The sequence below is a fragment of the Nelumbo lutea genome, chromosome 3 (assembly GCF_056320005.1).
Source record: "Nelumbo lutea isolate HS-2025 chromosome 3, American lotus-T2T, whole genome shotgun sequence".
Taxonomy (NCBI): domain Eukaryota; kingdom Viridiplantae; phylum Streptophyta; class Magnoliopsida; order Proteales; family Nelumbonaceae; genus Nelumbo; species Nelumbo lutea.
This window is the reverse complement of record NC_142686.1, coordinates 69015273-69159451: the sequence shown is the minus strand read 5'-3', so window position 1 is coordinate 69159451 and position 144179 is coordinate 69015273. Positions and strand designations below refer to the sequence as shown.

General features: G+C 38.8%; 2 protein-coding genes and 1 non-coding gene across 3 annotated transcripts in view; 2 read left to right on the top strand and 1 right to left on the bottom strand.

The window, feature by feature from the left end:
• LOC148865442 (cation/H(+) antiporter 15-like) overlaps window positions 1–5454 on the top strand; it is an 8741-nt gene extending 3287 nt beyond the window's left edge. Inside the window, exons 2-3 of the mRNA XM_088975419.1 lie at window positions 2332–3330; window positions 4077–5454. Of these exons, the coding sequence (XP_088831545.1) occupies window positions 2332–3330; window positions 4077–5207 (2130 nt within the window). The 3' untranslated portion in view covers window positions 5208–5454. The remainder of the gene's footprint in view (window positions 1–2331; window positions 3331–4076) is intronic.
• Window positions 5455–24852: 19398 nt separating this feature from the next.
• On the bottom strand, window positions 24853–24957 carry LOC148865441 (small nucleolar RNA R71). Its single transcript, XR_016112093.1, has one exon. It is a non-coding gene; the product is annotated as a small nucleolar RNA R71 (small nucleolar RNA).
• Window positions 24958–40369: 15412 nt separating this feature from the next.
• LOC148865440 (Nucleic acid-binding proteins superfamily) lies at window positions 40370–126876 on the top strand. Its single transcript, XM_088979133.1, has 10 exons — window positions 40370–40833; window positions 69059–69218; window positions 92415–92476; window positions 98116–98275; window positions 98386–98506; window positions 100464–100545; window positions 100657–100760; window positions 126119–126197; window positions 126315–126365; window positions 126527–126876. The coding sequence occupies exons 1-10, from the start codon at window positions 40567–40569 to the stop codon at window positions 126608–126610; spliced, it is 1170 nt and encodes a 389-aa protein (XP_088835259.1). The 5' UTR covers window positions 40370–40566; the 3' UTR covers window positions 126611–126876.
• Window positions 126877–144179: the final 17303 nt, after the last annotated feature.

Below are 144179 nucleotides of genomic sequence, written 5' to 3'. Positions count from 1 at the left end.
TTAGTCAAATTAACTACATGGTTATTTTGGACATTTTTATGCCCCTTGATTTTGAGGATTATAAGAGAAGGGGCCTACTTGCAACTGTGTTACAAAGTTCAGAGAGGTGATTGTAATTACTAAAACTTTAGGGGAGGTTTTAGCAATGGTCAGAAACTTCATGGGAGCTTTTAGAATTTTACCCCTTAAAAAACATGGATTTCATATTGTTAAAAAGTATTTGATAAAGCTCTAATTATTAGAATTTATTAAATAAAAAATACCTTGAATACAAGATTTAATGAGAGAGAATGTGAGTTAATACCTTAAATATAATACGTAATGAGAGGGAATTAAATGATGTGAAAAATTGTAAATGATATTATATTATTAATCCTCAGAATTAAAGAGGGACTAAATTCAAAAATAGGGGTAGCTTAGTAAAAAAGAAAGCTCCACACCCTTATTATTGTTTAATATGTCAAATGTATGATGTTAAAAATGTTTCCAATTTTTCTTTAATTTCTATATTTTTTTATTTTATCTATTTTTGAATTTTTATTGTTTATTTGTGGCAACATGAGTTAGCCCATTTAACCTAAAATGGTTTAATGTCTTACCATTGCCTATATGAAAACACTATTTTTCCATTTGGATTTTAAAAATATAAGTTTTTATGTTATTGGAATTATTAATTTATTATGTATGGATTTAATTAGTAGAATTTAGTGATGAGAAAAAATAAAAATGCTTTAAATATACAATTCAATGAGGGTGAATGGGAGAATATACCTTCAAATGGGGTATTTGCATCAATGAAATTACAGTGTCGCTTGAGCTCGGGTTGGAAAAATCAGGCTTGACCTTAGGCTCGGCCTGGGCTTAAGCCTTAAGCTCATATTTTGGAATTGGGCCGGGATTGATCATAAACCCGGCCCAACCCACCCGACTTGCATCCCTAAATGCATGTAAGGCCCTTATTCATGTTTTTTAACATTGGTAAAACCATGTGTAGAAAAAGTGATCTCTAAAAATGTGTAGGGAGAATATCGAAAAGATATATCTAGCTTTTATTTATTTTTTTGAAAGACATATCTTTTATTGGGTTGGCATTTCCCACTTCAGTTCTAAGGCCATGATTCGTGCGTTTAACTATTGTGCAGTATGTTTTATGTCAAAACATCTCACTTTCTAGATTTCCAATGCCATGAATTAAGTTAAAACGTTAGATCTTAAAACACCATTGAATCATCCTCGAAAGAAAAAAAAAAAAAAAAAAGCACCATGGAACCAAACCTTTCTTTTATTTTAGAGCATGGCTATCTCTTAGCATTTATGAGTTCATTATTTAAATGAGCATATCCACATATACATGACAACTTGGCAAGATAATGATTTTAAAAGAAAAAGAAAAAAAAAAAGTTGGTGTATGTTTTCATAGATTCTTTTTATGTCCAGGCCAGGCTTGAAGAAATTGATCAAGCACAAGGCTACCATGCACATGTTTTCATGGGGCATGGAATTTTCACCCATCTCTAATTGACTAATTCCAGTCTGTGTACAGGATAGGGGGATGTATATGACAGCCAGTAGCCATGGCCAAATTTGTTAAAAACTATGTGCTAGTCAGTGTTATTCTGTTTTATATACAAGGAGAAGGAGGCCTTAAAAATGTTCAACTATTTTTTTAGGGAAAATTCCCGATTAGTGTCCTGTACTTTCAGTCTAATGTCATTTTGGTCCCCGAACTTTAAAATGCGATAATTCAGTACTCGAATTTTTAAACATGACAATCCAGTACCTTCTGTTAACTAGTTGTTAACCAGTCGTTAAGTGGCATTTGAAAAAGATACAAATGCCCTTCGAGTGTCATCTAATTTTCTTTATCAACCATCTAAACATTGACAAAAAATTAACAGTCTCAAATCCTTGCCTCTTTTATTCAAAAAAGTTATTCAGATCACCAGAATGCCCACTCAAACGTGACTCCAAATTTTTTGAATGGAAAAACAAAGATTTGGGACTGTTAATTTTTTGTCAATGTTTAGATTGTTGATAAAGAAAATTATATGGCACTCAAAAGGTATTTGTGTCTTTTTCAAATGCCACTTAACAGCTGATTAACAGATAGTTAACAACAAATACTGGATTGTCACGTTTTAAAAGTTTGAGTACTGAATTGTCGCATTTTAAAGTTTGGGGATCAAAGTGGCACTAGGCCAAAATACAGAATTTTCACTATTCTTATTTCAGTAAAATTGACTGGTTTACTGCTAAACAAAAACTATATATGAAATGCAAGGGCAGTTTGTAATGCTACTGACAACTTTATTTGGTGATCTATCTTACTAGGGTGGCATAGTTTTGGGTCCCTCCGGCATTGGTCAGCTCACCAAGGACGCAGATCTGTTCCCTCCTGGACGTTCACTTCCACTTGCTACCTTTGGATCGTTAGGTTTCATTTTATTTGCATTCATTATCGGGGTTAAAATGGATCCATCAATGTTCAAGGTAACAGGAAAAATGGCCATGATCATAGGCCTTTTATCCCTTATAGTTCCTTCAATTTTGGGCATATGCAGTGTTGTCGTCATGAGATATGTTTTGGAGCTGGACCCTGTCGTAGGACAAATGCTCTACTTTGCAGCAGCAGCAGAGTCATTGACATCATTTCCTGTTATTGCTTGCCTCCTCACTGAGATGAAGATCCTCAATTCAGAGCTTGGTCGTCTCGCCCTTTCTTCTGCATTGGTCAGTGATCTAACCAAAACGTGCATCTCAACATTCGCCATCAACATTAAGATAGGAGAAGGGCACATAGAGAAATCAATACACGCCTTCACATTATGTATTGCCTTTCTTTTACTTATTATATATATTGTCCGTCCAGCACTGTTTTGGGTAGCCAGAAAGACACCAGAAGGGAAATCTGTGAAAGAGGGCTACATCCATCTCATCCTTCTAGGAGTTGTTGTTTCTTCTTTCTTGAGTATGATGCTGGGACTAAATTTTCTTTTTGGACCATTCATTCTCGGCTTGGCTACTCCAGACGGGCCTCCCTTAGGGTCGACCTTGGTCAGAAGGTTCGAGTTTATTTCTTCAATGTTTCTCCTGCCAATCTACTTAACTTATAGTGGCTTGCGGACAAATTTGCTTAGCATCAAAACTCCAAACATCGTGACGGCATTTGTGACCATTGTCTTCATTTCCGCTATGGGGAAGACTTCAGCAATCATGCTTCCTTGTTTGTATAGCAAGATGCCCTTCAGTGACTCTTTATCACTTGCCTTTATCTTGAATGCCAAAGGCGTAATTGAGATGGCACTAAACATTATTCTATTGGACAATCAGGTATGTCATCAAACATACTAATTAAATTCAAGATCAACACACAACCACCACAACTGCACTTTTCTTGTGCTAGCAATAGCAAGTTATAGAATAACAAATTAATTGTAAGCCCATGCCAGGCTCCCTCGACACCCTTATTGAAACTATACTAATCCAAATATCTAGAGGTGGCAACGAGTCGAGTTTTTCATGAGCTATTCGAGCTTGGCTCGGTTTAAACCAAGATTCAAGCTGAGCTCAAGCCCAATTTACAGGCTTGTTTGCTAATCGAGCCTAATAAAGCTTGATTCATGAGGCTAGCGAGTCTGATCGAGCTTCTACATATATGTATACATACATAAATAAATAAATAAATATATATATAATATTTTTATTTTTATATGTAATAATGATTAATTATTTTATTAATTTTTAAAATATCAAATAAAAAATAAATTATTTTATATATAATTTTTTACTTTTATAAAGCATTTCACTCACATTCAATCTCGACGGAACTCGAACTTATGAGCTTTTGACTCAAGCCAAACTCAAACTCAACTCTCTAATTCGAACCGAACTCAAGCCTCATATTGTCTTGACAAGCCCAGCTCTCGAGTAGCTAGCTATTTGACTCGGCTCAGCTGGAATCCACCCCTACAAATATCTGATCAAGCAAGCAAGCGCACATGGCAGAAAGTTTTAACTACTAGATAATAATACTAAACATAGATTCTCTGACCTTGTTTCTAATTGAATTAATGCAGAACATAAATGATGAGATCTTTGCAATGATGGCCATGTCAGTGTTGTTGTCAGCAGCCATAGTGTGCCCAGTTGTGAATGCTCTCTATGACCCCTCAAGGAAATATGCAGGCTACAAGTACAAGACTATTTTAAACTCCAACCTGAGTTGTGGAATTCGTATACTAGTTTGTATCAAGGAAGAAGAAAATGTGCACACCATCATCAAGCTCCTGAAATTTTCACCACCATCTAAAGAAAGCCCCGTCTGCATTTTTGTGCTCCATCTGATCGAGCTTGTTGGTCGAGCTGCGCCTATCCTTATTACACACGAAATGCATCAAAAGTCATCCAACAACTATTCCAAATACATCATAAATGCCTTTAAGCACTATGAGGAAGAAAATAGAGATGCCGTCTTATTACAAGTATTTACCTCTATCTCTCCTGCTGAAAGCATGGACAATGACGTATACACACTTGCACTTGAGAAGGGGGTGTCCCTCATAATCATCCCCTTCCTAAAACAGTCGGTTTCCATTGGACAAACGGAATCAGAAAAGGTTATACCAAGGTCTTTGAACAACATGGTCCTTGAAAAAGCTCCATGCTCTGTAGCAATGGTTGTTGATCGTTGGTTTGATGAAGGCTCCGTTTATAAGACATTGACAAAGAGTACATACAATGTGGCTGTTCTCTTCATGGGAGGTGCTGATGATCGAGAGGCATTGGCATGTTCCATTCGAATGGCTGGAAACCCAAGCATCAACCTCACTGTAGTTCGATTAAATGAGACAGATGGCATGGATTTCAATTTCAATGAGGAAAGAATGTTTGATGAGGTGGTGTTGGACGGATTTTGTATTGGTGACAGAAAAGATATAGAGTATATAGAAGAGGAGGTGAGAGATGGAACCCAAACAACCAAATTGGTTTTATCAATACAGGAGAACTATGACCTTATAATTGTAGGTAGACAGCAAAGGATGGAATCATCAGTTTTGGCTGGGCTTACAGAATGGAGTGAATACAAAGAGCTTGGAATCCTTGGAGACTTGCTTGCCTCATCAGAGAGTCGCAATAGAGCTTCAGTGTTGGTGATTCAACAACACAAGACAAGAAGTTCCTCCAAGAAGGAAGTTATTCTTAGCTAGGTAGATATAGCTTATGCTAGATCACTAAGCCTATCCCAAGGGAAAAAGACATTGACATTTTTTTTCCTGTAAGCAACCAAATTGTGAAACCAGCAATATAATACAAGCATTGTAAAACCTCTTTCTTTGGGAACCAAGCTGAATGGTTATCTGGATCAGGGCTCTCCTACATGAGCCTCCACCTTCAATTCCCCTCTTTTTAGATAATCTCAGTGCCATCAAGATTGCATCCTAACTTGTTTTTTCATGAGTGCACAAAACACATAGAAGTTGAGTGCCATTTTATTTGCGACGTCCTCCTTGCTAGCATTATCTCTCTTCCACGTGTGTCTTGTGGACTCCAACTTGCTGACTTGTTGATGAAAGCTACGACTCAAGCCCGGGAAGCTGAGGCATATTTCTTGTGAACAAACTGATGCTCATTCCTAGGCACCAGTTTGAAGGGGTGTAGAGTTCAACTTGCCCACTTAGTGTTGACCATCTAGCATAAGCTATATCTACCTACCTATAGAAGTTTCTCAACAGGAACGTCTATAGCTAAGTAGATATAGCTTATATGCTAGATGGTTAACACTAAGCCTATCCCTTGTGAGAAAGAGAATGACACTTTTTTTCCTAGAAGCCACGAAATTGTGAAGCCAACAATATAATAAAAGCATTGTAAAACCTCTTTCTTTGGGAACCAAGCTGAATGGTTATACTTATATATAGAAAACATCTGACGGCTTCAAAGTTGGACCGAGCATGATTCTTAGCTACAAATTCAAACTACGAAGTTGTAGATGAAAGAAGGAAAGAGAGAAAGAAGAATACAAACACAAAATATTATCTATAAAAGGCATAAAAGTACTTTCAATGTTCATATATTGACTTAAGTATCATGAACATTCCTTTTGTGTCCTATAGTAAATAGTTACAATACATTCTTGATGTTGGGCTTCACTGACAGCCTTTATCCATTTATAATGGTTCAAGATGTAGGTACATGGTGGTCACTTAGACCATCAGAGCACAAAAGGTGTTAAACCTGCACAGCATAAATGTTTGCGATGAGTTCATAACCCGATACATATTTGCGATGAACTCATAACCCAAAACATGCTACGATGAGCTTTAGACCCATGCGGGGTTGCAATGAGTTTAAAGCCATTGCAGAACTGCGATGAATACAAATTTATTGCAGAACGAAAGCGAATAAAAGGAGCACGTGTGTCATTAATAATATGCACTACGTGACTCTGTGTGGACCTAACAAGGCTGTGTGATCTAAATAGAGACATCACGCAAACCATGTTGGTTTAAAAGGGCCAAGAAAGAAGTAGCATGTGTGTATTATGAGAATCCTCAGATGAAAGGAAAATTCATCCTTCAAATATCTCATAAGACACATGAGGAAACCCTAGCAATGTTCCCTGATAACTGACAACAAATCCAAGATTCACTTTCCTAGTGGGAACCAAACACTTTTGGCCCCTTCCTTTCAGGACCTTGAGATCTCTCCCTATAAATAGGGGTCCATCTCATAACGAAACCATCATTCTATCACTTTATTTTCCCTGGCCTTTAGCCTACCTCCAGCTCTCGGCTTTCCTTTGTCCTTCGAGGAGACCCCTGTGCGTAGCTAACCACCTTACTCACATTAGAATCTCTAGTTATTCATTGATCATAAAGGATGGCCACACGTAGGAGTAACCTTTCCCCCATCCCAGAAGAACACGACAACAACCAAGAGAACATCAACCCAGAGGTTGGAGATCAGTTTGGTATGGAGTCGACCGAGCAGGTTGACATCAAAATGCTATCGAACAAGGTTACGAGTTTGAGTCTCGTTTCGACCGCATGGAGTAGATGCAATAGGAGATGAGAGCCACTCTATAGCTTCTCCTCTAGCAATTGGCCAGGACTAAACAATCCCCTTTTACCCCAGTTGCTCTTCTTGCATCCATCCCCACCAGTCACCAGTCTGCCAATCAGAATCCTACTGAGCCTGAGCAACCCGCCAAGACCAATCCTACACCTACACAAACTAACCAACCCACCGTTAAACAACCTTAGGTCACTCCTTAGACCAACCCGATGACAGAGGCACCACTTAGCTGCAATGAACTGAAGGAATACGCTCAAGGGCTAATGGTGGAGAATCAGAACAAAGCCTAGGCCTCACTCATCTTACAAAAACCCTACTCTGACCAAATCATCTACAAACCTTACCCCATTGGTTACGTCCCTCCCCAACAGTGGCCATAGTACAATAAGCAGAAGGGAAGCCCACAAGAGCATGTAAACAAGTTTGAGGATATTTTGGAATCTTTTGCCCTAGATGGAGATCTAAAAGTCAAGGAGTTCTCCAAATCTTTAACTGGTCCGGCCTACACCTGGATCATCAACCTAACCGCAGGTAGCATTGACTCGTGGGCAGAATTGGTGAAGTGGTTCCTATCAAAGTGGTTTACCCTAGAGCGGAGACTAACGATGGCAGACCTACGCAACATAGAGCAACACGCAGGGGAAGATCTCTTGGCTTAAGTTGTGGGACTTTAGAAGTTCACCCTCTAAGTTTTTGACAAGCATGTCATTGAGAAGAGCTTCGTCAAACAATACGTGCAAGGCATGCAGCCCTCCTATCGAATAGACATAGAAAATGTAGAAGTTGAAACTTTTAGCAAGTTGTGGAAGTGCGCAGAGAGGATGGTGCACACTATCAAAAGCACTTTGTCCTACTCTACATCAGCCTTAGGACAATATGGGAAGAATGAGGCCTATGCTATCAATAGAAAGCCTTGCAATATAGGAGAGCCTAGGTAGGGGCCCTATTATCGCAATAACATCCAAGGCAAAAAAAATAATGCACCGGTCCCTCCTCCTTTTGCCTGCACCAAAGAGGAGGTGATCATGATCATGAACAAGCTCGTGGAAGACCATGTCATTAATTTGCTGCCACCAACGTCAAGGATCAAACCAGAGAAGGATAAGCACGGAGGAAGGTGGTGTAATTTTCACCAGTCATCGCACCACGACTTGATAGATTATTTTTCTCTAAGGTGATTGTTTGTACAAAAGGTAAAGCTTGATGATTTTGTGAAGAGGAAACTGTGCACACCCAGGGAGGAAGCATCAACATAGTCAGATCACTGGGCCAAGACCACCAAACATGTTGATTCAGAGGTTTGAATAGCACCCGAAACTACAATAATTCTTCAGTAAGCAGGGAGCCTGTGCCTAGAAAAGGAGGCTCTCCATTAGGGCACTAGAAGAGACATTTATAAGGTTGTTGGAGCCCCACCGATCTAATAGGACAAACATGGAGTTCACTCAAGATGACATGCTGACCACTGACCCTTACATATCGCAACAAAGATAGGAGGCTTTGAGATGAGGCGATCCATGGTTGATCCAAGGAGCTCCGTGAATCTGGTATCCATCCACACCTTGAAGTTGATGAGCATCCAGAAGGAGACAATCAAGGGGTTACCTATGGAAGTGACGGACTTCAATGGTAACACATCTATCACAGAAGGATCCATTAAGCTACTAGTTGCGATAAGGTCGTTCACTATCACCTAATAATTCCAGGTGATCTCGAGGACTGTATACCATGCCCAGCAAGGACACCCATTGATACATGGGTTGGCCTTAGTCCCTTCAACATGCCATCAATGCATTAAGGAGAAACACAGGGTACGTGTGGTGAGGATCCTAGTGACTCGTGTCCCTTTTGATAAATCAAAGGCTCATCTATAGGATGTGATCTACTACACCGAATTGGCCGATGAGGGTAAAATGAGGGTAGCCAACGTAGAAGGTGTACATCTTCCAAACCCTGCGAATGAACCCCTTGCCTACCAGCGATGAAGAATAGGACGAGGTGTGTACGAGTCACTAACATTGACGGGAAGAGTTACTACACCATCATAGAGGAGTACGAGGACGGTGATGCACCAGCCACTAAGAAAGCCATCCTGAATGTATAACTTTACGATTAATGTTTGTTACATATCATGAAATGATCACTGTAGTCTATACCACCATTGCTAAAATTGAAATAACCAATACCCCTGATATTTTCCGTATATACATCATCAAAAATTTGCTATATTGCAATCATTGAATTCAAGTCAATCATTGTACGTGCATCTTTTTGTTCAAATCAGAATTGCCATATACTCATCGCTTGAACCAAAATATCATTACGCATATAATATTCATATATCTCCATCATTATATGCATGCACCATGAATGGAATGGTAACTACACTCTCCAATATGTATATATCCATGTGCTCATCTCAAGTTATATTTGTATAATTATTTTGCCACACCATCTTTGCAAATAGACATCATGATGATCTCATCACAGAAGGACATTGAACAATCGAAACAAAGTTTACTAGAATCAAAGGTATGACACACTAAAAAAAATACACACAATTAATAACATAGCCAAGGATACTAAAATCTACCTGAAATAATAGGGACAAAAGAAGGACACTATAGAGTACTATGATAATGACCAACACTTCCCAAATATATGCAAGATTCCATCGATGCAGTGGAAGAACTATTAGAATAAATAAAAATGGCCATTGAAGGAGTAGAGAAAAGGCCATTATACATCTCAGCCAAACTAGGATCTGAGGAGAAATAGAAGTTACTCGACCTACTAAAAGGTAAAAGAAACATTTCCACAACACAAACATTAGGATTTCGTTAGAAATAAAACTAACATGTGTTTTCTTTCACAAAATTCCGAGATGTCTTCGCTTGGTCATATGACCAGATGTCGGGCTTGGACTTGGCCCTCATCAAACACTCTTTGTGCATAGATCCAAAATTCAAACCAGTGAAACAATCACAGAGGATCTCCAATCCAGAAATAGCTCTGAAAATCAAGGAAGAGGTCAAATAACTTTTAAAAGTAGGATTTATCAAGCCCATCGCACACCCATAGTGGTTAGCTAACATGGTTCTAGTTAAAAAGAAGAATGGACAACTCAGGTTAGTATTCAAACTCTAAGAACACATTTAGCTTTGGTTATTAGAACAAAATTAACGCACTAACTTCTCCCACCCCTACCTTAGGTGTTGTGTCAATTTCAGAGCTTTAAACAGAGCCTGCCCAAAAGATGAATTCCCTCTACCAAACATGAATATCCTGATGGACTCAATGATAGGAAACCAATTGTTCTCCTTCTTAGATGCCTATAGGGGATACAATCAGATTTTCGTGGATCCTGTAGATGCACCACACACGACATTCCAAATGCCAATAGGGAATTTCTATTACAAGATGATGCCCTTTGGCCTAAAGAATGTCGGAGCCACGTATAAGAGGGCGATGATGGGCATTTTCCATGACATGATGCACAAGGAGATAGAGTGCTATGTAGATGGCATAGTGGTCAAGGAAAAGAAGAGGGAAGATAATTCTGAAGTGCTTAGGAAAGTATTTGATAGATGTGGAACATTCAACCTGAGACTCAATCCTTTGAAATGTACTTTCGGAGTATAGTCTAGAAAGTTTCTTGGTTACAAAGTAGATCAGATTGGGATTCATCCAGATGAGGTTAAGGTGAAGGCAATCCTAGACCTCCCCCTCCCAACAATGGGTCTCAACTAAAGACGTTCTAGGAAAAGTCTCCTACCTTAGAAGGTTCATCCCTGGCCTAGCACATGCAGCGATGCCACTATTGAAACTGACCTATAAATCTATAGAGTATAAGTGGTCAACAGAGCATCAGAATGCCATCAACCAATTGAAAAACTCTGGCCAAAGCACCAACTAGGTCACCACCTAAGAGTGGCCAAGAGTTCAAGGTGTACATCGAACCAAACTCAAAGGTTGTAGGATGCCTGTTAGCCCGAGACAATGATGAGGGCATCGAGTGTCCAATTTACTATGCTAGTAGAACCATGAAACCAGCTGAGAAGAATTATTCACACCTGGAGCAGCAGTGTTTAGCGTTAGTGTTTGTGACACAAAAGTTCAGAGATTACATCCTAGGCCAAAAGGTAAAGTTGATCACAAAGAGTGACCCAATCAAGTTCTTCATAGATAGACCTCCTTTCTCAAGAAGATTAGTAAAGTGGATGATGCAGCCGAATGGTTACAACATCGAGTACACCCAACCAAAAGCTATTAAGTGCCAAGAAGTTGCAAATCTCTTAGCCACCTTTCCCACCAAAGATAGTTTCCCCATCTCTGAAGAGGTATAGGGAAAACTACCCATAATTGTAGTAGTTAAAGACGGGGAGTGAACCCTGACCTTCGACGGGAGCAATACTAGCACCTCAACTAGAGCTAGAGTTACATTGACTTCACCCACCAATGATTCCTCGGCCTATTCCTTCAAACTACAATTTCCCTATTCATAGAAGATAACTGAGTATTAAGCATTAGTACTGGGACTGGTGGTAGCCAGGGACTCTGGAGCCAAGAAAGTCAAAGTAGTAGGAGATTTGAAATTGGTGATTGGGTAGATAGGTGACAGCACCATAGTTAAGGAAATGACGATCTTGCCAAATAGGACCCTGATCCAAAGATTAACCAAGGACTTGGAGGTGACCTACAAACACCAGAACAAATCCAAAAATAGGTAAACTGATGCATTAGCCACTTTGGGATCAAAAATACAACCGAGTGAAAATCCAATTAACATTACCATCTAAATGCACTGTGAACAATCAACTGAGAGATTAAGACACTAGGTAGAGAAGAAAGATGACATAACAACAGAAAATTGGAGATATGGTGTTATACAAAAGTGAAAAAACCCAATAGAGGCGATGCAAGACAGAAAGACACTATTAAGGTTCCAATTGATGAATGGGGTATTATACCATAGATTGGTGGATGGAGTTAGGAAAAGATGCTTAGGGCCCAAAGAGGCAAAAGTAGTCTTGAATGAAACTCACAAAACCTACTGTAGGGACATAAGCAGCACATTGTATAGAAGATTGTGAAGGTTGGGGTACTACTAGCCAAAGATGAAAACAGATGCAGCCAAGGTATAGAATGACTGTGAGAGGTGCATCTTGGAAGCATGCAGGAATGAATATCTTAGAGTTGGTGAAGCAGACTGGAGAAGCATGTGCATAGATTATATTGAGAACAACACCATGCCTGCTAACCCAATTATGAAGAGAAAACTCTTAGCCAAATCCAAAAGATTCTACCTACATGACGAAGTGCTCTATAGAAAATCTTATACTAAAAAACCTTTGCGATGCCTAACCGGTGAGGAAATAGAAGAAGCCCTAGATGCAGCCCACAATTCTAAACCAGCCCCACACCAGGGACAGCTAGCCTTACATAACCATATCTTGCACTTAGGCTTTTGTTGGCCTACCATGCTAGAAGACACCCAAAATCATATGAAAAGGTGCCACAAATGCCAAGTACATTCGGAAAGGATATATAGACCAGCCAATAATCTCCATCTCATCATTACAGCATGGCCTTTTCACACTTAGGGGTAGATCTAATTGAAAAATACACCCACCTTTACAGGGATATTGTTTCATCATAATGGCCACAGACTACTTCACCAAATGGGTAGAGGCCATATCCATAAGAAGAATCTGTGTAGAGAATATCACAAACTTCCTTGGGCAAAACATAGTCCACCGGTTCGGGGTCCCAATGAAGATTTTGACAAATAATGGGTTATCCAAAAAGAATCAGGAAGTCCGAGACCTACTGGGATAGTATAGGGCAAGACTAGGCACATCTACAACCTATTACCCATAAAGGAATAGGCAAGCAGAGGAATTATGTACTTTATTCATAATTGTCCATAATTGTCCATAAGTGTCATTACCCACAAGGGAATGACCTACACGAGTCTCATAAGTGTTAAGGGTATTACACAGAAACACACCACAATGACATGAATCAATTATGTACTATTCATTTACAATAAATGTTAAAAGGTACATCAGTCTTATTGGAGCTAAGGGAATAACTGTCTAAAAACTCCTTCCTAACTATGTCTACTATACATTACATACCCTGGCAACCCCAAGCGTGACCTCTCTCTCTCTCTCTCTCTCTCTCTCTCTCTCTCTCTCTTCTTCCCTAGATAATATTCCTTCTACTGTAATGAATTAGTATTATAGATTAATGCAACACCTTTAGCACACTGACTTCTGCCACCCCTACCCTAGGTGTGAGTGAGGTGGTTAGGCTAAATATGGGGGTCTCCTTGAAGGATAATGAAAAGCCGAGAGCACAAAAAACCATTTTCCCATTACATTGGCTACTCGGTCAAACACTGTCTATATCCCTGCTGGTAGAACAACTTCCTGGCCGTATATCAATGAGTAGGGAGTTGCCTGTGTACTATTCTTAACTATTGTGCAATAATCCCAGAGTGTTTCAGACAAGTTCTCTTACCAGTCTTTTTGGTTTTATGCTACCATCTTACTCAGCATCTTTAACAAGGTTTTATTGATGCCTTTGCTTGCCCATTCTCTTGTGGGTAATAGGTTGTGGATGTGCCTAGTCTTGCCCCATACTATCCCAACATGTCCCAGACTTCCTGATTCTTTATGGACAATGGTCATGAACTAGCAAGAGCCCTTACGATTTCTTCTAATGACATACTTGAACTTTAGGGTTGATTTTGAGCAAAGATAGGTGTTGGGATTGGGGGCTATCTGATGAAGGCTTGGGGCTGATATCTCTATCGTTCTCCTTGATTTTTGTATCTCAGATTGGGATGATTCCTCCACCCAGGATTGTAGTAATTGGAATAGGGATCATACTGGCATTGAGGATGGCCCGGAAATCCTCCTACGGCACTAACTTGCTGCATCGAACCATCCTGCAATGATGGACATATATTCGTAGGATGCCTAGGAATCAAACAGACACCACATACCCTTGCCATTTGCAATTGCCCTGCAGCCAATTGTCTAACCAAGGCAATTAGATCAGAAATTTGATTTTCTAAATTTGAATGGCTTACCTCATTAACACGCTTAATAGTACCATCTGTTCTTGCTCTGAATTGTTGTGAATTTTCGGCCATGTTGGGAATCAATTCCCTAGCCGCTTCGGGTGTTTTGTTGACCAAAGCTCCTCCAGTAGCTGGTGAGGACAAGAGTTGTTTGGGTATTTGGTGGTGAGGACAGCTAGCACAAAGCTGTTTAAATCTTTCCCAATATTCGTGTAGTGTCTCACCACCAAACTGCCAAACTCCACAAATTTCCTTCCTAATATTTGCAGCTCGGGATGTAGGAAAATATTTATCTATAAACATTCTATTCATCTCATCCCATGTATGTATCGAACCAGGAGGAAGAATGTATAACCAATCATTTGCTTTATCTCGTAAAGTAAAAGGAAAAGCTATAAGTTTTACCGGATCCTTAGTCATACCCCATGGTTTTATGCTCGAATAGACGACATGAAACTCTTTAGGAAGCTTATGAGGGTCCTCACCTGGAAAGCCATGAAAAATAGGAAGCAATTGAAACAAACCCGATTTAAGTCAAAAGCTACCTCGAGAGTGGGATAGATTATGCAAAATGGTTGTTGATTCATGATTGGCGCAACTAACTCTCTTAGTGTTATTTCTCGATCAGCCATCCTTTCTTCCTCTTTGAGAATGGGTCGATCACAAGTTGTCAAATCAATATCAGAATTCACCCTTGGGGGTGAATGGCCCTTCCTTTGCTTTGCCTCCTTTCCAACCGACGAGTGGTCTTCTCAATTTCAGGGTCACCTTGGTGAGAAGCACGAGTCATAAAACAAAGGAGGTTAACACAAACAGAAGGTACAAAGCTAAGAAATTAAAGTAGCTCCCCGGAAATGGCACCAAAATTTTGATGGGTTTGTCGAAGCCCCTCAAAATTAGTACTAGTCTCACAATAAGATATTTGCAGTAACAGTGGTGCTAGGTCGAATCCCACAGGGAGCAAATTAGTAATCTCTTAGCCGAATGGATAAAGTAACTAAGTGGGGGAATTAAATGCTGAAATTAAAAGGGCAGAAAGTAAATAGCAAATTAAACAAACAAGAGAAGATCAGTCTTACCGAATTCTGGAGGTTACATTTGAAATTGGGACTCTAGGCTCTTGAATTCGAGTTGGGCTGCCTTTATATCTTGGGCTGCTACAAGGCTCTTCAGCGAATTGGGCTTCAGCTGTGAAATGGGCTTTGCTGCGAACTTTCTCCGACTTGGGGCCCGGTTTCGTCTTCGATGCGGATCGGATCTGTCAAAACCCAAAACATAAAAGTTTTGGGCCTTTCTTTCATCTTTCTTATGCCTCTTTAATTATCCAAACGGAGTCCAAAATTGAGAGTTATGCCCAGATTACTGAATGGTGCCGAAATTCTACAAAATCATCTTATTTGCTTTATTTTCTTCCAATTGCTTTCTTGCTTGCCTTGAATCGAAATACAAGAATAATGAGACCAATTAAGTGATAAATTAATGAAAAATAGTGAATATTTGGGGATAAAAAATGGTACTTTTTAGTCTCATCACCCTCTCACATCGGTCTATGATGTCCCTATCATCTTATGAAACAATCCAACAGATCCAGCGACAAATGGATAGCCCAATTTTATGGTTCATTTCCTCATTACTGAAGGACCCATCTTCATGTTAATGATGAAAAGCCTTTAGAGAGTTCATCATATGAATCTCCCTATCACATGCACTCAAATTTCAATGGAGGGAACGAAATATTACGCCCTAGTTTTATTTAGGTCAAACCAGAGTGGCTCCCATTGACTTTCTCAAAGCCAGATTTAAATCAGCCCTAAACGGCTAGGGTTCCGCACGGTTCCTCTTGGGGAGTAAGCTGATATGGGGCCCCTAAGTGGAGAGATCATCCAATGATCTTACGGACACCATGGAAATGATGTGCACTTAGCCATGGTGTGCAAAAGAGCCACTATCGAAATAATCATGGGCCAAGTACTTATGGTCCATGTACGTAGCACATCACACATCCATACATCACATGCATGAAATAAATTGATCCAATCAATTTGAATATCTATAAAAGCCTTAATTAATTAGATTAAACCAGTATCAGCCCAACAGAGCCCATAATGTTATCATATAAGATTATCTAGGTACATGGGTTGTACTGCAAAAAGCAGTTCAGCACATGTAGCTAATTTAGGGCTGATTCAGTCATTATCATATTAAAATTAGGTTTTACAGAGGTAGGCCGAATTAAAGATTGAAGTGGGCCATCAATTCTCTAGCCTGAATTGAATTAGGGTTAGAAAAACCAACCCCATCAAACCAACAATCAGGTCCAACCAGTTTGGACCAAATCAGGTGTAAATCGGCCCAAGTTTTGGTGTTCGGTTCAAGATTTAATTCAAGAATAAAGATCTAAAAATAGATTAATTCAAGATAACCAAATTATCAAGATATTAGTATCAGAGGGCTTCACTGTGATTTTCTTGGATATCCTACAAACCTACAAAGAATAGTTAATAGTAGATAACATAATCGATATCTGCCAAATCGCAGATCGTAGAACTTGTTTCTGTGAAAATTTCTTCCCCTCTGTTGTGCGCTCCAACGATCTCCATATGAAAATAAAATAGAAAAACCTAATTTTTCTATTATTACATCACATCAAATTCCTATACAATTTGTCTAAAAATAAAAATAAAAAATTATTTATAGCCCATAATTGAATAGAATAGAAATCGCAGGGTGTGCCAATCTTGGCACAATAATGATTCGATCTCCACCACATGTGTAGCCCAAAAATTCAAGAAAAATTCATAGAACAATTCTATAAATTTTAGAGAATAATAAAGATTTATTTTCCAAATCATCTTCCCATAATCTAGGAACCAATTCTCAGAAAAAATGCTAACTACGTAAATCGGGTAGAACGCCTTCTACCCATTTGCATAGATTCAGATCTGTTCTAATTTGGTTCAAGACTTGAACCTAGCTCTGACACCACTGAAGGGATGGGAGATTCATCATATGGATGGTCGAACCCTGTAAGAAGGTTGGGCAAAATTTCAAAAATTTCTTTACTCCCATCCAGGAATCCTATTCCCAATTTAGAAAATTGCATTTTCAAAGTTCGTTCTTGTAACCAAACCAGACCAAATCTGAAACCAAATTATGGAAGGGATATATCTGATACAGAATCCATGCAACAATGCTCCTCCAAACGTAGGTGTTCATTCCCAAAGAGGATACCAAATCCTCCCTCCATTGAAGATGACACAACTTAGGGTGAGGCAGGATCAGCAGGAAGTTCTTCACCAAGAACTAGTGATTCTTCAGCAAGAATCGAGTAGGACATTGAGCACAGCTTCTAAATTGTTTCTTCTGACAAGAAACTATATCAAGACCAAATCTTGATCCAATCCAAGAATTAGAGATCGAATAGGTAACCCGGCAAGAGCAAGAGGAAAAAGTGCAGAAGGCAAGAGCAGTCTAACTTTGTTGTCTTCTCTCTGTATTCAATGAATGTGTGTTTGGAGGTTCGCCCTACTCTCTAGTTTGTAGCCTTAAAGAGAAAATTTTCTAATCCCAATAGGAGTTTCCTAATCCAAATCTTTTATTTAGATCTAGACTCTATAAGTGATAAGGATAATCCATTAACTAATCTCCAAATAATGATCAGGCTTCCAAATCAAATTAGGAGTTCCTTTTATCCAAATCTTTATTTGGATCTAGACTCTTTAAGTGGATAAGGATAATCCCTTATCTTATCTATTGATCCAAATCCCAGATCTTCCACTATTTAATTAATCTAAGTAACCCAGTTCAAAATGGGCTTTCAGGCCCATTAAGCTTTCAGGCTCACTTCCTCTTTAATGCTGTCAAACTTGGATCTCTTTGTATGGCATGGGACTCTATCATTGATCTACACATCAGCCACATGGGTTCAGCCTTGCCTCTATTACAAGACCTGGCTAAATTCACTATTGAATTCAGTGAACCCCTGAGTCTAGCTCTTAATGGGCCCAACATTTACACAAAATGGTCCTTGGCTCCAGCCATCTTATGAAGGCCCAAGGACTATGGAAACATGTAAGATTAGTCCATCAGGTATAATCCTCAATGGTCTTACACTTAACTTCTCAACCCATAATAAGTGTAAATCAAGAGAGGACCTCTCCCTCAGTTGCAAGGTGCAGTGTTGCACTCTCTACTCACATGGATCCCGCGAATTAAAACCTTTTGCAAACATTTTGAAACCATAATATGTATATATATGTATGTCTATGTATATCTCTATATAAATATATTTTACAAAAACAAATTTCAACGGTTGAAATCAACTACCGGCAGTTTAGGTTTCCATTAGAGAAAAGTGCATGCCCGATCATTCACTTTGTCCAACAAAGGGACTGATCCTGTCACTATGATCACTCACTTAGATGAATTCTCGAACTGTCCCAACATACCCAGGTTTTGACCCCCTCTAAGGATCTCACTGATTGACATATCAAAAATAGCCCAATCTGACACCTAGTGCAGTATCATAATCGAGTCTAGGGATTAGGTGTAACATTTCAGTTTTGCCCATCTATCTCCAAGGTTCAGGGCAATACTGGAATTTTGGTCCGATTCAGGGTTTCTAGAAAACCCACACTACGCGTACTTAAGGTCTCACCCTGGTAGCTGAGACAAGCCACCCCAACCAACTTGGTAGTACACCAGTGTCAGCCTTGGTAGAATAAATCTCCCCAGATTTATCCAACGGCTGTGAAGATTCTAAACTAACACAAGTCTCTTATGTGTCCAGTTTAAGGGTATTACACAGAAACACATTAGAATAACATGAATCAAATATATAATTTATTCATTTACAATAAATGTCATAATGTACATCATGCTAATTAGAGCTAAGGGCATACACTGTCTAACAGTGTTGGGGTTACATTTTCCCCATGTCACATGACAACTTAAGATGACATGTGATAACTTAATTAATCATATTAATTATGGACCTTAGGCCCATCAACTATAAGATTCATGACCCAAGGGTGTTGCAGGGCCAACTTAGCCTTGATTTGTATGGCGTGGGACCCCACAATGACCTCACATAAGTCCACATGGGTCCAGCCAACCTCTATTAAAAAAGTTTGTTCAATTCACTGCTAAATGTAGTGAGCCCTTGAGCACATCACTATGGTCTCAAAATGAGCCAAACATTTACACTTAATTGAATCCATCTATCCTATGCAGGCCCAAGGATAATGGACTTAAGTAAAAATAAAGCCCATCAAGTAATCAACCATGTAATGATCTCTTATACTTAACCTCTCGGCCCATAATGACCAAACACTACCAGACTAAGAAGGACCTCTCCCTTAGTTGCATGGTGCAGTGTAACACGCTCTACTCGGATGGATCCCGGGAATTAAAACATTTTGTAAACATTTTTCATAAAACATAATATATATATATATCATGTAAATATATTTTGCAAAACCAAAAATCAAACAAAGTTGAAATTCACTACCGACAGTTTAGGTTGCCATTAGAGAGAGTGTAAGCCCTATCGTTCACTTTGTCCAACAAACGGGCCAATTCTATCACTATGATCACCCACGTAAGTGAATTCTCAGATTGCTCCAATATACCTAGGTTTTGAACCTCATTGGATCTCAATGATTGGCATATCAAAAACATCCCAATCCAATACCTAGTGTAGTACTATAATCAAGTCTAGGGGTTATGTGTAACTTTTCAGTTTCACCCATCAATCTCCAAGGTTTAGGGCATAATTGGAAAATGGTTTGGGTTTAGTGTTTCAACCAAACACACACTGCATGTGCTTTGGGTATAACCTTAGCAGTTGAGACAAGCTACCCCAACTTTTTTGGTAGCACATCAATGTCAACCTTGGCAGGATAAAGTCACCAAGTCTATTCCATGACTAAGAACATTTTAAAATAACACAAGTCTCATAAGTGTCCGGTTTAAGGGGTAATTTCATAAAAACATATCAGTGTCAACATGAAACAATAATGTACTTTTATTCATTTATAATAAATATATATATATACATCTATCAAATTGGAGCTAAGGGCATACACTATCTAACAGCTCCCATTTGCACTTAGGTCCAATCGAGTACAAGCCTCAGTCCCATACTGTCCACGTGTTTCTCAAACACTTTTTGTGTTAGTGTCTTAGTCAATGGGTCTACCACATTCTCCACTCATGCTACCTTCTAAATCTGGATGTCTCCTCTACCAATAATCTCCCATAGATCTAGTGTTGTCACACAATAATGGAATGGGTGATATCATAGGATCCAAATTCTATGATGAATTTTTTCATCCATACTACTTATTAGGCAGCCTCACTTACGGCAATGTGCTTGGCCTCGATCATGAACTATTTTTCTTTCTACATAGGGTCCCAAAGTATCCGGATAAGCCTATATTTGCACATATTCTCATACCTCTTACTTGATGATTTTGAAGGGATGAGAGATCCATCATATGGATGGCCGAACCCTACAGGTAGGTTGGGCAAAATTTTAAAATTTTCTCTCTCTCCCATCTACGAATCACATTCCTTGTTTTAGAAAATCTACATTTTCAAAAATCAATCTTGACCAAGAACTGAACCAGATCTGAAACCAAAAGGTAGGAAAGGAATATACTTGATACGGAAGAACAGTAACTCCCAATTAAGGTGTTCACACCCAAGGCAAACTCCAAACATTGCTTCCACTGAAGATGACACAACGTAGGGTGGAGCAAAATTAGCAGGTTCTTCACAAGAACTGAATCCTTCAGCAAGATTTTGATGGATGGAGTGTGTGCACGACTTCAGATCACCCTTTCTCCAAAGACAGATATCAAAAACACTTCTTGATTGCTCCTACGGTGGAGATTGAACTGGTAATGGCAGCAGCAAGAGGAGGGCGCAAGAGTAGAAGATGGCGCAGTCTTACTGTGGCTACTTCTCTCTTTTTGTGATCTGAAATCTGATCTGGTGTGTTGTAGAATGGTTCGCCCCCTCCTGCTTTTATAGCCTTAAAAAGAGCTCCTAATCTCATTAGGAGTTTCCTAATCCAAATTTGTATTTGGATCAGGAGTTCTCTTTAAGAGATAAGGATAAGCCCTTATCTTATCTGCAGAATAGATCAGCCCTCCTAATCTTATTATGAGTTTCCAAATCCAATTTTGTATTTGGATCTGGACTCTCTGAGTGGATAGGGATATCCCTATCTGTTGATCCCAATCCCATATCTGCCCCTCTCTTTAACTAATCAAATTAAACCAGTTCGAATTGGTCTTTAGGCCCATTAAGTCCATGTGCCCACTTACCTTCCAATCTACTACCCAGTTGGGTTTCCCTGTATGGCATGGGACCCAAACATTGATATACACATCAGCCGCATGGGTTCAGCCTAGCCTCTGTTACAAGGCCTGGTCGAATTCACTGTTATGGGCAGTGAACCCCTGAGCCCATCACCAAGGGCTCTTAATGGGCCCAACAGTTACACTAAGTGGTCCCTAAGCCAAGCCAACTTATAAAAACCCACGGACTGTAGGCAGATGCAAGATTAGCTCATCCGATATTACCCTCAATGGTCTTACACTTAACCTCTCAACCCATAAAGATCAAACACTGCCCGACAAGAGAGGACTTCTCCCTCAGCTGCAAGGAACAGTGCTGCACTCTCTACTCACATGGGCCCCAGGAATTCAAACCTTCTGCAAACATTTTGAAATATATATATATATATATTTTGCAAAAACAAATTTTAACGATTGAAATCGGTTGCCGGCAAATTTGGTTTCCATCAGAGAGAGTGCATCCCTGATCATTACCTTTGTCCGACAAAGGGGTTTATCTTGTCACTATGATCACCCACTCAGATGAATTCTCGGACTGTCCCAACATACCTAGGTTTCGACCCCCTCTAAGGATCTCACTGATTGGCATATCAAAGATAGCCAAATCCGACACCTAGTGCAGTATCATAGTCGAGTCTAGGGAGCAGGTGTAACATTCCAGTTTTGCCCACTAATCACTAAGGTCCAAGGCAATACTAGAATTCTAGTCCGGTTCAAAGTTTCAAGTAAACCTACACTACATGTACCTCGAGTCTTACTTTGGCAACTGAGACAATCTACCCCAACCAACTTGGCGGCACATCAGTGTCAGCCTTATTAGGATAAATCTCCACAGATCTATCCAACGGCTGTAAAGATTTTAAATTAACACGAGTCTCATATATGTCCAGTTTAAGGGTATTACATAGAAATACACCATAATAACATGAATCGAATATGTACTTTATTCATTTACAATAAATGACATAAGGTACATCATTCTGATTGGAGCTAAGGGCATACACTGTCTAAAAGATTTTGGTAATAATGTTTTTGGAATTAGCATGGTATTGCACTAATTATGATGAAATTGTCTTGTAGGGTAATTTGGAGCTTATTTGTGAAATTTTAAGGAGGAGTTTGATTTAATTGACCAAGATAATTATACAGGAGCTTATTTGTGAAATTTTAAGGAGGAGTTTGATTTAAATGATGCTTCATGATATTGCCATGAAGGAGAAAATCCATTGAAATCGAATTTGATATGTATGCACAAAAATCGGGAAATTTCCAGTTTTGATATAGTTCCCATATTTTGGGCATAACTTTCTACCTATAATTTGGATTGAGGTGATTCAAACGGATAGTTAAAGCTAAGAGATGCAACTCTTATGTTTCTTGCTCACCCTAGTTCTACAGCCAACCAAGTGCAATTTGAACTACAAATTTCGGGTCTGACAGTTAGCAGTGCAAAAGAGATATGAATTCAACTGAGATAAAGACTAAGAAACCTAATTTGTGTTGAATTAGGAGTTTACATTGAGAAGAAACTGAGGAGAGGTTGCACTATAAAAAGGACCATAGACTCAAGGCAAATGGATACATCCTTAGAGAGAATTTGGAAGAGAAAAAAAAGATGAAGTAGTCACAGCACGTCAGAAGAAGAGAGGAAGCAATTTCAGCATGCTAGAGAAGGAGAGGAAGAATCCGAATCCAAGAGGGAGGAAGGCTTAGTTACTGCACTTGTCTTCGACCTCCAAAGGCTAAATTTTTCTTGTTATAATATTCATTCTTTGATGTGTTCTTGTTGTGTTTCCCCTTTTTTTTTTTTTGAGTATGTTGAATTTAATGATGTCTAGCTAAATTCTCATAACTGACCAAAGGATTGTTATGAATTAGATCCTTAGGTAATAAAAATCGCATGATAGACTATGATATTGAAAGATGATTACCTCATGTGTAGGAATCAAGGAAGCTTAGTGAGTCAAATCCCCTTCTACGATTAGAGGTTTCCAAAGAACTTAATGCTTATTTTTCCTTTTGACAACCACTTAGAAATTTGATGGTAGAATTGGATTAATAAAGGATTAATATGACTTAAGAAAGCTTACTAATTAACTTAGGGAAATCCACCATCACATGCAAATAACTTTAATATACCTTAGGGTAATTTCAGTCTTGAGTTGGATTAAATAGGTAATTATACAACCTTGATTTAATGAAATCTAAACCCTAACTACATTCATCCATCAATTCAGTTTTTATTAAGTTCTTAGATTTGCATTAATTCTTTTAGTTTTTATTCATTCAATTGATTCACGAGTTCAACTTGGATTAGTTTAAAATTGATTTGGTACTATGATCTAGTCTTTGTGGGATCAACACTTTTCTCATCATTATACGCACATTTGACTAAGGTACACTTGTCTAAATTAACTGTGCACAAATCACACAACAAGTTTTTGGTGCCGTTGCCGGGCACTAGTTTATTGCATATCAAAACTACCTAAATTACCCTTAGATTGAATATCTATTTGTTTTACTTTAGGATTTAAAATTTTCATTTCTATTTTAAATTTCTATTGGCTTTGGCTTTATAAATTTTTTTTGGAAATTTTTTATTTTTTTTCCTTTTCTTTGTAGGTTTCTAGTGCATGACACGCACTAGTGGTGGAGATTTAATACCCCATAATCAAGAAATTGAAAGGACTTTGAAAAAGCAAACAAGGGAGAGAAGGAACAAGATGGCACAAGACCAAAATAATCCAAGGACATTGAGCTCCTATGCTATACCTACTCTGGATGGTACTACATCAAGCATTAGGAGGCCGAATATGCAAGCAAACAATTTTGAGATCAAGCCTGTAATTATTCAAATGATCCAAATGAGTGTACAATTTTCTGGTCCCAATGATGACCCTAACTCTTATAATGCTAATTTTCTTGAAATATGTGATACTTTTAAGCATAATGGAGTTAGTGATGATGCCATTAGACTTAGGTTGTTTCCCTTCTCCTTAAGGGATAAAGCAAAAGATTGGCTTAACTCTCTTCCTACAGGTTCGATTACTACATGGGATGACTTAGCACAAAAGTGTTTATCTAAGTATTTCCCACTGGCTAAAATGACTAAATTAAGGAAAGACATAACTATGGTTTTTAAAAATGAATCGGTGACTGAACCGGTCAGGGGTCCGGTTACTGATTCGAATGGTCTGACCGTTCTAACGGTTCGAATAGTTAACTGGTCAGTTTAGTGGTTTGCTGACCAAAATCAACGATTTTGGAGGAAAACGGAACTGGTCACCTGACTAGTTCCTAGTTTTTTCGGTATGGACCGGTTTTGAAAATAGTGGACATAACAACTTTTTCTCAATTTGATAATGAAACCTTATATGAGTCGTGGGAGAGATTTAAGGAATTGCTTAGGAAGTGTCCTCACCATGTTCTACCTGTTTGGATGCAAGTGCAAACTTTTTATAGTGGCATTAATCAATCTAATCGTTCAATGTTAGATGCAGCTGTAGGTGGTACCCTTATGAGAATAACTCCTGAAGAAGCATATGATCTTTTGGAGGAGATGGAAACCAATAGTTATCAATGGGTCAATGAGAGAACAAATAAAAAGGGAGTTGGAATTTATAATGTTGATTCTATCACTTCTTTATCGGCTCAACTTGCTGCATTAAATAAGAAATTGGAAAATTTGGGGGTTTCACCTAAGTGTTTCTTCTGTTCCCTTTTCTTCATGTGAGCTTTGTGGGCAAGGGGGACACACTAGTGTAGATTGTCAAGTAGGAAATCTATTTTCTTCTTCTTCCGAACAGGATAATTTTGTTTCATCTGGTGGCAACAGGTCCAATTTCAATCCCTACTCCAACACTTATAATTCAAGATGGAGAAGCCATCCTAATTTATCTTGGAGTAATAACCAACAAAGAGCACCTCCCAGCTTTCAACAGTAAGACCAACAAAATCCATAAGAGAAGAAGCCAAATTTGGAGGATATGATGGCAAAATTTATCAACAGTATGGAGGCAAGAATTCAAGGGTTAGAAATTCAAATTGGACAACTTGCTCAAGCAATTTCAGCAAGGCCACAAGGAGGATTACCTAGCAATACCAAGAAGAATCCCATGGAACAAGTAAGGGCATCACTCTGCGAAGTGGAAAAGAACTTGGAAAAGAAGGAAAAGATGATTAGCAGGTAAACGAGGAAGAAAGTCGTGACCTTGAAGCCAAAGAAGACTGTGAGTCATCAAAAGAGAAAAAGGGAAGTTCTTCTACTCTTAATTTAAAATCTTACAAACCCCCTCTTCCTTTTCCTAAAAGATTTCTTAAGGGTAACTTGGATAAACAATTTGCTAAATTTTTAGAGGTGTTTCAAAAGTTGCATAATAACATCCCTCTTCTTTATGCTATTTCTCAGATGCCAAGTTATGCCAAATTTCTGAATGAAATAATTTCAAACAAAAGAAAATTGGAGGAGTTTGAGATGGTAAAACTTAATGAGGAATGCTCAGCAATCCTACAAAATAAATTACCTACAAAATTCAAGGATCCAAGGAGCTTTTCTATTCCGTGCACCATTGTGAAATTAATTTTGATAAGGCTTTATGTGATCTTAGTGCAAGCATTAATTTGATGCCTTTTTCTATCTTCAGGAAGCTTGGGTTAAAGAAGCCAACACCGACCACTATTTCTCTTCAATTGGCTGACAGAAGTATCAAATATCCAAAAGGAGTAGTGGAAGATGTTTTGGTAAAAGTAGATAAATTTATTTTTCTTGTTGACTTCATCGTTTTGGACCTTATTTGCTATTGAAAAGGAACTACTTGCTGTAATATTTGCTATTGGAAAATTTAGACCTTATTTGATCTTGTCTAAAGCGATTGTTTATACTGACCATTCTACATTGAAGTATCTACTTGCTAAAAAAGATGCAAAACTCAGGTCGTTAAGATGGATTTTATTGTTGCAAGAATTTGATCTAGAAATCAAAGACAAGAAAGGCATCGAAAACATGGTAGCCGATCACTTGTCTAGATTGGACGGGGAGTGTGTGGAGAGCATAGATGAACACCCTTTGCATGATGAATTTCCTTATGAGAAATTATGCTTTGTGCATGATAATGATGAACCGTAGTATGTTGATTTTGCTAATTTTCTTGTAGGTAACGAGTTGCTCCCTAACATTTCCTTTCATCAAAAGAAAAAAAAAATTATCTTATGTGAGGCACTATCTTTGGGAGGAACCGTATCTATACAAGATTTGTGCAGATGGCGTGATGAGAAGATGCATACCAAGAGTAGAGGTGTGGAGTATAGTTAGTTTCTGTCATGACAAAGAAGCAGGGGGGCACCATGGACCATCCAAGATGACGGCAAAGGTTTTACAAAGTGGATTTTATTGGCTTACCTTATTCAAGGATGTTTATGCATATGTAAGTTCTTGTGATCAATGCCAATGGACAGGTAATATATCAAGGAAAAATGAGATGCCCCTAACCAATATTCCTATTTGTGATATTTTTTTATGTTTGGGGCATTGATTTCATGGGTCCTTTTCCAAAATCCTTCAATAATGAGTATATATTTGTTTTTGTTGATTATGTGAGTAAATGGGTGGAAGCAATTGCATGTCCCAATAATGATGCTAAGGTTGAAATCAGATTCTTGAAAAAAAAAATATTTTTACTAGATTTTGTACATCGAGGGCTATCATTAGTGATGAAGGTAAACACTTTTGCAATAAACAATTTGATAATTTATTATTTAAATATGGTGTTACCCATAAGATTGCTACCCCTTATCATTTTCAAAGTAGTGGACAAATAGAAATTTCAAATAGGGAATTGAATGGTATTTTGGAAAAGATTGTGAGCTTATATAGGAAGGATTGGTCAATGAAATTAAATGATGTGCTTTGGGCTTATAGGACAGCTTTCAAAACACCTATTGGGATGTCTACTTATAGGTTGGGTGTTTGATAAGACTTGTCACATTCTTCTTGAATTAGAGCATAAAGCATATTGGGCTATGAAACTACTTAACTTTGATTTGCAAGTTGCAGGTGAACAAAGAAAGATGCAATTGAATGAACTTAAAGAATGGCGGCACCAAGCTTATGAGAATTCTAGGATTTATAAAGAAAGAACCAAGGCATGGCATGATGCATACATTAAAAAGAAGGAATTCATAGTTAGAGACAAGGTTCTTTTTTATAAATCTAGATTGAAGCTTTTTCTCAACAAACTAAGGTCAAGATGGAGTGGTCCATACATAGTGACTAGAGTTTTTCCTCATGGTACAATTGAAGAATCTATTGAAACTAAGGGGACTTTTAAAGTCAATGGCCAAAGATTGAAGCCTTACAATGATGGTGGACATAATTCTTTCTTCAAATCCACCATTCACTTGAAGGATCCATGAAAATGGAAACAGAGTCAATCTAACGACTATAACTTAGAAATATATTTTTCATTTATGCACTTTAGGATTTCTAGTTGTTTCATGTTTCTTTATTTCCTTATAAGTTTTTTTGTTTTAATTTTTGCTTTCTCTTGCTACTGCCATTTTTCTTTTCTTTTGATCGACGAAAGGTAGGCTGCGATTCTGGAGTCTATGGACAAGAAATCTCAGCATGTGCAGCCAGAACCAAGACCAACTCAAAAGGATGTCTCTTTCCCTTCTTTGTGCTCGTTAATGGACAATGTTAAATTTAAGGGGATTGAAATTTTTGTGAACTTGAGAGCATGATAGGATTGCACCAATATTTTCCGAAATATACTTTAAATTAAATTTGCGATTACTGAATTTTTCTTGATGACTAAAAGCCTATGATAAATTCTTGATTGAAATCGAATATGATTTAGAAAAGGAAGATAGATGCTAATCTTGAGGATTGATTGATTCTTGTGTTAATTCTATTATATCATGAAAGTTGAAATTCTTGAGCACATTATACCATGATCTTTTGAATTGTGTACAACTTGGTGAATGATTCTGTGAGCTATATGGAACATTATGATCATTATGTGATATTCTAAAACTTGTTTGATTAGCCTTTGAGGCGAAATCCTAGACAGCATATTACTTTAAAGATGAATCAGGCCATCTTTGGATCGTTTGAGCCTTTTAAAACCAACATTGATATATATTTCAATCCTTAGTTACCCTTTAAAAGAATTGGCCAATCTTTTAATGATTTGATTATTCATGCATGACTGACCAAAGGATTGTTATGAATTAGATCCCTAGGCAATAAAAATCGCATGATAAACTATGATATTGAAAAATGATTAGCTCATGTGTGGGAATCAAGGAAGCTTAATGAGTCAAATCCCCTTCTACGATTAGAGGTTTCCAAAGAACTTAATGCTTATTTTTTCTTTTGACAACCACTTAAAAATTTGATGGTAGAATTGGATTAATAAAGGATTAATATGACTTGAAAAAGCTTATTGATTAATTTAGGGAAGTTCAATATCACATGCAAATAACTTTAATATACCTTAGGGTAATTTTGGTTTTGATTTGAATTAAATAAGTAATTATATAACCTTGATTTAATGAAATCTAAACCCTAGCTGCATTCACCCATCAATTCAGTTTGTATTATGTTCTTGGATTTGCACTAATTCTTTTAGTTTTTATTCATTCAATTGATTCATGAGTTCAACTTAGGTTAGTTTAAAATTGATTTCATACTGTAATCTAGTCTCTGTGGGATCAACACTTTTTTCATCATTATACGCACAATTGATTAAGGTACACTTGCCTAAATAAACTATGCATAAATCACACAACATATCTAGACATAGACTTTCTAATATCTAGATCAGGTTGGATGTCTCATTAGTATGCCAGACCATCTGTAGTGAACTACCATCGAAGATAATACAATAGTTTTTAGTTCTCTGTAGATACTTTAGTATGTTTTTTACAACAGTCCAGTGCTCTTGTACTGGATAGGATAGATATCTACTTACCACAGTAACAGCTTGAGCAATGTCTAGCTAAGTATACAACATAACATACATGATACTCTCTACGGCTGAGGCATAAGAAACCTCTTTCATGTGACTCCATGAGAGAGTGACATTCCTTTGGAAAGAGTGACTCCATGTCTGAAAGGAACAAATTCCTTTTTGGAGTTCTACATTTGTATCTGTTGACAATCTTGTCAACATAAGTAGATAGGGATAATCCAATTATCCTCTTCGATCTATCTCTATAAAGTCAAAGTCCCAAAATATAAGAGGCTTCTCCAAAATCCTTTATGAAGAATTGCTAAAAAATCCATACCTTCACCATAGTCAACATTCCTACATCATTCCCAATGTGTAGAATGTCATCTATATATAGAAAAAAAATGTAATCTTATCCCCCACTGTCTTTCTATAAACACAAGGTTCATCCGGTTTATGCTCAAAATCAAAATGTTTGATTGTTGAGTCAAATCGAGTGTTCCAACATCTAGAAGCATGGCCTCAGGCGAGAAGGTCTCAACTTTTCCATCACGGCCCTTCTTTCTCTTGTAGATCCACTAGCAACCAAATATTTTCACTCCAAGGGGTGACTCTACGAGTGTCTAGACTCTGTTGGTTTTAATCGAGTCCATCTCGACTTTCATGTCATGTACGTGCTTCAAGGAGTCTATGTCCAACATAGCTTTCGTATAAGTCACGTGATCTTCCTCATTGCTTGTGGCTTCAATCAAGTAAATTTCTTGATCAAATCCGTAATGAATAGGAGGTCTAAAAACCCAACTAGATCTTCTACGTTGGATATTATTATCTTAAATCTGTAGGTTATCTCCCACTACTCTTAAGCTCTCTTCATCAAGAACAAATTCTTGATGATAATTGTTCAGAATGTAGTCCCCCTCCAAGAAATAGACATTTCAACTAACAAACAATTTTTATTCTCGTGGGTCATAGAAAAGATTTCCTACGAAGTCCTTGGGTAGCCTATAAATAGGCAATGATTGGTTTTGGATTCTAATTTGTCTACACTTGTCTTTTTTATGTGTGTTAGACAACCCTTATTTTCAAGTGTCTTACACTTGGTTTTTTGTTGGTCTATAGTTCATAAGGAGTCTTACGAACCGACTTGGTTTGAACCTTCAACCCATAAATTGTAGTCTCTAATGCATGCACCTAAAAGGATATGGGTAACTCTGAATGAACGAGGATTGATTAGACCATATCTAATAGAGTTCAATTTCTTCTCTCTAACACATTGTTTAATTGAGGTGTAGCAGAAGGAGACTACTGTAATATAATCTCATTGTCCTTTAAGTAGTCCTTGAATTTGTTGAAAAGATACTCACCTCCTCGATTAGATTGAAGGGTTTTGATCTATCTCCCTAACTATTTCTTGACTTCTTGTCTAAACTCCTTGAACTTTTCAAAGGATTTATACTTATGTCTTATTAAATACACGTAACCATACCGAGAATAGTCATCGGTAAAAGTTATGAAATAACAATGTTGATTCAATGTTCTAACATTCATAAAACCATAAACATCTGTATGTATAAGGTCAAGTGTGCTTGTAAATCCTTCAATCTTATTTGCAAATGGCCTTTTTGTCATCTTGTCTTAGAGGATAATTACACAGGACCCTACCGTAAAGATGTATCCAGATGTAGACTTTCTATCATTTATGTCTGATTGAAAATCAAAATCGAAATACCCAAGGACCTCTAGTGAACTACCATCGAATGCTAGACAAAACTCTTTTGTCCTTCGGAGGTATTTTAGTATGTTTTTCACAGCGGTCCAATGCTCTTGTCCTAGGTTAGATTGGTATCCACTTACCACACTCACAGCCAAAGCAATGTCTGCCCGAGTGCACAGCATGGCATACATGATGCTCCCTACGGTAGAAACATAGGGAACTTCTTTCATGCCCTCAATCTGCTCAGGTATCTTGGGAAACATACCCTTTGAGAGAGTGACTCCATGCCTAAAATGAACATTTCCTTTCTTGGAGTTCTCCATAGTGTATCTTTTGACTATCTTGTCAATGTAAGTAGATTGGGATAATCCTATTATCCTCTTTGATCTATATCTGTATAGTCAAAGTCTCAAGATATAAGAGACTTCTCCAGGATTTTTCACTGAGAATTACTACGTAAGTCATACTTTCACCATAGTCAACATTCATACATCATTCCCAATGAATAGAATTTCGTCTACATACAGAACCAAGAACGCAACATTATCCCTACTGGTCATCCTATAAACACAAGGCTCATCCGGATTCTGCTCAAAGTCAAACTGTTTGATAGTAGAGCCAAACCGAATGTTCCAGCTCCTACAAATTTGCTTAAGTCCATATATGGATCGATTGAGTTTACATACCATGTGTTCCTGACCTGCAGCTATGAAACCTTGCGGTTGCTGCTTATAGATGTTTTCAATAAGATCTCCATTCAAGAATGTAGTTTTGACATCCATTTACCAAATCTCATAGTCATTGTATGCTGCTACAACTAACATGATCCTAAAGATTTAAGCATGGCCACAGGTGAAAATATTTCCTCATAACCAATTCTCTCTTTCTGAGTGTGCCCTTTCGCCACAAGACGAGCCTTGTAGGTCTCAACCTTACCATCAGTGCCCTTTTTCCTCTTACAGATCCATTTGCAATCAATTGCTTTTACCCTAGGGGATGAATCTAAGAGTCCAGACTCCATTGGTCTCCATTGAGTCCATCTCAGCTCTCATTGCATCCACCCACATCAAGGAATCTATGTCCAACATAGCTTTTGTATAAGTCACAAGATCCTCCTCACTAGTCATGGCTTCCACCAAGTAACTTTCTTGGTCATAGCCGTAAGGAACTGGAGGTCTGGATTCCCGGGTAGATCTCCTAGGTTGGTTATTAACTGGAGTTTGTGGGACATCTCCCACTACTCCTAAGCTCTCCTCATCAAGACTCTTTAAGTGGATAAAAATAATCCCTTATCTTATCTATTGATTCAAATCTCAGATCCGCCCCTATTTAATTAATCTAATTAACCCAGTTTGAAATGGGCTTTTACGCCCATTAAACTTTCATGCTTACTTCCGATTTAATGCTAGCTATCTTGGCTCTCTTTGTATGGTGTGAGACCCTATCATTAATCTACACATCAGCCACATAGGTTCAACTTAGCCTTTGTTACAAAGCCTGGTCGAATTCACTACTGAATACAGTAAACCCTTGAGTCCATCACGATGGGCTCTTAATGGGCTCAACTTTTACACTAAATGGTCCTTGGGTCCAACCATCTTATGAATGCCCAAAGACTATGGGCAGATGCAAGGTTAGCCCATCAGGTATAATCCTCAATGGTCTTACACTTAGCCTCTCAGCCCATAATGATCAAACACTGCCCGACAAGAGATGACCTCTCCCTCGGCTGCAAGGTGTAGTGGTGCACTGTTTACTCACATGGATCATAGGAATTAAAATCTTTTGCAAATATTTTGAAACCATAATATATATATATATATATATATATATATATATATATATATATATATATATCTACATAAATATATTTTGCAAAAACAAATTTCAACAGTTGAAATCAACTACCGGCAAAGGGGCTGATCCTGTCACTATGATCACCCACTCAGATGAATTCTTGGACTGTCCCAACATACCCCGATTTTGACCCCTCTAAGGATCTCACTGAATGGCATATCAAAGATAACCCAATCCAACACCTAGTGCAGTATCATAATCGAGTCTAGGGGTCAGGTGTAACATTCTAGTTTTGCCCATTTATATCAAAGGTCCATGGCAATACTAGAATTTTGGTCCAGTTCAGGGTTTCAAGAAAACCCACATTGCATGTACCTCAGGTCTTACCCTGGCAGTTGAGACAAGTCGCCCCAGCCAACTTGGTGGTACATCAATGTCAGCCTTGGCAAGATAAATCTCCCCAAATCTATCCAACGGCTGTGAAGATTCTAAACTAACACAAGTCTCATATGTGTCCAGTTTAAGGGTATTACACAGAAACACACCATAATAACATGAATCAAATATGTACTTTATTCATTTGCACTAAATGTCATAATGTACATCATGCTGATTGGAACTAAGGGCATACACTATCTAACAACAACTCCTTCTCTAAAAATCAAATCTACTATTCCTATAGCAGTAGCAACAACAATTGTAATTGTCCCCAAGTAAAGCATAACCTCATCATCATTCAACTTTCTACTTTTCTTAAACCCCTACAATGCGTTACATGCATGAGTAGAAACCCCATAATTAATACACCAAGATGTAGAAGTGACCAACATATTGGTCACTATGACAAGAGATTCGAAATTACCTTCTTTGTTCTTGTAGGATTCCAGATACTGAGGACAATTCCTCTTTTAGTGCCTAGCCTACTTGCAGAAGTAATATTCATTTGATGATTTGTCTTTATTTTGCTTTTTCGCTTTGCCTACCTTTTTCTAAGGCCTCTTCTTACCCTTCCTCCTTTTCTTGCCAAATTTGCCACCTTCAATAATCATGGTGACTGGCTTGTCCTTTTGATCAGTTCTTTAGCTCTTTGCAACATATTGTTGGGCTCCTACAAACTAACTTTTAGTTTATTCATATTGTAGTTCATGACAAACTGATTGAAATATGAGGGTAGAGAGCTTAGGATGACATTAGTCTTAGTGTCATCATCAAGTTGGGAGCCAAGAGCCTCCAATTCATTTATGTAACCTATCATCCGCATGACATGATCATGAACTAGTTAGCTTTTGGTCACCCTCGTGGTCATCAATAGTTTAAGGACCTTCTGTCTTGCAGACTGATTCTACTCCTAATACATGGTATTCAAACTATCAATGATATCTTTGCAGATATCAATTTTGTCAAATTATCTCTAGATAGTGTTGTCCAAGGAGGTTATGACATAACACCAGGCAAGAGAATTTTTTTTCTTCCCATTCCTGAAATTCCCTCCTTCTTGCTTCAAAAGCCCTGTCACTTGGACATTTCAGTGCTAGGTTTTTGGCAACCTTATCAAATTTCACGGACGTAAGCACTAGATTTAGGTTATGATACCAGCCTGCATAGTTGGTGTTAGACAATTTTGTATGCCCTTAGCTTCAATCCGATTTGATGTACTTTTGACATTTAGTGTAAATAAATAAAGTGCATGTTTGATTCATGTTGTTTGGTATAATTCTGTGTAAAACCCTAAAATTGGATGCTTATAGAGACTCGTGTTGGTTTTAAATGTTCACAGCCATTGGATAAGTATGGGGAGATTTATCCTACCAAGGCTAATACTAGTGTGCCACCAAGTGTTGGGATGGCCTGTCTCAGCCACCAGGGTAAGACCCAAGGCACATGTAGTATGGGATTACTCGAATCCTTGAACCGAACCAGATTTCCAGTATTTCCCTGTACCTTGGAGACAGATGGGCAAAACTGGAAAGTTACACCTGACCCCTAGACTCGATTATGACACTTCACTAGGTGTCGGATCGAGCTGTCTTTGATGTGCCAATCAGTTTGATCCTTAGCAGGGATCAAAACCTGGGTATGTTGGGACAGTATGAGAATTCATCTGAGTGGGTGATCATAGTGACAGGATCAGCCCCTTTGTCGGACAAAGGTAATGATCGGGAATGCACTCTCTCTGATGGAAACCAAACTGTCAACAATTGATTTCAAATCGTTGGAATTTTGTTTTGCAAAATTAATATATATATATATATTTGTACGGTTTCAAAATGTTTGCAAATGGTTTTAATTCCCGATATCCATGTGAGTAGAGAGTGCGGCACTATTCCTTGCAACTGAGGAAGAGGTCTTCTCTTGTCGGGCAGTGCTTGATCATTAAGGGCTGAGAGGTTAAGTGTAAGACCATTTAGAATAGTACCTGATGGACTAATCTTGCACCTGCCCACAATCCTTGGGGTTTTATAAGATGGGTTGGCCTAGAGACCACTTAATGTAAGTGTTGGGCCCATGGGGTCCATTGATGGGCTCAGGGGTTTATTGAGCTTTTTAGTGATTCAGCTGGGCCTTGTAATAAAGGCTGGGCCAAACCCATGTAGCTGGTGTGTTGATCAATACTTGGGTCCCACGCCATACAAAGAAGCCCAACTGGGCAGCAAATTGGAAACTAGTTAAGCGCTGAACACTTAATGAGCCAAAAGCCCATTTCGAGTTGGGATGCTATGATCACCCATCTATGGGGCGAATCTGGAATTAAAGTTAGCAAAAGGATTGGACCTTTGACCTTATCCACTCTGGGAGACCAAACTCAAATCAGATTTGAATATGGTAACCTCCTAGTAAAATTAGGAGTATGCTAACTTAATTTGAAGATAGGATTAAGATCATCCCCTATCCAAATACTGATTTGGATTGGGATAACTCCTAATTATGAGGTTTCTTAATCAAGAAGAAAAGATGAGAAACTCTAAGAGAGATTAATATCAGATTTCAAACAAGGGGTTTTTGAAAAAGCAAGAAAGCATCCTACGAATTGAGATTGGATCTCATACAGACTCCAGAGAGAAGAGAAGCTATTCAGCCATCTTTGTCTCAGGAGTTCTCCTCCAGCCGCCGCCATCCTTTCTTACAAGATTCAATCTTTGAAGAAGAAAGAAATCAAGAAATTGTTTCTTGACATCAGCTTTGTAGAAAAGATTGAAAAAGATTTGGTGCTTAGAGTTTCTAGAGGATTCTTGCGAAGGATCCAGTGTGTAGGACGCACTCTGCTGGTTCCGTTCCACATACAGTTGTTTCATCTTCAACAGGAGCGGATCTTGGTGTCCTCTTTGGGCGTGAACACCAACTTTGGGAGATATTGTTTCTCTGGATCAGGTATAATTCCTCCCTTCCCTTTTGGTTCAGATCTGGTTCGATTATGGTTCAAATATGATTATTGAATATTGTATTCTTAAATTAGGGAATATGTTTTCCAATTGAAAGAAGGTAGGAAATTTTTTGAAATTTGTTCACCCATTCCGCAACCTTTTTGGCATTCATTAGATGGATCCTACCATTGTTTCAGTTGGGTCCTTTTAGTTTGTTGTTGTTTAATAATTTAGCGAACTGTTCGTGTGCCATTTATGATAAAAGGCATAATTAATTAGTCCATGACCTTAATATTGTTTCATTTATTGTTCCTCTGAGATTTCCCTCCTATCTTAGTGACGATGACAAAGTTCATATACTTGGAAATGTGGGAAATCACATAGATTCATGGGGCCAACTATTTCAGCTGCATAACCCCACCACTTTCTGTGAAAGATTACATATCTACTCATCCAATGAGCTTTCCCTTTGGCCTCCAGCAGACAAGGTTCATTGCCATTTTAAGTTAAATCTTTTTGTTTGGTAAGTATAGACCCATCATATTGTGAGCCCCAAGGTACTGTGGAAGAGTCTTCCATTTAAGGATAGGCCCCTCCCACTAGTCTATGATGCCCCTATCATCTCATGAAGCAATCCCACTTAATTATCTCAATGAAATGGATAGCCCAATTTTATGGTGCATCTACCACCCATCAATTCAATTTGTTTTCATGCTAATGACAGAAGGCCTTTAGAGAAATCGTCATATGATATTCCCTGTCTTTTTGCACTTGTATTAATCAGGAGGGAATGCGTATACTAGTCCCTAGGTCAGATTTATATCATACCATAGTGGCTCCCATTGACTTTTATAAAGTTGGATTTAAATGGGTTCTTAATGGGCTAGGGTTCCCGCGAGGTTTCTCTTAGGGAGGAAGCAATTTAAAGGGACCATTGAAAAATGAGATGATGCAATGATCTATGGGCATCATGGCAATGATGTGCATTTAGCCATGATGTTCACAGAGATACACATAAGTCAATACATGGGCCACGCACTTATGGTCCATGAACGAATTGCATTCATTCAGCACATCATATACACAAACACAATTGATCCAAATCAATTTAAAACTTGTAAAACCCATATTCATTTAGATTAATACATGATCATTACATCAGTAGACCAAATTATCTAATAATTTTATCTTGGTATATGGGCTAAACTGCAATAAAGTAGCTTGGCCCATATAGCAATTCATGCTGAAATGGGCTAGTCTTGTTTTAATCTAACATAAAATGGGTTTTCAAGTATGGACCGAATTGGTGCATACAATGGGCCATCAAACCCCTAGACTAAAACTGATTTTGGGTCACTTAAACCGTGACCCAAGGGGCTGTGATCAAACCCCAAAGAACCATAGGTTCGACCCAACAAGATCGGATCAAAAGTAGGTCAAATTGGTTAGGGTTTGGTGTCCAAAACATGCATCAATTCACATAGGTAATGATTTAAAATTCTCATTTATGATTCACAATCATATAAGAAAATAAACATCAAATAAACAGAAATGAAGGGCTAGGGCTGATAGTGTGATGGTCCAAATCCAATCCAGACAAAAATCGCATCTCTACGAAACAACAATCTACAGATCAATCTCCATCTACAAGCTCTGTCTTCTCCACAAGATTCAACGGTTTCTTCGATGTAAAAAATAAAAACCCTAATTTCTATTACTTACATAAAAAAACCTAATACATTCTTTCTAGAAAAGAAAAATAATTAATTACAGAACACATAATCAAAATAATGAATTCGATGTACACAAAACTTGCCACCAACAAGATTTCAATCTCTATCACACTTTCAACCCAAGATTCCAAGAATCCATAATAGAACAGTTCTATAATATATCAAAATATATTCACCAAAATTTGAGATCATTTGCCCACTTTGAGAACCAATTTCTTAGAGTTTTCTTCTAATTGCTCAAATCGGCTAGACTAGTTCTTGCCCATTTGAGTTTTGGTTCAAATCTGATTTGGTTCAGTCTAAGGGTTGAACCTAATGCTCTGATACCACTGAAGGAAGGGTTAGGATCCATCATATGGATGGCCAAACCATGGTAGATGGCTGGGCAAAATTTCAAAAATTTCCTAATCCTTCTGAGAGTCGAATTCCCTATGTTTTGAAAAACTGCATTTTTTTAGATCGTTCTTGCACTAAACCAGACCAAATTGGAAACCAATCAAAGAGGGAGATGTTTACCTGATACAGATACCATAAATGCAGATCTCAAGGTGGAACTTCATGCCCAAATCAATTTTAAAATCAACCTCCACTAAACATGGCGTAGTGTATTATTGAAGTCGGTTCAACAATGTAGTTTTCAACAAAACTATAATCCAATTGCTTGGATCAAAATAGGGAGGTGAGCATGAAATTCCTTTGGATTTTTTCTTGCAAAATTTAGAAGAAACTGATCTTTATCAGTCCCAAAATAGCTATAGTCGAACTAGGGTTTCTTAGGAGACAAAAAGAAGAAAAGAACAAAATAAAGAGGTGTTCTATTCTAGTTCACCCTCTTCTTCTTTTATCAGTTTATGGAGCACTTATCCTAATCAAATTAGAAAATTATCCAAATCTAACTTGGATATGGACTCTATTAAGAGATAACCTTATCCTCTTAAGAGAATAGGTGCTCCATATCCATTTCAAACCCAAATTTGCCCCATGTCACATGGCAACTTAAGCTAACACGTGATAGCTTAATTAATCATATTAATTATGGGCCTTAGACCCATCAATTATAAGGCTCACGACCCAAGGGTGCTACATGGCCAATTTAGACTTGTTTTGTATGGCGTTGGACCCCACAATGACTTCACATAAGTTTACATGGGTCCGGCCTAGCCTCTGTAAAAAAAGCTTGGCCGAACTCACTACTAAATGTAGTGAACCCTTGAGAAAGCCTAAGCACATAAGTCCACACGAGCACGGGTTGGGATTATTTGAGAAAGCCCGAGCTCGAGCCCATAGGCCTAAAAATTTGTCCAAGCCTAAAAAATAAGGGGTCATGCTAATTAGGGCTATCGGGCTACGTGGCTCATGAATATGGCTAATTGTATATATAAACAATTGTATACATAAAAAACCATATGAAATAGAAATTTAAACATCTTTTTCATTTTTTTTTTAAATTGACCTCTCATAGCTTGGCCTGGCCCAAGGCTCGGCCCATGGACCAGCCCAGCCCACGACACAGCACAGGCCGTGGACCGTGTTGAATTGACCCCCCAAATTATCCCAAGGGAGGCATGGCCCGAGGCGTCCCATGGGCCAATACGGAATGACCTGCACAAAGTGTAGGCCGAAAGTGGGTCGTCTCACGCCAGCCCTGCACAACCCGATTTACACCTCTACTTGAACCTACTCAATATTAGGAACGAGGCAGGGGAATTCGAGGACTCCCCATCCTTGATGAGAAGTGGGGTACCTTACCCCTAAGCTCGCCCAACATTGAGGAGTGGTTGCCTTGCCATTAACCCGCTTGACACTGGGGATGGGGCGAGAATGAGGTATAGTGTCTTGACTATGGGATAGGGATAGGGATAAGGTGCCTCGCCCTAAACCCACCCTGTTTTCATTCTTATATAATTGTTAATTATTAGTGAAATTAATAAAAATGTTAGCTTTTATAATTATTTTTATTTATTTAAAATTAATTAAAATTTCATTTAAAAATAATAAAAATAATACCAATTATTAAACTTACTATAAATTATTAATAAAACTAAATTTATTAAAAATTTTATTCATATTAAATTAACAATACGTATTTCCTTTAAATCAACATTAAATGAAAAATACAATTATTAAAATTTTAGATATTAACAATAATTTTAAATACTTTAAGTTAATTAACAACAATTTTTGATTATTAATCAATAATAAATAAAATTATTAAATCTTTCCAATTTTCCCGTGCATCGCACGGATCCCCGGTAGTAAATTTTAAATCCATTTTCTCGGAGGGATGGACAAGAGCATCAGATTTGTGTGGGCGTTGAGAGGACACGCCTAGACGGAGGACCAGTGGTGATCGAAGTATCAAACATTCTCTCTTCCTTTTCAAATGCTATCGTCACAGCGCTCTTTTATCTGATCGAAGAGGAACGTCTAAGTCCTCTCTTCCGTTCATTGTTTCTATCCTTTCTTTTGTCTGTATAGTTTCGATGTTTACTGCTGCAGTTGGATCAGCTCCTGGTCTTTCATTTATTCCGCTGCTATTCGTTGGCGATGGTTCTTTCAATCATACTCTGATCACCCCTTTCGTAAATCTACATGTGTCTTCTACTTGTTGCCGAAAATCTCCTCTCAAAAGATCATCATGCATTGTTAAGGTCTCTGTTTCTGGAGGCGCCAAGACCGAAGGAGTTGGGCAAACCGAAGGGGTCCGTGAAGATTCACCGGCTACGGATGATGCCATTCGACAATCCCGGGTGTGTTTTATTTTATTTGTTTATCAACTTTGTCATTCTTTTTTTTTTGAGTTGAGTTCAGTTCTTGGTTTGGAGAAGTTTAGGCATGTTTTGTTTACTGCTACGGGTCTCATTTTTTATTCTTATTCATTCTGCGTAAAAATGGACAACAATGGATAAGATGAGAACATCTGGGTACAAAATTGTTGCCATGAACCTCATTAAAATTTTAAAATGGGTCCATGGCGCAAAAATGCAGCACGAAAAATAATCGTGCCCCAAGCTGCCTTCGACTATCATACGAGATGCTCTCTTCCCTTTCCACTCTTTCTTTCTCTCTTTGGCTATTCACTATCATACGAGATGCAACAGCCAGCTCGCATTTCTATCTTCTACTGGCAAAAGGCATGCCCGGTTGATAAAAATTGGATTGGGTAGCAATAGCTTTTCTGGGCAACCGTTATATCTATCTCCATTACAAATTAGGCACTACTAATGATGCTTTGCAAGTGTTTGATGAAATACCCAATAAGAACTGTATTACTTGGATTGGGTAGCAGTGTTTTGAGCTCTGCGTCATGCCTTTTGCCAACAGAACAGGGCACTCAAATCCACTCTTTGGATTGAGTAGCACTTAGATTATTGCAAAATGCATTGAAAAATTTTCCTAAAATGAGTACTAGAGACTTGGATGCAAACTGAAATGACAACGAGAACAATAATTAAATAATTTTAAAAACAAGCAACAAAATCTTGTACTCTGTTTTCTTCTTTAAATGGATTGAATTGGATATATACACATATAATCTCTTTCTATTATAAATTGGAGGAGCCATTTCAAGAACTTGTCATAGTTGTAGCAAGCATATTTCTTTAAGGTTCTTCTCCATGCCTACATTGTTCTTAGTATCTTCAATGGCAAGGAAGGATCAGGCCTTTTCTGTTAGTAGTTTGTTTATGTTATCCTTCTTTATCAGTTTTTAAGATATAGTGTGATATGGGTTTTTAGTTTCCTATGCTGGAATTGCACTGCTTTTGGTTGTATTTCTTGAAAAGTTCATGAAATGGGCTTTAGTGTTATCAAAATCATGGTTCTTTGGGTATATGAAATTTATTTCAATGCTTTCTAGATTGGGTACTTGATCACTAGTCATTGTATGTTACACAAATAAGGAATTCAAGAAATTTTGAGCAGTTTTGTGAAGGGAACATCAATTTTCTAATTATTTTGTTATGTTTCTGCAAGGAATTTAGAAGTTAAAATCTGAGCAAATGGTTCTTGTTTCTATTTACTTTGTATTGGAAGTACAAGATGGCTGAACTAATTTTTTTTTTATAATATTTCACTGTAGAAATTAGAGAGAGTATCCTTGATATTGGCTTGTCATATGAGATCTCTAATTTCCTTTTATTCTATGCACTAGCCTCAGTTTTAGAGAAGCAAAATTTTTTGGTAGGGAATTCCTTATTTATCTTTTCAAGGAAAGAAAAAACCAAGTGGGGAGATGGGACCTGATTGTCTTTTTAGAAAGAAATAGTGGCTATTTCAGAAATCTAATCATGAAATAAAACCATGAACTACATTTTGCAAGTAGTATCGTAGAAGAAGCATCTCGTTTGAATGCTTAGCATTATAGAAACTATAAGACGTTGCTAAGGTACCCTCCTGCGTGTTTTTATATAATTTCCTTTTAATTAATTTTAAATAGGTTCTAATTGATTCTTTCAAACTTTCTTTTATATTTTCTCTATATTCAACCAAATGCAAAAGCTTTTCTAGTTTCTTTTTTTTTTTTATTTTTCATATTTTATGTTATTGATGTGGGGCCCACATGGTTGATTTGTGTTTTGTTGGTGTGGATCTTGTATTCTTTCACTATATATATATATATATATATATATATATATATATATATATATATATATATATATATATATATATATATATATATATATACCATTGAATATTGTATTATTTTGGTTGGTGAGTTGGAATAAAAATTCTAACCAAATAGGTTCAAAATTTATTCTCATTCTTGCCATAAGAAGAATTCATCTTTTGGAAAAAGCATTTGATACATAGTGACATTTTCTCATTTTTCCCATTTCTACCCATTTTGTCCATTCTAGAATTTCATTTTGGAAGATGAATCTTTTTTGTTTTTTTTTTATAGTAAAAAGTAAACTCATTAAAAATAGGAAAGAATGAAAAAGGAAGGCGATAAGATATCACTCGAGTTAAAAATGCAGACACTAAGGACACAATAAACAAACAATAAAACTTGTAGCAAACTCAGAACAAGACTCGACAAACCAGAAAGTCATCAAATTCGTCCAAGGACCACTGAAACATCCCATGATCCTCAAACCCGAAAACTCCTGCAAGCCTCCATTTGAACCAAAGCCAAACAACACCTTGCAGAAGCTAACTTCCTAGTCATCCCCCTTGAACATTCCCTCCTGTCCATCGTCCTTGTTTCAAATCTCACAACCTTCCCCAACAATATCTTTTTTCAGCCTTTCTTCTTTCCTTGACCTCTCAAACTCCTTTTTAACTTCTAGCAAAATCCTCACTACCTTTTTAACTTCTCAACAGGCAAACTTCTTAACCTTTCCACCTTTTTTTCCGATCTTGTATTCAACACACCTTTGGCAGATTCATAACCTTTTGTACTTTTCATTTTTTTTTCTTCTTGCTGTAAGTTCTCTACCCGAGAAACTTATTTGACGTGAGAGTCTTCCCCGATAGACTCATCAGTATTTGGTGTAGATGTCTTCACACCTTTTCTCCTATACACTATTTTAACATTTTTGGTGGGCGCCGCCCCCACCAGACCAAGCTTTAGATGAGAAAAGACTTTTGTGATGTGAACAATTTGAAGATTTCTTGATCCGTAAGTTTTCTTAGTGGCCATGACAATACTTGCATTCAAACTCTTCTCATCAATCTTCCTCCTTTGACCTAACTCCACACCTATCCATCCAACCACCACATCTTCAAAAACATGGTGGTCATCAACTGACTCTTGACCTGGATAGTCTTTACAATCTGCAGCATCAGCCAAGCTCCCCCCTACACCCTCTCCAAAATCTCTCCCCACTTCAACATTGTCACTCCCTTCAAGAACATTTTTCCCCTCAACTGACCCATCTTTTGTTTCTTTGATAACATCCCTTGAAACACTTGTTGAGGTCTCACTATAAGTGCAAATGTTTTTCTGAGGTGAAACAGCATCAACCTCCTCATGGTTCCAACTTGTAAAGCTAACATTGGATCACCATTCACTAGCCTCTTGATCGCAAGCACCTGTAGGACAGTCGACATCTGAGGTGATTCAGACATTCTCATGCCAGTGAGCTCCTTCCCAAGCGGGCAAGTCAATTTTAAATTTTTAATTAAATCTACCCTTGAATCAGTGCCTACATATCATATGCAATCCTATCTACTATCTATAGGGATTTGTAGGAAATTGGATGGCATTTGTCGGGAATTTTGGTGGGGCAACTCTAGAAATATAAGGTGCATTTTACAGCATGGAGTAATCTTGTCAAACCTAAAGATGATAGGGGGTTTGGGATTTTGTGATGTAGATACTGTAAGTTCCAGCCGAAACAGAGAGGAAACTAGAGAGACACAATTTGGTGGGGTGTGTCACTTGTTTGGCATGCCCAAAAAGAAATATATCTATATATATATATTACTGTGTAAACGGACAACCTTGTTCTTACAAGAATGCTAAAATACATCAATGTACAAAAGAGAAATAAAAGAAAGGTAAAATTACAATTTTAACCCCCATCTTCTCTACACTCCCCCTCAAACTGATACCATGACAAGAGCATCAGTTTGTCCACAAGGAAATTGTGTCTAGTGCAAGTCATAGCCTTGGTGAAGAGATCGGCCAACTGAAGATTGGATGACACCTGAGGAAGAGTGATGTGACCCATAGTGAGAAGATTTATAATGAAGTGGCTATCCACCTCTCTGTGTTTAGTCCGTTAATGGAAGATTGGATTCGAGATAATCTTGATTGCACTCATGTTGTCAGAAAATAAAGGAATAGGGGCTGGATGATTAATGGCTAGGTTATGGAGAAGAGCCTTAAGCCAGATTAGCTCACTACAAATAGATGACATGGCATGATATTCAACTTCAATAGATGACTTGGAGGCCATTTGTTGCTTCTTGCACTTCCAAAAAAATGTGAGAATTACCTAAGAAAACACACCATCTAGTGGTTGATCATCTGGTGTCGAGGCAACCAACCCAATTAACGTCAGCATAAGCAGTCAAGTGGTCAACTAAGGGATGCGAAGGATGAGAAGAAGAGTCCATGAAACATGTTGTGGGTCTTAACAGTATGGGCTTCGGCCCATTTATGTTATGTTTTGTTTATTTCTTGATTCTTGTTTGGCTTTATTGTTCTGTACTGTTATTAAGTATAAATGGGCTTGGGCCTTCTTTTATTTTTGAGTTACATTACCTCTTACTAATGGGGGGTAATATTGTCAACTCATGTATTATTATTGCCCTAATATAAATAACAATTTGATGGGCTGGATAGAGAGAGCCTCCCTATTCTCCATTTCTCTTCTTCTTCTTCTTCTTCTTCTTCTTCTTTCTTCCTCTCTTCATCGATAATCTGAATACAAATATGGTATCAGAGTTGTAATCTGCTCGTCTACCCTCTTCTTCACCTCCTCTTTCTTCTTTAGCTCTTTTTTTAATTGTTGGAACAACAAGAGAGAGAGCTGCTGCTGGTCGTGGTGAACTGAAGCTGTTTCTAGGGTTTTTTCCTTGGAAAATCTCTAAGGAGGCCCAGAATAGTTGCTGGTATTCCCAGATAAAGCAAGAAAGTGTGTAGTAGTCGTATGAACTACTAGAGAGACCTAGTTAACAGGTCTAGCCACTGGACTATAAGTAGCATCAGTCCAGGAGATTTGTTTGCTCTCTAGCCTAGTTTTTCTGGAGTTTTAGCAAAGGGAAGTGCTGTTTGACCTGTTCTATTATTCAAATAACAGTTTTGTATGAGTTCAGGATGTCTGCCAGCACAAGTGAAGTTTCATCTGGAGGTTCCAAGATTGTAGACAATGTTATTCATCTTGGAAATCCCATGGTACAGATTACTAACGTGAAGCTAGACAAATACAATTGTAGGGAATAAGTCATTTCAGCAAGATGGTCCATAGTGAGCCATTGTATATGCGGACGACATGGTGGTGATGGGAAATGATTTAGAGGAGACCAAAATACTTAAGGACTTTTTGGCCTCAAAGTTTGAGATAAAGGACTTGGGACCTCTAAGGTACTTCCTGGGAATAGAGGCGGCTAGGTCTAGGGAAGGAATTTATATTTGCTAGAGGAAGTATACTTTGGACCTCCAAAAGGAGACATGAAAATTAGGAAGCAGACCTATTGAGACCCCCATAGAGCAAAACCATGGATTACAGGAAAAGGATGAAGAGCTTTACCTAGACAAGGAAAGATATCAACGAGGCAACAACTTGGTAAACTTCTCTATCTATCTCTCACTTAACCTACAAAATGTTTTTGAAGAGGTTGGAAAGGAGGACCCTTGAGCTCTTAACAATCCAGACTCTCAGGTGGAAACCTTTTAACACGAAAAAGAAGATGGAACTGCTACAAACTCTGAAATAAATTTTCCTAATAGTAGTTTGGAAGAGGAGGAGAGATCCAAAAGAGTTCCTATCAAGAAAATTGTGGAGAGAGAAGTTGAGATTGGTGAAAGTCTTGGCTTGTTCTTTTGGGAGGGGGTAAGGAATTTGCTAAGAAGGCCTTTGAAGAGTTTGAGAGAAAAAGGATGGATGAGAGGTTGAAGAAAATGGAAGCTAGAGAAAGAGGTGATAAGTGGGATGAAGAAGATGACATGCAGGATGAAAGTTTTGAGGAAGAGGATTAGGAAATTTGGGTGTTTGGGTTCTTTATGGTTTTGGAGTTGGAGTCAGGTAAAGTGGTTAATTTGGAGTTTTTCTCTTTGTTTTTGTTTTTTGGAGTTAGTGGATGTAAGTTACTTTAATGCTTGTCTTTTTCTCTCGGGTGATTTCTTGTCACCTTTCCTTTTGTATTCTCTTTTTATTTCAATAATTTTTTTTCTTTACTCTTCAAAAAAATCTCTTACTAGACCTGATATTGCTTATGTTGCCCATGTTGTTGGCCAATTTATGCATGCTCCCCAAGTTTCACACATGAAGGCAATGGAGAGAATTTTGAGGTATTTGAAGACATGTCCAGGAAAAGGATTTTTATTTAAGAAGCATGATAAGCTTATTGTGATGCTGATTGGGTTGGCTCGGCTAGAGATAGGAGGTCTACAACTAGATTGTGATCATACAAGGAAGAAGAATAAGAGAGAAGAGAGAGGAGAGGAGAAGAAGAAGAAAAGAAAGATGAGAGGGTCGAAAGATTTGAGCTGGTGGTGCCCAGCTTCTCTTTTATTTAAAACTGTATTATAACAATTACAAGAAATTGTTCATAGGCCCCTAGCAACACACCCTAAACAAAAGAAAAGAACATGCTGCTAGCAATCTTAGCTGACAACATTGTAACAACATAGATTAAGAAAAAAAAAAGTTTAAAACTAACAACACTCCCCCTCAAGTTGGGTTGAATATATCTATCATACCCAACTTGTCACATAGCTCATTGTGCCGTAGGTGTGGAAGTCCTTTTGTGAGAACATCTGCAAGTTGCTCATTGGATTTGACATAAGGGGTGCAAATTTCTCCCTTTTACAAATTTTCTCTTATGAAATGCTTGTCCACCTCAATGTGCTTGGTCCTATCATGTAGGACTGGATTACTAACAATGTTAATGGCTTCCTTATTGTCACTGTAGAGGGACATAGGATTGTGGATCGTAACCCTAAGTTCTCCTAAAAGGTTCTTCAACCAAAGAACTTCAACCACCCCATGTGCCATAGCTCTATACTCTGCTTCAACATTTGACCTTGCCACTACACTCTTTTTCTTACTTCTCCATGTCACTAGATTTCCTCCTATAAAGGTACATTACCCACTTGTGGATTTTCTATCATCCATAATGCCTACCCAGTCAGCATCTATGTAGACTTCCACCTTGAAATGATTATGTTTGTTGAATAGTAACTCTGTTCCTGGATACTTCTTCAAGTACCTAAGAATCCTCTCTGTTGCCTCCATGTGTTGTCTTTTAGGGGAATGCATGAATTGGCTTAGGACCCCAACTGATTAAGAAATGTTAGGGCGAGTCATGGACAAATAAAGCAACCTTCCCACTAGCCTCTGAAATTGTTTCACATCTTTTAGTGGTTCACCATTACAATTTCCTAGTTTATGGTCAACATCCATAGGGGTATCGGTTGGTTTTGCACCTAACTTGCCTGTATCCTGTAACAGATTTAGGTCAGACTGACATTGTTTGAACCCCACTTGTTGAACTGCCATATGAAATTTATTGAACCACGCTCGAGGAGACTGTTTTAGGCCATATAGAGACTTTCTTAATTTGCACGCCTTACTTTCACTTCCTTTTGCACAAAAACCAAGGGGTTGAACCATGTACACCTCCTCCAAATCACCCTTTAAAAAGGCATTTTTAATATCCAGTTGAATGAAATTTCTAGTCAAGGTTTGCAACCAATGATAGAAGATTTCGTATTGAGTTCATCTTGGCTACTGGGGCAAATGTCTCATCATAGTCAACACCATAAACTTGGGTGTACCTTTTTGATGAACATACAATTCATCTATAATTTATGAGGTCTTTGCATGGATTATTATGCCAGTTTTATTTAATTTTACCCTAATTTAGCTTAATGCTAAGAAAAGATTTCAGGGGTAATTAAACCAAGAAAAAGAAGGCAAAATGTAAGAAAAGAATGTCCAAAAAGACCAAATTCAGCCCAGCCCGGTTATGGAAACAAGAGAGAGAGCACACTTTGGCCCAAGAAATACAAGTTGATTCCTTGAGAAAACCCAAGAAAAGAAAGCCTATCAAAGAGTAAAATTCGGCCCAGTAGAGAAGGCCCATTCTCAGCCCAAACGAGCAGCTGAGAGTATAACTATCATGTGCTAAGAGGGAGCGTAAGTGTAGCTCAAATAGCAGCCCAAAGAACTAGGGGCGGCAACCCTTAGAAGGCTTTCAAGAGAACTCTAGAAAGTTCAAGAAAAGGGTGTAATACACCCCATTCTAGAGGTTTCAAGAAGAGGCAAGAGCTCCCTTGTAAATCTTTATAAGGAGGCCTCTAGAAGGGGGGAAAGTGTTTAATTGCTTGAGATAAAGGCTCTCCCACTCCTAGAGGTTCGAACACCTTAAAGAGAAGAGAAGAGAAGAGAAGAGAAGAAGGGCTAGGCGCAAGGAGGAGAAGAAGGGCTGAAGGAGTTCAAGTCAAGCTAGCAAGAAGAGAATGTGAGTTCGAAATTGGTGGTTTTTGATTTAGAGATCTATAATTCAACTTCCTTGTAATTTTTTTATCTCCCTCTTCAATTCTTTTTTGATGTAATTAAGTTTGTAAAATTTTAGTTTAACAATCAATTTCTTTTTGATTCATTCGAATGGGTGTGAGTTGTTCTTGAAGTTTATTGAATAGGGGTTAATCGTAGATCAATTCAGCCAATTGAACTTTCAAAACTCAGATCTGAATTCTCAGACTTGAGATTGCAAGATCTGAATTGCTTGAAAGAGAATTCAGATCTGCAAATTTTCATATTGGCCGAATCGATCTAAGCTTGGAATTCTTAGAGTGCTTGAGAAAGACTCTAGGAATTCAGATATACTATTCAATAACTGAATTGGATGCAAGGTTAGAGATAACTTGCACAATTCAATCGGTGATCAATTTAGATTTGAATTGATGCCTTAGAAGTGTTTGAAGAAATGCATGCATGGGATTATATCCTTGATAGAGATATGGGGATTATCACTAATGCATAGGATGAACATGCACTCGAAAGAGGCTGTTCATGACCTTGGGATTTCACCAAACCAAGACTTAATCACAATCTATTCCAATGATTCAATTTGATTGATTGCTGAATTCTAAGATTAACATTAACTACTTACTCTTCTAACCTCAATTGAAGGCAATTGGGCCAATAATTTATATGGATTTTAGTTTAGGATATTTAGCTTTTGAATAAAGTTTTGATTTGTTGTTGATTAGATAAGAAGTGACCAATTTAGTAATAGTAATTGTTTCCTAAATCCTTGTGGGAACAATACTTCACTCACTACTTTATTACTTAAACGACGCCAACAATTTGTTCAAAAGATCTCCCATTTTTCTTCTTTTCATTTTATATATATATTTTTTCTTTTTGTAATGGAAAAAAATAAAAGGCTGAAATACAAGCAATTCTTTTCGGCTGAGTGCTGCAGATCTGAGTTCTGCTGATCTGACTGCCGAATGCAACTCAGATCTGCAACACTCATGTTTTTGTGAATTTTTTTTCTTTTTTAGAAGGTAACAACTCGAAGATTGAAAGGAAATCAGATCTACCTTTATTAAAATGAAACTGAAACTAGCAAAGGAAGTAATCTACTGAAGAAAGAAGAAACATAACTACAATAATACAACAGTTGCATTCAAAGCTAAAATGTAAAATTAAGCAAATTAAACCAACTATGAATGCAATGCTGAATGAGACCAGATTAAGAATGCTCAATGTTTCCTAATATTGTTTCCCTAAATCCCTGGCAACGGCGTCAAAAACTTGTTGTGGCTCATTGTGACACTAGCAAGTGCACTAGCCGTTCAAATAATAAAGTAGTGAGTGAAATATCGTTCCCATAAGGAATTAGGAAACAATAACTAATACTAAATTGGCCACTTCTTATCTGATCAACAACAAATCAAAACTTTATTCAAAAGCTAAAAATCCTAAACTAAAATCCGTCTAAATTATTGGCCCAATTGCCTTCAATTGAGGTTAGAAGAGTAAGTAGTTAATGTTAATCTTAGAATTCAGCAATCAATCAAATTGAATCATTGGAATAGATTGTGATTAAGTCTTGGTTTGGTGAAATCCCAAGGTCATGAACAGCCTCTTTCGAGTGCATGTTCATCCTATGCATTAGTGATGATCCCCATATCTCTATCAAGGATCTAATCCTATGTATGCATTTCTTCAAACACTTCTAAGGCATCAATTCAAATCTGAATTGATTACCAACTGAATTGTGCAAGTTATCTCTAACCTTGCATCCAATTCAGTTTTTGAATAGTATATCTGAATTCCTAGAGTCTTTCTCAAGCACTCTAAGAATTCCAAGCTTAGATCGATTCGACCAATCTGAAAATTTGCAGATCTGAATTCTCTTTCAAGCAATTCAGATCTTGCAATCTCAGATCTGAGAATTCAGATCTGAGTTTTGAAAGTTCAATTGGCTGAATTGATCTACAATTAACCCCTATTCAAGAAACTTCAAGAACAACTCACACCCATTCGAATGAATAAAAAAGAAGTTGATTGCTAAACTGAAATTTTACAAACTTAATTACATCAAGAAAGAATTGAAGAGGGAGATAAAAAATACAACAAGGAAGTTGAATTCGAATCAAAGAAAAATGAAATTAGAATGGAATTATTACAATAGATCTCTAAATAAAAAACCACCAATTTCGAAGTCACATTCTCTTCTTGCTAGCTTGACTTGAACTCCTTCAGCCCTTCTTCTTCTCATCCTTGCGCCTAGCCTTCTTCTCTTCTCTTCTCTTCAAGGTGTTCGAACCTCTAGGAGTGGGAGAGCCTTTATCTCAAGCGATTGAACACCTTCCCCCCTTTTAGAGGCCTCCTTATAAAGATTTACAAGGGGGCTCTTGCCTCTTCTTGAAGCCTCTAGAATGGGGTGTATTACACCTATTTCTTAAACTTTCTAGAGCTCTCTTGAAAGCCTTCTAAGGTTTGTCGCCCCTAGCTCTTTGGGTTGTTATTTGGGCTGCACTTAGGCTCCCTCTTAGCACACAATAGCTATACTCTAGGTTGCTCTTTTGGGCTGAGAATGGGCCTTCTCTGTTGGGCCGAATTTTACTCTTTGCTAGGATTCTTTTCTTGGGTTTTTTTTCCAAGGAATTAAGTTGTACTTTTTGGGTCGAAGTGTGCTCTCTTGCTTCCATAACCGGGCTGGGCTGAATTTGGTCCTTTTTGGTCCATATTTTCTTACCTTTTGCCTTCTTTTTGTTGGATTGATTACCCCTGAAATCTTTTCTTAGTATTAAGTTAAATTAGGGTAAAATTAAATAAAACCGACATAATAATTCATGCAAAAGTCCTCATAAATTATAGATAAATTGTATGTTCATCACCTTTATTACCAGCATTGCTTTTGTACCTTTCAACTGTCCCGTCTGCCTTGTGTTTCATTGTAAACACCCACTTACACCCCTCTGGGTCTTCCTGTTGGAAGATCCACCAACTCCCATGTTTGATTCTTGTGGAGGGCATTGATCTCCTCCATAGCATCTGTCCATTCAGGGTATTTTAAAGCTTCTGCCACGTTTCTAGGTATGGGAATACTATCAATTGCAGACAGGAAGGCATGATAAGGGAGGGAAATGCGACCATAGGATACATATTGGGTAATGGGGTGTTTGGTAGTGCATGTCTGTCGTTTTTTATGAGCAATAGGAATGTCAAGGTCACCCACAACCGAAACGAAGACTATGGGATCAACAGGTGTTGGACTTACCTCCTGGGAATTAGACAGTGTTGGTTGCTCAGTGTTTGGCGGCTCCACATCCTTGTCACATTGCTGATCCCTACGGCGTTGACATTGGAAGACATGAAAATGTGCGAGATCCAAAATAGAAGGGAGACTTGACGCACCTGGACCTGTTTCTCCTCTTCCACATTACTCTCCCCCTGAGGAGAAGTAGGGAAAAACAGTTCAGACTCAAAAAAAGAGATCCATTGAGACAAAACTTATGGCCAATGGGATCAAAGCATCGGTAACCCTTTTGCGAAGAAGGATACCCCAGAAAGACATATGGAATAAACCGAAAATCCAACTTACCATGGGACGGGGATAAGTCATGGACAAAGGGACAACAACCAAACACCCTCATGGGAATTGAAATTAGAGGAGACTAAGGAAACAATAACTGATGAGGGGCCTTGTAGTTTAACACTTTGGAGGGCATGCGGTTTATGACATTCAAAATCGTTTGGGAACATTCATATGTAACATCATCCCTCGGGCTACCTCAAGGAGGTTCTATTCTTTCTTTCTGCAACACCGTTTTGTTGTGGTGTTCTTGCACATGAGCTTATATGAATCGATCTATGGGAAGCAAAGAACTCATTTAGCTCACCATGGAAATATTCTTTCGCATGATCGGATTGAAAAATCTAAACTTCCACATGGAACTGTGTAAACACCATCCTTTGGAAATCTCTTTTGATCTTTGAGACTTCGTCTCTGCTACACATGGGAAAAACCCATGTATAACGGGAGAAATCGTCAATTAATGTGATAAAGTACTTATACCCGCCCTCCGAAGTTATGGTAGTAGGCCCCCACACATCAGAATACACAATATGAAAAGGGAAACTTGATCTTTTATTACTTGAAGAAAATATTGTTCTACATTGCTTGCTCAATTGACACGTTTGACAATGGAAATCTAACATTGAACAGGACTAAAATAAAAATGGAAATAAAGACTATTATTTTAAAGGACACATGCCCTAACCAATTATGCCACAAAACAATTTGACCCTTATTTGACTGACTATGAGACTTTGAAGATGACACTGAGAAACTAGCCTTGCTGTCGAGAGTGTAGAGACCATCTACTAAGCTTCCTCTACCAATCGTCCTCCTAGAAGTTAGGTCCTGAAAAATACATGAATAAGGAAAAAAGGTTACACTGCAGTTTAATGAATTTGTAATACTACTAATAAAAAGAAGGTTGATAGGAAGCTGAGGGACATGCAAAACATTATCCAGGTTAAGTCCTTGAGGAAGGAATATTGATCCTTGACTTGCAATGGAAGAAAAATAGCCATCTGCAAGTCTTACTTTATCCCTTCCCGACAAAAGGTTATAAGAATTGAATAGGTTTGGCTTACTAGTCATGTGATTAGAAGTCCTTGAGTCAATGATCCAGGGGGAATCTGTGGTTGTGGAGACATGGAAGGCAGAAGCTGCATTACTTGATGTAGACACAAATGAAGTAGAAGGGTTACTAGTAGCTGATCTGTCCATCTGGCGCAAGGCCCTACCCTATGATTCCAAGTGACTACGGAAGGAGTTCATAATGTCTTCCTTGGGGTTAGAACCAGTGAAGTGTTCTCGTGTAGTATCATTTGGCACCCCAGCAGACTAAGTTTCTTGGGTTACCACATTTGTTGCATTGTGAGTTGTATTAGGCTTCTTTTGACTCTGTTCCTTACCCTGTTCTTGTTTCTTTACAGCCCACTTTGGTTTCCCATGGAACTCCCAACATGTGTCACAAGTATGTCTTAAATGACGGCAGCGAGTGTAGAACAACTTATCCTTATCATTGGCTTTCTTGGAGTCATTTTTCTTTCCCATATTATTTTCACCCATTGCAGGTAATGCTACCTGTAGCTCTCCCTCAGTTGTAACCATCACACTCCTCCTATTTTCCTTAGACTGAACAAGGGCATACACCTCTTGGACTGAGGGTAATTCTTTACTTCCTACAATCTGAACTCTAAGGGGTTCATATATGGGGTTTAGCCCCAACAAGAAGGCAAAAACCTGCTACTGAGAAACCAACTTCTTATAGCCTCTAGCATCATCCTCATGTTTCTATTCTATAGGCTGATAGTGGTCCAATTCTTTCCACACTAAGGTAAGAGCAGAATAATAGGCTGATAGGCCGCGGTTTCCTTGTTTATAGGTTGAGGATTCAGCTTGTAACTTGTAGATCTTAGCAAAGTGCCTTTGCTCTGAATAGGTGGTTTTGGCCTGTTCTCATATCTCATTTGCAGTATCTGCCCACATAAAATTCTTTTTTCACATCAGATTCCATGGCCGCAAGAAGCTGGGACATCACCATACTGTTTTTTTTGGTCCCACTGATCATGTTCAGTAATCCCACTCTTGGGTTCTTTCACCCTTCCATTTATGTAACCAGCTTTTCCCCTTGTTGTTACATAAAGTTTTACACCTTTGGCCCACTCCAGGTAGTTTAGACCATTTAAAGGAGTGATCAACATAGGGAACATCATGCTTTCAGTCCCCATACGTGCTGTACCACGAGTTGATGTAACCCCAGATGATGTAGAATCATCATTTGCCATTTTTAAAGGCAGGTCTACAAGCCAGAACAAAAAAACTGAAGGTGCACAAGACCAGTACTCACACCAGTACTGCTTCTAATAGTCACAATTAAGGCATAAAACACCACACCCTACTTCTGAAAGCATATACACACTACTGCAACACATAAACAGTCCAGGAAGAAGAAGAAAACTGCTATACCAAGTATGCCATTGTAAATTCCACACTTCACACTGGTTTTAGCACATACTTGGACAAAGGGGATCACACACCCCTATATAGCACCTGTACGAAGGTGCAAAAACACAACCAGACCTTTACAGCATCAGCTGAAGGTCAAAAAAGGAAGTTTTTTTGGTCTTCACAGCATCAGTTGATGGAGCAAAGCCTTCACAGCACCAGCCGAAGGTCAAAGCATCAGCCGAAGGTCAAAAAAGAGGTTTTTTTGGATCTTCACAGCATCAGTTGAAGGGGACAAGGAAGCTTCACAGCATTGACTTCCACCAATTAGGGTTACTTGGTGCTACGACCAAGGGAGAACCCTGAAGAAGTAACGAGGGATGTTTCTGATCAGTCCGATGTGAAGTTTTTTGTCTTCACAGTCCAAAAAAAAAAACTGACGCCTGGGTTGAGTGAATACTCCTCATTGAAAAGAAACTACTGCCTAGAATCAATGTCGCTCTGATACCATGTGATCATACAAGGAAGAAGAATAAGAGAGGAGAGGAGAAGAAGAAGAAAAGAAAGATGAGGGTCGAAAGATTTGAGCTGGTGGCACCCAACTTCTCTTTTATTTAATATTGTATTATAACAATTACAAGAAATTGCTCATAGGCTCCTAGCAGCACACCCTAAACAGTAGAAGATCAAGACTGTAATGTCTTGAATCCTAATAGGTTTTAGGTTTACAAAACAGAAGAAAAGTGAGAGAAAGGAGAGAGAGAATAGAAGAGAAACGGGAGAACACAAGTGGTTGAAAGGAGGGATAGATTCTAACCGATCTGCCGCCGCCACTCTCTTAATATTTATAGGTTATGTGTAGTACATAATGGAAATGACACATCTGCCCTTAGTACTTACATAATAAATAAAGTAAATAAAAGCTGAAATAAATAACAACTGAATTAACAAACTGACTCAAACTGACACTATTATAACTGAAACAAATAACTACACTGCTGTCCTACGAGCACAATGGGGACCACTGCAGTGGGGCCCACATTAGTGTTCTCTACACTCCCCCTCAAGTTGGGAGTAGATATTTATCATTCCCAACTTGGATAGGTCTGTCTCTAACTTCTTCCTTGGTACAACCTTGGTGAGGATATCTGCGAGCTGCATATTAGATGTGATGTACGGAAGACACACTTCTTGTGATGTGACCCTTTATCGCACAAAATGTCGATCAACTTCGATATGTTTAGTTCTGTCATGCTGCACTGGGTTGTGGGCTATATTAATAGCTGCTTGATTATCACAATACAACATTAAGGGCTTTTCATAGTCAATACCCAACACTTCAAGTAGTGACCTCAGCCATAAGATTTCAGCCACTCCATTAGCCATTGACCTGTATTCCACTTCAGCACTAGAGCGGGAAACAACACTCTGCTTCTTACTCCTCCAAGAGACAAGGTTACCTCCCACAAGGGCACAATATCCAGAGGTAGACCTTCTGTCATCAACACTCCCAGCCCAATCGGCATCTGTATAGATTTCCACCCTCATGTGATTATTGTTCTTGAGCAATATACCTCTACCTGGGCATCTCTTCAAGTATGCTAATATTCTCTTTGCCGCAAGAAGATGAGAAGTTCTAGGGGAGTGCATGTATTGGCTAACAACACTACCTGCATAGCTGATATCCGGCTGAGTGAGGCAGAGATATAGAAGCTTTTCAACCAACCGTTGGAACATATTTTTGTCTTCAAGAGGCTCCCCACCCTTTGCACTAATCTTGTGATTTTGTTTGATGGGTGTATCGGCCGGCTTAACACCCAACTTTCCAGTTTCTGCCAACAGATCTAGAACATATTTTCTCTGAGAGATAAAAATCCCTTGCTTGGATCTAGCAACCTCAATACCCAAAAAGTACCGTAGTGCACCAAGATCTTTCACCTCAAACTCTTGATGAAGGAGCTATTTGAGGGACTCAATCTCATGACTGTCATTTCCTATCACTACAATATCATCAACATACACTGCTAGTAGTGTCAGAGAGGACTCCACCCTCTTGATGAATAGTGTATGATATGACTGGGCCTGTACATAACCAAACTTTCCAAGGGCTAATCTAAACCTATCAAACTAGACTCTAGGTGACTGCTTCAAACCATACAATGCCTTGTTTAGTCGGCAAACCTTCTTACCTGTCTCTGTATCATAGAATCCAGGAGGCAACTGCATGTAAACCTCTTCTTGTAAGTCTCCATTCAGAAAGGTATTTTTAACATCCATCTGAAACAGGGGCTAAGAATGATTTGCTGCAAGGGATAACAGAACTCGGATGGTGGTCATCTTGGCTACTGGGCAAAGGTTTCCAAGTAGTCTATACCATAAGTCTGAGTGAACCCCTTTGCAACCAGCCGGGCTTTGTACCTTTCAATAGAACCATCAGCATTATGCTTCACAGTGAACACCCATTTGCATCCCACCGGTTTCTTTTCTTTTGGTGGGTCAACCAGTGCCCAAGTATTATTCTTCAACAGGGCATCCATTTCGACTTGCATTGCATCTTTCCATTCTGGAACTGGTAAGGCTTCTTGCACTGTTCTTGGAATAGGGACATCAGCAATGGAAGTGAGATAGGACCGGTAAGATGGAGACAGACGATCATAGGATGAGAACTGTGAGATGCTGTGAGCTGTAGAAGTGGTGCAATGTTGTTTTCCTTTGCGAATGGCAATAGGGAGATCAAGGTCATCCACAGGAGGGGAAGTGGCAACAGTGAGAGGTATCTTAGTAGGCTCTGGATCTAGAGCCACAGAAGGAACTGGAGCTGGCCGGGATTGTCGAAGACTAGGATCAACCTGCCTGCATCGCCTGTGATAGACTCTCAACTCCGGCTCCCTCTGATCACCCTCACCACTACAACCTTCATTATCCAATGGAATAGGTAAAGGAACAGCCCCACGTCTACCAGTCCCACTTCCACTCTCACTGCTCTCCCCCTGAGGAAAGAAACTCAAAACAGCCCCACTCTCACTGCTCTCCCCCTGAGGAGAAGCCCTAGGATAATAGGGTGTTTCCTCAAAGAAGGTGACATCCATGGAGACAAACCGTTTCCTTGAAACCGGATCATAGCAACAATAACCCTTTTGAGTTTGTGCATAACCAAGGAAAATGCATTTGGAGGCCTTAGGTTCAAACTTGGAATGATGAGGTCCGAGGAACTGAACGAAACAGGTACAACCAAAGGTTTTAAGGGGAACAATGAACAACTCCTCGTCTGGGTATAGAAGGGAAAAGGGGGTTCTCATATCAAGAACCCGGGAAGGAACTCGATTAATGAGATAAACTACCGTGAGGATAGCATCACCCCAGAAGCGAATAGGTACATTGGAGGTAAACATAATGCTTCTAGCCACCTCCAAGATATGCCTATTCTTCTTTTCGGCAATGTCGTTCTGCTGTGGTGTATAAGGGCAAGTGCTCTGGTGAATAACTCCATGGCTAAGAAGGTAGGAGGTCAATGGTTGAGCAAAGTATTCATTTGCATTACAGATCTAAGGACTTTGATTTGGGTCCCAAACTGAGTGAGAACCATCTGATGGAAGTTTTGGGTCAGAGCATGAACCTCATCCCGATAACGCATAAGATAGACCAAAAAAACGGGTATGATCATCAACAAACAGTAGAAAATATCTGTACCCACCCATAGAAGAGATATGATATGACCCCCAAAGATCAGTATGCACAATATCAAAAGAGGAATTACTCCTTTTATTACTTAAAGAATAAGAGGTTCTACAATGTTTGGCAAACTCACAACTCTCACAACTCTTCAAAGACTTAAAAGACAAATGACCTAATCGGTTATGCTTTGGCATAACCGAACTCACAGACTGGGAAACAAAAGACTTCTTATCCGCTGACTCCTCCCGACGAGAACTCTCTCTAAGCAGATAGATTCCGTTTGTCTCACGGCCAGTCCCAATCACCTTCCTCGTCTCCAAATCCTGAAAAACACATTGGTCAGGGAAAAAGTTTACTGAATAGTTCATGTATTTGGTAATACTACTAATTGAAAGCAGGTTAGTATCAAGCTTAGGAACATGCAAGACAGAAGATAAAGAGATAGTATCCGATAGCTTGATGTCCCCCTTGCCCGAAATGGCAACAAGAGAGCCATCAACAATGGATACTTTATCTCGGCCATAGGACAAGTGATAAGAAGTGAACAAAGATGGCAAGCTAGTCATATTGTTAGATGCACCTGAATCTATTACCTAGTAGTGGTCAATATTACCTGGAGCTGAAGCATGGTAAGCTGAGGCTCGAGTACCTGAATGTGCAAATGTAGATGTGGCAGGAGCTGATGGTGACTGATATGGACTCCCAACTTCCTTTTCCAATTGTATGAGGGCAGCCCGAATAGCAGCTAAAGTCTTTAGGGATGTGCCTGATGAGGATGCTAAATCAGTGTTCACTGCCATATGAGCATTACCCTTCTTATTTCTTAGTTTTGCTGGGACCAAGTGAGGATGTAACTTCCAACAAGTATCTTTTGTGTGTTTGGGTTTCTTGCAATGTTCACATACCAGATCCCGTTTATCTTCCTTCTTCCGGTCCCTTTTTGAGTCACCCTCTGGCTTAGGTTTAGTAGCTGTCAAGGCTGGGAAAGAGGGCTGAGGCTGCATTATGACTTTCCTCCTGGTCTCTTCACTATGCACCAGGGAGTATGCTTGAGAAAGGGTCACACTATCTCTTGTCAATATCTGTTGTCGCACAATATCATATTCTGAATTCAAACCAGCCAGAAACTCAAATACCCTATTCGTCTCGACTTGCTTTCTGTGAGTCTGTGCATCTTTGGAACTCTCCCACTCAAGGGTCTCTAGATGTTCAATCTCATGCCACAAGGATTTCAAGGTAGAGAAGTAGACAGAAACTGGCTTCTTTCCTTGTTTAAGGCTGTTCACCTCACACTTCAGTTCATAGGCTCTAGCAACATTAAGGGGTTGAGAATAGGTTTCTTTCACAACATCTCATATCTCTTTGGCTGTCTTTGCCCACAAGTAATTTCGGCTGATATGTGGCTGCATAGAATTACACAGCCATGCCATAACCAAATAGTTCTCTTGAACCCACTTGGTGTATGTTGGGTCCTCTTTGGAAGGTTCTTTCACATCTCCCAAGAGGTAACCCAGTTTTCCCCTTCCTCCAATAGCCATCATGGCTGATTGAGACCACTCCAAATAATTTGACCCATCAAATCTCATAGTTGTAATCTGAAACCCGGTTTCAGATACACTACCATAACTGTGGTTTCCAAAACTACTTTCTCCCTGACCCTTAAACTCCATCTTTGATCAAGATTCAGTGGCTACAAACTGTTAGAGCCACTATACCAGAAAACAGAGTCAAACAAGCAAGTCTGGAATCTGATCCGAAACCAACACAAATCTGATCTGATTCGAAATCTGATCTGAAACCAACCCAAATCTGATCTGAAATCAATCGCCTATCATAGTATATGCAAGAAATCAACTCAAATCTGATATGAAATCAATCGGCATGCACAGTACCAGGCAGCCCATCAATCTGAGATGCTATTTTCTGAAATCACTACTGTGGGGCCCACTGCTGCAAGAGAAAAATTAGGGTTTCAACTGTAGGTCTGGAGTAAGTGCTCAGCTGCACTCTCCAAGCAGTCCGCACAAGTGGGACTTGTCGTAGGGCAATATGAAACCCTAAAAACTAATCACCTTTGAAGGGGGGGTTCGACCCAACAGTCAAACCCTAGAAACAAACTTAAACACAGTTCGACAAGCCAAACCCTAGAAACAAACTTGAACACAGTTCGGCCCCTCTTTCTAGATAGGTCCAACCTATCTCGACTGATTGCAGTCTCTGAAACTCAATAAAAAAAAACTTATGTACTTCGGTTTACTGTCTTGTAGGGTTACCTGAACCCTAACCTTCGCTGCTTCTTCCTGATTACCAACTCTCTGCAAGCCGCGGCAAGTCTTCTACTGCTGCGAACCTCTCCTGGTAATCTCCAAGATTCAGCCACCGAAAACTTCTTCAAAGCTTCCAGCCCTAGCTAGTCCTCATGTGGTCGGCTGGACTAGACACACATGAGAAGCCCTAGATAGGCCTTAATACCAAGTAAAAGATCAAGACTATAATCAGTCTTGAATCCTATTAGGTTTTAGGTTTACAAAACAGAAGAAAAGTGAGAAAAAGGAGAGAGAATAGAAGAGAAACAAGAGAACACAAGTGGTTGAAAGGAGGGACAGATTCTAACCGATCTGCCGCCGCTACTCTCTTAATATTTATAGGTTATGTTTAGTACATAATGGAAAGGACACATCTGCCCTTAGTACTTACATAATAAATAAAGTAAATAAAAGCTGAAATAAATAACAACTGAATTAACAAACTGACTCAAACTGACACTACTATAACTGAAACAAATAACTACGCTGCTGTGGGGCCCACATCAGTGTTCTCTATATAAACAAAAGAAAAGAACATGCTGTCAACAGTCTTAGCTGACAGCATTACAACAACATAAATAAAGAAGAAAAACAGTTTAAAACTAACAACATAGATATTGCACATTTGTGGGTGGAAATCTTATGACTTGGAGAAGCAAGAAACAAATTGTAGTGGCTCAGTCAAGTGCTGAAACTGAATACCGGGTCATGGCACATGAAGTTTTTGAACTTCTTTGGATTAAGATACTCCTAAAGGAATTGGGAATCATTGTGTCTAGCCCTTTGAGGTTCTATTGTGATAGCCAAGCTACAACTAACATTGCTAGTAACCCTAATATAAATAACAATTTGATGGGATGAATAGAGAGAGCCACCCTATTCTCCATTTCTTTCGTCTTCCTCTTCTACTACTACTCATGCATTGTTGTTTTTTTTTTTTTTTTATCAACAACTCATGTATTATTGTTATTCTAATATAAATAACAATTTGATGGGATGGATAGAGAGAGTCACCCTATTCTCCATTCTTCTTCTTCTTCTTCTTCTTCTTCAAGTGATACCCATCTCCCAGGTGGGTATCTTTCCCACTTAGGGGAAACATTGACAAAACGTGTTTTGACAATTCCGCCTGTTCTAACAATGATTTTTATGGATAAAAGAGTCATTGTATAAATTACCTGGGAATCAAAAGATAACAGGTTAGTTCACTTACCTGGGTAAGTGTTACATGTTGAACTTGCCCAAGTAAATAGCTTTCTCAAAAACGAACGAGGCCTTAAGAGGTGGGGACTATGATGACCTTGGGGGGGGACAAATGAGTTGTATTACCAATTGAAGTTAGTTTGGTAGGAAACAACTTGTATAAATACAAGATTCATCACGAGACTACATCAAGTAGATCCATGTATAGCGAGAGAAATCATCAATAAATAAGATGAAATATCGATAGTCACCCATTGAAGGTAAATGATAAGGCCCCCACACATCAGAGTGCACAATGTTGAAGGGAAAAGTAGTATTTTAAAAGCGCATGGTGCAAAAAAGGAACCTAAGGCGCAAGGCAAGGTGCAAAAATACAAAAAAATGCTAAAAAATAAAAAAAAATGTCAGAAAATTCAAAGAAAAGCCAAAAAAATCAAAAAAATATTAAACATAATATTAATAAAAAATATAAACTTAAGTTTTAAAAAATCTATTATCCAAAATTAAAATACATAAACATAAGATGTAAAGCATATTCAAATGAGAATTTAAAAATAAAATCAAACATATAAAACATTTTCAAGCATGTAAAACCTCTAATCTCTTTTTTCACTCAATTGCATTCAAGTAGCTAATATAATGTAAAACATATTACATTCCTGATTCTATGAGCTGCCTTTGTGCCACGTCCCTGGGGCAAGCCCAAACAAGTCCACGTTAGGTCTTAAATTCTTAGTTTTCACACAAAAAATAATGATTTTATAGTCTAATTACTTTTTAAGAAGACATTTTATTAGGATGAAAGAATGAACAACATTATCAAATTTTCAAAAGGCGCACGCCTGGGCTGAGGCACAAGGCACATTAGGCACATGACGCGTACGCCTTTTGAAAGGGCTGTGCCTAGGACCTAGGCGAGGCGCATACCCTAAAATGCGCCTTGCTTGTGCGCCTAGGCACGCCTGAAGCATACCTTTTAAATCACTAGGGAAAAGTAAATCTTTTATTACTCCAAGGATGTGTTTCTACAATATTTAGAGAGTTCACCAAAACTCAAAATGTAAACTAAGACATACTTATTCCTTTGAACAATTCAGGAAACAAAAGACTCAAAGAAGAAACAGGTAAATGACCAAAATGACAATGACAACATGACAGGATCAACTGGACTTTGGTGAATTAGACCTAAAAGAAACTCTCTAAGGTTGTAATTGGCTTTCCTCAGGTATGTCTAGCAAGTATATCCCATTTGCCTCATGGCCACTCCCAATCACCTTTTGGGACTTTAGGCTCTAAAAAACACAATAAGGAAAGAAAGTTATGTGTCAGCTCAAAGATTTTTTCAAACTATTAATGGATAGGAGAGTAGTACTAAGTTTAGGGACATGGAGAATAGAGGTGAGGGTAAGAGAGTTTGAAGCCTTGATGTCTCCCTTGCCTGAGATAGGAGCAAGAGATCCATTAGCTAGGGATATCTTATCACGGCTAGGAAATAGTTGGTAGGAGGTAAAAAGGTTAGAAACATTAGTCATATGGTCAAATGCACAAAAATCAATAATCCAAGGAATTCTACTATTACCTAAAGTAGTTGCATGGTTGGTAGAAGCACGGATACCTGAATGAGCAAATGTAGATGATGACGTGTTGCCTGAAGAGTTGGTTTGTTGCAATGGTATTTTCCAAGTGACTTATGAGTTGGTCATATCTTTCAAAATTTGCTTTCATGGCTGCAAGTTGCTCTACTATTGACCTCTCATCACTGATCCCCTTATCATCTTTTGAAGCCGTAGCAACACTGGCATTCCCATGCTTCCCATTCCTTGCTTTTTTGTTATTATTTTGTTCTCTTCCTATTTGAGGTTTCCATTTTCCAACCATCTTCAGTAGTTGGACTATTCTCAAGCTAGCCACAACTTAGAGGAGGAAAGAGACAAAAATAATTTGGAGTTGTATCCCCTTTGTAGTGTGTTGGTCTCTGTGGGGGAGAGAAATAGGAGGTTATTAATGAAACATAAAGAACTTGTGGCTTCAATTGGCAAACTTGTCACAGATTGGGTTTCTCTCCCTTCAATAGTTCGAGCAATTTAGTTTTTCAGATTTTACCATCGCTTTAAAAGCACAAGACCCAATTTGCGCCTGAGGCGCAAGGCGAGGCACGCTCTTTTTTCAGAAAGGCGCAAAATTACAAAATAGAAGCTAAAAAATAAAAAAAGTCAGAAAATTCCAACAATTAAAAAAAATGCAAAAAATTTAAAAAATATTAAACATAATGTTAATAAAAATGTAAACTTAAATTTTAAAATAAATGATTTAAAAAACCTATTATCTGAAATTAAAATACATAAGCATAACATGTAAAGTGTATTCAAATGAAAATTTAAAAATAAAAGCAAACATATATTTCATTTTCAAGCATGTAAAACCCACAATCTCTTTTTTTCCTTAATTGCATTGCTTAAAGTAGTTAATGTGATGTAAAACATATTGCCTTCTTGATTGCCTTTGTAGCATGCCCCTCAAGGCAAGCCCGAACAAGTATATGTTAGGGTCTGAAATTCTTATTTTTTACATAAAAAATAATGATTTTACAACTTCCATTGCCTTTTAAGAAGATATTTTATTGCAATGAATGAATGAATAACATAAGCAAATAGGGGGTTCTCGGAGCTTCGGTGGGCAAGTGAAATAGACTTGTTCGGGCTTGCCTCGAGGGGTGTGGTTGGGGGTCCGGGGGCCCAGCCAGGGGCCCAGCCGTTAGACAAAAAAAAAGTAAAAAGTGCAAATTTTTAAAAAGGCTCACGCTTGGACTGAGGCGCAAGGCACATCAGGCGCATGCCTAGGCGCACCAGGTGCGTGCCTTTTGAAAAAGGTGCGCCTAGCACCTGGGCAAGGCGCATACCCCAAAATGCGCCTCGCTTGTGCGCTTAGGCGCGCCTTTTAAATCACTGGATTTTGTAGAGAATTTTTGGGATGTTCTTGAGATTAAAGCCTGCAATGTGCATCCATTTAGTCTTATATGAAGTGTTTCTATTTGTTTGATCGTAGATGGGTGTTGGAGGGTTAGAATCCATCTTATGGATGACCGAACCATGCTAGATGGCTGGGCAAAATTTCAAATTTTTCTAACCCTTATGGGACCTTTGGCCCATTTTCTTCAAAGGATCACGACCCTAGGTGTTGCATGGCCACTTTAGGCTTGATATTGTATTGCATGGGACCCCACAATGATTTCACACAAGTCCATATGGGTTTGGCCCTACCCTTGAAAGGGGCTAGGCTGAATTCATTGCTCAGGGCAATGAACCCTTGGTTCAATTTGGGCCCAACATTTACATCTAAATGACATTAGATTTAGCCATCCTATGAAGACCCAAGGATAATGGACTTATGTAAGACAAAGCTCATCAGGTAATAAGCCCTGTAATTGTCTCTTACACTTAACCTCTCGGCCTATAATGATCAAACACTACTCGACAGGGAAGGACCTCTCTCTTGGCTGTAAGGTGCAGTGCCACACTCTTTGCTCGAATGAATCTCGTGATTAAAACCTTATGCAAACATTTTTTCATAAAATAGTAATATATAATATAAATATATTTTGCAAAATCATATTTCAAACATAGGTGAAATCCACTACTAGCAGTTTAACAATGAGGCCGATCCTATCACTATGATCACCCACTTAGGTGAATTCTTAGACAACACCAACATACCCAGGTATTTGACCCTTGATGGATTTCATTGATTGGCATATCAAAGATAACACAGTCCAACACCTAGTGCAATACCATAATTAAGTCTGGGGTTATGCATAACTTTCCAGTTTTGGCCATCTATCTCCAAGGTCCAGGGAATAATTGGTAATTGGTCTGGATTCAGTGTTTCTGATAAACACCCATTAGTTGTGCTTGGGGTCTAACCCTAATAGCTGAGACAAGATGCTCCAACTCCTTGGCAACACACTAGTGTCAGCCTTATCAGGATAGATAAACTTATCAAGTCTATCCAATGGCTGAGAACATTCTAAACTAGCAAGAGTCACTTAAGTGTCTAGTTTAAGGGGTAATACACAGAAACATACCAATATTAACATGAAACAACAATGTACTTTATTCATTTACAAATAAATGCTTATGCACATCAATCTAATTGTAGCCAAGGGTATACACTGTCTAACAATGGGTACTATGGAAATCTGATTGTAATGGGGTGTCGTCTTGACAACCAGCAACCTACATCTGTTTTTTATTTTAATAAGATTTTCTATCTTATCTTTTAGAAAAACAGTTAATCTCTTGCCAAAATGATTTCAACTTAGAGTAGTATGCAATTAAAGGTTTTTCCCCTTGTCGTAGACTGTTCACATCATTCTTCAATTTGTATGCCTTCACAACATTAAGTTTCTGTGAATATGTTTCTGCAACACTATCCCAAAACTTCTTTGCAGGGTCCTCCAAAGTAATGTTAACTAACGTCTAGTTGCATTGAGTTCACGAACCATCTTATAACAATATAATTCTCCTGCATGCACTTCTCATAGGAGGGATCATCCTCCTTTGGCTTCTAACTGACTGTGACCAAGCTAGATAATTTGTTCCATCAAGTTTCACAGTGGTTACAGTCAGAAGAGGGTCTATAGAAGCTCTTGGGCCCAGTCCAAACGCTGTACCTGCTTGTTCTCTACTCCAAAGTTCTCCATAAGTCCAATACTTCTAAAGAATGCTTTCAGATAGTAAATATGGATGATTGAAAACAAATAAACTAATTGCTGACCTGAACAGGAACAAAAAAAATAGGGCTTTACTCCACTTTGCAACCTGTGAGAAATCTGGAAATTGCAGCCACTCCTTAGGGGTACCAAAACTCTGTTAAGCTTGAATTGATCTCAATAAGGGCCCAAAAACTACCCTTTAAACCCTGAGCACCAGGTTCAAAGTACCACTAGGACCCTCAATTGGAAAATTTCCAATTGGCTAGGGTTTTGGGAAAAAAACTCCAAGGAGCAATCTTGGACAGCAATCTGAATTGAAAAAGCTCTCCAGAACCCTCTACCAATCAGGCCGAATGAATCACTAAGTAATCAACAGATTAGCTCTCCATACACACTGTGTATGGGACTAAAAAAGGAAGAAAAGAAAGGTAGGGTTTTCTCTGATACCAAGAAGAAAGTTGAACAGTAAAATTGCTGTGATTATTAAATGAAAAACAGCAAATGAAAGAAGAACAGAGCAAGAAGAGGAAGAGATAGAGATGAGAGAAGAGGGAGAAGAAGAGCTCAATCAACCATAGATTTCAAGGCGCCAAGGCGAGGCTAGGCAACAGGGGGCGCCTCGCCTAGGCGATGGATTGTTTTTAATAAAGAAAGGTTGGGGTTTCTCTGATACCAAGAAGAAAGTTGAACAGTAAAATTGCTGTGATTATTAAATGAAAAACAGCAAATGAAAGAAAGAACAGAGCAAGAAGAGGAAGAGATAGAGATGAGAGAAGAGGGAGAAGAAGAGCTCAGTCAACCACAGATATCAAGGCGCCAAGGTGAGGCTAGGTGACAGGGGGCGCCTCGCCTAGGCGATGGATTTTTTTTAATAAGGTAGTTCCCTAGGTTCCATAATCATATTTCCTTAATAAATATCCATAATTTTCATAAGAAAAGTATAAACTTCATGTTAAAGTATAGAAAATCAACATATTCCAACATATTCATGAGAAAGAAAAGAAGAAAGAAAAGAAAATTCGAAAAATATAAGGGCTGAACTCCTATTTCTGTTATAGGAAAAGAAGAAAAGAAAAGGTGGAAGAAGAAGAAGAAGAAGAAGAAGAAGAAGAAGAAGAAGAAAATGTGTTAATTGGACAACATTTTATGTTCTTTCTTACTTAATGGTTCAGGTTTTGAAGTCTTTGAGGGTTCAATACAGCATTTAGCAATGTTTGTGTTGATTAAACCCTAACAAGTAAGAAAATAACAAAAAGAAATTAGTATATAAACACACAAAATGAATATTTTAGTTTAAAATGTCTATTTTATAATTATAACCTCAAAAAATTAAGAATATAAAAGTTTGTTATAACATGCTATAGAAAACTGCTTGGCGATTAGGCGAGGCGAGACTCCAAGGGTGCCTTGTCGCCTAGGCATCACCTTGACAACTATGCACTCAACCACAACTCCTTTCAGTCCTATCAATTTGTTTTATTAATGTTAAATACTAACTGTAAATGAAAATATGGAATTACATGAATGCCCCCAATAGGGCAGCCAGCTGTGTTAGTAAACAATAAAAAGAAATAAAAGATGGTCCATATACTTAAGACCCAATATAAGAAAGAGACAACTTAGAAATAAAAAAAATATAGGAGCAAGTTAAAGGCCCATCCACCCCAATCTTTCTACAAAGTGAAACTGTTGATTATAATTCAATAGTCAATACAATGGCTTATGTAAGTTTGTTGCCATGAATTACTTTTTTTAAATACCTGAGATGATCTAGCCAATTCTATATAGTTGAGATAAGGCGTGAATGATGATGATTATGACCTGGCATGATCTAATACTTCCATTTTTTTTAATAACCATTTTCTTATTTACATTTCTCTCAATATCTATTATGATCTAATACTTCCTTCTGCAAAGAAGTAGAGGTCTGCTGATTGGAAGGCAGCAAGGACATACAAGGGAAGTGGATTTATCTATCGGGGTAGAATTGAAGGCTTTAATGGGGGAGGTTTGCTTGTTCAATTTTATTCGCTTCTGGGCTTTCTTCCCTACCCGCAGTTGAGTCCCTCTCACTCATGTAGAGGTAACATTGTTCTTAACTATTAGTTCTGGTTTAGAGAATGTATCATCCATTGGTATTAATATTCTTTAATAACCAGCGTAAGTGTGAAAAATTTACAGACATCTAGACAAATTAGATTGTGTAATATGTTTTCTATTTCTATCTCTGTTTCTAGTTCAAAAAATCTTCTTGAGGAAGAGAAACCTTTCTGTCCATAAGGTTAGTGTAGAGTGGATGGGACTATAGTGATGGATAAGTTGCATGTTTTTAAAGGATATAACTGCATCCTTGGGAATTTAGGAGCTCCAATAAATGGCAAAATGAGGGAGATTAGATTGAGGAATTTTGTCATTTGCATGGAAGACCACTAACTTCATTGGTAAAAGGCAGTGAATCAGATACATATTTAGGGTTTTAGAAGAGCTGGGGTGGTTGGAGGACTTGGGTTATGGTAGTGATAATATTTAAAAAAATCATAATTCTACAGAGGTTATAGCCCTTAATAGAAAGAATAGCAAAGAAGATTTATATATCCTGCATGATAATAGTTGGGGTAAAATTTTATTTGATTTAGTTGAGTGAAACCCTTAGACCACAGGATTTACTTTTTCTACTTTAGTTTGCAGTTTTATTGCAGATACATGACTGTGGGCTCAATTTTCTAACTTTAAAAAGTCTTACAACCGGTTTGTCTTTTGCGGATTTAATTAAAAGGGGAACTCAGTTAGATATAGGAAGGGGTCCAAGTAAAGCCGGTTCTGGAGTTTTTTTGACCCGCTCTGACCCAACTGGCTTAATTGTGGGTCATCCTGGGTCGTCCAGTAAAGCGGGCCAGGGAGCTAATGCCGACTCAGGTGACATTTTAAGTTGTCACGTGAGTCGCGGGTCTCAAAGGAATTGATGGTAGACCAGAATATTGGTCTATCATCTTCCCTGTGGATGCTGCATTCGAACGAAGGCAAGATTTGCGCAGAGAGGAAGTCTACAGTGAGGCAGAACCTTCGGTGGCTTCCAGTCGCCAAATCCAATGAAGGTGACCAAGTTAATTCCGGAGAAAACAGGCCAAACCCAAGATATTCTAGAACAAGGAGAGATGAGCTGGAAGAAGAAGATGCTGGTTGGGTAAGCTGTGATTCTTCAGAGGATGATGTTGAGACAGAGTTGGAAGCTGAAATTCAAGCTGAGGATGGCAATAGGGAGTTGGAAGACACCTTCAGCACTTTCGCTGAGGATGTGGAAGACGTTACTTCTATGCTTAGATCCTCCGTTGAGAAGGTGGAAGACGCTACCTCTATGCTGAGTCTCCCCGCTGATGGTGGTGAAAGGAGGGAGAGATCCATAATATGTATTCCCTGATTTTAGAATACAATATTCAAGGATCTAATCGAACCAAAACCGAACCAGATCTGAACCAAACAGAAAATGAAGGGTTATACCTGATACGGAGAATCGGTATCTCCCAACGTCGGTGTTCACACCCAAAGAATACTCCCAAGATCTGCTCCTACTGAAGATGATGCAGTGATACTGAAACAGAACCAGCAGTGTTTGTCCTACAAACCAAATTCTTTACAAGAATTCGATGGAAGCGAAGAGCACCGTACACAATCAGCCTTTCAGCAAAGACTGATATCAAGAACACCTTCTTGATCTTTCCCTCTCAGAGAGATCGAACTAGGCAGTGAATGGCAGCGGTGGCTGATGAAGAACTCTAGAGCTAAAGCTGGCGTATTTGCTTTTCTTCTCTCTAGGGTTTCTGAGATCCAATCTCAAATTGCAGGAGGTTCTTCTGCTAAACCCTTGGGTCAAATTCCAGTAATTCAAGACTAGGGTTTCTCATCTTTCTTAGTGATTAAGAAACCTCCTAATCCCATTAGGAGTTATCCTAATCCAAATCTGTATTTGGATAGAGAATTATCTTAATCCTATCTGCAGATAAGGTTAACCCACTCCTGATCTTATCAGGAGATTACCAGATTCAAATCTTTATTTGAATCTCAGATCCGCCCCTTTAAGTGGGTAATTAAATCTACCAGTTCGAAATGGGCTTTAGGCTCAATAAGTATTAAGTGCTCAATAGGCTTCCAAACTACTGCCCAGTTGGGCTTCTTTGTATGGCGTGGGACCCAAGCATTGATCTACACATCAGCCACATGGGTTCGGCCCAACCTTTGTTACAAGGCCTAGCCGAATTCACTGGAGAGCCCAGTGAATCCCTTGAGCCCATCACATGGACTCTATGGGCCCAACATTTATACTAAGTGGTCCCTGGGCCAAGCCATCTTATAAAAACCCAAGGACTGTGGGCAGATGCAAGATTAGCCCATCAGGTGTAACCCTAAATGGACTTACACTTAACCTCTCAACCCATAATGATCAAACACTGCCCGACAAGAGAGGACCTCTTCCCCGGCTGCAAGGAATAGTGTTGCATTCTCTCCTCATATGGATCCCGGGAATTAAAACCATTTGCAAACATTTTGAAACCATATATATCTATATATCTCATATATAAATTTTGCAAAACAAAATTCAACTACCGGCGGTTTGGTTTCCATCAGAGAGAGTGCATCCCCAATCATTATTTTTGTTTGACAAAGGGGCTGATCCTTTCACTATGATCACCCATTCAGATGAATTCTCAGATTGTCCCAACATGCCCAGGTTTTGACCCCCGCTAAGGATCTCATTTATTGGCTTATCAAAGACAGCCCAATCCGACACCTAGTGTAGTATCATAATCGAGTCTAGGGGTTGGGTGTAGCTTTCCAGTTTTGCCCATCAATCACCAAGGTCCAGGGCAATACTAAAAATCTGGTCTGGTTCAAATATTCAATTAATCCTACACTGCATGTGCTTTGAATCTCACCTTGGCAGCTGAGACAGGCCACCCCAACACTTGGCAGCACACCAGTGTCAGCCTTGCCAGGATAAATCTCCCCAAGCTTATCCAACGGCTATGAACATTCTAAACTAACACGAGTCTCATTAAGTGTCCGGTTTAAGGGTCTTACACAGAAATATACCACACAACATGAATCAAACATGCACTTTATTCATTTACACTAAATGTCAAAAGTACATCAAAACTGATTGGAGCTAAGGGCATACAAAACTGTCTAACAGGTGGGCCGATAAACGATGCTGTGTGCTACTTGGAGGTTAGGGGGGAGAACCGAACCTTGGGTAGGAAAGAACCAAACAAGATAATGAACAGAGGGCAGGGAACTGATGAGATGTTAACTGCTGTACACTAGAATTCAGATATAGGTATATCAGGAGGGGATGAACGATAGAGCCTAGGAAGTACTAGCAAGAGTTTATCATGCCTAGGTTGTGGCCAGCAAAAGCATACTCTGTTACCGAACTGTGAAACCCAGATAGATGTTGAACGTCCTCTGTTTTCAGACCCAGGTATGTGTGTTTTTAGGTTTTGAAACTAATCCTTGCTCTGCTCTTGATGGCTGTCTCCCAGGTTCTAGGCCTGCCTCATTGCCGATTACCCATGGATTTGAAGCTGACAGAGTTGAGGGTGGTGGGTATATATAGAAGAAGGGTGAGAGGGAGGAGGGAGCGTGTAACTTAACTTCGGAAGAGCTTGCTAACCTAACTAGGGTGGAATTAGAGGGGGAAGTTGAATGAGGGTAAGGTTGGTGGGTCTAAAGAAGATAGAGGAGGATTGAACAGGAGGAGTTGTACGGGATGCATAGAGAGGACAAAAACACAATGGTTGAGAAGGGAATTGAAAGAGATGATTCCCTAGCTGAATTTGTAGAAAAGCTAGGCTACAAGATAAAAAATTTGAATGAGTTGAAAGTGCATTTGAAGAATAAAAAAGAGGAGAGGAAGGTGAGAAAAAGAAGGTTAAGTGAGGTGGAGAGGCTGAAAAAGGATGTGGAAGGGGACAAAGAATTAGTGAGAGGAAGGGTAGGGGAAGGGAAGGAGAAGTGTAGGAGAAAAGTTTAGGGGTAGGGGTGGATTATTTATTGGAGTAATGAAGATTGTGAGCTGGAATGTGAGAGGCTTGGGGAAAGTAAGAAAGAGAGCACTAATAAAGGAGGTTTTAAGGAAAGGAAATTTAGATATCTTCTTAATTCAGGAATCTAAGCTTATGTCCTTTGACAAGAGATGGGCTAGAAGTGTGTGGAGAGCAAATGGCCTTAGCTAGGTTATGAACCCTTCGTGGGGCTCATCTGGAGGATTAATCACTATGTGGAAGAATGAAGTTGTAGAGGGAGTTGAAGAATTAGTTGGAAGGTTTTCGGTGTCTATCAAATTCAAGCAAGTTGGAGATGGATTTGAATGGGTCTTAACTAATGTTTATTGTCCCACTGGTTACAGAGAAAAAAAGAACTGTGGGAAGAACTGGAAGACATTAGAGGTTTGTGGGATGGGCCTTGGTGTCTAGGAGGGGATTTCAATGTGATTAGATTCGGTGAAGAGTGTAATAAGGTTTGACAAAGGAGTACAACCCAGTATGAGGAAGTTTAATGAGTTTATAAATGTTTTGAACTCAAGGGATGAGAGATCCATCATATGGATTGCCGAACCCTACAGGAAGGTCGGGCGAAATTTCAAATATTTCTCTGTCCCACGTGGGAATCACATTCCCTATTTTAGAAAACTGTATTTTCAAGGATCAATCTTGAACCTAAACCAAACCAGATCTGAAACCAAAAGGGAGTGGGGGGTTATACCTAATAAGAAGTAACAATAACCTCCAATGAAGGTGTTCACGCCCAAGGAAAGGTCCAAAGACCGCTTCCATCGAAGATGACACGGTGTAGGATGAAGCAGAATCAGCAGGATGGCTTTTCAGCAAGAACTTGATTCTTCAGCAAGAATCTGATGGTGGGCTAGTGAGCACGACTTCTGATTACCTTTTTGGCCAAAAGGTAATATCAAGAACACTTCTTGATCTCTCCCACAAGTGGAAATCGAACTGGTATGGCGGCAAGAGCAGGAAAGAGCAAAAGACAGGAGCAATCGAACTGCATGTTCTTCTCTCTTTGTAATCTCTGAACTGAGAATTGTGTATTGGAGGTTCGCCCTTCTCTTCAATTTATAGCCTTTAAAGAGAGCATCTCCTAATCCCATTAGGAGTTTCCTAATCCAAATCTTGTATTTGGATATGGACTCTCTTAAAGAGATAAGGATAATCCCTTATCTTATCTGCAGATAAATATTAGCCTTCCTAATCTAATTAGGAGTTTCTTGATCCAAATCATTATTTGGATCTGGACTCTCTGAGTGGATAGGGACAATCCCTTATCTTATCTACTGATCCAAATCCCAAATCCGCCCCCTATTTAATTAATCTTATTAAGCTAGTTCGAATTGGGCTTTAGGCCCATTAAGTCTATGTGATCACTTAACCTTTTAACCTACTTCCCAGTTGGCTATCCTTGTATGGTATGGGACCCAAACATTGATCTACACATCAGCCACATGGGTTCAGCCCAACCTTTGTTACAAGGCCTGGCCGAATTCACTGTAGAAGACAGTGAACCCTTGAGTCCATCACCATGGGCTCTTAATGGGCACAACATTTACACTAAATGGTCATTGGGTCCAGCCACCTTATGAAAACCCAAGGACTGTGGCAGATGCAAGTTTAGCCCATCAGGTATTACCCTCAATGGTCTTCACTTAACCTCTCATCCCATGATGATCAAACACTGCCCGACACTAGAAGACCTCTCCCTCGGTTGCAAGGAACAATGCTGCACTCTCTACTCACATGGATCCCGGGAATTAAAACCTTTTGCAAACATTTTGAAACCATAAATATATATATATATATATATATATATATATGTGTGTGTGTGTGTGTGTGTGTGTGTGTATCTCTATATAAATATATTTTGCAAAACAAATTTCAACGGTTAAAATCGACTGCCGACAATTTTGGTTTCCATCAGAGAGAGTGCATCCCCGATCATTCACTTTGTTCGACAAAGGGGCAGATCCTTTCACTATGATCACCCACTCAGATGAATTCTTGGATTGTCTCAACATACCTAGGTTTTGACCCCCTCTAAGGATCTCACTGATTGACATATCAAAGACAGTCCAATCCCACACCTAGTGAAATATCATAATCGAGTCTAGGGGTAAGGTGTAACATTCCAGGTTTGCCCATCTATCTCCAAGGTCTAGGGAATACTAGAATTTTGGTCTAGTTTAGGGTTTTAAGAAAACCCACACTGCATGTGTTAGATAGTTTTGCATGCCCTTAGCTTCAATAAGAATGATGTATTTTATGAGTTTGTTGTAAATGAATAAAAGTACATATTTGATTCATGATCCCTTGGTATGCTTCTGTGTAATACCCTTCAACTGGACACTTAATGAGACTCGTGTTAGTTTAGAATGTTCATAGCCAGTAGGTCGGTCTGGGGAGACCTATCCTGATAAGGCTGACACTATGGTGCCACCAAGTCGGTTGGGGTGGCCTGTCTCAGCTGCCAGGGTGAGACCCTAGGCACATACAGTGTAGGGTTAATTAAATCTATGAATTGGACCAGATTTCCAGTATTGCCCTAGACCTTGGAGATTGATAGGCAAAATTGGAAAGTTACACCGACCCTTGGACTCGATTATGATTTTGCACTAGGTGTCGGATTGGGCTGTCTTTGATATACCAATCAGTGAGATCCTTAGCGGGGGTCAAAACCTGGGTATGTTGGGACAGTCTGAGAATTCATCCGAGTGGGTGATCGTAGTAACAGGATCACTCCCTTTGTCGGACAAAGGTAATGATCGGGGATGCACTATCACTGATGGAAACCAAGACCGCCGGCAACCGATTTCAATCGTTGAGATTAGTTTTGCAAAATATATTTTGTAAGAGATATAAAAGTATATAAATTATGGTTTCTAAAATGTTTGCAAGAAGGTTTTAATTCCTGGGATCCATATAAGCAGAGAGTGCAACACTGTTCTTTGCAGCCGAGGGAGAGGTCCTCTCTTGTCGGGCAGTGTATGATCATTATGGGCTGAGAGGTTATGTGTAAGACCATTGAGGATAATACCTGATGGGCTAATCTTGCATCTGCCCACAGTCCCTGGGTGTTACAAGGTGGCTTGGCCCAATGACCACTTAGGGTAAGTGTTGGGCCCATAGAACCCATTTGATGGGTTTCAAAGGGTGCACATTCCATAACAGTGTATTCGGCCACGCCTTGTAACAAAGGCTGGGATGAATCCATGTGGCTGATGTGTAGATCAATGCTTGGGTCCCATGCCATACAGGGAAGCCCAACTGGGCAACAGTTGGGAAGGTTAAGTGAGCACATAAGCTTAATGGGCCTAAAACCCATTTCGAATTGGGCTATTTAATTAGTTTAATATGGGGAGAATTCTGAGATGGATTAGCAGATAGGATAGGGTCTTGACCCTATCCACTCAGATAAGATATTAGGAGAAAGCTAATATAATCTGCAGATAAGATAAGGGTTTATCCTTATCACTTAAAGAGAGGGCTGATCCAAATATGATTTGGATAAGCAGCTCCTAACTGGATTAGGAACTGATCTTTTAGGTTAACAAAAGGAGGGGGCGGCAGCCTTTAGAAGACACACATAATCAGATCCTCTTCAGAGCTGAAATCACAGAAGAAAGAATTAAGCAACCCTGCAAAATTCTTTCTTGCCGCCCTGTTTGCCAGTTCGATCTCCAGCTATGGGAGAAGTCAAGATTCGATCTTGACATTAGTTCTTTGAGAAAGAATTGATAGGAAGCTGTGCTCACGTGCCATCCTGCTGTTTCTTGCGAAGGACAGAGTTCTTGGAGAAGAACACTGCTGATTCTGCTCCATCCTACACTGCGCCATCTTTAGTGGGAGTAGTCTTTGGATCCTTCCTTGGGCGTGAACACTTTCGTTGGGAGATACTGTTTTTCCGTATTAGGTATAATCTTCTCCTATTCCTTTTGGTTTAGATCTGGTTCAGTTTATGGTTCAAGAATGATCATTGAAAATGTGATTTTCTAAATAGGGAATGCGAATCCCAGTTGAAGGGAGAGAAAATTTTTTGAAATTCGCCCCTTTATTCCGAAAGATTTGGGCATCCATACAATGGATCTTTCATCCCTTCAATGGTATTAGAGCCATGGTTCAAATCTTGAACCAATTTGTTTCAGATCTTAACCTGCGCAAATGGGCAGAAGGCGTTCTACCCGAGTTGCACAGATATGGGTTTTTGGGAAATTTGTTCCCAAAAATTAATGGGCGAATAATCTGAAATTAATTTTATATAAATCTTATTATTATTTAGAACTGTTTTTTATGATTTTCTTGATTTATGGGCTGTTCGTACAAGAGGAGATCGAAATCTTGATTTGCGCAGGGAACCTGCGATTTTGCAGCTTCTGGATTGCTTTATTACTTTTGGTCTGTAAAATAATTTTTTTTTTATTTTTTAGACTAAATGTTTAGGTATTCGATTTGATGTAATTATTAATAGAAATTAGGATTTCTATTTATTTTATTTTGGATCGAAGATGGCGACGCAGAAAAGGAGATTTTGCAGAGAAGGAGATTTCGTAGATGAGAGAATTACAATCTGCGATTTGCAGTTTATGAAACTGCAAATTGTGATCTAACCTTTGTTTTGTAGGATGGATTGTGCGAACAACATTGTTTGATTGATTCTTGTTTTTCTTTTATCAGTATTTAATTTCAGATTATTTTCTTGAATTAAAGATTTAATCAAAGATCAAACCCTAGACCCATTCGAACCAAGATTGGTTCAAACTGTTCCGAATCTAGGGTTTAATCAAGGTTGAACGTCAGCACTAATTTTCCCACTAATGGGCCTGATGATTGATATTTAATTAAATGGTTAATTCGGCCCAGCCTGTAAAGGCCCATTTTTAAATAGTTAAAATTACTAAAATCCCACTTAACACTTAAAGCTATATGGGCTGAACCATTCGACCCGTATACCTAGATAATATTAATGGTTAATATTATGGATTTAAAATGGGCTTCAAATGGGCCTTACAGATGATTAATTGATTGGATTAATTTATCCCTGCGTGAGATGTATGGATGTGTGATGTGCTACGTACATGGGCCATAGGTGCTTGGCCCATGGTCAATCGACAGTGGCTCTTGCGCACACTATGGCTGAATGCACATCTTTGCCATGGTGTCCCTTTAGGTCGTTGGATGACCTCCCTCAGTGGTGGGCCCCACACCTCATCAAGAGGTTACATGCGGAACCCTAGCCGATTTAGGCCCACCAAAATCTGGCCTTATGAAAGTCAGTGAGAGCCACTTTGGTTTGACCTAGATCAAACTAGGGCGTATTTAACTGTTCCCTCCAGTTAATATGAGTGCATGTGATAGGGAGATTCATACGATGAATTCTCTAAAGGCCTTCCATCATTAGCATGAGGATGGGTCATTCAGTAATGAGGAAACGCACCAGAAAATGGGCTATCCATTTGCTGTTGGGCTTGTCTGAGTGTTTCATAAGATAATAGGGGCGTCATAGACCGATGTGGGAGGGCTATCCATCTCTCACTGTACCTTGGCGTTCACGAATATGATGAGTAAGCACTCACTGGATAGAAAGGTTTACCTGAAAACAGCTCTGAACCTTGTCTGACAGAGGCCAAAGGGAAAATTCATATGATGAGTAGATATGATCCTTCACAGAAAGGTGGTGGGGTTATGCAGCTGAAACAGTTGGCTCCATGCATCCTATGTGATTTCCCACATTTCCAGAGACAACCCGTAGTCTTCGTCATTGAGAAAGGAGGGAAATCTCAGAGATGAATAAATGGAAATGAACATGAATCAAATATGGTTGTGGACTGATGTTTGCTCTTTTATCAGAAAATGGTAAACGGATCATTTGCAAAATTGCTTGATGACAACAAGTTGAAGGGCCCAAACTATGCCGACTGGTACAAGAACCTTATGCTAGTCCTAGCTTTTGAAAAGTTAGATAAAGTGGCAAAGAATCCTGCCCCGGAGCGTCCGAGTGATAGGGCTTCTGAGGCCCGAAGGAGAGACTATCAGGAATGGGAGGAGAAAAACTTCCTTGCCCGGTGTTACATCATTGCCTCTTTGGATAACCCAATACAGAGGCAGTTCGATCAGATCGAACTTGCCAAGGACATATTGGACAATCTCAGGACGATGTATGAAGAGCAGAATCATTCTACTCGACAAAAGGTCTTGAAACAGTTCATGACCGCACAAATGACCAATGGCCAACAGGTTTATGACCATTGTCTTCGGATGATGGGATACATCAACGAACTAGAGGCTCTTGGGTTCGGGTTGGACCTTGCAACCCAGATAGATGCTATCCTTAATTCTTTGCCTCTTTACTTTAATCCGTTCATCATGAACTATAGCATGAACAAGCTGAATGTCAGCCTACAAGAGCTCAGCAATATGTTGCAAAGAGATGAAGAACTGATTAAAAAGGATGAGCCCGTAGCTATGCTTGTTGAAGCTAGCAAGACAGGTAGAAGAAAGATGAAGACAAAGAAGCCTCAGAAGAAAGCCACTAAGGGCAAGAAGCAGAAGAAAGACAAAGCATCGGATGCCTGTCACTTCTGCAAGAAAATCGACCACTGGAAAAGGAACTGTTCTGCCCACCTGGAATCCAAGAAAGGTAATTTCGAAACTTGTGTTATAGAAACCAATCTGTTGGTAGCTTCTGCGTCCTGGTGTATTGACTCCGGGGCTTCAGCTCATGCGTGTAACTCACTGTAGGGGTTCAAGGTAAACAGAAGGCTGAGTGAAGGAGAAGTCATGCTCTACTTGGGGACTACTACAACTGTTGCAGCCGCGGCCATAGGAACCGTGGAGTTACTTTTTAGAGAATGAATAATTGTATTGAAAGATTGTCTTTATGTACAAAATTTAAGGAGAATTTTGATTTCTGTCTCAAAACTGTGTGCAGATGGTTATTCTGTCTTCTTTAATATTACGATTACTATTAAAAGAAACAATAAATTCATCGCATACGGGGAACTGGAGAACGGTCTCTATGTTCTACCGCCTCCTTGTTCTTGCCGCCCTGTTTGCCAGTTCGATCTATAGTTGTGGGAGATTTGGGCATCCATACAATGGATCTCTCATCCCTTCAGCATGTACCTCAGGTCTCACCTTGGCAGTTGAGACAAGCCACCCCAACCAACTTAGCAACACATCAGTGTTAGCCTTGGCAGGATAAATCTCCCTAGATCTTTCCAACGACTGTGAAGATTCTAAAATAACACGAGTCTCATATGTGTCTAGTTTAGGGGTATTATATAGAAACACATCATGATAACACAAATCAAATATGTATTTTATTCATTTACATTAAATGTCATAATGTACATCATTCTGATTGGAGATAAGGGCATACACTGTCTAACAGATGAAGAATTAGTTGGAAGGTTTTCGGTGTCTGTCAAATTCAAGCAAGTGGGAGATGGATTTGAATGGGTCTTAACTAATGTTTATGGCCACACTAGTTACAGACAAAGAAAGTGTAATGAGTTTATAAATGTTTTTGAACTCAAGGAACTTGAGTTCAGTGAAGAGTATAATAAGGTGTGACAAAGGAGTACAACCAGTATGAGGAAGTGTAATGAGTTTATAAATGTTTTTGAACTCAAGGAACTTGAGTGACATGGTGTCAAGGGCCTTATCGAGAGGTACTTCTGATCATTGGCCAATTTCACTTTGCGAGTCTGATTTTGGAAATAGAGGGCCCTCCCCATTCAGATTTGAGAATATGTGGTTGCTTCATCCGGATTTTAAAGAGAAAGTGAAGAAGTGGTGGAATGAAAGTAACCCAAAGGTTAATTGGGTAGGTATGAAATTCCTATGGAAGTTAAAAGAGCTTAAAGTTAAAATCAAAGAGTGGAATATTCATCACTTTGGGAGATTAGAAGAAAGGAAGCAACAGTTGATTAACTAGATAGAGGTTTTAGACACAAAGGAAGAACAAGGCTGCTTTGGGGAAAGGAATAAAGAGTTGAGGTGGAAATTGAGGAATAATTTGGAGGATCTACTTCTTAAAGAAGAGATCAGTTGGAAGCAATAATCCAGACACAAATTGGTGAAGGAAGGAGATAGGAACACAAAATTTTTCTATGCTATAGCTAATGGTAAAAGGAAAAAGAACTCCATTTCTAATTTGGTGGTTGATGGTATAACTTTAACCCAACAAAACGAGATTGTAGGGGCTTTTGTGAATCATTTCAAATATATTTTCAAGAGACCTTTAAATGAGAGATTAAGAATTGCAGGCTTGGATTGGCCCAGGCTCCCTGAAGAGCTGATGGAATGGTTGGAAAGAGAGTTTGAATTGGAAGAAATAAGGGATGCCATTTTCTCTATGGATAGAGCTAAAGCCCCAGGACTTGATGGTTTCATGATGGCTTTTTATCAAGACTGTTGGGAGATAATTAAGGACGACATTTAGATTGTGTTCTCAGAATTCTTTGAAAGAGGGGGTGATTAACCCAAGTTTGAACTCTACTTTTATTGCCTTAATTCCAAAAAAGGAAGGAGCTTGCACCCTAAGGAGTTTAGACCCATCAATTTGGTCAATAGCCTCAAAAAGATTATTGCTAAGGTTCTCTCTCGTAGAATTAGAGAGGTTCTCCCCACAACCATTTCCCTTAGCCAAGGTGCATTTGTGAAGAACAAACAAATTGTGGATCAAATCTTAATTGCAAACGAGAGTGTGGAAGATCTAAAAAGAAATGGGAAGATAGGGTTGCTGTGTAAACTGGATCTAGAAAAGGCTTACGACTTAGTTGATTGGCCAGTGCTGTTGGAATTCCTAGGGTCTTTCGGTTTTGGGCAGAGGTGGTGTAAGTGGATAAAAGGGTGCATTAGGACTTGCCACTATTCCATTCTGGTGAATGGTAGGGTGGTAGACCATTTTCCAGCTACTAGGGGTATTAGACAAGGGGACCCCTTTTCCCCTTTTCTCTTTATCTTGATTGCTGAAGATTTGGGGAGGATTATTAAGAGGGCAGATTCTAGAGGTTTGATAAGTGGTTGGAGAGTTGGGAGGGATGGGGTTCCAGTCACTCATTTACAATTTGCGGATGACACAATTCTGTTTTGTGGAGGGGATGCGATTAGGTGGGTTAGAAACTTAAAACAGGTGATTAATGTGTTTGAACAAGTGACTAACCTCAAAGTCAACCTTGATAAGAGTTGTGTGATTGACATTAATATGAGTGCTGCAGAGGTGGAAGAAAGGGCTCAAATATTGGGATGCGAGATTGCTCAGTGGCCACTGAAGTATTTGGGGCTTCCTTTAGGTGATAATCCTAGAAAAAGGGGCTTTTGGAATCTAGTGATTGAGAAATTCACAAAAAGGCTTTCTTCATGGAAGAAAAACTACATGTCTTTGGGTGGTGGGATAACTTTGATTAAAGCAACCTTGGCGATTTCCCAATCTACTTTCTATCTGGGTTTAAAATTACTAAGGGAGTGTGTAGGGTGCTAGAGAAACTTATGAGAGAAAAGGGATCATAGAGTTAGGTGGGATTTAGACACTAGAGCTAAAAATGATGGTGGTCTTGGATTGGGTAACTTGCAGGAGAAGAATGAAGCTTTGTTGGGGAAATGGTTATGGAGACTGACAAAGGAAAAGGAAAATCTATGGGCTAAAATTATCCCAAGTATTCATGGGCAAGAGGCAGATGGCTGGGACACGAGTGTTCCATCTAGGGCCACAAGAGCTTCTCCCTGGAAGTCTATTCATGCTATTCTTCCTTCCTTCCTTTTATTAGGTATGACCTTTGCTCTGGTAATTCTATAAGATTTTGGGAACATATCTGGGTGGGTGACACACCTTTGAAAGAGCAATTTCCTTCTTTGTTCTCTCTCAAGGTTTAAAAATGAGCATATTGCTACCTTCCTAACCTTTTCTAATTCTGCCCCTGATTGGAACCTGGGCTTTCAAAGGGCTCTTAGAGACTCTGAATTGGATTCCATTTCTAATTTGCTGAAGATTCTGGAGGAGGTAGTTGTTGACCCCTCTAGACTAGACAGTAGGATTTGAGCTCCTAGTCCTTTGGGTATCTTTTATTGCTCTTCTTTTTTCAAGGAATTAACCCATTCCCAATCGGCCCTTGATTTTCCTTTCCCGATTCCGGAAGTTTGGGGTAGACCAATTCCTCCTAGATTATGTGCTTTTTGCTGGGAAGCTATCCTAGGAAAGTGTAACACCTGTGACCTACTTCAAAAGAAAAGGCCAAGTTGGTGTTTATCCCCGCATTGGTGCATCTTATGTACGAGTGGTGTGAGTTGTTATCACTTATTAGTTTCCTATATTTTTGTATTAGGAATCTGGTGTTGGTTTTTCTCTCTCTTTGGTTGTAGGTGGCCCACCCCTCCAAGTGTACAAAGTTTGTTTATCTCTACTTAAAAAAGAGAGGTAAAATCTTGTGGAGATGTGTAAGAACAACTGTATGCTGGACAGTGTGGGAGGAAAGGAATGAACGTACTTTCCATGAAAAAGAAAAGAAAAAAGAAGCCATCATTGACTTAATCTATGTTAGGGTGATTCACTAGGTCAAGTCTATGAAGCTATTTGAAGGATTCTCAGCAGGAGATATCATTAGAAATTGGAAAGAAGTAGCCTAGTCTGCTCGGTTGATAAGTTCCCTTGTTCTAACTTGGTCTCCTCCGACTTTGGTGTTCACTAAATTGAACTTTGATGGCAGCAGTGAAGGAAACCCAGGCCCCTCAGGTATAGGTGGAGTGTTCAGGGACGAAGAAGGTCGAGTTTTGGCCATGTTTTCAGGGCCTATAGGTTGGGGGGATTCTCTGAGAGCCGAAATTTCAGCAGTATTAGAAGGAATAAAAAGAGCCAAACAGCTGAATATTAGGAAGTTGCTGGTGGAGGGTGACTCTAGATTGGCTATTAAGTGGCTGCAAAAGGAAGATGTTAGTTTGTGGAAATTCTTGAATGAAAAAAAGAAAATTTACCAGCTCACTCAAGACATGCAAATTCAGTTTCAGTGGTCCAAGAGGAGTGCCAATTCTTTTGCAGACTTTTTAGCTAAACAAGGGGTGAGAAGAGCTAGTTTCTTTTGGGCTGTGTTGTAGTGTGATGTTTTACTTTTAGGGTGGGGTAAGAGTTTTTACCCCCCCTCTCCTGTTGTATTCTCTTCCTTTACCTTTATTAATAAAGTTTCTGTTATTGATAAAAAAAAATATACTCCTACTGACTGAAAATGGGTTACCTAAACCCAGATGAACATATAATGGCAGCATAATTAGTTACTTACCCCACTAAAATGTTTATATCTATATTGCTTGCCTATTTGTTTGCCTAGGTGATGGACTTCTAGAATTTCTATGCAATTTCCTAGTTGATGTCTATGTGACACTTTAATTACACTGGATACTGTCCTTTTTCAGTAAAGGCATCCAATCTCCCATTCAATCTTTGATATGGTAGCAAAGTTTCAAGGGTACACTAAAATGAAAATCCAAAGTCTGATTGTGGGAGGGAGGCAGCGTCTTTGGGGGAAATGTGAGGGATGTTGAACATAGCAAGGAGGGGGGAGGATGGGTAAAGAAAAAATGGGATTGGCGAAGAATAACCCTGATTTGGTGAGAGAAAAAGAAAAGAGCTGCAGGCATGAAGGAAAGTCTTTAGGAGGAAAGCAGCAGGAGGAAGAGGATCAAGTGAAGAACCTAGGTAATAGAATGGGGATTAACCTAGAGAAATCTAAGGAGGTAACAGCTCAAAAAATGACAAGGTAAACAGGGGGTGGAAAAAGAAGGAAAAAATTGAATGAAGTGGAGAAACTAATCAATGATGTTGAAGGGGACAAAGAGTTCAGTGCCAGGAGGGAGAAGAAAAGGAGGTCTTTAGGATAAGGGGGCATTTGGGTTTTTTTCAGCAAGTACAATGAAAAGAATTAGCTGGAATGTCAGGGGTCTAGGAAGTGCTACAAAAAGAAGATTGATTAGGGAGTTGTTGAAGAAGAAAAGATAGACATGGTTTTGATTTAGGAATCTAAGGTGCAGGAGGTTGATAGGAAGTGGATTAGGAGCTTTTGGGAAAGAAGCGGTCTGTCGAATTTTGCACCAGCCTAGGGTGCACCAGGAGGAATAATAACAGCCTGGAAGGAACTAGGAAGACCTATTTACTTGTTGTGAAGAGCTAGTGGGAAGATTTTCTGTCTCGGTAAAACTGAAAAACAACCAGGATGGGTTTGATTGGGTCCTTACCAATGTTTATGGACCAAACTCTTGTAGAGAAAGGAATGAGATGTGGGAAGAATTAATAGGCATTAGAGGTTTGTGGGATGGCCTATGGTGCTTAGGAGGTGACTTTAATGTGATCAAATTTGTGGGTGAATCAAGTGGAGGAAGACAGAGGATCACTTCAAGTATGAGGAAATTTAACAATTTTATTGAGACTTTTGAGTTAAGAGATTTCCCACTAGGCCAATCTTGTTTTACTTGGTCCAATCTCCAGGCTAATCCTATTTGTTCCAGACTGATAGGTTCTTAATGCCTCTTGACTGGGAAAAACATTGGGTGGGCTTGAGGGGGAAGTCCCTATCCAGAATTACATCATATCATTGGCAAATCTGCTTGTTTCAGAGGTCTAGTTAGTGGGGACCTATTCCTTTCAGGTTTGAGAACATGTGGATTACTCACTTGGAGTTCAAAAAAAAGGTTAAGGAGTGGTGGGATTCCCAAAGTCCACAACCTGTTTGGGAAGGATAAAAGTTTTTGAGAAAATTACAAAGGCTGAAAGGGGAGATAAAAGAGTGGAGTTTGGAAGATTGGAAGAAAAAAAAGTTAGATCAATTGCTCAAATTGAGGATTTGGATAGGAAAGGAGTGAAAGGTGTGTTAGTAGGGAATGAAAGAGAAAGAAGATGGTCTTTAAAGGAGTTAGAGGATATCTTAACCTTGCTGAGAGAGGAGATCAGTTGGAAACAAAAGTCAAGAGAGAGATGGCAACACAAAGCTCCTTCATGCTTTAACAAATTGGAAGGAAAAGGAAGAGCTCAATTTCCTCTTTAGTAATGGGTGGGGCTGAGATCACAGATCAAGAAGAAATTGCTAAAGCCTCTGTTGATCACTTTTGATCAATTTTTTGTAGGCCATTTACTGAGAGGTGGACTTTGGATGGACTGGATTGGGAGTGTTTGGAAGAGAATCAAGTACAATCCTTGGAGAAGAACTTTGAGGAATTTGAAGTTAAAGAAGCCATGTTCTCTATTGGATAGATCTAAGGTTCCTAGGCTTGATTGATTCGCAATGGCTTTCTATCAAGATTGTTGGGAGATAATAAAAAAATGATTTGATGAAAGTATTCAGGGAATTCCATAGAAGGGGAGTAATTAGCCCAGGGATGGATTCAACTTTCTTAGCATTGATCCCAAGGAAGCAAGCTGCCACCTAGCCTGGAGATTTTAGACCTATAAGTTTAGTGACTAATATCTCTAAGGTAATTGCAAGGTACCATCTCTAAGGCCTAAGAAGGTGATTCCCTTTATCATTTCCTAATACATAGGAGCCTTTGTCCAAGATAAACAAATTATTGATCAAATTCTAGTCGCAAGTGAGTGTGTGGAGGCTCAAAAAAGGCAAAAGAGGAAGGGTGTAGCAATTAAATTGGATTTGGAGAATGCTTATGACCTTGTGGACTAGGATTTCTTGATTGACATCATGAAAAAGTATGGGTTTGGGGAGTTGTGGTATAAGTGGATCAGAGGTTGTTTGCAAACAAGTCATTTTCTGTTGTAGTGAATGGTACTGCAGTTGACTTCATTGAAGCGATTAGAGGCCTTAGAAAAGGAGATCCACTCTCTCCCTTTCTCTTTACTTTGGTAGCTGAGATTTTAAGTAAATTAATCTCAAAGGCTAACTTGATGCATTTGATAAAAGGTTGTGTAGTAGGGAGAGACAGAGTTTTGGTCTCACACTTGCAGTTTGCAGATGACATTCTGGTCTTTGTGATGGGGAGAGCTGAAAAGGTGTAGAAAATTTAAAGATAGTTGTGAGCCTCTGTGAAAGGATTTCCAATTTGAAAATTAATTGGTCTAAGAGTTTAGTGGCTGGTGTCAATTTAGAAGAGGGTGTCTTGAGAGCTTTGGCTGATTTGTTGGGTTGTGAAAAAGAAGAGTAGCCTTTGTGTTATGATAAAGTCTACTTTGTCTAATCTTCCAATCTATTACATGTTGGTTTTTAAAATGCCCCAAGTTGTGATAAAAAGAATTGAGAAGATCATGAGGGAATTTTTGTGGGAGCCTAGGGAGGGGGAAAAGATCATTTGGTTAGGTGGGACAGCTGAAAGATGAAGGGGGTTTGGAAATAGGAAATGTGAAAAATATGTTTTTTCTAAGTAAATGGCTTTGGAGATTCCCTAAAGAAGATGAGAAATTATGGACTAGAGTTATTTCAACTATCCATCGGCTGTCAAGCAATGGTTGGGATGCGGGTTGTTTGCATAGAGCTGTTAGACAGTTTTGTATGCCCTTAGCTTCAATCTGATTTGATGTACTTTTGTTATTTAGTGGAAATAAATAAAGTGCATATTTGATTCATGTTGTTTGGTTTAATTCTGTGTAAAACCCTAAAACTGGACATTTATAGAGACTCATGTTAGTTTTAAATGTTCACAGCCATTGGATAAGTCTGGGGAGATTTATCCTGCTAAGGCTGATACTGGTGTGCCACCAAGTGTTGGGATGGCCTGTCTCAGCCACCAGGGTAAGACCCGAGGCACATGCAGTATGGGATTACTTGAATCCTTGAACCGGACCAGATTTCCAGTATTGCCCTGGACCTTGGAGATAGATGGGCAAAACTGGATTTCCAGTATTGCCCTGGACCTTGGAGATAGATGGGCAAAACTGGAAAGTTACACCTGACCCCTAGACTCGATTATGACATTTTACTAGGTGTTGGATCAGGCTGCCTTTGATATGCCAATCAGTGAGATCCTTAGAGGGGATCAAAACCTGGGTATGTTGGGGCAGATTGAGAATTCATCTGAGTGGGTGATCATAGTGACAGAATCAGCCACTTTGTCGGACAAAGGGTAATGATCGGGAATGCACTCTCTCAGATGGAAACCAAACTGCCGGCAGTTGATTTCAATCGTTGGAATTTTGTTTTGCAAAATTAATATATTTATATATATATATGTACGGTTTCGAATTGTTTGCAAATGGTTTTAATTCCCGGGATCCATGTGAGAGGAGAGTGCGGCACTGTACCTTGCAGCCGAGGGAGAGGTCCTCTCTTGTCGGGTAGTGCTTGATCATTAAGGGCTGAGAGGTTAAGTGTAAGACCATTGAGGATAATACCTGATGGGCTAATTTTGCACCTGCCCACAGTCCCTGGGTTTTTATAAGATGGCTTAGCCCAGGGACCACTTAATGTAAGTGTTGGGCCCATAGGGTCCATATGATGGACTCAAGGGGTTCATTGAGTTTTTCAGTGAATTCGGCTGGGCCTTGTATTAAAGGCTGGGCCGAACCCATGTGGCTGGTGTGTAGATCAATGCTTGGGTCCCACGCCATACAAAGAAGCCCAACTGGGCAGCAGATTGGAAAGTAATTAGACACTGAACACTTAATGGGCCAGAAGCCCATTTCGAGGTGGGCTGATATGATCATCCATCCATGGGGCGAATTTGAGATTAAAGTTAGTAAAAGGATTGGGCCTTTTAGCCTTATCCACTCTAAGAGACCAAATTCAAATTAGATTTGAATTTGGTAACCTCCTGATAAGATCAGGAGTAAGCTAACTCTATCTGCAGAAAGGATTAAGATTATCCCCTATCCAAATACTGACTTGGATTGGGATAACTCATAAAAAGGAGGTTTCTTAATCAGGAAGAAAGGAGGAGATTTCGAACCACCTTGAAGAGGTATAGGATACCTCCTGCGAAATCAGATCTGATCTGATTCATACTCTCCAGAAAAACAGAAAAAAAAACAGTTCAGCCTTTTTTCCGATTTGGAGATCTCCTCCTACCGCCGCCATCTGCCATTGCAAGATTAGATCTTTGCAGAAAAGAAAGTCAAGAAATCTGTTCTTGACATCAGTCTTGCAAGAAAGACTGAAAAGGATTCAGTGTTTAGTACTTCCAGAGGATTCTTGTGAAGGATCCAGTGTGTAGGACGCACCCTGCTGGTTCTGTTCCATCCACAGCTGTGTCATCTTCAGTAGGAACGGATCTTGGAGCATTCTTTGGGCGTGAACACCAACTTTGGGAGATACTGCTTCTCCGGATCAGGTATATTCCTCCCATTTATCTTTTGGTACAGATCTGGTTTGATTATGGTTCAAGTAGGATCCTTGAATATTGTATTCTTAACTTTGGGAATATGATTCCCAGTTGGGAGAAGGTAGGAAATTTTTGAAATTCGCCCACCCATTCCGCAACCTTTATGGCGTCCATTAGATGGATCCTACCATTCTTTCAAGAGCTACTTTGGCTGCTCCCTAGAAGGCCATCCATGACATTCTTCCTTTGTTCCTTTCTCACATCAGGTATGATTTGGTTTTGGCTTAGAAAACCAGATTTTGGGAGGACATCTGGGTTGGGGATTCCCCCCTGTCCGAGGTGTTCCCTTCCCTTTTTGCTCTTTCTAGTCTTAAAGGTAAACCCATTAGTGATTTTATTAGCTCTTCCTCTTAACCTGCTAACCTGAGTTGGAATATGGGTTTTGTTAGAAATATGAGAGACTGAATTGTCTAGTGTCTTTGCTTTGACTAATTTGCTGAATTCAGTGGCTCAGACTCTAGAGTTTGGGCACTCAATCAGTCCAGGTCATTCCCTTGCAAATCCTTCTTGAACTCTCTTGTTGCCACATCCTCCTCTCCTTTTCCTATCAAGGAGATTTAGCTTCAGCCCATTCCTCCTAAAGTCAGTGCATTCTGTTTGGAAGTGTTCCATGGTTCCATCAATACCTGTGATCTGCTCCAGAGAAAAAGACTAAATTGGTGCTCCTTATGTAAGTTGCATGGTGAGACTGCCTTTCATCTTTTAATTTCATGTCCTTTTGCTAACTTCATTTGGGAGTGGTTTTCCTCTCTGTTTGGGTGCAACTGGACTCCTGCTAATCTGGAAAGCTTCTTTAGCCCTCACTTATTTAGGTGTTCTAAAAGGAGAGGCAGAATCATGGGAAGATGCACTAGAGCAGCAGTTGCTTGGACAATTTGGGAAGAAAGAAATCTGAGGATCTTTGAAGACAAAGAAAGAAGTAAAGAAGCTGTGATTGAAGTGATATCTCTAAGGGTGGCGCATTGGGTTTATTTGCTGATTTTAAAACAGAAGACTTTTTCAGGTCATGGGGTACAATTGCAAAAACTGCATCTTGGAAACCTATGGTGATTGAATCCTAGTCCCTTCCGGATGCTGGGTGGAAGAAACTAAATTTTGATGTCAGCTGTTTAAGAAATCCGAGGCCATTGGGCATTGGTGGGGTAATAAGGGAAGAGAATGGAGATATGCTAGCCATGTTCTCAGGTTCTATTCAGCATAGTGATGTGGTGAGCTCAGAAATGAAGGCAGCATTGTTTGGTGTTGAAAAAGCTAAAGAAATGAGGATCGATAGGTTGATTGTTGAAGGTGACTCAAAAACTGTGGTTAACTGGCTGAAGAAAGGGGAGGGAATTATTTGGCAGTTAAGGAATGAGTTCAGGCACTTCAAACAGGCTTCTAAGGACATGGTGATTCAAATAAGATGGATTGGAAGATCAGCTAACAGCATGGCTAATGGTCTAGCTAAGCAAGGGGTTCAAAGACAATCTATGTTTTGGGCTATGTTCTAATTAGTAGGAAATTTCTGTTGGGTACCCTTTGGGCTGTGTTGTATTAAAGGGATTGTCTTTTGGATTGGCTTGGGGCTGTGATGTATTATTTAGTGGGACAATGTGGACTGCTTGTCCGCCCACATCTTCTTGTTGTACTTGATTTTTCCTAATTAATGAATCTTTTCTGTGTTGCTGAAAAAAAAATACTCTTGCATTCATATGGAGGCCAACATTGTGATGGACTCATTAGTAAATTTAGCCTTCTTTTCGCTAATTAAGAGCGAAACATCATTTTTCTGGAATGCATAAAGCATCATCATCTTCTAAGCCTTGTCCCAACTATATACGGTCGGCTACACTAATCCTGTTTTGCCATTCTCTTCTATTCAGTACCATATCCACTGTTAAATTCTGGGTCTATAAATCATTTCTTATTACTTCCACCCAAGTCCTTTTTGGTCTGCCCTTAGCCCTTCTAGCCCCTTTAACTTGTAATACATGACTTTTTCTAATAGGTGATGTAGATTGTCTTCCATGCATGTGACCAAACCATCTCAATCTACTTTCTCTCATTTTATGGCCTATTGGAGTTACTCCTAGGTTCCTTTGTTTTTCTAACCCTGCCCTTTCTAGTTTTTATAATTGTTATTATGAAGAGATGAAAGAGGAGAGAGGCAAGATACTTATGGCTGAAGTGAGGAAGAAAGAATCATCTTCTCGAAAGAGAAAGTAGAGGATGCAGCAAGAAAGTTGGCTTTTCCTCCTACCTGTATTGTTCTTCCTTGGTTGAATGATCTTGGACCAATTTTCTTTCTTTTTCTTGCTTCTTTCTCTTATTTCCTCTTCTCCACATCTCATTCTTTATCTCTTTAGTTTCAGCTTATGAGGGATCTCACACATATTTGATTAATAGAGTATATTTTATAAAACATAAAGTATAAAAGTAGCTATATATCTACTGGATCCCTGAAATCTTTTTGTTGGGGCTTTCTGAGTCTGATACCTTGTATCCATGTTAGTCTGATAGACATACCTGTACCCATGTAACATAGAGTCACAAACATATATTTCCATGCATGCATGGACAAGTGCTTGTTTTTATTCTTATTTACTTGGAAAAATAAGCCTCTGTGTTTTCACTTATATTTGCTATACAGCACCAGAATTTAGTTTCTTGCCTGGGTTTTTCCTTCAAGTTCTTAATTTGTTTCCTTGATATGTTTAGAACATGTTCTGCAATATTTTCTCTAGATTAGTTTACTTAAAATTCTACCATGTTTTACAATTAATGTTCATTGTTCTGTCTCACTTGCCACCTAATTTTGTAGATTGCCACGTAGTTATTATTTGTTGAATAGTTTTCCATATTGTTAGTTCAGTATTAACTGTAAGTTGGGGTACTAATAATTGTGATCCTATTTTGATTTGCTGATTATGTAGAGCCACACAAGAACATTCAGGAGATAGCAAAGGGCCTAGTTGGTTCTCATATTGCTGTGAAGGTATTTAGGACTACCATTTTTATTTTTTTTGTTTGAGATCTAGGTCAACTAGATTGTCTTTTATTAAATTGTCTGTTTAACTTTAATAGCTGTTCTCTGAAAATTGTTTAAATTTAAGAATCATTTCCTTAAATTTACCTTCATTCTTCTGTTGAGACATTTTTAAGTCCCAATTTAAGACATTTTATTTAATCATTAAAGATATAAAGTTTTAGATAATCAGTCCATAGATTACGTTTAGGACTACCATTTTTATTTTTTTTGTTTGAGATCTAGGTCAACTAGATTGTCTTTTAATAAATTGTCTGTTTAACTTTTATAGCTGTTCTCTGAAAATTGTTTAAATTTAAGAATCATTTCCTTAAATTTACCTTCATTCTTCTGTTAAGACATTTTTAAGTCCCAATTTAAGACATTTTATTTAATCATTAAAGATATAAAGTTTTAGATAATCAGTCCATAGATTACGTTCTTTTGAACTGACACTGAGATGCTTTGCACAAATGGGCCATGTACATGCTTAGAAGTTAGAAGTGTTCATGATTTATACTTTCATGAAAAGTTCAAGACACATGATAGATAACTTCCATTTTTATTTTGAATTACATCTAATCGTAAGCATCATCTTGGAATATTTTTTGCATACTTATTTTTAGTTAGATTTTCTTGGTTTCTTTTCTCTTTGGTTTATGTTCTTGTGATTCTATATATCCTAACGTATTTGGTTGTAGACATCTGCAGCTTGATTCATGTTAAGGAGCATATCTATATCAACAAGGGTATTTAAGTTATTGTATTTAGTCTTATAATGTGGTTTCTAATTATGGGTGAATTTGTAATTTTTTATTTTCATATAAAGGCTAATAGAAAGAGGTGTCTTTAATCGTACAATGTGGTTGCCAACTATGAATAAATTTGTACTTTTTTAGTTTTCTATTTTCTGATAATTTTTTTTGTTTCTTGGACATCAAAAATTGCAAGTTGGTATTAGAGGACACTGAACTTTGGGATCAGAATCTCCATTGACTGCTAATGTCATCATTGCTGGTGGCTGATGTCAGCAGGCTGTATGGTTGACCTGTGCAGGTGGAGGTAAAGGTACTATTAGGTCAAGCTCTTTTTTAGGAATTTTTTGCGCAGGTTTGGAAGGTTTTTGAATTTATTTTAGTATTTTTCTTGATTTTTATAATGAAAATCAAGAAAATCACCTTTTCTAAAAATCAGATTTGTTGGGGAGGTAAGGGGCTTCAAACTGGGGTTGATTTCCATTGTTTGATTCGTATGAAAATTCTTGAGGGTTTCAAACCAATCTCATATTATTTGGATGGATGGATATTGAGGGAGCTGTGTTGTCTTTTCTCCCTCAAGAGGGATTCACTGCTGTCTGGAATTTCCAATGGAGCCTACTACATGGGGATTGGTGACAGTTCAAATAACAAGATAGGAACAGTCAAACTTGATGGAAGTATTTTTTTCTTGAATCATTAACAGTTGACCAAGCTGTCCATTGGAGGCAATCTATCCTAAACTGGAGCAAGATAATCTCCTTGTAATGTCTTGGCTGTTTGCTCTATGCTGCCTCACATTGCAAGGAACCATATATTTGTGTCAACTGCAAAGGAAATATGGGACAGAGTTAACCATCATCATCCTCATCTATGCCTTCTCCCAACTATATGGGGTTGGCTACATGAATCCTGTTTTGCTATACCATTCTGTTCAAATATGGGACATAGTTACTGTCACTTATTCCCAGGCTAGGAATACAGCCAAAATTTATCAGTTAGGAAGGAAGTAGAAGTATAAGACAAGGGAGAAATTTGTCTCAATCTTCTTTTCCCTCCTTAAAGGTCATCTGGGAGAAGATAGACCACAGAGGCTTTGGAATGGAGCTATCCGATTGATGCAGATCAATACAATAAATGTAGTAAGAAGAAACATGCTTTGAATTTTTAGTTGGATTGAATTTTGGATTTGATTTTACAATATCCTTATTGGTTACATTTTGAGCCTTTCCATTGCAAACTCCCTTATTTAGAGGGAATAGAATTGCAGGTGTTGAAAAGACTGATTTATGTCCAAAAGGGTCAAACCTTGCTGGTTTACAAGTGTGAAATTTAATTCATTTATCAGTCCAAGAATTGGAGAAATCAAAATTCCCATGGAGAAACTATTTTCTCTTAGGATCAATCTAGGGTTAGGTGATCAAATTTGATGTTCAAATTAAATTGGGTTCGTACCTGATACGGGTAGCATAAGTTGCAGCTCCCAAAGAGGTAGTTCACACCCAAAAATCCAAATCCAAGTTGGGTCCAAAGCTGAAGATGGCGCAACCCCAGTCAAGAACTCAATCTAGCAATCTCTATGCGAATCGATGTGCACTCCAAGATGTCTCTTTGCATGCAGCTACGAAGTTTCATTTGTCCCAATTCCTTAGTCTAAAATTGTCGTTGCAGAAATCGCTTCAACTTCTTAATTCCCTGACCATCACTGCGTGTAATGATTGTATCATCAACGTAAACTGTCAAGATAATTTTCCCAACTGATGTCTTTTCTAAACATTGAATGGTCGACACTACACTTCTTTAAACCAAATTGTTTTACCAGACTACTGAATCTGCCAAACCAAGTTTGTGCTGACTGTTTTAATCCATATTTAGCTTTCTTGAACTTAAACAGTTTACATTCCTCCCCTAGAGCAACATACCCTAGAGGTTGCTCCATATGCACCTCCTCATGATCACCATGAAGAATGCATTCTTAACATCAAGCTGAAACAATGCCCAATCTAAATGAACAGCTAGGGAATATTGACACAAATAGAGCCCATCTTGGCCATTGGGGAGAAGGTCTTAGTATAACCTACTCCATATAATTGAGTGTAACCTTTGTTAATCATTCAAGCCTTCTTCCTTTCCACACTAATATTAGGATGTTGTTTCATAGTATAAATCTTCTTACAACCTTAACTTGCTTCCCAGGAGTCAAAGTAACAAGATCCCATGTTTGATTAGATTCCAAAGCAACAAACTTATTGCTTATTGTCCATCGCCTTCTTCTAGTTAGGAGAAACAACAACTTGGAGAGAACGCAAGACAGAAACGAAAGACAACATAGATAGAAATCTCTGATAGGCAAGAGATAGATGTACAAATGAAACACAATGATATGTAAGGTGATCAGTACAGTACAGGCACATTTACCTTTATGGAGTGCGATGGGAAGATCAAGGTTAGATGAACCATTCAACAGTGGAGGTGATGGTGGAAAAGTAGGTGCTAGAATGGGATAAACAATTCCTCGAGGTCCTTTGCGATACACACTCTTAGGTGGTGGTTCTGCTTCTATTGCATCACTGCAGCTAGATACAGGAATATGACCATCTGTTGAGGCAACGGGGAGAGATAAGGAAGAAGATGTGGGAGAGGACTCAGTAGGAGAAAAGAAAGGCACAGTTTCAAATGTCACATCAGGGAGTATCAGAGTGTCTTGGGAAAATACACTTTTAGGCTTCAAGCTCTAACTGGTGAACAAAACAAACACAACTAAACACACAAGGAGAAAGTGAGAATGGTTTAGTAGACGGAAATGACAAGGGAGAAACTCTACCAAGTGATGAGTGCATACGGTTAATTAAGAAACAAGTTGTGAAAACTGTATCACTCCAATAGATTTTAGGAAAATACATCTGAAACATCAAAGCATGAGCCGTTTCTAGTAAATGTCTATTCTTCTGTTCAGCCACACTGTTTTGTCGTGGAATGTGTGAACATAGACTGATAAATAATTCCATGAGAATCAAGGTATGACTGTAGATGGCCTTCAAAGTATTCTTTTGCATTGCCCAAACAAAATATTTTAATAGAAGCACCAAATTGATTTTGAATTTCAGCATGGTAAGAAATAAAAATATAAGGCAGTTCAGAACAAGCTTTCATTAAATAAATCCATGTCATGCTTGAATAATCATCAATAAATGTTACAAATAGATCCACCTTTCTCAAGCACAAATTGATTCTCATTCCTTAGCATCAATTTGAGGGGGAGTGTAAAGACAAAGAGGGTTAATATTGTCTTAATATTTCTGTATCTTTGGAGCATATTTGTATTATACTCCTTGTACACTAGATTCTTTTCCTAGTACACTTTTTTGTACATTTTTGTATCCTAAGGACAGAATTATCCTTTTATATTTTAATGCAAATAACAATTTCTGGGTGTGTAGTCTCTTGAGACGCATCCATACAGTTCTCTGTCACCTTTGTTCTTTACCATTCAATCCTACTCTGATAAAAACATGGTCGCTTGGAAAACGAGAACAGTTAGGTGTTGCTCGTTCTAGTGCAGAAGCTCTCATGTCTTCTCAAGAGCATTATGGTTATGATTATTGCTTGATTCTGTGTCACTTGGGAGAAGCTATTGGAGCTTGGTGCTTTGTTATGACAGCAAGGTAGCTATCAATATACCTCATAACCTGGTTCAGCATGATCATACTAAGAACATTGAGGTAGATGGTCACTTTGTCAAGGAGAGTGATGATTGGAGTGGTGTGTCTCCCTTATGTGAAGATTGACTAGCAGTTAGTAGAAATTTTTACTAAGGGTGTTCCCATGCCAAAGCTACAAATTTTCTTGGCAAGTTGGGAATGATGGATTTCTATTCCAGACTTCCGGGGTAGGGTTGAGAAATTAAGTGTATGGTTATTGAGCTACTTTCTATTTTTTTTCTTTATTTTATTTTGGACCTGTTTAGTGGGCCCATGGGCCTTGCATATTAGTTCATTTGGTATTTTAATTTATAGCTACCTTATGATGGCCATCCTTGTAATTTTACTTCACATTATTAAAGCTTATAAGCTCTGGTGGGATCCATTTGGATCTCATGATTTGTACCTCCCAAAACCACCTCTCTCTCTTCCCTTTTCTTGCTTCCTTCATTCTACTGTTCAAACCTTAATTGATTTCCAATATAACCTAATCAATTGCCATAACCAATAACCTTAACTGATATCCAATCAATTGCAAGGAGAGACCTATTGTCTCAACAAAATCTTCAATCAAATGCCTTGCTGAATCGTAGAAAGAAAACTACAGATCTGGTTGCTAAATGCTCTGCCACCAACAGCACATCGAAGACACAAGATTTCTTGCAATCAAATCTTATACAACCCTTACAACATGAGATATCAGAACTCCTAGAGATGGTAAATACAAATGTCAAGAACCAACAGGACAGAAAGGAGACCCAAAATGATGACACAAATTTTAACAGGCCAGAAATTTCTTGCATCAAAATAGCTGAACTGATGGACCTAGCAGACCCCTTAATCATAGTTTAAACAAGCTGGCCACTCTATAATTCAATCAAGCCTTGAAAAAAAAGGCAGGGAATCTAAGTTCCTTTGCCCTAACTCTACCAAACCCTCTAGAGACACAAGGAAGGTCTGAATGCTCTGTATATTTTCAGTTTCTTGCTCACCTCTGACTGAACTTTCATCTGACACTTGATTATACAGACTGATTTGACATTCCCATAGAACCTGATTCAATTTGTTGCTGTAGAGAAGACAAGACCAGCATGAGAGGCCCTCCTTTCATGAAATGATGTAGTTAAAGTTTTCTATTTCCTTGATATTTTAGGTGATCCAAGCAAGTGAAGAGAACAGAAAGTTGATCTTCTCTGAAAAGGAAGCAATTTGGGAAAAGTATTCACAACAAGTAAAAGTAGGGAATGCTTTTGAAGCAAGAGTAGGTTCTGTTGAAGATTATGGGGCCTTTGTTCATTTACGTTTTCCTGATGGTAATGATAATTAGTTTAATAGATATCCTGTGTTCTTTTCTTAATATATTTCCTTATAATGACTTTTCTATCCGAAAGAAATTTACTGGTATGTTGTATTTGAGTTGCAGGTTTTTATCATCTTACTGGGCTTGTACATGTCTCAGAAGTTTCATGGGATTTGGTTCAAGATGTGAGAGATATCCTAAGTGAAGGTGATGAAATAAAAGTTAAAGTTATCCAAATAGATAGGTATTGGCATGGTCCTGTTATACTTATTTAACTGTACTCCTTTGAAATTGATTGATCCTTCTAGTTACATGGACTGGTTGGGAAGTTTTACTTTATTCAGATAGTTATATGGAGCTTGTGGGTGAATAAAATGAGTAGTTACAAGCAATTACTACATATGTTGATGTTGGAGAATTTATAATGGAGAAAGGGAATTTCTTTTTGACATCCAGTACTGTCCATTGTGTTCATCTAATGTTTGAATATATTACAAACCTACCTAAAGTGAAAATATCTTAGAAAATCATGGTTTTCTATTGAATTTGATGAGACAATTGATATAGGATTGATAGGTCTTATATCAACCGGTGTCAATCAGGGATGGGTTTAGGAGGGTTGATACAGGTTCAGAGGTGATTTTAGGACCAAACATGGGAACTTTATTTTCAAGGTGCCAAGTTGAGGCTAGGCAACAAGGGGGCACGTTGTTACCTAGTCGCCTAGGAAATGAATTTTTTAAAGTAAAAAACATATATCCTAGGGTAGTTCCCTAGGTTCCATAATCATATTTCTTTAATAATTATCAATAAGAAAAGTATATGTTAAGTACAGAAAATTAACATATTCATGAGAAAAAGAAGAAAGAAAAGAAAATTCAAAAAATATAGGGGCTGATCCCCTATTTTTGTCATAGGAAAAGAAGAAAAAGAAAATGTGTTGATTAGAGAAAATTTTAAGTTCTTACTTATTGGTTCAGGTTATGAAGTCATTGAGGGTTCAATACAGAAGTTATTGATCAAAGAAAAAATACAGCAGTTAGCAATGTCTGTGTTGATTAAACCCTAACAAATAAGAAAATAATAAAAAGAATTTAATATATAAACACACAAAATGAATATTTTAGTTTAATAATGTCTATTTTATAATTATATTCACAAAAAATTAAGAATATAAAAGTATTTTATTACACAACATACAAAGCTGTTTGGCGATTAGGCGAGGCAAGCCTCCAAAGGCACCTTGTCGCCTAGGCATTGCCTTGACAACTATGCATAGGAATTATGTTGGATAGGAAGGCTCTTAGGATTTAGTTTCAGCAATGTGTTTCAAAGAGGAATTATACATTTCATTTGATTGAGGGGGTGGACATGCTAGGCTATAGGCAAATGACTATACTTATGGATTTGAATATTAAGCTTATATTTGATGACTGGGAGTTGGTTGATGATAACGGATAGTAGTGGAGTTTGGTTGGGAAACTAAATTATTTGATTATTACTTAACTTGACATATTATTTGCAGTTTGGACTTTGTATTATTGTTCAGTTTATGGACTCTCAAAGAGCCTGTCTTCTAGATGTAGTATTTTAGATATTGTGATATTTGAAGAGTTCTAAAGGCCTTTGGGTTAGAAGGTGCGAAATGGATCAGTTGGTAATGTCTCTGGCAGGTTGTAGCAGAAATTTCAGATCAAATCTCGCCTTCACCAGGGTTGGGAGGGATGTGAGTTTGGGGGATCAGCTACCCCAGTTGTGTAGCCCCATGGAACCAAAAAACAAGCCCTGGGGTTATATATGGATCATGGTCAACTTGACTATCTCTAGTTATATAGTTGTGGATTGGGCTGCCTTGCCTTGATGGTTAATGGTTTAAAGTAACTCCCTTGAGCTGTTGCCTTTAGTCTCATTTTTATAATTGTTACTATATAAAATAAAAAAAATGATAAAATTTTAAGGGTCTTTCAAGCTAGATTTAGGTAAAACTTGGAATATTGTTCATTTTTATAATTCCTTGAGTTGTTGCCTTTAGTCTCATTTTGAAAATATTGTTCATTAGATTTAGGTAAAACTTGGAATGGCTATGGAATTTGAATACCATTAATAAATTAAATTAAAAATTGTTTCTTTTTCTTTTTAGTATGTGCTTCAAAATTGTTTCATAAAAGAAACTGTTTGGGATTTTATTGGCTTCACTGTAGAGAAAAGTCAAGGCTTACTTTGTCAATCAAGCAGTTGGAGGATGATCCTCTTTTGGAGACATTGGACAAAGTAATTTCTCAGGTTTGTATTTTGGATATTGGGTCCTAGTTATTCTGATTAATATAAGTCAGATATTGCTTATTTACAAGAAAAAATAAATACCACTACTAATTAGTTTTTTCAACTGTACAGGATAACCATATTGGATCTGATAATTTGAGCACATCTGGTGATTTGAATATTGAACCTCTTCCAGGACTAGATATTATATTGAAGGAGCTACTACAAGAAGATGGGTATAAGTGCCTTATTACATAGTTCTGTCATGAGTTGTATTTTTGAAATCTTTGGAACTTTTTGTGAATTTTATTTTGTCAAATAGAATATGGTTCTATTTTCATTACCTTTTAACATCTAATTGACATCCAAATTTTGTTTCTTAAGTATTCCATTTTTTATGTGTGATCATTAGGCTGTGTTTGGAATCGATGTAAAACGTCATTGATGTAAATGTTTATGCCAGTTCAGTTTTGTTGGTGTTTGGGTGGAGTGTAAATCAAGATCGATATAAAGCTCCACACTAGTTCGGTTTTATTGGTGTTTGGATGGAGTGAAATTTTACGTTGTAAATTGATGTAAAACTTCATCTAAAGTAAAGTTTTACATCGATTATAGATGTAAATACTACATCGATAAAATTAGTGTAAAACTCCAAGTTTTTCTTGTCATGCTTTTCAAAGCTCAACAATCACTTTTTTACAGTTCAAAGTAAAACCTCATCGATGTATTTTTACACCAATACGTTTTACATCGATTCCAAACATAGCCTTAGGTCATAAAAGTCCTCAAGTCATTGGAGTCTTCATGGATTGCAATGGGGTGATTATTTTTTCTTCTTTTCAGCTCGTTGACATGAGAAACTGGAAGTAAAACCTATAAATAATATAACTATTTCCATCAGTTCCCACATATAAGAAGCTACTACACTAGTCCTTCAAATAGTCTACACAACACAGAAGAATTGAAGCACCAAAAATACAAAAAAATGTTTTAGTGTATATGGAAAATAAACTACTTGAAGCCCCCATATCAAAAGAAAAAGGAAAAAACTAGCAATAAAGAAATGAAATTAAGTGCAAGAGTTCTAATTCTCCAGATTGTAATCTGGGTTTATTTTTCATTGACTACTTAGGTTGAAGGGATGAGAGATCCATCATATGGATGGCCGAACCCTGTAGGAAGGCTTGGCGAAATTTCAAAAATCTTTCTCCCTTCTGGGAATCACATTCCCTATTTTACAAAATTGCATTTTCAATGATCAATCTTGAAACAAATCGGACCAGATCTGAAACCAAAAAGGGAGGAGAGGGATATACCTGATACGGAGTAACAGTAACTCCCAATGAAGGTGTTCACGCCCAAGGAGAAGACCAAAAACTGCTTCCACTGAAGATGACACAATGTGAGGTGAAGCAGAATCAACATGACGACTCTTCAGCAAGAACCGAGTTCTTCAGCAAGAATGTAGTAGAGGGCTGGTGAGCACGACTTCAGATTGCATCTTCTGCCAAGAAGCAATATCAAGAACGATTCTTGATCACTCCCACAAGTGGAGATTGAACTGGTGGGGCGGCAAGAACAGGAAGAAAAGAGCAGAAGACAGGGGCGGTCAAACTGTATATTGTCTTCACTCTTAATTCAACCGACTGTGAGTTAGTATTTGGAGGTCCGCCTTGCTCTCCTATTTATAGCCTTAAAGAGGGAATCTCCTAATCTCATTAGGAGTTTCCTAATCCAAATCTTTTATTTGGATCTTGAATCTCTTTAAGAGATAAGGATAATCCCTTATCTTATATGCAGATAAAGATCAACCTTCCTAGTCAAATTATGAGTTTCCTTATCGAAATCTTTATTTGGATCTGGACTCTTTAAGTGGATGGGGATAATCCCTTATCCTATCTGTTGATCCAAATCCCAAATCCACCCCCTATTTAATTAATCTTATTAAGCTAGTTCAAATTGGGCTTTAGGCCCATTAAGTCTATGTGCTCACTTAACCTCTTAACCTGCTTCCCAGTTGGCTATCCTTGTATGGTGTGGGACCCAAACATTGATCTACACATCAGCCACATGGGTTTAGCCCAACCTTTGTTACAGGGCCTGGCCGAATTCATTGTAGGAGACAATGAACCCTTGAGTCCATCACCATGGGTTCTTAATGGGCCCAACATTTACACTAAATGGTCCTTGGGTCCAATCACCTTATGAAAACCCAAGGACTATGGGCAGATGCAAGATTAGCCCATCAAGTATTACTCTCAATGGTCTTCACTTAACCTCTCAGCCCATAATGATCAAACACTGCCCGACACTAGATGACCTCTCCCTCGGCTGCAAGGAACAGTGCTGCACTCTCTACTCACATGGATCCTGGGAATTAAAACCTTTTGCAAACATTTTGAAACCATAATATATCTCTTATATAAACATATTTTGCAAAAACAAATTTCAACGATTGAAATCAACTGTCGGCAATTTAAGTTTCCATCAGAGAGAGTGCATCCCCGATCATTCACTTTGTCCGACAATGGGGCTGATCCTGTCACTATGATCACCCACTCAGATGAATTCTTGGACTGTCCCACCATACCCAGGTTTTGACACCCTCTAAGGATTTCATTGATTGGCATTATCAAAGATAACCCATTCCGATACCTAGTGCAGTATCATAATCGAGTCTAGGGGTCAGGTGTAACATTCTAGTTTTTCCCATCTGTCTCCAAGGTCCAGAGCAATACTGGAATTTTGGTCCGGTTCAGGGTTTCAAGAAAACCCACACTGCATGTACCTCAAGTCTCACCCTGGCAGTTGAGACAAGCCACCCCAATCAACTTGGTGGCACATCAGTATCAGCCTTGGCAGGATAAATCTCCCCAGATCTATCCAACGGCTGTGAAGATTCTAAACTAACACGAGTCTCATATGTGTCCAGTTTAAGGGTATTACACAGAAACACACCACAATGACATGAATCAATTATATACTTTATTTATTTACAGTAAATGTCAAAAGATACATCAATCTGATTGGAGTTAGAGGCATAATTGTCTAAAATAGGTTTCCTTCTAACTGTTTTAAAGTGTCTATTTTCAAAGATCAGGGAAGATATACCAAAGTACCTTTAAAAATAGTCAATATCTAGTGTTGGTCCCAGCTATCTGGGGTCTTAGGAGGGGTGGACCGGATATGGACCTATCCTTTTGTAGAGACAAGGACAGTGAGGGTTAATATTGTAAATTTTCTTCTTATTGTACATATTTCTTCATTCTTTCATTGTGTATTATACATCTTGTATACTAGAGACATATTTGTCCTTTTACTTTTCATTAATATAAATATCTTTCTCTTGGTGTAGTTGACTCATTAATAATGTTGAACTCCTAGAAATCTAGATGTTTTTGTTACCATTAGAAATTTTAGTTTCCCTCAACCTAGGATAATTGAGGCTTTTTTCTCTAAAGAGGATGACTGAATTCATTAAATTTTTTTCTAAAATCACGGTGAAACAAGATTTTGTGTTTTCTAGTTTTTTAATTCAAGCCATCTATGCTATTAGCTAACGCCATCTGACAATAATAGTGATGCCACTAGTCAATAGTTTCCATTGCCACTAGGAAGAAATACCAGAATTGTCTGATACCAACTTGTTAGAGAGAGTTAATTAATAGAAGTAGAAAGAAGACAAACAGGAGAAGAAATGAGAGAGAAAGAAGGGTTTTCAAGAAAATGAATTTTGGGGCATGCCCCCCTGTTCATTAACTTATATGGTGTTAGATACAATTCATTAAGATTATAACAACCCATTTTGTAGGACATGGTTGCAAGAATAATAATGACTTACACCATCCAACAGAGGTCCTTAAGTATGGTTTTTTAGATCCATGATTGGCCAATACCAGAACTCAAAGCATTAAGGGAATGAGATGATAAAGCCCAATATTGTTGGCCTCATCAGGACTTATGAAGTTCATTCAATGTGAAAAACAAGCCAAGTAACTAATTGATAGAAGCAGCACTGTTGTTTGTCCTTCCCTATGTTGTTAGATGCTATTTCCTATGAATGTTTTATATAGATGATTGAAAGTTGAGATTTTATTCTCTTTATGAGTCTATGGATCATAATAATTGGAGTTAATAAATCTTGATGGATTCACCTTTGTGAATTTGGAATGTAGTCACTTCTTCTGAGATTGAATGCGGACTTTAAAGTACTAAGAAATTTGATATTTTTGTTACAATTCTTTTGGACTTTGGGTGTGGCAATTGTAATCTTAGTTCAAGGATTTTATTACACTAGACACCTTCATTTGTCCTATTGTACTATTTGGTCGTTCAAGTCAAAAGACACTTTTATTTGTGCATACTAACCATGCTCAGTGCCATATGACAATGTAAATCAAGTTAGGTATATGTTTAAATTTAAAAGTTTTTAATGTGCTTTTAATATTGTAATACAAGATGTTATTTGATTTTGATTGCTATTTATAATATTTTATAAAGAAACTCAGTATTCAGAAGTTTTTGAAACCCATTGTCTTTGTGTGTTGTGAGGTGTGTTTCATGCACTGAGTGCACAAATGGGCATTTCCGCTTTGTATATGCATTTTGTTTTGATTTTCTTGGTTAGTGGCATGGGTGAGCCTGGATGAGGTTGCATGGTTGTAATTCTGTCCCATACATGTGGTCTCATGTAACCATAATCCATGCCTGAATAATCTTGTTGTCTTAGATTTTTCTTTGGAAGATGTCTACACTACCTTGGTCACATGTATAGTGCACTTGTGTGATTTGGCCCTAATGGTGTGGATGGTCCATCTTGGTCAAATTGCTTAAACTCAGGAATGTGTGAATGTATGGTATTGTGTTAGGTGTTGGACTTCTTTGTATATTTATGAGCCAACCCCTACGTTGTATAGATTCCCAGAGGGATAAGGTTTTTATGCCCCCTCCCCCTGATCATAGGTTTTTTTCTTCTGGTGGCAACCCCTCCACCGGGAGTAAATTGAGTAAATTTTGGGGTTAGAGAAAAGAATGTATGGCATTGTGTTGTAGTTAACCTCTACTTTTTCAGAGGATGATCTCTGGTGGAAAGAATGTAAAGATGGAAGATTCTCGGTGAAGTCCTTTTATATGGCCTTGATTAGAGATAATCTGGTTTCAGATCATGTAAAAGGTGTGTGGGGAAATCCGGTGCCTCCATAGTTGTCAAGGCGTCACCTAGGTGACTAGGCAGTTTTTCATGGTCGCCTTGCCTAAATGCCCTAGGTTTTGCATACTAGGTGCCCGCCTGGAGACTTAATCGGGCACCTACATACATATATAAAACTATTTTTTAATTTATTGTTTTGATATTTTATTGGTTGTTGTATTCTTTTAAAATAAATCTGCTACATGGTATCATTTTAACATTGAATAATATTCTTTTATTTATGTTCTATGTTGATAATGAGCCTCAAATTGGGCCTTAATTATGTTATGTTTACTTAAGCTTATTCGCCCATTTAAGGGGCCTATCTATAATTACTGAAAATTAAGATTAATGAAAGGGAATTAGGGTGTAAGAGGAGATTACATTCAAAAATCTTTCTCTGAACCCTATCAGCCGCCATGGTTCAAAGTATCAATACGCCTTTGCGTATTGGCAGAGGCGTATTGGTACTTTGAACCATGCGGAAATATTTTTTTTATTTTTTTTCAAAATTTGGTTTTTGGGTAGTTTAATATCTATATTTATCATTAAAAAATAGTGGGGTCCCGAAACACCTGTAAACAGGCGTATTGGGACCAAAAGATACAATACAATACGCCCGATATGGGGCATATCGTATCGACTTTTTGAACCTTGTTAGCTGCCACCTTCTTCTCCTCTCTTCTTGTTTCTGCTTTCTGTTGTTCTCAATCATCTTTTAGAGTGTTTTTAATTTATCCGTTAATTTCAAAGGGTTGTTTTTCTTCTTGGTATTAGAGCGGCCTCTCCTTTTTCATTTTTTTCTCTTTTTTCCCATACACAGTGTGTATGGAGAGAAGAAGGTTGTCTTTGTCATCATTCTGACAGTCTTTGGTGTTTTGCCAAAAACCCTAATCAACTGGAGAATTCTGCTTGCGGGCTCCACAGGGAGTTTGACCTTGGCACTCAGTGATTAAAAGGCGTCTTGTTCATCATCTTGAAGATTGACTCAAACATCTTGGTGTTATGTGAAGTCGGCTAGGTTTTTTCTGTTTCTCTCGGATTCCGGGTGTGACGTAGTCAACAGGTATGACTACATAGAGGTTGGTTCTCTGCATCTATTTTTTTCTATCTTCCTTGATGGTTAATTGAAGTTGTTAGAAGCCCTTTTGGAGTGTTTTAAGAAGATGGAGAACTTGGGAGTTGAAAACAAGCATGTTTCCAAATCCAGACAGGTTCCGGGGGACCCTGGCTGTGATCACAGTCAAGCTAGATGGAACAAACTATCTGGCATGATCACAATCAGTAAAAATTCATGTCTATAGTAGAAGAAAGTGGGAGTATATCCTTGGGAGCAAGAAAGCTCCTTCGGAAGATGACCCATCTTATGAAAAACGGATGCAAGAAAATTATATTGTCATTGGATGGTTAGTAAATTTGATGCAACCTCAAATGAATCAACACTATCTATGGATGAATTCAGCAAAGGAAATACGGGACAATGTTGCTGAAACCTATTCTTAGAAACTGAATGTGGCCAGGGCATACAAGTTGAGATGTGATATGAATAATTTAAGGCAGGGGGAGAGACCTTTGGCCGTTTACTTCACAATGCTGAAATCTCTTTGTCAAGAATTTGACTTGATGGAACTAATGATGCTGAAACCTATAGAAAGTTAGTTGAGAGAAACAGGGTATTTGAATTCTTGATATGGTTGAATCTTGAGTTTGACAGGTTCCGGGAGCCTCTATAGACTCTCTATTGGCTGTGACCACAGTCAAGCTGATGGAACTAATTATCCAGCTTGGTCACAATCGGTAAAGATTCATATTTGTAGTAGATGCAAGTGGGGTTTTATCTCCGGGAGCAAAAAGGCTCTTTCGGAAGATGATCTATTATATGAAAAAAGTGGATGCAAGAAAATTATACTGTTATTGGGTGGCTTGTGTACTCAATGCAATCACAGATTAGTCAGCACTATTTGTGGATGAGTTCAGCAAAGGAAATTTGGGATAGTGTTGCTGAAACCTATTCCCAAAATTTAAATGTGGCCAGAGCTTACAAGTTGAGAAGTGATGTGAAGAATTTAAGACAGGGGGAGAAACCATTAGTTGTATACTTCTCAACACTGAAGTCTTTATGGCAAGAAATAGATTTGATAGAAGTTGTAACCTGGGACACCATTAATGATGCTGAGACCTACGGAAAACTAGTTGAGAGAAACAGGGTGTTTGAGTTCTTGACAGGACTAAATCCAGAGTATGATATTACAAAACAAAGTATTTTATCCAAGGATAGTGTCTCACTGTCTCAAGCATATGCCTTGGTAAGTAGTGAAGAAAGCAGGAGACTTGTCCAGGTTCAAGGGGCTGGTCTAAATGACCACTTTGCTAATATGGGAGTGAAACCCAAGGGGGTTGCAAGGACTCCACGTAGCTTCGGGAAGAAAGAGATTGTCTGTGAGTACTGTAAAAAGCCAAAGCACACTAAAGACAAGTGTTGGAAATTGCATCCTGAGCTTCTACCACTTCGGTTTCAGAAGAAGCCTTATAATAAAAGGGTAGGTAGTGCTAATGTTGCTGCTGGTCCAAATAGTGACAGATACCAAACTGAAGAGATGATGGCTAGTGTGCAGTTAGCAGCTATGAAGGCAGAATATGAGAAGTTTGGGAGGATGATCAGTCACCTAGAGGGTGTGACCTCTTCTTCCAACCCTTCAGAAAATTCAACCTCTTCTGCATTTGCTCATTTAGGTATACGAGCTTCTGCCAATCATGCAACCATTTCAGGTAATTGTAGGATCCCTTGGATTATTGATTCTGGTGCTTCTGATCATATGATCAGCCTTTCTACTTTGTTTGTTTCATACGATTTACTTCAATGACGTGACAAAATCACCATAGCCGATGGCTCTCTTGCCTCTATCTCTGGCAAGGGAACCATCAAGGCTACAAACTCCTTGGTTCTTCCTTCTGCTCTTCATGTACCTAGACTAAATACAAACTTGTTATCTGTAAGTAGCCTAACTAAGTCTTTAAACTGTTGTGTAACCTTCTTCCCTTTCTACTGTGTTTTTCAGGATCTGGATTCTTAGAAGGTGATTGGGAGTGGCCGTGAGGCGAATGGAATATACCTGCTAGATACTCTTGGACAGTTCCATGAGCAACCTAGAAAACCTGCTTTTGGGTCTACATCTACAGAATCCATCAGTTGAGTCATGTTATGTCATTTTCGTTTGGGTCATCTTTCTTTTTGTGCATTAAGACATTTATTCCCAGAACTGTTTAAGGGAATTAGTTTGTCCAGTCTTCATTGTGAGTCTTGTGAACTGTCAAAACATTGTAGAAACAGTTATCTTTTGAGTAATAAAAGATCTTCTTCTCCTTTTAATATTGTGCACTCTGATGTGTGGGGGCCTTACCACTTACCCTCTATGGGTGGCTACAAATATTTTATCTTGTTCATTGATGACTTTTCTCGGTTCACTTGGATATTTTTGATGAAGTCCCGTGATGAAGTTCCCAGACTCGTGAGGCAATTCCATGAATTTGTCTTAACCCAGTTTGATACCAGGATTAAAATTTTCAAATCCGACAATGCAAAAGAATATTTTGAGAAGAACTTGACCTGCTATCTCACTGATTTAGGGGTTATTCATCAAAGCTTCTGTGTTAGGACCCCAGAACAGAATGGAGTTGCTGAAAGAAAAAATAGACATATTGTTGAAGTTGCAAGAAATTTTCTATTTGCCTCACATGTCCCTACAAAGTTTTGGGGTGATGTTCTCACTGCTACCTACCTTATAAACTGTATGCCATCTAGGGTTTTAGGGTTTAAGTCTCCCTTCAGTCTCCTTCATCCGGACAAGGATCTTTTTCCTATTCTTCTTCGTGTTTTTGGCTGCACTTGTTATGTACATATCCCAAGTGTCCAAAGACATAAATTTGAACCAAAAGCTTACAAGTGTATCTTCCTTGGTTGTTCCCCCCCCACAGAAGGGTTATTGTTGTTTTGATCCAAAGACAGGCACTCGATATGTCTCAACAGATGTCACCTTCGATGAGCTTTCTTCCTTTCATGGTTCCTCTCTGGAGAGACATTGCCCAAAGAGGGAGGAATTGTCACAGGTGTTTGCTCTTCCTCTTCTTGTCCCAGTTGAGTCTTTTCCTCCTTCAAATGAATCAAGTGAGGATCAGTCACTTCACTCTCATTCCAGTGTTCCTATTCCTCCCCCTTTACCTCCTCGCCCTCTTTTTAATCCCAAGATGTATCAAAGGCGAAGAACAAAAAATGAGCAGGTTGTTTCCCCTACAACACATGAGCCCCATGCACTTCCAGTTATAGATGAGACAACAAGTACTGTTACAATCCCTTTGGAGCCATCCTTCCCAGACCTTGATATCCCCATTGCTATTAGGAAAGGAAAAAGGAAGTGTACTGCACATTGCATTTCCAAACACCTTTCTTATAGTTTTCTCTCTCCTTCATATTTTGCCTAACTTTCTTCTGTTGCCTCTAACCCAATTCCCAGGTCTGTGTTAGAAGCTCTTAATATTCCAGAATGGAGGGATGCTATGAGAACAGAAATTGATGCCCTGCACAAGAATGACACTTGGGAAGTTGTTGATTTGCCTGAAGGGAAGGATCCAGTAGGCTGTAAGTGGGTCTTTACTATTAAATATCATGCTGATGGCACAATTGAAAGGTACAAGGTTAGGCTGGTTGCAAAAGGCTATACACAGACATATGGGATTGATTGCCCCTGTTGCCAAGATGACTTCTGTGAGAGTTCTTCTATCTTTGGCTGCACACTCAGACTGGCCACTTTATCAACTGGATGTAAAGAATGCATTTCTGAATGGAGAATTACATGAGGAGGTTTATATGTCTCTTCCTCCAAGGATGTATGAAACAGATAGGAAAGGAAAGGTTTGCAGGCTGAAGAGATCTCTTTATGGACTCAAACAGTACCCTAGAGCATGGTTTGAAAGGTTTAAGGCTGCCCTTGTGAGCTTTGGCTATGTATAGACACAGTCTGATCATACACTCTTTGTAAAGAGGAGAGGATTCTTGGTTGTTTACTTGATTGTGTATGTTGATGATGTTGTTGTGACTGGCAATGATGTCTCAGGAATTAATGATCTCAAATCTTTCCTTCGTACAGAGTTTGAGATCAAAGATCTAGGGGAATTGAGATACTTTCTTGGCATAGAAGTTGCTAGATCCAAGGATGGGATTCTTATCTCTCAAAGGAAGTATGTTCTTGATTTGCTCTCTGAAACAGGGAAGATGGGTGCTAGACCAGTTGCTACTCCTATTGATATGAGCCATAAACTCTCCTCTTCAAATGGAATATTGTTAGAAGACGGAGTCTTCCAGAGACTAATTGGAAAACTTCTTTATCTATGCATGACTTGGCCAAACATTGCATACGTTGTCAGTTGCATCAGTCAGTTCATGCATGCTCCCAGGGATACTCATATGGCAGCAGTAGAGCGGATTCTGTGTTATTTGAAGGGCTCCCCTGGAAAGGGAATTCTATTTGCCAAGCATGGCCATATTAAACTTGAAGCCTACATAGATGCTGATTGGGCTGGAAACATCGATGACAGAAGATCTACCTCTGGGTACTGTAGCTTGGTGGCAGGTAACATTGTCTCTTGGAGAAGCAAGAAATAATCAATTGTTGCTCGATCTTCGGCCGAAGCATAAAATAGAGCCATGGCACATGGAGTTTTTGAACTATTGTGGCTTAAATCATCGATGGAGGAACTGGGTGTTGAGCATGATAAGCCAATGATGTTATACTGTGATAATCAGGCCGCCATCAACATTGCTCACAACCCAGTGCAATATGATAGAACTAAGCATATTGAAGTTGACAGACACTTCATTCGAGAAAGAGTGGCTTCTAGTGAAGTGTGTCTACCTTTCATCACCTCTAAAGGATAGTTAGCAGATTTCCTCACCAAGGGCATTCCTAAGGCTAAACTTGGCAAGCTTGGCATGATTAACATCTATGCTCAGCTTGAGGGGGAGTGTAGAGAAGATGTGCCGAATGGCCCATAGGCTGTTTATCATTTTTATCTTTTATGTTCTTTGTTGTAATGGGCCTTAATTTGGGCCTATTCTTTCTTATGTTATGTCTTTTTAATTTTCTACCCAACTAAGGGCTTCTTTGTAAATTACCAAAGTTTAACTTAATAAAATAGAATTAAGGATGTAAGAGAAGAGATTATTTTCGAAAATCTCTCTCTCTCTGAACCCAAGTTGCCGCCACCTACTTCTTCATCTTCTCCCCTCTTGAACTCTGATTTCTGCTACTTTCTTTTGATTTTTTGCATCTTTCTAAACAGTCCTTTCTTCTCAAAAGGTTGTTTTTCTTCTGAACCATCAAAGTTACAGACTATCTTTTACTTCCTTCTACTCTTCATGTGCCCAAACTAAATACAAATTTGTTATCGGTAAGTTGCCTAAATCTTTGAACTGCAGTGTAACTTTTTTTCCTTCTTACTGTGTTTATTAGTATCTGGAGTCTCAGAAAGTGATTGGGAGTAGTCATGAGGCGAATGGAATATATCTGTTGGATACTCTTGGGCAGAGCCAAGGACAACCTGGGAAAGATGCTTTTGGATCTACATCTTCAGAGTCTGTTAGTCGTGTCATGTTATGTCATTTTCGGTTGTGTCATCTTTCTCTTTTTGCTTTAAGTTGTTTATTCCCAGAACTAATTAAGGGAATTAATTTGTTTGGTCTTCATTGTGAGTTATGTGAGTTGTTGAAACATTGAGTAATAAAAGATCATATTCTCCTTTCCATATTGTGCATTCTGATGTGTGGGGGCCATACCACGTACCCTCTATGGGTGGTTATAAATATGTCATCTTGTTCATTGATGATTTTTCATGATATACTTGGCTATTTTTTTATGAAATTCCATGATGAAGTTCCCAGGCTTGTGAAGTAGACTTCCATGAATTTGTTCTTACCCAATTTGATACTAGAATAAAAATTTTCAAATTCGACAATGCAAAAGAATACTTTGAGAAGAACCTAACTTGTTATCTCGCTGATTTGGGGGTTATTCACCAGAGTTCATGTGTTAGAACTCCAGAACATAATGGAGTTGCTGAGAGAAAAAACTAACATATTGTTGAAGTTGCAAGGACTATCCTATTTGCCTCACATATGAAGGAAGGGGAAATCCATCATATGGATGGCTGAACCGTGTAGGGTGGCTGGGCGAAATCTCAAAAATATCTTTTCTCCCTTCCAAGAATAGTATTCCTAGCTTTAGAAAAATTACATTTTTCAAGGATCGTTCTTCAACCAAACTGGACCAGATCTGAAACCAAAAGAAAGGGAGAGCAATACCTGATACAGAATCCACACATGTAGCTCTCATGGTAGGTGTTCACGCCCAAAGAGGGTACCAAAACACACTTCCACTGAAGATGGCGCAACTTGAGATGAAGCAGGTTCAACAATCAGTCATTCAGCAAGAACTACAATCCAATAGCTTGGATAGAGCAAGGGAGGTGAGCACGAAATTAGATCTGAAATCAGAACTGATATCTATCAGTTCAAGAATGGAGAATCGAATTAGGGTTAGGGCGTTAAGAGCAAGACAAAGGGAGAATGAGAGCAGTGTGTAAACTTGTAGCAGTTCGCCCTCCTCTATTTATATAGATCTTAAAGAGTTGATCTCCTAACCTAATTAGGAGTTTCCTAATCCAAATCTTTGTTTGGATCTTGACTCTTTAAGTGGATAAGACTTATCCTCTTATCCTTATCTGCTGATCCAAACCCATATCCATACCCAAATTCGCCCATGTTGATTAATCCAATTAATCTTTGGGCCTTAGGCCCATTAAGCAAGTGGCTCACGTCCCTTTATTAATTCTTGGCTAAATTGGATTTCTTTGTATGGTGTGGGACCCTAACATTGACCTCAGAAAAGCCATACGGGTTTAGCCTAGCCTCTGTCACAAAGCCTGGCTGAATTCACTACTAAACATAGTGAACCCCTGAGTCCATCAGTATGGACTCTTAATGGGCCCAACGTTTACACTAAATGGTCCTTGAGTCCAGCTATCTTATGAAGGCCCAAGGACAATGGTCTTAAGTGAGATTAGCCCATTAGGTATAAAAGCCCTAAATGATCTTACACTTAACCTCTCAACCCTTAATGATCAAACACTGCCCAACAAGAGTGGACCTCTCCCTCGACTGCTAGGTATAGTGTCGCACTTTCTGCTCAGATGGATTCCGAGAATTAAAACCTTTTGCAAACATTTTTAATAAAACATAAATATATATATATATATATATATATATATTTCCATATAAATATATTTTGCAAAACAAATCTCAAACATGGCTGAAATCGATTGCTAGCAGTTTTGGTTTCCATCAGAGAGAGTGTAGTCCCTGATCATTCGCTTTGTCCGACAAAGGGGATTATCCTGTCACTATGATCACCCACTCGAGTGTATTCTCAGATTGCCCCAACATACCCAGGTTTTGACCCCCGGAGGATCTCACTGATTGTTATATCAAAGACAACCTAATCCGACACCTAGTGCAGTACCATAATCGAGTCTAGGGGTTAGGTGTAACTTTTCAGTTTTGCTCATCAAACTCCAAGGTCAGGGCATAATTGGAAAATGGTCCGGGTTCAGTGTTTCAAGCAAACACACACTACATGTGCTTCGGGTTTAACCCTGGCAGCTGAACAAGCTACCCCAACTGACTTGACAGCACATTAGTGTCAGCCTTGGCAGGATAAACCTTCGCCAGGTCTATCGAACGGCTGAGAACATTTTAAACTAACACGAGTCTCATAAGTGTCCAGTTTAAGGGTAATTACATAGAAACACACCAAGTATAACATGAATCAATTATGTACTTTTGTTCATTTACAATAAATGTTCAATGTATATCAATCTGATTGGAGCTAAGAGCATACATTGTCTAACACCTCCCACTTGCACTTAGGTCCAATCCGGTACAAGCCAGAGTTCTATACTGTCCACGTGTTTCTCAAAAACTTTCAGTGTTAGTGGCTTTGTCAATGGGTCTGCCACATTTTCCATTGATGCTACCTTTTGAATCTGGACGTCCCTTCTACCAACAATCTCCTGTAGTACATGGTACTTCCTCTCGATGTGCTTTGACTTCGAGTGGGATCTTGGCTCCTTTGCCTGAGCAATATCTCCTGTGTTGTCACACAACAGTGGAATGGGTGATGTGCTGGGTGGAACTACTCCTAATTCGTGGATGAACTTTTTCATCCATCTGCTTCCTTGGCAGCTTCACTTGCGGCAATGTACTCGGCCTTAGTGGATAAACTTTTTCCAACCAACTAATGGGTTTGATTGGAAGTCAGCATCGGTATACCCTAGGATTTGTAGTGAACTACCATTGAATACTAAACAAAACTCTTTTGTCCTTCGATGGCATTTGAGTATGTTCTTTACAGTTGTCCAGTGCTCCTGTCCTAGGTTTGACTGGTATCTACTTACTATACTCACAGCCTGAGCAATGTCTGGTCGAGTGCACAACATGGCATACATGATGCTCCCTATGTCTGAGGCATAGGGAACCTCTCTCATGCCCTCAATCTCCTTGGGAGTCTTGGGAGACATACCCTTGTCTAGAAGGGACAAATGCCTTCTTGGAGTTCTCTATGTTGTATCTTTTGACAATCTTGTCAATGTAAGTAGACTGGAATAATCCTATTATCCTTTTTGATCTATTTAACTATAGAGTCAAAGTCTCAAGATGTAGGAGGCTTCTCCAAGATCTTTCATGGAGAATCACTGCAAAAGTCATACCTTCACTGTAGTCAACATTCCTACATCATTCCCAATGAGTAAAATGTTATCTAGATACAGAACCAAGAGCGTAACCTTGTCTCCCACTGCTTTTCTATAAACACATGGCTCATCTGGATTCTGCTCAAAGTCAAACTGTTTGACGGTAGGGTCAAATCGGATGTTCCAACTTCTTAAAGCTTGCTTAAGTCCATAGATGGATCGATTAAGTTTACACACCATGTGTTCCTGACCTACAACAATGAATCCTTGTGGCTACTGCGTATAGATATCTTCAGTAAGATCTTCATTCAGGAACACGGTTTTAACATCCATTTGCCAAATCTCGTAGTCATGGTGTGCTACTATAGCTAACAGGATCCGTATGGATTTAAGCTTGGCCACTAGCGAAAGGGTTTTCTCATAATCGATTCTCTCTTTTTGAGTGTACCCTTTCGCTACAAGACGAGCTTTATAGGTCTCAACCATCCCATTAGGGCCCTTCTTTTGTATATCCATTTGCAACCAATTGCTTTCACCCTAGGGGGTGGGTCTACGAGAGTCCAGACCTTGTTGGTTTCCATTGAGTCCATCTTGACTTTCATGGCATCTACCCACTTCAAGGAATCTATGTCCAACATAGCTTCTATATAAGTCAAGGGATCTTTCTCACTAATCGTGTTTTCCATCAAGTAACTTTCTTGACCATAGCCGTAACGAACTAGAGGTCTAGAAACCTAGGTAGACCTTCTAAGTTGGGTGTTATCTAGAACGTGTGGGACATCTACTACTCTTGAGATCTATTCTTCAAGAACAATTTCCTAACGATATTGTCCAGGATGTAATCTTCTTCCAAGAAGTAGGCATTTCAACTACAAAACACCTTTTGCTCTATTGGGTCATAGAATAGGTACCTTACAGAGTTTTTGGGGTAGCCTACAAATAGGCAACGAATGGTTTTGGATTCCAATTTGTCAGCACTTGTTCTTTTAACATGTGCCGGACAACCCCAAATTTTCAAGTGTCTTACACTTGGTTTCTTACTGGTCCATAGCTTATATGGAGCCTTAAGAACAGATTTGGTTGGAACCCGGTTCAGCACGTATGTCGCAGCCTCTAATGCATAACCCCAAAAGGATATAAGTAACCCTGAGTGGACGAGAAGTGAACGGATGATATTCAATAGAGTCCAATTTCTCCTCTTCGATACACCGTTTAATTGTGGTGTAGTAGGAGGGGAGGAGATAATTGTGATATAATCCTTTTGTCCTTAAGTACTCCCTGAATTCGTCGGAGAGATATTCGCCTCTTCGATCTGACCGAAGGGCCTTAATCTGTCTCCCCAACTGTTTTTCGACCTCTTGTCTGAACTCTTCGAACTTTTGAAAGGATTCAGACTTATGTCTCATTAGGTACACGTAACCATACTGAGAATAATCATCGGTGAAAGTTATAAAATAAATGTGTTGGTTGTGTGTCCTAACATTCACATGACCACATACATCAACATGTATTAGGTCAAGTGTGCCTGTAGATCATTCAGGCTTTCCCGCAAATGGCCATTTCATCATCTTACCCTGAAGGCAAGGTTCATAGGTTAGAAGATCTTGTACAGTTAGAAAATCCAAAGGATCATCCTTTACCAACCTTGTGATACGATATATATTAATGTGGCCAAGTCGGTAATGCCACAAGCACGTAAGATTTACCGTATTACGTGATCTTTTCTTGGGGATAATTTCCGACGTAATTTTGGTTGTTAGTTTCCAGAGAAGGACGGAAGACATAGAGACCATTGTCAAGTTCTCCATAAGTGAGGAATTTGTTATTTAGTTTAATAGTAATTGTATTACTAAACAAAATAGAATAACTATACTTGCACAATTTTGAAACAGAAATCAAATTTCTTCTCAAAGTTGGTACATAAAGACAATTTTTAAGTTTGGCAATGCCTTCTCTAAAAACTAATTTTATAGTTGTAGCTGCAACAGTTGTAGAAGTCCCCAAGTAGAGTATTACCTCGTCATCACTTAGCCTTTTGCTTTCTCTGAACCCCTGCAACGTGTTACATGCATGAGTAGAAGCTCCGGAGTCAATACAGCAGGATGCAAAAGTGACCAACAAATTGGTCTCTATGACAGGAGATTCGAAATTACACTCTTTGTTTTTGGTTTCCAGATACTAAGGACAGTTCCTCTTCTAATGCGCGATCTGTTTGTAAAAGTGGCATGCATCTGATGCTTTGTCCCTCTTCTGCTTTTTCGGCTTGTCTGCTTTCTTCTGAGGCCTCTTCTTGCTCGTCCTCTTTCTCTTGCTTGACCTACCACCTTCATCAAGCATGGCTATCGGCTTATCCTTCTTTATTAGTTCTTCAGACCTCTACAACATATTGCTAAGTTCCTGAAGGCTAACTTTTAGCTTGTTCATGTTGTAGTTCATGACAAATTGATTGAAGGAAGGAGGCAGAGAGTTTGAGATTGCATCAGTTTTTGTGTCCTCATCTAGCTGAGAACCAAGAGCCTCCTGTTGGCTCTTGGTCATCTAGGTGGTCATCAACAGTTTGAGGACCTTTTGACGGGCAGAACGATGCTCCTCGTACATAGTCTTTAGACTATCCAGGATGTCTGTAGGGACTTCGATCTTCTTGAATTGCCTCTGAATAGCATTATCTAAAGATGCTATGATGTAACACTGGGCAAGGGAATTTTTCTCCTCCCATTCTTGATACTCTCTTCTGTGAGCCTCAGAAGCCCTGTCACCCGGATGTTTCGGAGCAGGGTTCTTAGCAACCTTGTCCAATTTCTTGAACGTCAGAACCAGGTTAAGGTTATGAAACCAGTTAGCATAATTGGGTCCCTTAAGTTTATTATCATCCAATAATTTGGCAAATTGTCCGTTTGCCATTTCTAATAAAAGGCAACAATGGTTAGTCCGCAACCTAAAATTGATTCATGTTAATTACATAGAAAGGTCTTTTATCTATGTTCCATCTCCATTTATTCATCTCTGAGATTTCCCTCCTATCTCAATGACGGAGACACGGTGCATGTCTCTGGAAATGTGGGAAACCACATATGTGCATGGAGCCAACTGTTTCAGCTGCAAAACCCCACCACTTTTTGTGAGGGATCTTATCCAAGGTTCAAAATATCTATAAGCCCAATACGCCCTTACCAGTTCAAGGGGGCCAGTTTAGGGCTCCACCCCTTGAACCGGTCAGACCCCTGATACACCCACTATAGGTGCGTATCGGAGGGGTCCCAAAACGATATGTACCGATATGGGCCAATATGTGTCGATACTTTGAACCTTGATCCTATCCACTCATCAAATGAGCTTTCCCTTTGGCCTCTATCAGACAAGGTTCATTTCCATTTTAGGTTAAATCTTTTTGTCTATTAAGTGCTGACCTGTCATATCGTAGACCCCAAGGTACCATCTCATGAAGCAATTCAGCCAACTGGACTAGCAAATGGATAGCCCAATTTTATGGTGCATCTCCTCATTGCCGATTTAGACTACCTTCATGCTAATGACGGAAGGCCTTTAGAGAATTCATCATAAGAAATTCCCTATTACTTGCACTTATATTAACTGGAGGGAACAAATTAAAACGATCTCTAGGTTTGATTTAGGTCATACCAAAGTGGTTCCCACTGACTTTCATAAAGTCAATTTCAAATGGGCCCAAAATGGGCTAGGGTTCTGCGAGGTTCCTCTTGGGGAGGAATCTGATTAAGGGGCCCATTGAGAAGGGAGATCATCCAATGATCTGAGGGCATCATGGCAATGATGTGCATTCAACCATGATGTTCACAGAGAGCCACATACGATTAAACATGGGCCAAGTACTTATGGCCCATGTGCGAATCACATTCAACACATCACATACATTCACATCCACAAATTGATCCAATCAATTAATAACTTGTAAAGATCCTAATTAATTTAAGTTAACACACAATCAGCCCATTAAGCCCATGTATTATCAAATAACATCTAGGTATATGGGCTAAACTGCAAAAAGTAGTTTGGCCCAAATAGCAATTATTCTGAAAATTGGGTTGATATTACTTTAACTTAGCAGAAATTAGGTCTTACAAGGGAGGGCCGAATTGTATCATGTAATGGCCATCAAACCCTTAGCCCATAACCGAATTTAAACCACATAGAACGTGACTCATGGGGCTGAGATCAGACCCCATCAAACCATGGGTTCGGTCCAACGAGTTTGGACCAAACTAGGTCAATTCGGCCTAGGGTTTGGTGTCCAATACACAATTTCCAAGATTTTGATATGAAATTATTAATAGCCGAAATTGATATTCAATCACAGCAAGAAACACATAACATAGGGCTGCAAGTGTGATGGTCCGAATCTGATCTGGAAAAACTGCAAACCTACAAGAAAAGGTTTAATCACAGATTGCAGATTTCTTTTCTGCAAAAATTCTTCTTCTCCTCTGCGCACTCCAGCAAGTCTTTCAATGTAAGAAAAATAGAAAAACCTAATTTTCTATTAATTACATCAGAATAAATCCTATACATTTTGTCTAAAAAAATATTATTTATAGACCAAAATAAAGAATCCGATCTCCATCACACCAACAGCCCAAAACTCAACAAATAATGATAGAACAATTCTAAAATTATTGCAGAATAATAAAGAAACAATTTCATATCAAAATGCCCAAAATTTGAGAACCGAATTCTCAGAAAACTGCTATTTGCGCAAATCGGGTAGAACAATTCTGTTGATTTGCTTCTTGATTCAGATCTGGTTTATTTTGGTTCAAGATTGAACTTAGGTCTGATACCACTGAAGAAAGGGGAAATCCATCATATAGATGGCCGAACCATGCAGGGTGGTTGGGCGAGATTTCAAAATTTTCTTTTCTCCCTTCCAAGAATCGTATATCTAGTTTTAGAAAAACTGCATTTTTCAAGGATCGTTCTTGAACCAAACTGGACTAGATCTGAAACCAAAAGAAAGGGAGAGTAATACCTGATACAGAATCCACACGTATAGCTCTCAAAGTAGGCGCCCAAAGAGGGTACCAAAACTCGCTTCCACTAAAGATGGTGCAGCTTGAGACGAAGAAAGTTTAGCAATACAGTCCTTAAGCAAGAACTGCAATCCAACAGCTTGGATCGAGCAAGGGAGGTGAGCACGAAATTAGATCTGATTTTTCTTCCAAAAATCAGAATCAAAACTGATCTCTATTAGTTCAAGAGTAGGAGAGAGGGAGAACTGAGAGCAATGTGTAAACTTAGAACAGTTCGCCCTCCTCTATTTATATAGATGTTAAAGAGTTGATTTCCTAATCTAATTAGGAGTTTCCTAATCCAAATCTTTATTTAGATTTGGACTCTTTAAGTGGATAAGACTTATCCTCTTATCCTTATTTGCTGATCCAAGCCCATATCTATACCCAAATTCGCTCATGCTGATTAATCCAATTAATCTTTGGGCCTTAGGCCCATTAAGCAGGTGGCTCACGTTCCTTTATTAATTGATGGCTAACTTGGCTCTCTTTGCATGGTGTGGGACCCTAACATTGACCTCACAAAAACCATATGGGTTCAGCCTAACCTCTGTTACAAAGCCTGGCCGAATTCACTACTAAATACAGTGAACCCTTGAGTCCATCAGTATGGACTCTTAATGGGCCCAACATTTACACTAAATGATTCTTAAGTCCAGCCATCTTATGAAGGCCTATGGACAATGGTCTTAAGTGAGATTAGCCCATTAGGTATAAAAGCCCTAAATGGTCTTACATTTAACCTCTCAGCCCTTAATGATCAAACACTGCCCGACAAGAGAGGACATCTCCCTCGGCTGCAAGGTACAATGTCGCACTCTCTACTCAGATGGATCTCGAAAATTATAACATTTTGCAAACCTTTTTCATAAAACATAACATATATTTTATTTTGCAAAACAAATCTCAAACACGGTTGAAATCGACTATCGGAAATTTTGGTTTCCATCAGAGAGAGTGTAGTCTCTGATCATTCACTTTGTCCGACAAAGGGGCTGATCTTGTAACTATGATCACCCACTCGAGTGAATTGTCAGATTGCCCCAACATACCTAGGTTTTGACCCCCAAAGGATCTCACTGATTGGTATATCAAAGACAGCCTAATCCGACACCCAGTGCAGTACCATAATCGAGTCTAGGGGTTAGGTGTAACTTTCTAGTTTAGCCCACCAGTCTCCAAGGTCCAGGGCATAATTGGAAAATGGTTGGGGTTCAGTGTTTCAAGCAAATACACACTACATGTGCTTCGGGTCTAACCCTAGAAGCTGAGACAAGCTACCCCAACCGACTTTGTAGCACATTAGTGTCAGCTTTGGTAAGATAAACCTCCCCAAGTCTATCCAACGACTGAGAACATTTTAAACTAACAGGAGTCTCATAAGTGTCCAGTTTAAGGGTAATTACACAGAAACACGCCAAGTACATTATGAATCATTTATGTACTTTTATTCATTTACAATAAATGTTCAATGTACATCAATCTGATTGGAGCTAAGGGCATACACTGTCTAACAACATGTTCTTACAAGATTTTTGGGGGACGTTGTTCTCACTGTAACCTACCTAATTAACCGTATTTCATCCGGAGTGTTGGGTTTTAAGTCTCCTTTTACTCTTCTTCATCCTGGTAAGGACATTTCTCCTATTCCACTTAATGTCTTTGGTTGTACTTGTTATATGCACATTCCAAGTACCCAGAGACATAAATTTGAACCAAATGCCCACAAGTGCATATTCCTTGGTTATGCCTCCACATAGAAGGGTTATTGTTGTTTTCATCCAAAATTTGGAACTCGGTATGTCTCAATGGATGTCACCTTTGATGAGTCCTCTCCTTTCTATGATCCTTCTCTGGAGAAGCATTGTTCAAAGGGGGAGAATTTGTCACAGTTGTTTGCTCTCCCTCTTCCTGTCCTAGTTGAATATTCTTTTGAGCCTCCTTCTATTACCAATGAGTCAAGGGAGGAACAGTCATCTCATGCTCCTTCCAATATTCCTATTCCTCCTCCGTTACCCCCTCAACCTCTCTTTAATCGTAGGTTGTACTAGTGGTAGAGAACTAGAAGTGGACCGATTGTTTCCTCTATATCACATGAGCCTCCTACACTTCCAGTTACAGAAGAGACAAGTACTAATACAGTCCCCTTGGAGCCCCCCTTCCCGATCTTGATGTCCCAATTGCTATCAAGAAAGGTAAAAGGAAGTGTACAGCACGCTGCATTTTCAAAAACCTTTCTTATAGTTTGTTTTCTCCCTCATATTTTGCCTATCTTTCTTCTATTGCCTTTAACCAAATACCCAAGTCAGTGTCAAAAGCTCTTATTGTTCTAGAATGGAGGGATGCTATGAGAACTGAAATTGATGCCTTGCATAAGAATGACACATGAGAAGTGGTTGATTTGCCTAAAGGAAAGGAACCAGTGGGCTCTAAGTGGGTTTTCACCATCAAATACATGCTAATGGCACCATTGAAAGGTATAAAGCTAGACTGGTTTCAAAAGGTTATACACAGACATATGGGATTGATTATCTGGAGACCTTTGCTCCTATTGCAAAGATGATATCTGTGAGGGTTCTATTATCTCTTGTTGCACATTCCAATTGGCCACTTTATCAGTTGGATGTGAAAAATGCATTTCTAAATGGAGAATTACACGAGGAAGTCTACATATCTCTTCCATTGGGAATGTATGACATAGATATGGGGGGAAAGGTGTGCAAGTTGAAGAAGTCTCTTTATGGACTTAAACAATTTCCTAGGGCATGGTTTAAAAGGTTTAGGGCTACTCTTGTTAATTTTGGCTATATACAAACTTAGTCTAGTCATACCCTCTTTGTGAAGAGGAGAAGCTCTTTGGTGGTATATCTTATTGGTTATGTTGATAATATAGTTGTGACGGGCACTGATGTAACGGGGATTAATGATCTTCAATCTTTTCTTCATATAGAATTTGAGATCAAAGATTTAGGGGAATTGAGATACTTCCTTGGTGTAGAAGTAGCTCGGTCTAAGGATGGGATCTTTATCTCTCAAAGAAAGTATGTGCTTGACTTGCTCACTGAAACAGGCAAGATGGGTTCAAGACCAGTGGCTACTCCTATTGAAGGAGGAATTGGGTGTTGAGTATGATAAGCCATTAATGTTATATTGTGATAATCAGACTGTCATCAACATTGCTCACAATCCGGTGTAACATGACAGGACTAAACATATTGAAGTTGACAGACATTTTATCCGAAAAAGAGTGGCTTCTGGAGAAGTTTGCCATTTATATCTTCTAAAGAACAGTTACCTGACATCCTTACCAAGGGAATCTCAAAGATCAAAATTCAGCATGACTTGGCAAGCTTGGCATGATTGACATCTATGCTCAACTTGAGGGGGAGTATAGAGAGAATGGCCCGAATGGCCCATTGACTGTTTAATATTCTTTTATTTATGTTCTTTGCTGATAATGGGCCTCAGATTGGGCCTTAATTATGTTATGTTTACTAAAGCTTATTCGCCCAGTTAAAGGGCCTCTCTGTAATTACTGAAAAAGATTAATGAAAGGGAATTAGGGTGTAAGAGGAGATTACATTCGAAAATCTCTCTTTGAACCCTTTCAGTCACCACCTTCTTCTTCTTCTTCTTCTCTGTTCAGATATTTTTTTTCGAAAAAACGGCCATCCAGTCCTCCCTTTCTGTAGTTTGCACTCTTCTTCTTCTTCTTTCTCTTTTCCAAATTTCAGTCGAAAAAACAGGGGCTCCGTCAATCCTCCCTTTCTTTTTTTAAAAAAAAACAGCGGCTCCGCCCCTATACTCCTCGGTCCTCCCTTTCTCCACTCATCATCATCATCATCATCATCATCATCTCCTCAGTCCTCCCTTTTCCAAATTTCCGTCGCCTAGGCGCCTGGGCGCCCCATGGTCGCCTAGCCTCACCTAGTCGCCTTGACAACTATGGGTGCCTCAGAGTGGAAGCATTTGCTTGGTTGGTAGCTCTTAACAGTATTTTAACCACTGATCACTTGAAGAGAAGAGGATTTAGCTTGACAAGTTTCTGCTATCTGTGAAAATTGGATGAGGAGACAGTTTTCCATCTGTTCTCCTGCAGGGAGGCGAATTTGATTTGGAAGTTCTACTCCTTTTGAATGAGTGTTCTTCAGCCATCATCCCCAGCAGAAATTTTTTCTGCATGGCCAAGAATCATGTGGATCTGCATTCCTTTTGCAGTGTGTTGGTCATTATGGAATGAGAGGAAGAGAAGATTATTTGAAAATAAATCGAAGAGTAATTGTAGGAGCAGTGGGAAATCTGGTAACAGATTGGGTGTTAGCCTGCCAGAACTCTATGTTAATAGATCAGATTTTCTAGAAAACTTTTGTAGTATTCTTGAATTGCAACCGTGTAATGTAGAATCATTTTCAGTTCGATCAGTTATATTTGATGTATTGGTGTGTCATCTTGACAACCAATCAGTCTGTAATGAAAGCTTTTTTATTCTTTAAAAAAAAAACAGTATTGTGCTGTAGTTAACCTTGGTAATTTGCAAACATGATCTTCCAATCGTGCACATTCCCTATATTGGACCTGTTTCTCAGACATTCTTCTCTATAGAAAGACAGCCAGGATGGTTTAAAATGACTAAGTTTTAAAATCAGAGGAAAAGTGTTGTATAGGAGACTTGGTCTTTTTGAGTTCAAGAATTTAGAGGCCGACCTTATTTTGTTGTCACATTGGTTCTCTGCATATTCATTTTGGATCAAACGTTAGTTAATAGTCCAGATTAACATACTTCCCCCATGGGTTTAACTATTCATAGTTTTCCCTCTAAATATTTAGTAAGCTTTGCCAAAGTTGAGATTTAACTGAATCAATAAACTTTTATTTTCCTGGGTATTTGGTTCAAGGTGCTTTTATTTTTCAAGAAACATGTAATTTCCCAAGGCAATAATTGAGTTTCTTTGTTGAACCCCTTGGACATTGTAGGAAGTTTTGACCATCTTCAATGAGTGTATTTTGCACCTCCTTAACTGGATTAAAGGTGCAATTATAAAATATAGGAAATTAATTTTGAAACTTAATTTCCAATAGCAATTAGTTCATAGGCAACCAATCAAGGAGGAACATGAAGGGAAGACTCGAGTCTCACTGTAAAGAGGAACAAAAAAGGAATCTTTAATTATCATTCACTACTACAATAATAAGAGAACAATAAATAAGTTTATCTAGGAGGTGAACAATCCTAGTTAACATGGAAAAGGCCAATGCACTCCCATAACTAAGGTGTTAACAAAGACATGGAACTAACCCATAACTAAACTGATTTTGACAGATCAAAGACATAAATAAGAAAATTTGGGCAACAAACCCCCATGCCGGACCCTACATGAATAAAACAGAAAGAGAAAAGAAAATTCCTGTTGTATGAGGTAATTACATCCTATGAAAAAACTGCACTGTATCTGATTAGTCTTGCAAATGCCAATTTCCCATACTATTTTATCCTTGATTCAGGAATTTTTAATCCTTCATGAAATTATCTGGGTATTTATATTGGTATTTGCCAATGCTTTTGCAGCATAACTGATGTTAGAATCAGTCGTCAAGGGTTTGAAAAGCGTGTGGTTTCACAAGACTTGCAGCTATGGCTTTCCAACGTGAGTTGTTTTCGTTAGTCTTTAATACAGTTTCTTAACTTTAATGCTTAAATGATTATTAATTTTTGTCAACCTTTTAGTATCCTTTTTCATCCTTCGATTTCAAATTGCACACAGGCACCGGCCATGGGCAAGCAGTTCACTCTCCTGGCTCGAGCTGGCAGACAGGTTGTTTTTCACTGCCAATCTCCAAGCTACTCCTTTATCTATTCTCTTGTATGATATTCAGCAAGGGAAATTGTCTGAATATAGGGGGTTCTGTAGCGATGATGAGTTTATTGCTCGCAGACATAGAATCGCTGAATGATAATATTATGTTTCTTATTTAGGTTCAAGAAATTCATCTGACGACTACACTTGATCAAGAAGGCATCAAGAAAGCATTGCAGCGAGTACTGGAACGTGTCCCTTGAGCACATCAAGTTCCACTATGTCACTAACGCTATTGGATAGCTATCAAGTTTGTCGGGGATTCTATTTTTTCCATGTGCAGGTAACTAAACTGAAAGCCTGATGAAGATTATGGGAAAATGTAGCCTTTTCTTTTGTATTGAGGGACTTACTGATTCTATTGTAGTCAACTAATCATAGGGAAATTATACAACTAACTACATGGTTCTTACCGGATTATTTTGTATGTATTTGTACTGTATATATTTGTATTTGTATTCTTTTCAAATTGAGCCTATTAATTTTGTTTTACCATATCCAATCAACATAACCGCAAATAAATTTTACTTCCGGTGGAAGGGCAGTCACCGTTTCATTTTATTAATAAACCAAATTGAATCCAAAAAATAATTATATGCAAATACATACAATAAGGAACCCGGATGATCCTCAACCCAAACGCAATAAAGGAGTTTCCAAACCATGATCTCTAAGACAATTCAACGTGAGGGTAAAGTTGAGCAGTTGATTCAACGAAAATATTGTCTCGAAATTGACAAGCGAGATTAGCCAATGGATCAGACTAATGGTGATCTGGAGATACTTGGTTCAGTTCAATTATTCGAGTTTTTCACAAGAACCTTGTAGAATCACAAGGTCATGTAAGTCAATAAAAAGTTCGACGTTTCTATCTTTGAATACTCCATCTCTATAATAATGTCGGGGTTTTATTTTGGGGCCGTTGTTTTTTCGGATTTTGAGAGGGGGAAAGTTGGCCCAAGGGATTTTGGTTCCCATTGATCAAGATTCTCCAAATAGCTGATACCCATCTCCTAGGTGGATAAATAACTTTTCCACCTAGGGGGAAATTTACCAACACTTGAATGGGATAAAAATGCCCCTTTTAATAATGGATATTTATGGCTAAAATGGTCATTATTTTATTTACATGAGAAATAAAAGAACATGGGTAAATGTATTTACCCAAGTAAGTGTTTCCCAGGAAAAACTTATCCAGGTAATTGCATCTACCTGAGTAAGTAACCTACCAAAAAGCGAACGGGGCCTTGAAGCCCCATCAATGAAAAAACTAGTTTGCTTTTTTTGTGTATTATACCATTAATCCAAGTCTTTTAAGTTGTAGATAGAAAGTGCTTTATATCCAAAACACTAGTTTAATCTTGTTTGTTTGAGCCTTGCAGTTAAGCTAAATCGGTTTATACAAATTGGATATGAAAAGTAAGTGTGGGACAGTGGATATATATTCAAGGATAAAGAGATAAAAGCCCTGCCAACATGTGCAGTGAGATTTGTGATAAATGACAAAATTGAGGTTTTGTGGCGCATTAAGAAGTAGAATCATGCAGCCTTGCAAGGCCAAAGAGAAACCTGTGGAATCTCACAAGAGTAGTAATCAAACCTTGTGAGGTCGGACTAATTTCACCTAGCAAGGTGAGACCAATTTGACCTTGCGAATCAAGCCTCACGAGGCTAGACTAGTCAACTTCATGAGTCAATCTTCATAAGCAAGGTTCTAAATATCAACACCAGCTTATCTGTCGGTACATTTTTTTCAATTTTTATTTATTTATTTTTGAAATTGGTTTAGAGGGGTCAATTTAAGGTCTAATTACCCTTTGAACCAGTGACCGACCCGATACAATCCCTAGAGGGGCATATCGGTAAGCCATCAACATGATATGTATCAGCCAATATGAGCCGATACGTATCGATACATTGAACCTTGCTCATAAGGATATCCTGGTGTCACCCTGCAAGGTCGGATTAGGAGCACAAAGCACAGAGGTTAACTCTATGGGTGTTAGATGCATGAGCCCTAAGGAAACCATGTCTATTTGTACCTAAGCACCACACTAACATATGTCACCCTCTAAAGAAGCCCAAGATCGTGCTCTAACAAATATGTGGTTCTAAGGAACATGTGTTTTGAGGAGAGAAGTGGACGGGATTTGTTCCCCGACATTACTTGAGTTGGAGATCCAAAGTTCTTGCTTCATGCAACGTAGCCCATCCCCTCACTTCTACAAAATATGGAAACTATTTTCTGTGGAGGGATTTGAACTCATTCCATTTCGAGCAAAGTCCCATTTTCCCTTCCCCTTGGTGACATTTTCTTATCAACTTCCAAGGCTGAGTCCATCGTTATTCCTATTTGCTTACATCAAGAATCTCTAGTTAGAGTTTGGTTGGAGAACATGAAGATGTTGCCGCATAGTACACAACTATCAAGAGATGAAGAGACCACGCACGTCCCACCACCACCACCAGAAGATCTAGTACAACTAGATGTGTTGGTGCTGAAGGTGGAAAACCCATCCACCGAAGAAGCGGACAAAGCTATTCATATTTGGGTCAATATGGTCAAAAGGTTGTATGAATTATAGGACCTTTGATCAAATAGAGGAACTACGAAAATAGAGAATGGATCGGATGGAGCAAAAGCAAGATTACCTATTCTAGATTTTGCAAAGCCATGTTATAGCACCAAGAACTTATGTTGGAGAGAGATCAAAATTTCAAGAATCTCTCCTCCATCCCTTGTAGTTTTGAGATTTGTCTTTTCCTTTTCCCTCTCTTGAATGCATGGGAAGACTCATTTTCCCACATTGCTTGTGAAAGAAGTAGAAATGGAGTATATCTATAAATTTGCTCTCTTTATGGATAGGGACCTATATGAGGAAAGCACTATAGATATTCTTGTGCATGTGAGGTGGGTTGGGGGTGCTTTCACACACGCATACCAAGCCGAGCTGAGCCTAGTCGGGGCGTGGATGCGTGTATGTACGTGTACACATGCACTCCACCGAATCGGTTTTGTTTTTAACCGGATTAAACTTTTGACTCTTAAATTCAAATTTATTTTGTAAAACGTTTTCTAGTCAGTTTGTGTCTCTTTCTCTCTATGTCTCTTTGAACAGGTGCACTGTTTTTAAGAGATGTTTGCCTAAAAGGACACCTCTGTGTCCAATCAAGTGATTGAGTACACTCTATAAAAGGAGTATTGGTCAATCAAGTATCAAACACCAATACATTTCGACAGTCTTCTCTTCTCTATCTTCTCCATTAATCTGAGCATCATTCTTTGTGGTTCACGGAAGTCTAGTAAGTGAGTGCATGTCTACCAATGGCCTGTGAGTTATTTTATCTTAGCGACCGATTTGCAATCACTCAGCTACACTGTAGGGGGCAAATGCAGTTTTAAGGAGAGTGACCAAGTGGCATGACTCAGCCCTCCTTCTTTCTGTAAGTTCTCAGTTTCACAGTTCTGCAATACTACACCCCTATAAGTTCTCGGTTTGGAAAGTAATTACTGATAAGTTCCAATCTACCTTCTTTATTATTTTCCAACAATCTTAAAATCGCATTTATGCAACCTATCTATGTTAACCCTTTCATAAGAAACTTGATATTGTCAATAGTTCCCAATTTCTCTAAGATTCCTTTCAATAGAACTAACTACAAGCATTGGAGACAACGCATTTTGTTTGCTTTAGAGTAGTTAGGGGCAGCCTTTGCTTTGACTGAACCGAACCCATTAAACATGGAGGAACCAACCCGTTTTGTTGTTGCAGAACACTGGACTATGGCTGACCATCTCTGCACAAACCATATCCTCAACTGCTTGTCCAATGAACTATACAATGTCTACTCTTCCTACAATTTTTCTTATGAAATTTGGAATGCATTGGACAAATATGCTCTGTAAAATGGTAGAAATAAAAAATATGTGATTGCCAATTTCCTGCATTTCACCATGAACAAAGGCATTGACGTGTCTACCCAAATAGATGAGTTTTAGGTGCTTGTGTCTACCTAAATACATGGAATGACTTCAAGACAAGTGTGAAGCATAAGAGGAAGGACACTACTTTGGATTAAGTAGTGGTCCGGATTAAAATAGAATAAAAGAACAAAAAAAATATGAAGATCAAATTTTCAAAACCAATTTGGTTTAGGAAACAATTACAAAATTCAAAAAGAATCTGAATGTGAAAAATGATCAGAAATTCAAGAAGCAACAAAAGAAAGGAAATGCTACCAAGCACATATGTGGGAACTGCAGCTCCTTCTATAAGTACACAACTCAGTCTGAGGGAGAGCAAGTCTTCATGGGAAACTCACAAACTTTGAAAGTCATCGACAAAGGAAAGGTGCTCCTAAAACTAACTTTGGGAAAAATCCTGATGCTGAATGATGTGTGCATGTGCCATAGATAAGATGAAATTTGGTGTCGGGAGCACTCCTCAACAAAGTAGGACTGAAGCTCATATTTGAAGCAGAGGAGGAAAAAGATATTATATAAGTTTCACAGATGACTTTTCTATATATGAAAAAGTAGTCATACTTAGATCAAAAGATGAAGGTGAACAAGTTTTTACAAACTAGAAGACTGAAGTAGAAAATCAGTTAGGAAAGAAAATAAAAAGACTTAGAACAAATAGAGGGACTGAGTATGATGGAGAAACCATTAGAAAATTCTTTGAGGAAAAAGGGAATTATACATGAAACTATAACCTCTTATCAACCTGAATCTAATGGAGTTGCAGAAAAACTTAACAGAACACTAAAAGAAATGATGAATGTTATGCTAATTAGTTTAAGTGCACCTCTAAACTTGTGGGGGGAAGCAATCCTAACAACTTGCCATTTATATAATAGAATATCACCCAAGAAAAAAGGACAAATACCTTTTGAACTATGGCATAACAGGAAACCAACTCTAAACTACCTAAAAGTTTGGGGTTGCTTAGCAAAGGTTAGAACACATGAACCTAAAAGAAAGATATTGGGACCGAAAACCTATGACTGTGTGTTCATTGGAACAAAATAGTATGGCTTATCGGTTCTTTATAATTAAAACAATTGATAATGTTGTAGAAAAGAATACAATAATAGAGTCCCGAGATGCAGAATTCTTTGAGCACATTTTTCCATGGAGAAAAGAAACAATAAATAGGGAACCCTCCCAATCCAAAACAAAAACCAAGAACAATTGAGTACTTCGCTTAGTCAAAACAACATTGATTCTAGGAATCAAGAACCAGACTTAAGGAGAAGTAAAAGACAAAGGAAAGAAACAAACTTGGGTGACAAAATGTTCACATTTCTGGCAGACAAGGACCCAGTAACCTATTAGGAAGTCGCAACCTCACCCGATGTAGTATTTTGGAAAGAAGTCATAAAAAGTAAAAGACTCTTTAATCACTAATCACACTTGGGAACTTATAGATCTCCCTCCTAGAACTAAAGCACTGAATTGTAAATGGATTTTTAAGAAAAAATTAAAGCCAAATGGTCCAATAGATAAATTCAAAGCCAAATTAGTTGCTAAATGGTTCAGACAAAAGAAAGATATAGATTTCTTTGACACTTACTCCCCGGTTGCAAGGTTAGCTACAATTAGAATCTTGTTTGTTATAGCATCCATTTACAAACTAGTAGTTCATCATATGAATGTAAAAACAGTTTTCTTAAATGGGGAATTAGAGGAAGAAATATATATTAAGCAACCTGAAGGCTTCATAATGTCAGGACAAGAAAATAAAGTATGCAGATTAATTAAGTCTCTGTATGGATTAAAACAATCTCCCAAACAATGGCATGAAAATTTTGATAATGTGTTAGTAACTAATGAATACAACAGAAATGATTCTAATAGATGCATCTATAGCAAGTTTGTAGATGATAAAGCAGTCATGATCTGTATATATGTTGATGATATGCTAATAATGGGAATAAGTCTAAAGGTAGTAAAAGAAACAAAACAATTTCTAATGTCCAAATTTGATACCAAGGACTTGGGCGAGGCTGATGTAATCTTGGGGACTAAAATTTGGACACTATGTAGAGAGAATTCTTAGAAAATTTAGAAACTATGACTATAAACCTGTAAAAACACCTCTTAACTGTAGTATTCACTTAAGAAAACATGTAGGTAACTTGTTTCACAAAAAGAGTATGCAAGTATAATTGGATCGATGTCTTACTTAATGAACTACACAAGACCAGATATAGCCATAGTTATGGGAAAATTAAGTCAACATACTCATAATCCCGGAAATAAACATTGGGAAGCTTTAGTAAGGTTGTTAAAATATTTAAAATGAACTATAAATTTGAGTTTACATTACTTAGATTTTCCTCCTGTTTTAGAAGGATTTACTGATGCAAATTGGATTTCAGATTCAAATGATAGTACTTCCACCAGTCATGTAATACAAACTCAATAATGGAGGCATAATGTATTGCATTAGAATTGGCGGGGTTCGAGGCAGAGTGGCTAAGGAACTTATTGGCAGATATACCACTTTGGTCATGGCCGATTCCATCTATATCTCTCCATTGTGATAGCCAAGCAGCAATAGTTGGAGCCAGAAACTCGAATTACAACGGTAAAAGAAGGCATATCCGCTTAAGGCATAACTTGGTAAGACAATACCTCAGTGAAGGAACAATCACTCTAGATTTTGTAAGGTCTGAAAAAAACCTTGTAGATTCGCTAACCAAACCACAAACTTCTAAGGTGGTTTCTGAAGTATCAATAGGAATGGGGTTGAAACCTGTAACATAAGTCACTAGTGATGGGCAGCCAACCTATGTGAAATGAGGTCCTTGGAATTAGGTTGAATGGGTAAAAATGAGTCGCAGGATGACTTGGGAAAGTACTATCATTTTGTGTCCCATTTTAAATGCCGAGGTAAGATAGTGCTCACTGCAATTTGAGGAGGTTAAGCATGAGGCTTTTAATCAGTTAAGAATAGTGTGTATAGTGTATGCTAAATAATTGATTTAAGTGAGTGTGAAGTGTGGTCGCTTCTAAGAGAGGTCTTGGGCTGACTCTCTACAATACTCATAATTCCAAATGGGGAACAAGGCCGAAATGTTCTAAAACAAAAGAACTACTAAAGAACAGGTGAGTTGATTTGGTTGGTAGGTTAGATAGTCGTGACAAAGAGGAAAGGTTTAAGGAGTCTAACTCCACACATACTCTGTAACATAGCCTGCCATACCTAAGTGTTTATTGAAGTCCAAAAGACATCACCATGAATACTTTTCTCACTAGGATGCTTAGATTATTCGATCTTCTTGTAATTTTGAATTTTGTGGGGGATTGTTAGAGGGAGGTTCAAAATTTCAAGAATCTCTCCTCCCACCCTTGTACTTTTGAGCTTTGCCTTTTCCTCTTCCCTCTCTTGAATGCATGGGAAGACTCATTGTCCCACATTGCTTGGGAAAGGAGTAGAGGTGGAGTATATCTATAGCTTTGCTCTCCTACAAGTTCTCGGTTTGGAAAGCAATTACCGATAAGTTCCAATCTGCCTTCTTTATTATTTTATAATAACTTAGCTATCAGCAACACTAACAGTCTCGATGCCACAAGACTCACCAGATCTAGATCTAGAAGCACCAACAAGAGGCCATCTAGCATCAAGAGCAGCCAAGGTTCATTATGAAACTAAGATTCCGACAAGATTGCCATTGCCTAAGCAACCTTTACCAACAATATACCATTCACCATCCCTAACCGCCATAGATCTAGGCTCGGAGAAACCAAAGTAATGGAAGGAGAAAGTGCAACACCTCACCAAAGAGGATATTGTAGAATGTCTTCAATTAGTAGTTTCCATGAGCAAACCAAAACCTTTGTCCTACCAAAGACCCTATCTTATCAACATTGCATAGAAACCTCATCCACATGGTTACTAGCCATCATCAATCTAGTGGTTGTACAATGGAGAGTCAAGGAATGCCCAAGAACACATTATTAAGTATGAGGATACCTTGGGACACTATTCCACCAATAGAGATAAAAAATTGAGGGAGTTTTGGAAGACACTCATGAGGCCAGCATACACATGGTTTATGAATTTAGTGCCCAACAATATCAAGATTTGGGATGACATAGTAGAGAAGTTTGTAACAAAATGGTTTACAGTGGAAAGAAAGCTAATGCTAGAAAATTTGAGGAATGTGAAGCATTACAACTAAGAGGAAGTATGAGTCTTTGTTATGAGATTCAGAAGGGAGTCATTAAGGCTACTTGGGGAGCATGATATGAGATTTTGGTGGACGAGTGCATACAAGGTATGAAGCCCAAGTATCGCATCTGATTGGAGAACTTGGGAATAAAGAAGTTGTTAGCACCCAGTTTTTTGGTTATGTATAGTGCATACCAACATGTCAATAATGAAGTTAGGTTTTTTTGTTATGTACAGAGCATACCAACATGTCAATAAAGAAAATAGTAGAGCAACAACATGGTTTGGAGTATGGTGTTTTCAGTACCCGATTTTTGCTCGATCCACCATCGGTTCATCCCCAAAAACACCAAAAAACCCAACTCTTAACCCAAAAACCCGCCAAATCCACCGTCAAATTTATCTGAAACCAACCTAATTGCCCCCGATTAACCCTTATTTACACATTAACCATCATATCAACTACTAGCATCCGACTTCAAACATGCTAAAATACCTACTCATTAAATTTCAACTCAAGATTCCTTTGTTTTGAAGGTATGAGAGATCCATCATATGGATAGCCGAACCCTATAGGTAGGTTGGGCAAATTTTCAAAAATTTCTCTCTCTCCCATGTGGGAATCACATTCCTTATTTTAGAAAACTGCAAATTCAATGATCAATCTTGAACCCTAAACCAGACCGGATCTGAAACCAAAAGGTAGGAGAGGGATATACCTGATACGGAGTAGCAGTAACTCCCAATGAAGGTATTGACGCCCAAGGAAAACGCCAAAGGCTGCTCCCACTGAAGATGACACAGCGTAGGGTGGAGCAGAATCAGCAGGTGGTTCTTCAGCAAGAACCGAACTCTTCAGCAAGAATTCGATGAAGGGTGAGTGAGCACGACCTCATATCAGTTTTTCACCAAAAACTGATATCAAGAACCTTTCTTGATCGCTCCTACAGGTGGAGATCGAATTAGCTATGGCGACAGCAATAGAAGGAGGCAAGAGCAGAAGATGACATCAGTCTAACTGGAGTTGTCTTCTCTCTTGAATCTGTAATCTGATTGGGTGTTGTAGGGTTCGCCCTCCTCCTCTATTTATAGCCTTAAAGAGAGCTTCTCCTAATCCCATTAGGAGTTTGCTAATCCAAATCTCATTTGGATCTGGACCCTCTTTAAGAGATAAAGATAAACCCTTATCTTATTTGCAGATAAAGATCAGCCCTCCTAATCTTATTAGGAGTTTCCTAATCCAAATCATTATTTGGATCTGGACTCTCTGAGTGGATAGGGATAACTCCCTATCCTATCTACTGATCTAAAGCCCACAACCGCCCCTCTTTAAATAATTATATTATACTAGATCGAATTGGGCTTTAGGTCCATTAAGTCTATGTGCTCACTTTTCTTCCAAATTACTGCCCCATTGGGTATCCTTGTATGAAGTGGGACCCAAACATTGATCTACACACCAGCCACATGAGTTTAGCCTAGTCTCTGTTACAAGGTCTAACCGAATTCACTGTAGGTGACAGTGAACCCCTGAGCCCATCACCATGGGCTCTTAATGCGCCCAACATTTACACTAAATGGTCCTTGGGTCAAGACACCTTATAAAAACCCAAGGACTGTGGGAAGATGCAAGATTAGCCCATCAGGTATTACCCTCAATGATCTTACATTTAACCTTTCAGCCCATAATGATCAAACATTACCCGACAAGAGAGGACCTCTCCCTCGGGTGCAAAGTACAGTGCTGCACTCTCTACTCACATGGATCCTGGGAATTAAAACATTTTGCAAACATTTTGAAATCGTAATATATATATACATATGTGTGTGTGTCTCTATATAAATATATTTTTCAAAACAAATTTCAACGGTTGAGATCGGCTGCCGGTAGCTTTGCTTTCCATCAGAGAGAGTGCATCCCCAATCATTCACTTTGTCCGACAAAGGGGAGGATCCTGTCACTATGATCACCCACTCAGATGAATTCTTAGACTGTCCTAACATACCCAAGTTTTAACCCCCTCTAAGGATCTCATGGGATCCTCCTCACTAGTCGTAGCTTCCACCAAGTAACTATCCTGGTCATAGCCGAAATGAATTGGAGGCCTAGAAACCCGGGTAGATCTTCTAGGTTGGTCATTACCTAGAACTTGTGGGACATCTCCCACTGACCCTGAGCTCTCTTCATCAAAAACAACTTCTTGACAATGATTGTTAAGGATGTAATCGTCCTCCAAGAAATAGGCATTTCGGCTATAGAACACATTTTGTTCTCCTGGGTCATAGAATAGGTAACCCATAGAGCCTTTGGGGTAGCCTACGAATAGGCAACAATTGCTCTTGGATTCTATTTTGTCCACACTCGTTCTTTTAACATGATCCGAACAACCCCAATGAAAGAATGGTAAGATCCATCATATGGACGCCAAAAAAAGTTGTGGAATGGGTGGGCGAATTTCAAAAATTTCTTACATTTCTTCCAACTGGAAATCATATTCCCTAAAATTTAGAATACAGTATTCAAGGATCTGACTTGAACCAAAACCGAACCAAATTTGAACCAAAAGAGAAGGGAAGGGATATACCTGATCCGGAGAAACAGTATCTCCCAATGTCGGTGTTCACGTCCAAAGAAACTCCCAAGAACTACTCCCACTGTAGATGACACAGTGATAATGAAACAGAACCAGCAGTGTTCGTCCCACGAACCAGGTCCTTCTGAAGAACTCGATCGAACTAATGAGCACCACACACGATCAACCTTTCAGCAAAGATTGATATCAAGAACCTTTCTTGATCTTTCCCTCACAAAGAAAAACAAACTACCAGTAGATGGCAGCTGCTACTGGACGAGAGAGCTAGAGCAGAAGGTGCAGAATAGCTTTCTTCTGTCTAGGGTTTTCTCTGAGATCCTATCTCAAGATGCAGTGTGTTCTGCGAATACCCTTAAGGTTCAAATTCTTGTAATTTGAAATTAGGGTTTCTCCTCTTTTTCTTAGTGATTAAGAAACCTCCAAATCTCATTAGGAGTTATCCTAATCCAAATCTATATTTGGATAAGGAGCCTTCTTAATCCTATCTGCAGATTAGATCAACCCACTCCTAATCTTATCAGGAGGTTACCAGATTCAAATCCTAATTTGAATTTGGTCTCCATGAGTGGATAGGATTATGACTCAATCCTTTTGGCTTGACCTAACCTCAGATCCACCCCTTTAAGTGACTAATCAAGTCAGCCTAGTTTGAAATGGGCTTTAGGTCCAATATGCATCAAGTGCTCAATAGGCTTCCAAACTGTTGCGCCAGTTGAGCTTCTTTGTATGGCGTGGGACCCAAGCATTGATCTACACATCAACCATATGGGTTCGGCCTAGCCGAATTCACTGAAAAGCCCAATGAACCCCATGAGTCCATCACATGGACTCTATGAGCCCAACATTTATACTAAGTGGTTCCTGGGCGAAGCCATCTTATAAAAACCCAGGGATTGGGGGCAAATGCAAAATTAGCCCATCAGGTACAACCCAAAATGGCTTTACACTTAACCTCTTAGCCCATAGTGATCCAAAACACTACCTGACAAGAGAGGACCTCTCCCTCGACTGCAAGGCACAGTGCTGCACTCTCTTCTTGGATGGACCCCGGGGATTAAAACATTTTTGCAAACGAGTTGAAACCACACATAAATATTATATCATTATAAATATATTTTGCAAAACAAAATTCCAACAGTTGAAACCACACATATATATTATATCATTATAAATATATTTTGCAAAACAAAATTCCAACAGTTGAAACCGCACATATATATTATATCATTATAAATATATTTTGCAAAACAAAATTCCAACAGTTGAAACCGCACATATATATTATATCATTATAAATATGATCTATGTTAATATGGCCAAGTCGGTAATGCCACAGGAATGTGGGATTAACTGTATCACGGGTTCTTTTCTTGGTGATGTCATCCGACGTAGTTTCGACTATGTTAGTTTCTAGAGAATGATGTAGAACATAGAGACCATTCTCAAGTTCTCCGTATGCGAGGAATTTGTTATTTCTTTTAATAGTAATCGTATTACTAAAAAGAACAGAATATCCATTCACACACAATTTTGAAATAGAAATCAAACTTCTTCTCAAATTCTATACATAAAGATAATCTTTTAGTACAACCATTCATTCTCTAAAAATTAACTCTACAGTTCCTATAACTGTAACTGCAACACTTGCAAAAGTTTCCAAGTAAAGAGCCACTTCTCCGTCACTCAGTCTTCTACTTATCCTGAACCCCTGTAGTGAGTTACACGCATGAATCGAAGCCCTGGAGTCAATACACCAGGAAGAAGTTACCAACAAATTGGTTTCTATGACACATGATTCGAAATTACCTTGTTTCTTTGATTCCAATTATTGAGGATGTTCCTTTTCTAGTGGCAGGTCTGCTTGAAGAACAAGCATCTGATGCCCTGTCTTTCTTCAGCTTCTTAGACTTAGTAGCTTTCTTTTGAGGCTTTCTCTTCTTCTTGCCCGATTTGCTAGCTTGAACAAGCATAGCAATGGGCTCATCCTTCTTTATCAGTTCCCCGGCCCTCTACAACATATTGTTGAGTTCCTGGATGCTAACGTTTAGTTTGTTCATGTTGTAGTTCATGATGAACTGATTAAAGGAGGGAGGCAAAGAATTTAGGATTGCATCCACCTTCGTGACATGGTTAAGCCCGGATCCAAGAGCCTCAAGTACATTAATGTAACTCATCACCTTGAGACAATGGTCATGAACCTGCTGGTTCTTGAACATCTACGCAGTCATGAACTGCTTCAAGACCTTCTGCCGAGTAGAATGATTCTGCTCTTCGTGCATCATCCTCAGACTATCCAAGATATCCTTGGACAATTCGATCTGATCGAACTGTCGTTGTATCGGATTATCCAAGGAAGTTATGATGTAGCAGCGGGCTAGGGAATTTTTCTCTTCCCATTGTTGGTAGTCCCCCCTACGGGCCTCAGAAGCTTTATCACTCGGACGTTTTGAGGCAGGATTCTTAGCTACTTTGTCCAACTTCTCTGAAGTGAGGACCAACATAAGGTTACGGTACCAGTCAACATAGTTTGGGCCTTTTAGTTTGTTGTCATCTAATATTTTAGCGAATTGTTTGTTTGTCATTTCTGATAAAAAGCAAATTTTAGTCCACAACCTAATTGGTTTCATGTTATCTACATAGATATGGTTTTTAATCTATGTTCCATTTCTATTTGTTCATTTCTAAGATTTTTCTCTTATCTCAGTGACGGAGACTACGAATTATGTCTCTGGAAATGTGGGAAACTGCATAGGATGCATGGAGCCAATTGTTTCAGCTGCATAACCCCACCACCTTTCAGTGAAGGATCATATCCACTCATCGTATGAGCTTTCCCTTTGGCATCTATCAGACAAGGTTCATTGCCATTTTAGGTTAAATCTTTCTGTCTAGTGAGTGCTCACCCATCATATTCGTGAATGCCAAGGTACTGTGAGAGAGTCTTCCATTTTAAGATAGTCCCCTCCCACATCGGTCTACGACGCCCATATCATCTTATGAAACATTCCAATAGATCCAGAAGCAAATGGATAGCCCAATTTTATGGTGTGTTTCCATTACTGAAGGACCCAACTTCATGCTAATGATGGAAGGCCTTTAGAGAGTTCATCATATGAATCTCTCTATCACTTGCACCTATATTTCAGGAGGGAACAAAATTATTATGCCCTAATTTAATTTAGGTCAAACCAAAGTGGCTACCATTGACTTTCATAAAGCAAGATTTCGATGGGTCCTAAATGGCTAGGGTTCCATACGATTCCTCTTGGGGAGGTATGGGGCCCACCATGAAAGAAAACCATCCAATGATCTTTAGGGTCACCATGGCAATGATGTGCATTCAACCATAGTGTGCACAAGAGCCACTATCGTATCAACATGGGCCAAGCACTTATGGCCCATGAACATTGCACATCACACATCCATACATCACATGCAATGATAAAATTGATCCAATCAATTAATATATGTAAAACCCATTATTAAAGCCTATAATAATCCATAATATTACTGATTAATATTATCTAGGTATATGGGCTGAATTGCAAAGAGCAGTTTGGCCCAAATAGCTTTTATGCGGCTAATAGGCTTAAACAGTTTTAACACATTAAAACTTAAGGAATAGGAAATCCATCACATGGACGCCCAAAGATTGCGGAATAAGGGGCGAATTTCAAAATTTTTTTCTCTCCCTTCAATTGGGAATCGAATTCCCCATTTACAAAATCATATTTTCAAGGATCATTCTTGAACCATAAACTGAACCAAATCTAAACCAAAAGGAGTAAGGAGAGATAATACCTGATACAGAGAAGTAGTATCTCCCAATGGAGGTGTTCATGCCCAAGGAAGGATCCAAAATCTGCTCCCACTGAAGATGGCGCAGTGCAGGGTGGAGCAGAATAAGCAGTGTTCTTCCAAAGGAACTTGATCCTTCTCAAAAATCACCTAGACGGCTTGTGAATACAACTCCCACCAATCTTTTCTCCAAAAGATTGGAATCAAGATCCAATCTTGATTTCTCACAAGAACTGGAGATCGAACTGCTGTAGGCGGCGGCTGTAGGAAGGAGGCAGCAAGAGAGTATTTGCAAGGTGCAAATTCTCTCTTCTGTGATTTCAGCTCTGAAGACAAAACTATCTGTTACTAGCTTGTGATGATGTCTAAAGGTTGCCGCCCCCTCTTCCTTTTATAGACTTAAAGGGATCAGCTCCTAATCCCATTAGGAGTTGCTAACCCAAATCATATCTGGATTAGAAGTCCCTTTAAGATAAGGGATAACCCTTATCTTATCTGCAGATTAGATCAGCCATCTCCTAATCTAATTAGGAAGTTTCCAGATTTAATTCTCATTTACATCTTGGACTCTCTAAGTGGATAGGGTGTGGGCCCAATCCTATCAGCTGATCCATCTCAGAATTCGCCCCTTAAGTGACTAATAAAATTAGCCCAGTTCGAAATGGGCTTAAGGCCCATTTAAGGTTATGTATTCTTTTAGCCTTCCAAACTGCTGCCCAGTTGGGCTTCCTTGTATGGCGTGGGACCCAAACATTGATCTACACATCTGCCACATGGGTTCAGCCCAACCTTTGTTACAAGGCCTGCCAAATACACTGTTAACAGTGCACCCCTTGAAAACCCATCTCATAAGCTCTATGGGCCCAACACTTACCTTAAGTGGTCCCTGGGCCAAGCCACCTTGTAACACCCTGGGACTGTGGGCATATGCAAGATTAGCCCATCAGGTATTATCCTCAATGGTCTTACACTTAACCTCTCAGCCTATAATGATCATACACTGCCCGACAAGGGAGGACCTCTACCTCGACTGCAAGGAACATTGTTGCACTCTCTGCTTATATGGATCCCGGGAATTAAAACCTATTTGCAAACATTTTCAAACCATAATATATATACTTTTATATCTCGTATAAAATATATTTTGCAAAACAAATCTCAATGATTGAAATCAGCTGCCGGCAGTTTTGGTTTCCATTAGTGAGAGTGCATCCCCGATCATTACCTTTGTCTGACAAAGGGGTTGATCCTGTCACTATGATCACCAACTCAGATGAATTCTCAGACAGTCCCAACATACCAAGGTTTTGACCACCGCTAAGGATCTCACTGATTGGTACATCAAAGAACTGGACCAGATTTCCAGTATTGCCCTGGACCTTGGAGATTGATGGGCAAAACTGGAAAGTTACACCCGACCCCTGGACTCGATTATGATATTACACTGCTGTCTTTGATGTACCAATCAATAAGATCCTTAGTAGGGGTCAAAACTTGGGTATGTTGGGACAGTCTGAGAATTCATCTGAGTGGGTGATTATAGTGACAGGATCAACCCCTTTGTCGGACAAAGGTAATGATTGGGGATGCACTCTCACTGATGGAAACCAAGACTGCCGGTAGTCGATTTCAATCGTTGAGATTTGTTTTGCAAAATATATTTTATATGAGATATAAAAATATATAAATTATGGTTTCGAAATGATTTGCAAAATGTTTTAATTCCCGGGATCCATATAAGCAGAGAGTGCAACACTGTTCCTTGCAGCCGAGGGAGAGGTCCTCTCTTGTCGGGCAGTATATGATCATTATGGGCTGAGAGGTTAAGTGTAAGACCATTGAGGATAATACCTAATGGGATAATTTTGCATTTGCCCACAGTCCCTAGGTGTTACAAGGTAGCTTGGCCCAGGGACCACTTATGGTAAGTGTTGGGCCCATAGAGCTCATGAGATGGGTTTTCAAGGGCTGAACCCATGTGGCTAATGTGTAGATCAATGTTTGGGTCCCACGCCATACAAGGAAGTCCAACTGGGCAGCAGTCTGGAAGGCTAAATGAATACATAACCTGAAATGGGCCTTAAGCCCATTTCGAACTGGGCTAATTTGATTAGTCACTTAAGGGGCGAATTCTGAGATGGATCAGCTGATAGGATTGGGCCCACACCCTATCCACTTAGACAGTCCAAGATCTAAATAAGATTTAGATCTGGAAACTTCCTAATTAGATTAGGAGATGGATGATCCTACCTGCAGATATGATTTGGGTTAGCAACTCCTAATGGGATTAGGAGCTGATCCCTTTAAGTCTATAAAAGGAAAAGGGGGCGGTATCCTTTAGACATCACAAGCAAGCAATACAGAGATTCTTGTCTTCAGAGCTGAGATTACTAGAAAAGAGAAATTTGCACCCTACAAATACTCTCTTGCCGTCTCCTTCCTGTAGCCGCCGCCTACAGCAGTTCGATCTCCAGTTCTTGGGAGAAATCAAGATTGGATCTTGATTCCAATCTTTTGGAGAAAAGATTGGTGGGAGTTGTATTCACAAGTCATCCAGGTGATTCTTGAGAATGATCAAGTTTTTTGGAAAAACACTGTTGATTCTGCTCCACCCTGCACTACGCCATCTTCAGCCCTCCTAATCTTATTAGGAGTTTCCTAATCCAAATCATTATTTGGATTTGGACTCTCTGACTGGATAGGGATAGCTCCCTATCCTATCTACGGATCTAAATCCCAGAACCACCCCTCTTTAAATAATCATATTATACTATATCGAATTGGGCTTTAGGCCCATTAAGTCCATGTGCTCACTTTTCTTACAATCTGTTGTCCTGTTGGGTATCCTTGTATGGCATGGGATCAAACATTGATCTACACATCAGGCACATGGGTTCAGCCTAGCCTCTGTTACAAGGCCTGGCCAAATTCACTGTAGGAGACAGTAAACCCCTAAGCCCATCACCATGTGCTCTTCATGAGCCCAACATTTACACTAAATGGTCATTGGGTCAAGCCACTTTATAAAAACCCAAGGACTATGAGCATATGCAAGATTAGCCCATCAAGTATTACCCTCAATGGTCTTACACCTAACCTCTCAGCCCATAATGATCAAACACTACCCGACAAGAGAGGACCTCTCCCTTGGGTGCAAGGTACAGTGTTGCACTCTCTACTCACTTGGATCCCGAGAATTA

Bases quoted from the DNA above. Each gene is read 5' to 3' on its own strand.
- LOC148865440 (XM_088979133.1), top strand. From the start codon at position 40,567: ATGTTTACTGCTGCAGTTGGATCAGCTCCTGGTCTTTCATTTATTCCG. The intron at 126,198-126,314 runs GTGAGTTGTTTT...AATTGCACACAG, and splicing joins TGCAGCTATGGCTTTCCAAC to GCACCGGCCATGGGCAAGCA. The intron at 126,366-126,526 runs GTTGTTTTTCAC...TTTCTTATTTAG, and splicing joins TGGCTCGAGCTGGCAGACAG to GTTCAAGAAATTCATCTGAC.